Below are 139,317 nucleotides of genomic sequence, written 5' to 3'. Positions count from 1 at the left end.
AACTGACTCATTGCAAAAGATCCTGATGCTGGGAAAGATTGAGGGCAAAAGAAGGGGAAGACAGAGGATGAGATGGTTGGGTGGCATCACCGATTCGAAGGACATGAGTTTGAATACGCTCCGGAAGTTGCTGATGGACAGGGAGGCCTGGCGTGCTGCAGTCCACGGGGTCACAAAGAGTCAGACACGAATGAGTGACTGAACTGAACTGAACTGAAATGACATTTGTCTTAGAGGCCACCCACCCACCCAGCTCTGCCCACACATCCTTCCTGGGCAAGCCCTGGTTCTAGACCCTTCCTATCCACACTGTGGCCCTTTTCTGTCGGCTCTCAGTCTCTGCTCTCTGACCCAGTGATCTCAGCCAGGTTCTGCTGTGGGCCCCGGGAAGAGGCCCTGCCACTCTTTGGACCTCAGTTTCCTAGTGTGCACGATGGAACAGTGATGAGGCTCTAGAAATCTAATGACGGTCCCAGTGTCCGGGAGAGTGACCTGCCTCTCTGGTTTTCTTTCACCTGTGGAGCAGTACATCAGCCCCTCCATCTGCCTGGGAGACTTCTTGAGGGGCACCCTCCTGCCCTGGATTGTCTAATCCAAGACAAGCATGATCACATTTGTGTGAGGACAAGGTGGTTAGGCCAGATTGAGTTGTTCCTGGCCAGGACTTCCCATGACCTCCGGGTGATCCCATGTGTTTGCCCTGTAACGAAGCAAGAAGCTGAGCCAGGGGCTGGCTTGTCGGGGGAGAGTGCTCATCCAGACCCCATCTGCTTCCAGAGCATCCACCAGCTTCTCCCACTTCTTTGGCACATTTAATTGGCATTTCCTGTACTTGAACTCAGAGCTGGGCCAACTTGACTTCAGGACTTGAATCCCTCAAGGCTCCAGGGCAAGGAGGGGACATCTTTAAGCAGCATCAGTGATGCTGAATTGTCTGTAGTCATGCCCTGGGGACTTCTCCAGTTCCCTGGGAAGATGGGGTAGTCTGGGGGGCAAAGGGGTGACCCCCAAGGCTCAGGAGGATTGCTTCAGACACTCCCCATTGCTGAGCAGCAGGAAAGAGGAGAGGATTTTCAGGTGGTGTAGTGGCAAAGAACCCGCCTGCCAATGCAGGAAACACAAGAGACGCGGGTTGGATCGCTGGATCGGAAGATCCACTGGAGTAGGAAATGGCAATCCACTCCAGTATTCTTGCCTGGGAAACTCCATGGACAGAGGAGCCTGGTGGGCTACCGTCTATAAGGTCTATAGGGTCGCAAAGAGCTGGACATGACCAAGTACACACATACTCTAAGGCCTGGCTGGCACATGCAGGGAGTTCTGGGAGCCTCAGGGCACACGCAGGGGTGGCAGAGGGAGCAGAGATCACAGATCTGGCTGTCACATCCATGTTTATGCTCCTTCCTACAGTCCAGCTTTCCTAGGACGCTAGGGAGACAGTCATGGAATGGTACCTGTGGCCAGAGGCCCCCGCTGCCCGGCCATCCCCTCCCTTCCACCTCCTCCAGAGAAAAGCCCCCTCCCAGCCTTCCTTGCCCTGCACCTGGTTTTCCTACCTTTCCAGACCCTGCAGTGGCCTCTGCCCCACGGTTCCTGCCATCTCTGGGTCTCTGGGTGACAGTCTGGCTCCCTCAGGAGGCAGACAGGCAGCAGGGCTCAGAGGTGGGGAAGAGCTGTGTGTTCATGTTCTGTGTCTTGTCAGGCCTTTCTCAGGGGGCCCAGGGAAGGGGATAAGCCCACCACGTCATGGGACAGAGGGCCACAAAGAGCCAGGCCTCTGGTGGGTTACCTGGCTGCCCCTCTAGGACCAGGTGAGCACGTTTCCCAAAGAAACGGGGGTGCTAGGACTGAAAAAGGGGGAGATGGGGTGGCAGATTAAAACAACGGAAGTCACCGTAGGTGGGTCTAGGACGCCAGGCTGGAAACCTTGAGCTGCACAGGGCATCTGGCTGGAGAAGGAAAGCCAAGAACAAAGGCCTCCAGGGAATTCCTTGGCGGTCCAGTGGTTAGGACTCCAAGCTTTCACTGTCGGGGCGGGGTCCAAGTTCAATCCCGGGTCTGAGGACTAAGGTACAGGGCTTGACCCAAAAAAAGAGAAAAAGGACAAAAGCCTTCAAATATCTGAAGCCTGGGAGGAGAGAGAGGCTCAGTCTCAGGCTCTAGCAGCAGAAGTAACACCCAGAGGCAGATGCCTGCCCTGGGCAGGAGAGAGAGCCGCCCCACAGGCAGCATTGCAGTGGCGGTATGGGGGGGAAGGGGTCCTCCCTGTTCCAAGGACTGCCCTGGGGGAAGGCATGATGAGGGGTCCCCAGAGAAGGAAGGACAGATGGAGGAGGGTGGTTACAGGTGGCCCCCACAATTCCTGCTAGATCACACTGGCTCAGTGCAGCAGCCAGTGACTATCTGATAGGAGTGAAGCAGAGACTGAAGCTAGACAAAGCAGAGATGGAGTAAGATGCTGCAAAGGAGGGGAAGAGACGGCGAGGCAGAGGGGACAGTGCAGAAAAAGCGTCCCCAAGGCGCTGGAGACAGAGCCGGGCAGGCTGTGGGCACGCGTCCCTCGGCTGCGCCCAAGGTCGCCCGCCTGGGCCGCGGTGCAACGGTGCCCCTCCCGGGTCCCGGGTCCCTCCCACGCCCGGAGCCTCCACACCGTCCAGCAGCGGCATTAATTAGGGGCCTAGCTAATGGCTCGGAAGATTGGCCCGTTCCAGGCACGCTGCTGAATAGAGACCTCGGTGAGATTTATTCCTAATTATCTCATTTGTCTCCCCCCATTACTCTTTATGGCTGGGATTTATGGGGCCATTAATGGGGCCTGGACAGGCCAGGATGAGTGTGAGCCTTGAGATGCTTCATAATAATAACAATAACAACGCTCACCCTGGGCCGATTAATAGGTTCTTGCCCTCCCCGCCCCCTGTCCTTGGGACCCCAGCTACCTGCTGCCCCATGTGTCCCTCTCGCTCCTGGGAACCCTGGTGCTCAGCTCCAGGTCCTCAGCCACCTGTGGAGTTCAAGCCTTCCTCTGCCCCACTCCACCCCAAGCCTCTTTTAGCTCTTCTCTGGTGCCACTGACCAGGAGCTTCAAGGTGGTAGCTGGAGTGTCCACTTCAATGGCAACGCCTCTAGCTCAAGGCCTGTATCAGTAATCAATGAGCTTGGCTGCAAGCAGCAGAAAAGCCAGCGAAAGATGGCTTCACCTGTAAGGACATGCCCTGTCTCCTTAAAAGAGGTGCAGAGGTCAGTCATCCCGAGTTGATCTGGAGACTCAGAGGTGCTCTCAAGGAGCCTGGCTCCCATCCTTTGGCTCTGTTATCCTCAGCATCCGATCCAGGGCGCCCCTCCTCATCACAAAGTGGCTATTGCAGCCCCAGGCAGCAAGCTCACACAGCGTCCACACAGAACAAAAAGAAGCAGAGATGGGGAGAGAGACCTTCTCCCCCGAAACCTTTCATGAGAGGGGCAAAAGCATTTCCAGAAGCTTGCCACAGGCCTACTTACATCTTTGTCCAGATTGGGTTACAAGTGGTCTAAGGTTGACTTCTCCAGAAAGAAGCCCTAGACAAAGCTTCAAGTGCAAGTAGGTTTGTTCAGGAGGGGATTCCAGGAACCATCAGGAGAAGAGGAGTGAGACTGGGAGGGGAAGTGGCCAATAAAGGGTGTGGTATCAAATCGGTTACCACTGCGTGTCGCTGGTGCTCAATCCTACCTTTCAGGGAGCTGAAGTATTTATACACCAAACCCACCATCACTGGTTGAAGGCTGTTCCCAAAAGAGCATCAGTTTTCTGGCATTTGCTGCCTGCTTGGGCTGCTGGAGGAAACCCTCGGGCAAAGGGGTGGAGATGCTAAGAGGCAGGGGTTGGCCAGAGAGCCCTTCACTGGTAAAGCCTGAGGGGACAGGCAGTCCCATCACCGTCAGTGGGTGTGCAGGGACTGGCGGACAGCCCCACCTGGTCCACTGCAGGGCAGGGAGAAGGGACCCGCTGTTGGGGAGGCCACCACAGGGTCTGCCGCAGCCTTCCCCCTACTCTCCAGGGGTGCGACTCTGTCACCAGGGGCTGATCACAGGCGCAGAGCAATTTCTACATCAGTCCAAAGGAACATGAGGACAATTCACAGAGAGAGAAGGCGAGTTTCAGGCCGAGTGCTGTTGGCGTCACCCCAGCCTCCTCTACCTGCTTAGCTCGGGAGGACTGCAAGAGATGGCCTTCCAGCTCTTCCTGCGGCTACAGGCTATTACTCCTCCCCCATCCCCATTCCTGGGTGTCACTGCCCCTGCCTTCCCCCTACCACCCACTCCTGAGATGGAGAAGTCCAGCTGTTTCCATCCAGGGGCCAGCTCCCCACAAACCCCATTTTGCTGTAGGTTGAGACTGCCTACTTCACATTTCAGAACCTAGAAACCTTGTGCACCACCGCTGAGAGTATAAATCAGCGCCTCTGCTTTGGCAAAATGACCATCTGTCAACCATTGTCATTTTGTTGCTAAGCCATGTCTGACGCTTTTGTGATCTCATGGACTGTAGCCTGCCAGGCTCCTCTGTCCACGGGATTTCTCAGACAAGAATTCTGAAGTAGACTGCCAATTTCTTCTCCAGGGGATCTTCCTGACCCAGGGATCAAACCCGCGTCTCCTGCATTGGCAGGCAGATTCTTTACCACTGAGCCAGCAGGGAAGCCCTATATCAACCATACAACCCAGCAATTCCCTTCTGGTTGTATATGAAACACACCTAGGTACACACATTTCCCAAAGGCAAGGACCAGAAGGTGGGCTTTTTGTGTTTTGTTCATTTGTTTTAGATTTAAGTCGTTTTAAAAAGATTTATTCAGAGAAGGCAATGGCACCCCAATCCAGTACTCTTGCTTGGAAAATCCCATGGGCGGAGGAGCCTGGTAGGCTGCAGTCCATGGGGTCACTAAGAGTTGGACACGACTGAGCGACTTCACTTTCACTTTTCACTTTCTTTTTTCTTTTTATTTTATTTATTTATTTTTTTAATTTTTATTTTTACTTTATTTTACTTTACAATACTGTATTGGTTTCGACATAATATTGACCTGAATCCACCACGGGTGTACATGTGATCCCAACATGAACCCCCCTCCCACCTCCCTCCCCACAACATCCCTCTGGGTCATCCCCATGCACCAGCCCCAAGCATGCTGTATCCTGCATCAGACATAGACTGGTGATTCGATTCTTACATGATAGTATACATGTTTCAATGCCATTCTCCCAAATCATCCCACCCTCTCCCTCTCCCTCACTTTTCACTTTCATGGGTTGGAGAAGGAAATGGCAACCCACTCCAGTGTTCTTGCCTGGAGAATCCCAGGGACAAGGGAGCCTGGTGGGCTGCCGTCTATGGGGTCGCACATAGTCGGACACAACTGAAGCGACTTAGCAGCAGCAGCAGCAGCAGCAAAAAGATTTATTTGTTTATTTGACTGCATTGGGTCTTAGTTGCGGCATGTAGGATCTTTAGTTGAGGAATGTGACCTCTTAGTTGCAGTATGTGGGGTCTAGTTCAATGACCAGGGATCAAACCCAGGCCCCCTTCATTGGAAACGCAGAGTCTTAGCCACTAGAACACCAGAGAAATCCCAAGGACTAGAGTGTCTGCTGAAACACTATATTCATAATGGCCGCCAAGTGGGAACTCACTTGTCTATTCATGGTGGATTGGAGAAATAGATTGCAGTGTAGTCAGACGCAGTGTAATTGTACATAGCAGTGAGAATGAAGCAACCCAACAGTGGGAAGCAAGCCAGACACAAAAGAACAGACTATGGATTCTTTTCACATACAGTACAAAGACATCATCAGAATCAATCTGCAGTATTGGAAGTCAATTACCCTTTTCCATTGTTTCTTCCTTCTCTGTTTACCGTATCTGAGATTCAGCAAGTAAGATACACCGACGGATGCTAACTGAACCTATTATGATCATCATTTCACAATATATATAAATCAAACCATCATGCCGTACATGTTAAACTTATACAGTGATGTATGTCATTGATTTCTTGATAAAACTGGAAAGGAATAAGAAAACATATTGGCTGATTTACTTCGCTTTTCGTGACATTAGTTGCTCTGCAAGAGGAAAGAAAGGTTTGCCCCCAAAGTCTCACTTTCCTGGAGAGCTCCGTGTCTACCATGCTGGTGACAGAAATCCTATGCAAACCGACTTAAACAACAAAAAAGGAATTTATTGGCTCTCATAGCTGAAAGGAACACTTTGGTATTTGAAAAATTAAAGGTCTTCAGCCATCAGTGGGAGCTGGGGACCCAGTGTCTCCAGGATTCTCTCCCTCCTCCTTTCTGTCTCTCTCAGCTCTGCAACCCTCTGTGTGTTGGCCTTAGTGTCTCCCGTTGCAGATACATCTCCATTCTGGTCGATGGGGAGAGAGCAGGGCAGATCGAAGCCAGAGATGCCAACAACCCCAGGGAGGAAAGGACTCTCACCCTCAGAGAGGACTCAGGATGGCTCTCTGGGATTCTGTGGCCATGCTCTGGATGGATCGCTGCTGCCAGGAACATCTGACTCTTTGAACCAATCAGGCTATCGTGACTATGAAAAGTGAAAGTGCTAGTTGCTCAGTCGTGTCCGACTCTTTGCAGCTGCTTGGACTGTGGCTGCACTAATTGGTGGTCTGGATCATCTGTTTACTCCTGTTGGGGAGGGGGCTTTGGTAATTAAGAGCCTCATCAGAACCACATGGAGGGGAAGAGGAGCAGTTCCCCAAAGCAGAGACATTGTTTTAGAAGGAGGAGAAAGGTTGCTGGGCAGACAAAAGAAAAATAAATGCTTAAGACACACCCCCCTTCCCCAAGGAGAGAGCCTCCCACCTTAAGTGGTTCTTTCTATTAAAAGCTGGCATGCATCTTGCTGGTGTATTGAGTGAAGCCCACTGGTCAGAGAAGTGCTTCCCAATGAAAGACTCCAGAGGCTGCTGTTCACACTGACTTCTGTGAATGGTGCCCCTTGAAGCCCAACAGTGTGCGGCAGCCCTGAACTTGATCATGCCCGGCTGGACCAGGGGTGGGTGGCTGGGGCATGAAGGAAGCATTGAGAACTATGAAACACTTAGTGATAAATCTAACCAAAAATGTATAAGGCTGTACACTGAAGAATTAAAATACATTGTTGAGAGAAATAGAAGGAATGGAAAGATGGATTATGTACCTGGATCAGAAAACTCAATATTGTTAAAATATCATTTTCCCCACCAACTGATCTATAGATTCAGTGCAATCTCAATCAAAATTACAGTAGATTTTTAAAAATATTCATTTATTTGGCTGCATCAGGTCTTGCTGGTATCACACAGGAGCCTTCATTGTGGTACATGGACTCTCTAGTTGGGGTGTGTCAGGCTTAGTTGCTGTACAGCCTGGGGGATCTTAGTTCCCCAACCAGGGATAGAACACACATCTCCTGCATTGCAAGGCAAATTCTTAACCACTGGACCACCAGGGAAGTCCCTCCAGTAAGCTTTTAAGTGGAAATTGACAAGTTGATTCTCAAATCATAAAAGAGACAAATGGCATAGGATGGTCAAAACAACTTTTTTAAAAGAGCAAGAATTTGAAGAACTTATGCTGTTGATTTTACAAATCTACAGGAAACAGGACAAATTGATGGAACTGACAGATGGACAAATAAATCAATGGAATAGAACAGAAAGTCCAGAGATAGACACATGCATATATGATCAATTTATTTTCAACAAAGATGTCAAGGCAGTTCAAGTTTCAAAGGTTGTCCCTTTCCCAGTTCCTGACATACAGTAATTCATTGCCACCAAAAGCTGGTTTGAGGCAAAGGCAACAATACACATGACCCCATATTTTGTGGTGTTGGCTGATGCTTTTCAACTCGGTTGCCAGCTCTTAGAGCTCAGGCAGCAGGACAGGGACACAGACCAGTGAGAGGCATGCGGAGGACCAGGCCTCCAGGGGATACGGAGGGATGCGGGGTTAGAGGCAGAAGAGAGAGCACGGATCAACCAGCTTGTTTTCTGGGCAAAGCCGCCAGGACGAAGAAAACCAAAATGTTGTGATAACATATTCCTTCTCCAAATTTCATCCTGGTAGAATTACTGGCCAGTAATTACCTAGCAAATTAGAGAATCTACCAGGACCCCAGTTAAGTACCTGAGGACATAACTGGTCCCTAATTAGAAAAAGTTGTCAGTTGGGAACAATTATCTCTGTTCTGTTTTATTTCCCCCCCTCCTTGAGCCAGATCTCTCATCCTCACCTCCCCCATTGGGGAGGTGTCTGCTCTTGCTGTTGGGGGTTGGGAGACAGGTGGGGGAGGCAGAATCTCCCATCTACCACGACCACTAGGAGGTGGTCAGCTCAGGAGGTGCCAGCTCAGGAGGTCGTAACAGAGCCCTGCCCTGTGTTCCCAGCCATGCCCTCACCGCCTTGTTCTGCTCACGTGTTTCTTTTCCCGCTAAACTATAGGCTCCCTGCAGGCACGGGTTTGTTTTAATTATCTCCCCATCTCCAGATCTAGCCCAGGGCCTGGCTTTCCAGAGAAGACACAGAAAAGTTGGTTGAAATGAAATGAGGACTCTGGGCCCCAGAGTGATGGTGCTGAGCATCACCATCTGAGCACAGCGGAGGGGGCTCACTGCACCACCTCACTTGCCCGGCCGTAGCCCAGAAACACCATCCCACCCACGTTCTGCAGAGGAAGCCTGGCTGGAGGTGAGTGATGTCAGCCAGGCTCCCGAGGCCTGCATTGCTCTGCAGTTGGAGACATCACTTCAGGTTGAGGGATCAGAGAAAGCTTCATGGAGCATCTAGTGTTTAGTTTGGGGGGATTTGGAGTTAAGAGGAAAAGCCAACAGAAGCAGCACACAGGTGCGGAGTTTGGTCTGGCTGAATTACTGGAAGTTTGCAAGAAGGAAGGGAGAGAGGGAGAGAGGAAGGCAGCTGGGGTTGCAAGAAACCTTGAAAGACCATGAGGGAGTGTGGGCTTCATCCCATAAGCCTTGGGAAACGATCCAGCAATGACGTTCCCGGAAGGTGAGTCCAGAGTCAATGCTCACGAGGGAACAAAAAGGAGAAAGATGAGGGGGAGGCCTGAGGTGGGGCAGGGGGATGGTATGGTACAGACACGAGAGGAAGGTGCCTGTCCCGGGCAGGGATGACCCCAACAACTGCGATCAGATGGTGGAGGCAAGAGGGAGTGGGGGGTCGGTCAGACTAAGTGCCCCAACTCGTGTCCTAGCAATCTTCCTTTTAGGAATTTACCCTAAAGAAATTATTCAGCATATACATGAAGATCTTGTTTTTCATGATGTCTATCACAGTATAATTTAAAATAGTATTAACAAGAGAGGGGGAAATATTACACTAAATAAGAGAAGCCAGTTGAAGACCATGTCTTGTCTGGCCTCATTTATATGAAATGTCCAAGTTGGCATATCTGGAGAGACAGAAAGCAGATTAGTGTTGCCTAGGGCTGGGCTTGGGGGTGGAGGGTGGATTAAGGGGTGACCACTAATGGGTACAGGGCTCTGTTTTGGGGAGATAGAAATATTCTAAAATTACATTAGAGTGATGATCAGACAACTCTAATCATCTGTACTAAAAGCCATTGCATTGTACATTTAAAATGAATGAACTTTGTGGTTTGTAAATTTACCTCAATAAAGCTGATCAAATTCTTAAACAGGGCAGGGGGTTGCTGTGTGCTATAAGGAAAGCAGTTTCTGCCTGAAGCCGTGGTCAGCTCTAGACCCCAACAGAAAATAAGACTGCCCTACCTTAGGAGTGGTACCCCTCTGGAAGAGAGTGGGATGAGGTGGCAGGGGATGGGGGAGACTCAGGAAAACAGCCGGCTGGGAGCTGAGGGTAAGAAGACTTGCAGAACGTGATGCTCCAGAGACAACTGTGGTCTCAAGTCCAACCCTTGTGGACAGCCAAGCAGCTGGGTCCCCGCCACCAAGCTCTACCTACAGCCTCTGCCTGCCTGCAGGAGGGCACCCAGGGTTGCTCTGCACCAGGCCAGATCCTGGCTGAGAAACAGAGGAAGGTGGGATGTTTAGGAGAGGGCAGAGGAGGAAAAAGTAAGAAGAAAAGAACCCGGCAGTCCTGGGGTTGAATCCCAGATCCTCCGCTTAATTGACTGTGTGACCTTGAGCAAGTTTCTTCACCTCTCTGGGTCCCAGTTTCTTCACCTTTCTCAAGGGAGAGCAGCTGATGTTACTGGCTTTAGCAGGAGTGGAGAATGGGGTTCCATGCCTTAAGAGCTGTGCAGGGGCATCATCACTTACCGGGGGGAACAAACGCTGGTGATGGGGAGCCTCATGGAGCCCCCAAATCTCCATGACCAGAGCCAGCGAGGGTGGGGCCAGGGGTCAATAAAATCACTGACCCCGGATCTTGAGGAAGAGGGGCTCAACCTGAGGTCTCTCCTTGCATCCATTCCCCCACCCCTACTCCCACTTTCCATTCCAGAAGCTTCCAGCATGAGGGTCTTACGGGCTTCTCTAAAGAAGGGACTAATTAAACCTTAATTGACACAGCACTAATGAGCTTCTTAATTACACAGAACCACATGATTAGCCACTCAGCAGACACTAATTGTTCATTAGGAAGCAGTCTCCCTCTCCCCCTTCCCTTTTCTAGAACCTACCGGCTAAGGCACCTGACGGGCTCATAGTAGTTGGTGCCCCTCAACCCCAGCCCAGCCCAGCCTCTGAGCCCATCCTGATGGTGGCGGGGAGGGCAGGGGGCGCAGCTGGACGAGTTCATGCTGCCCTGGCCTGAAGTCACGTGCCCTCTCATGATAATAATCTGAATATAACAACTTCTATCATTTTGAGTATCTCAGATTCAGGAGCCTGTAGCCTTCCGCTTTCAAACCCCTGGCCTGAATCAGGATAGAACTGTGGGTTCCGGAGGCCTGAATTTCAGCCTTCTTGGGGTGAAGGGAGCCCAGGGCAGGCCCAGCTTGAAGGGCAAGAGGACAGGGAACCAGTCTCTGACACCAAACAGGACAGGTATTTTCCAGAGGGGGAGGCTGAGGCACCATGAGAGTGAGAAACGTACCAGCGGTTCACACAGCAAGTAAGTGACAGAACCAGTGTCAAACCCGGGTCTACCTCCAGAGGCAAGCTTCTTTCTACTAGTCCAGCTGCCTCCTGCAGAATTTTCAGATTTCACGACGTGCAGAATCGGGACCTGGAAGGAAGGGGCTTGCCCCTCCCCGAGGAGCCATCAGCCTCCAGCGACACAGCTTAACTTCACTATAAGCCAGGAGCAAGGCCTCAGAGGATGGGGAGGGGCCACCTGGGTTGTGAGGCATTGGGTGAGTTTCCCTGGACCTCTCTGTCTCAGCTTTCTCTTCCATAAAACAGGGATAACAGGACCACCCCAAACCCCAAGGCTTCCTGGAGGATTAGGAGAGCTAGTGCATGAAAAGTGCCCAGAAGAGTGTCTGCCTTGCAAAGCCAGTGCTTCATAAGGGTTACAGTCACTACCTTCTATAATGGAGGTTGGTGGTACCTCCAGGAAAGCAGCTTTGGATTTGGGATCCACTACCCAGAGAGTTCCAGAAAAACATCTATTTCTGCTTTATTGACTATGCCAAAGCCTTTGACTGTGTGGATCACAAGAAACTGTGGAAAATTCTGAAAGAGATGGGAATACCAGACCACCTGACCTGCCTCTTGAGAAATCTGTATGCAGGTCAGGAAGCAACAGTTAGAACTGGACATGGAACAACAGACTGGTTCCAAATAGGAAAAGGAGTACGTCAAGGCTGTATATTGTCACCCTGGTTATTTAACTTCTATGCAGAGTACATCATGAGAAATGCTGGACTGGAAGAAACACAAGCTGGAATCAAGATTGCCGGGAGAAATATCAATCACCTCAGATATGAAGATGACACCACCCTTATGGCAGAAAGTCAAGAGGAACTAAAAAGCCTCTTGATGAAAGTGAAAGAGGAGAGTGAAAAAGTTGGCTTAAAGCTCAACATTCAGAAAACGAAGATCATGGCATCTGGTTCCATCACTTCATGGGAAATAGATGGGGGAAACAGTGGAAACAGTGTCAGACTTTATTATGGGGGGCTCCAAAATCACTGCAGATGGTGATTGCAGCCATGAAATTAAAAGACGCTTACTCCTTGGAAGAAAAGTTATGACCAACCTAGATAGTATATTCAAAAGCAGAGACATTACTTTGCTGACTAAGGTCCGTCTAGTCAAGGCTGTGGTTTTTCCTGTGGTCATGTATGGATGTGAGAGTTGGACTGTGAAGAAGGCTGAGCACCGAAGAATTGATGCTTTTGAACTGTGGTATTGGAGAAGACTCTTGAGAGTCCCTTGGACTGCAAGGAGATCCAACCAGTCCATTCTGAAGGAGATCAGCCCTGGGATTTCTTTGGAAGGAATGATGCTAAAGCTGAAACTCCAGTACTTTGGCCACCTCATGCGAAGAGTTGACTCATTGGAAAAGACTGATGCTGGGAGGGATTGGGGGCGGGAGAAGAAGGGGACGACCGAGGATGAGATGGCTGGATGGCATCACAGACCCGATGGACGTGAGTCTGAGTGAACTCTGGGAGTTGGTGATGGACAGGGAGGCCTGGCGTGCTGCAATTCATGGGGTTGCAAAGAGTTGGACACGACTGAGCGACTGAACTGAACTGAACTGAACCCCTCCTTCCCACCTCTCAGATTTCCTCTCCACTGTCGAGCCTCAGAAACCACTCCCAACAGCTCAGGAGTCACCTCTCCCTCTTGAGAGTCTGCCCCCACTCGGGACCCTCTGTATGTGTCTCTCCTGGCAGGGGCTGGGCAGGCTCCTGAGGGCCCAGAGGTGGTCAGACCTGTGGGCTGATGGGTGCACAGACCCTTGGCACATCCCACCAGAGGTATGGGCAGGAAGGGGACCAACATCGCCGGCATATCCAGTGACCACACATCCTGCTTCTCCCAAGACAGGCCTACTTTTCTCCGATTGCACTGATGTCATTATTCACAGGACCCCCTTCCACTCTTTTGTTTGTTTGTTTGTTTGGGGTTGCACTGGGTCTTCATCGCTGCACTTGGGCTTTCTCCAGTTGTGGTGCGCTGGCATGTGGGATCTTCCCAGACCAGGGATCAAATCCGTGTCCCCTGCATTGGTAGGCAAATTCTTAACCACTGGGCCAGCAGGGAAGTCCCCCACCTCTCACTCTTAAACGGTGCTGATTTGAACAATAGACAACATGGTCCCACAACGTACACACCCTCCTCTGCCTGCCATGGGCCAGGCGCTGTCCACACCAGTGGGCAGGAGACAGTGTTCACCCACCCCAGGGAATCCCCGACCTAGGGGGTTGGACTGTGACCATCCTCTCCTCCGACACAAGGCAAAAAACAATATAGGTGGAGGGCTTCCCCAAATTCTTACCACCAGAAAGGGGAGGAGTTGAGATGCTGACCCACAGTTGAGGGGCCATTGCCATGCTTCTTCCCAGCACTGGCAAGGGGGCACAATGAAGGAAGGCTCATATGTGATGTGGAGGGCCAGGGTAGGGAGTGTGGCTGGGCACGCTGGGATTTAGGGAAAGGGGTGAAAGCAACGCAGTGTCTGGAGTAAAGGCTGCTGGGGGCAGCCATCAGAGAGCAGGGGGCAGGTGACGGGACTGGGATCAGGGGAGAGGGAGGACCTTGCAGACGGCAGGAGACAGGGGCTTAGTTCAACTATCCAGAGAGCTGCCCTAGCGGATGAGGCGTATCCCCTCTTGCATGTTCTGCCATTGGCCTAAGGACTTGAGACACAGATACAGGGTGGATGGGCCCCAAAGTGCCTGAACTGAGATCTTTGTAGAGGATGGAGCACTTGCGTTGGCTGGGTATCAAAAAAGGTACCACAAATGGCAAGAGCTTGTGCAAACACTGGTCCCTTCAAGGATGATGAGTGGACCAGCCTGCCAGGCCCTGGGACGCTTTTATAGACGTGAGGCCAAAAGGGATGTTGTGGCCCCTCTGGGGAGAAACTTGGGGCCCTTGGTGAACATTTCTCTTTTAATCTGTGTGCTCAGTTGTGTCCGACTCTTTGCAGCCCCGTGGACTGTAGCCCTCCAGGCTCCTCTGTCCATGGAATTTTGCAGGCAAGAATACTGGAGTGGTTGCTACTTCCTCCTCCAGGGGATCTTCCAGAACCAGGGATCAAACCCGTGTCTCTTGTGTCTCCTGCATTGGCAGGTGAGTTCTTTTCCACTAGCGCCACCTGGAAAGCACCGCCTCCCTTTTTTTTAATACAGCATACTTTATTTCTTTTTAACTTTTTTAAAGATTTTTTTTTAATGTGGACCATTTTTTAAGTCCTTATTGAATTTGTTAAAATATTGTTTCTGTTTTTTGGGGGGGCGTTGTTTTGTTTTTGTCTGCAAGACATGCAAGATCTTAGCTCCCCTGCCAGGGATTGAATGAACCGAATCCCCTGCATTGGAAGGCAACGTTTTAACCACTGGACAGCCCGGGAAGTCCCCCTGGTGAGCATTTATTCCTTATGGAGGAGTCCAAGGGAATCAGCCCCTGGGGCACAGCCATGCTGGCTTCAGGACCAGGGGTAGACATTTGCTCACTGCCCCTCACGGCCTCCTCCTGCGCCTTCTTGCCCTCCTGGGCCTCCCTCTGGTCCCTTTCCAGGGAGCCAGGCCTGGTTTCCAGGGAGGGGATTCTCAGCATGACCTGCCCCTTCCCTATCTGGTCCTTGGTGGGGGCAGGAGGAAGAGGTGAAGATGCTCCAGCATCTTTGGGCAGTGCCAGTCACCCCACCCCCACTGGGTCCCTGGTGCCCCCACAAGAGACGCAGCAATTAGGTCAGAAACCCCCTCCAGATGCTTCTCCCCTCCCTCATTATCTGGAAACTGATACAGTGTATCAAGGAAAGCCCCCAGGGTGTTTTCCCATCTGTTGCTCTGTTTCTGACACATGCTGCTCCCCACCTGGAATTCCCAGGCCCTCCTCTCCTCTTGCCTCACCCCTTCCTGACTTTGGGCAAATTACCTAGTCTCTCTGGGCCCTTCTCATTGTAATGTGGACATGACCATACCCACCTCCTGGGGGTCACTGAAGACTCAAGGGGTTTAATTCACACCAAGGGTTTAATGTGGGACCCAGCACAGAATAGGTGCTCAGTGAACGGTGGCTATAGTTCTTCTCAAGAGCCAGCTCAACTATTCCTCCAGAAAGCCCTCCCTGACCACCTCAGGCTTAAGGGGGAACTCTGTCTTCTGCCTTCCACTGCCCACCCCCTAGTACCTCTCACATCCCGACATGCATCCTTTGTTGCTGATGCACACCCCAATAAATGTGGGGGCTTCCATGTGCCAGGCACTGAGAGCTTTGCATCTGTTAACTCATTTAGCCCTCACAACACCCTTATCCCATTTTATAGAGGTGGAAAACAAGACACAGAGTGGTTAAGTAACTTATCCAACGTCACATAGCAAGGAAAGTGATGGACCCAGACCCAGAACCCAGGCAGTCAAAGTCCAAAGTCCAAGCTTCCACCCTTTACCATAAACAGGTTGATAGCCATTCACCCAGGGTGGGGTGTAGGGGGCTAGGATATACACATGACACGAAACCACAGGCTTTGTGGGTTCCAATTTCACTGCTGCGCACCTGCGGTCTAGCCCAGGGCTGTGCCTGTGTGGTCACTGCACGTGGATCACGTCTGTGCAGAAATGTGTCTAAAGGCTGTGTGCCACATGCTTGAAGAACTCAGATACCATATGTTCAGAATGTGTGTGCCTGTGTACAATGTCTGTGTGTGCACCCAGTGTGTATTTCTGCAGGGGTGTTGTAGGAGCACATGTCACACACCTTTGTGTAGCTGTCATTACGCCTCGACAGCTAACTATCCCAGAGGGAAGTAGGACTTATTTCCCCTTCATTAGAAAGTGAGGTGCCAGAACCTGGAGCGGCTGCATGACGGGCAGCCTACAGGCCTGTGGAGTGTGAACAGTATGTGATCCAAGCACATACGCACATGTGTGTAACTGTGTGTGCATGTATGCATGCTAAGTACACCCACATGCCTGTGTGTCAACAGTTCCTGGGTGAATGCCCGCACAGTACATTGGTAGCTGTCTTTGGGTGCATGGAAGTTATATGTGACCCGTGTGTGATAAACACATGTGCACGTACAGGCGTGTATGTGTCCGTAGGCGGAGAGCTGTGTAGGCAGGCACACATAAGAGGACATGTGGTGGGGGCCAGGACGGCACAGTGAGACCTGACTTCCACTCCTGCCTCTGCCTCCGTCTGCTGGGTAACCCTGGATGGGCTGCTGCACCTCCCGAGGCTCACTGTCTGCATCATAAAATGGGGCGAGTGCGGAGGATGAGAGAGAATAGAGCCGCAGCACCGTAGCTGCCCAGCACATGCGCCCTACTTGAGGACGCACTATTCGTGAGCACACATACGTGTGCACCACGAGGGTGTGTACATGGAGCCGTGTGTGTTCCCGGGGTGCGGCGTGTCGGGGGTGGGAGTGGGTGAATACGGGTGTGTATGCAGGTGCTGTTCACACTGCGGACGTGATCTCAGGCTGTAGGGGACACAGTCGTGGAAGTGTGTGTGCGCGCGGTTGCACAGTGCGTGCATGGGGGTGGAGGGGTGGTTGAGCCCCAGGCCCCTGGTTTGGAGAGGGGATGGGTTGGGGGGCCTGGCGGGGAGGAGGCGGGTATCTCTGGCTGTCAGGCCCGCGGTGGGTGGGGGCGCCCCGGGCGGCGGTGATGGAGCCCCCGCTCTCCCGCCAGGGCTGCCAAAATACAGGGAGACAGGGTGTAATTACCGGCACTTACCGCGGCCATTACCCCCCTCGCCGCCGCGCGTGACACACGACCCGTCAGCTCGGCGTTTGCACCATTAAGGGGCCTCATTAGCATCCCGGCTCAGAAGCAAAATTACCCTCACTGCTCATTTCAAGATGTCATCAATTTTAATTTAGGGCCCAAAGATAGTACAATGGGAAGGCCCTCCCGGCCAGCCGCGCACGGAAAGGGGGGAGAGGGCGGGGGAAGGGCGGGGGCAGCCAGGGCCAAGGTGGGGGCAGGGCGGAGAGGGCGCGGGGCGCAGCGAGGCGGGAAGGGAGGCGCTGGTCTCCCCGGCCCGAGGTCCCCAGGCTAGGGCCGCCGGGGGCCCCCCCTGGGGAGGAAACAGGATTGTGGGCACAACCAGGGCCCACTCATCCCTCAGGGGCCGCCTGGAAGTGAAGTCTGGAGCCAGACAGTAGCGAGATGCTGTGCCTGGCGTTTCCTTTCGGTTATTCCTTCAAGGAACATGGGGAAACTCCGGGGTGGGCTGCAGTCCGTGGGTTCGCAGAGTCGGACACAACTGGGCGATTGAAGGACAATTCCTTTAATTCCCACAACGACCTTGGGTGGTAGCGATGGCAGTCCCTTTACTGAAGGGGAAAGGAGACAGAGAAAGTACCCCCGCCCCCCAAACTGCCTTAACACACAAGCCGTGGCAGAGACTGCATGTCAGCATGGGCCCATTTGATTCCGATGCGCTCCGCCCCTGGACCCAGAACCTGTGCTCGTGGAACGGTCTTCCGGTCAGTGCCTGGGCCCCCCAGCCCGTCTGGTCTGCAGGTGGCTTTTGCCGTTTGTGCCTGGAATGCCCCCTCCCTCTCCTTGTCAGCCAAGTCCCTCGTGATCCAGTGTAATGTCACCCCTGTCTTCCTGTCACCCCCTCACTGGATCATCTTGGCTGTTCACGTGTCTGTCTCGTCACCCCCACCTGTCTGGGGACTGGCTACCAGGGAGTAGGGACTGTCCCTTATCCCCCTGGGACATCCCCAGTACCCGGCACAGAGCCGGCCGTGAGGAGTGCTCAGGGTTTGCTGAGGGAGTGAACATCACTGTCTCCCAGCCTTCCTGTGCTCAGGTGGAGTCTGGAGGCCAGAGCTGTCGTCCAGGTGGAAGGGGACCACGGAGGTCTCCCCAGCCCATCCTCTGTCACTCAGATGAGCACCTGGGGCTCAAGATGGGGCAGGCTTGGCCCGGAGAAGGACTATTTCAGTCTGTCTGTGATGGCTCAAAGTGGGTATGCCCCCAAAAATGAAAGGAAAAAAAAAGAGTGGGTATGCCCCAAATGTTTGTTGAGTGACTGAATGATTGAACACATGGATGCACGCACAAGTGGGTGAGGAGCAGCTCTCCCTGGGGTGTTTCTGGGTCCCTCCGGGAACAGAAATCTTAGTTATTTCCTCTGCGGACCTCACAGGCCACTTGACTTATCAGCACTGCTGGGACATTTTCATTTTATAAGCTGAGCCTGGGCACATGTGATGCCCTGAAAGGGTCTCTTTCTTCTAAAAGGGGAACTACACGGGCCAGGGGATATTTTCCAGAAGGCTTGGTGTGGGAGGTGGGGGAACCTTCTTGTTATTTCCAGCTGGGTCCACCACCCTAGTCTGTCTTAACCCATGGTGAGGTTTAGGCCCAGTCTCTGAACCCACTGGGCCTTGGTTTCTCCCAAGTGTAAAGAAGGAGGCTGTAACCCACGCCTCACCTTCTCAGGCCATGGCGTGAGGCTCAGTGACAAGCCAGCAGGAATATGGCTGGGCTGAGATCACAGGGCACCACCAATCACCCCATGTGCCCTAGTCAGACCCAGTCCTGCCTGCCTCCCCTGCTGCCTTCAGCCCCCCAGCTCCCTGGACAGAGCTGGAGCGAGAGAAGAGGAAAGGGCCCCCGTCCTGAGCCCAGAGACCAGGTCCTCGCTGGCAGCAGGCGCCGCTCCCAGCCTCACAGAAGACGGATCGCTCCCTTAATCACTCTGGAAGAGAACCCCAAGCCGATATAATATTATAATTAATTAATTCACTAAAAAGGTATTAAATTTCTCTCCCCCCTGTGGATATTATCTGAATTCATTGACCTTTAGAAAAATCACCCTCTAATTGTAACCAGGTCCAAAAGCATTTGCAGCCCGTCCCTTTTACATTAATAATATCTTCCCGGACTTGGCTCTGGCTGCTTAAATATTGTATAAATTCCACTGCCCCCCTCGGAAAAGAGAGAGCAAAGAAAAAAGATGAGAATGGAGGAGCCCAAGAGGTGGATGGGGGCTGGACCCTGAGAGGCAAAGGTCTCAGGAAGTGAGGGGCAGGGGGTGAACTGAAGAGGCTCTTTCTATCTGCTTCAGGCGGCGTGGAGGGGGCCCAGGCTTTGAGATGGGGAGGAAGGCATGGGTTGGGAACAGGAGGGTTGATTTTAGGGTTCATTTTTTAGGAGGCTGGGGCAGGGAAGATCCATAGTGTATATCAGACTCTCATCTAAGCCAGTGGCTCCAAACAGTGAAGAACCTCTGATTTAAAGGACCAGTGGGTGATGGAAAGAGAAATTCCAAAGAACATTCTGAGCTCCATCTACTTCCCCACCTCAGGATCCCCCCTCCCTCCTGCCCCAGGCTTCACTCCACTTCCAGACAGCCCTGTTCTGCAGAGGGTGGGCCAGGCCTCGAAGGAAAGATGCTGTGGGATGTCCAAGACTTCCTAACGCTGAGGAGGTGGGTTCTAAGGAGTCGAGAGCCAGCACCAGCCCTTGCCTGTTCTCAGCAGGGCCTGGAATCTACTCTTGGCTTCCCATCTGAATGAGTAGGGAGATGCTCTGCGGATGGCGGGGGTGGAAAGCCACCTTCCTCTGTGTACACCGTGATGAGTGTGTCTGTCCTGCTTCTTGTCCTCAGATCCCAGCTCCCTCCCGGTACAGGAGATGAGAAGCTGGCAGCTGGCAGGGGATGGGCAGATGGAGGGAGTGGAGCGGAGGATGGCAGGACCCTCGCCCAGTGCACCTGCTTGGCTTTGGGGCTCCATGGCGGACCCATGGGAGCTGAAGCTGCTCATCCTTCCCTGACCTGGCTTGGAGCCCTTCCCAGATCCCACTGCCTTTTCACATTTTCGCTTCCTCTCCAGTCGCTGGGGGCTTCCTCTGGGAAATGAGGGGGTTCAATGGGTCCATCTCTGCTTTCACACCAGTCCTCACCCACTCCACCTGTTTACAGATCCCCTCCTCGTGGACCTGATGTCTGGAAAGGTGTTGTGTACCACATAAAGAGTGTGGATGAAGACAGCATCCTCTTCTTATTTAATCAGAGATGTTCATAACCTGCAGTCAGAAACTGTCGACTGACTCCATCCCAGCTACTAGCTAAGGGTCGCACAGACCAGTCTCAGATATGTGAACACTTTCTGGTGGCTTGCTGAAATTCTGGAGGTACTCTGTGTCTGCTGAAATCAAACGTAGGATTGCAGCTTGAAAAGCACAACCAAGTGGAGACTGCTCACCTTCTGGCCACTGCCCACGCCTGGCTCTGAGCGCCCTCTTGTGGGCAGAACCCCCACCCACACCCTCAGCACACCCCGTTGGGCCATCCAGCTGCAGGTGGTGGCCAGGCTGAAGGAACCTCGGGGCTGGAAGCCAGCAGGCAGGTGAGGATACCATGGTCTTGAGGTCTTGAGAGGCTGCTTGAAGAAGTGGGAGGGCAGCGCCCTACTCCCCTGAGTCAGTCCCCAGGGTGAAAAGAAAGAACAGATTGGGGGAGGAGAGAGCCTCTGTGGCCTGAAGGAGGGCCTCGGAAGATTTCCACACCCTCACGCCTCCCCCAGCCAGAGCTCAGGACCTGCCTCAGGAGAAGAAAGGCTCCCAGGCCGTGGGCAGGTCCCGGCTGTGGGGTGGGGCCTGGAACGGGCAGGAGGTGCCCATGCTTGTGCGAGCTCCAACTCACAAAGGCATCCACAGCTCCATCTGACCTTGAGATTAATCCCCGGCCCGGCCGTCATCAGCACCCACACACCCGGCCCTTTCCACCTCTCCCTCACACGTTAATTGCTCCAACGTTGATTTGATCTTCCGTTCTGCAAGGAGGAAATTGCCCTCTTAGCCATTTTCATCTTGGGATTTTTTTTTTTTTAATTAGGCTCAGTTGTCCTCACAAGGCCCCAAGAGGGGGAAGCCATTTTGGTCTTTGCCTGAAGAGACTGTGGGAAGTCGAGGGAGAGGCGGGCAAAGCTGGCAAAGATGCTCTCCTCCCTTCCCCCAGACACCCCCGGCTCAAGAGGCACACCCCCTCACCCCTGTCTGTCCCAAGCCCATTTCCCCCACCCTGACTGAGGTCATAAAGCCCCAGGGTCTTGGAGCAGAGGCCCCCCAGGAACCCCTGTGGGGTGAGAGAGCCTTTAGCCCAGAGAGGAAGGGGTTTGGGAGGGGTCTCCACGCCTGAGGGTGCCGGAGCAGAACCTTCGCCCTGGTGCCACCTCCTCCCAACTGTAGTTCACATGGGTCCCTCTCCCATAACCCACTTAACCCTCATAACCTAGGGAGCTTGTCCTGGGCCTTGCCCCCACAGAGCAGGCAGCCCACCTATGTAGAGGAAAGAACTGAGGGTGGGGACAGGAGAAACATGCCGACCGTCCCCAGCCCGGGTAGTCTGGGCCCACAGTGCCCAGGAGCTGTAGACTTGGTTTCCAAGCAACAGGGTCTCCCAGTCACCTGGCTCAGCCAACTCAGGCCTCAGCAGGAGGTGTGAGACCAGCGGGGCGGCAGCGCCACCTTGTGGCCATGGGGAGGGACACAGCCCCCAGAAGCACCCAAGACCCCTAAGTAAGGCTACATCTCCAGCTTCCATGGGGCCCTGCTAGGGAGCTGGGGGAACTAGGCGATGGACTCAGTCCCTTCTGTCTGTATCCCCCAGCCCCGATCCCCTTCGGGGGCATCTGAACTGAGTCCATTGGGTTGACTCCTCCCCGGCATCTGTTGGCCCCCAGACCCCCTCCAAAGAGACAGGACAAGCGGGTACAAAGCACAGTGTTTACTAAAGGCACAAAGTGGGGAGCCTTGAGGGGAGCTGCTCTTCCAGCAGTGACCCCACATTCTAACTTGAACCCAGCGCCCCCTCTTCTGGCTACCCCCGCCCTCACACCACCTGGAGGAGAGCTGTTAGCACCAAAGTGGGGGTGGGGGGAGTGCCAGAAAGGCAAGCCTGGGCACCCCTGGACCAGTCCATGCCTCCAAGAAGGAACTTCTGGACCCCTGGTTCCAATGAGTCCTCCTTCACTGATGGGGGGACCAGGCTGAAAGGTAAGGTGTCTTCTTACCTCCAGCACACCTTGTCCCCCCTCTGCAGCGCCCCCTCGCCTTGCCCTCATGATTTCACCTCTGGGAGGAGCTGGGCTGGAGGCCTATTCCTGCCCAGCCCCGTGAAAAGAGCTGCCCCTGGGTGGGGGGCTTCCAACCCACGGGCTGCCAAGCGGGCACTAAGTCCACACGGGGTGGGGGGCCGACGGGAGGAATGAGGCCGGGCAGGGGCTACTTCACACACAAGTGCAGCCTGAAGGGTGGGGGGGCAGTGGCTCTGGCCCTCCCAGACCCCAGGCCCGCCCCTGTCGCCCAGGTCACAGCACGTCGCCCTCCTCCATGCTGAAGCTGCTCCTGCGGCTGCTGGCCTTGGAGGCCTCAGGGGACATGGTGGAGAAGAGGGGGTCGGAGGCCAGTGGGAGCAGGGAGTCGTCTAGGAGCATGAGGTCCAGATCTTTCTTGGACAGGTTGGGGAACGGGGAGGCATGCTCTGGCCCCAGAGGTTCGGGGTAGCCTGGGGGCCCTTCGTTGCCCCCGCCCCCAAAGCTTAGGTTGTGGCTGAAGTCCAGGTGGTGGAATGGGGACGGTGGCTGGGGCGGCTGGGCTGGAGGGGGCAGCGGGGCCTGAGGGGGCAGAGCTGGGAGTGGTTCAGGGTCAGGGACCTCAGCCCCCAATAGCAGGGCCTCCCCAGGGCCCTCCTCGCTGGGCAGCTCCTGCTTCACCACCTGCTGGGCCAGCTCAGCCATGTTCATGCCAGAGGGCGAGGTGGTGGGCAGGCCATGCACCCGAGCCTGCATCTCCAGCTCCTGCGGGTGGGACAGACAGAGGCTGAAGGCGCCCACCCCAACCCCCGCTGCCGCCCTTGACCCTCCCTTTGTGGCACTCAAGACCACAAAATATCTCAGCTGGGAGCAAGCATAGGGCAGCTCTAGAGTCTTCACCAGCGTGTTTTCCAGCTACAAGTCGCAACTCATTAGTGGGTTGGGAAACCACTACAGTTGAGCCTTGAACAGCTCTCTATTTTTTTTAAATTGAAATAGACTTGCCTAGACTAGACTAGACTAGAAATTATCAGAATGCATTGCATCTATTAAGGATGAGGGTTCTTTCATGAAACTTTGATTTTTTTTCACTTTGAGCTGACTATGTGTGCTGGATTGCAATGTGAATAGTATTATCTACCAGAAGAAACAGAAAATCTTTGAAGCTGCAGGCCAATTGCCCTTTATATAGGTGACCAGTGTCAGGCCCAAAGAGGACAAAAGGCCTTCAACAACAGAGCCAGGACTAGGTGGCTCTAGGTGGTAGCATGGACTTTCCCAAGCCTTTGTTCTTTCTCTTGCTCACTATGGGCACTCCCTGCCAAGTAATTCCAGCTCTCTGCCTCCCACAGAGGTAGGTTTACCCTTTCCTGCCCCCTTGAAGTTAGGTGTAGGCATGTGCTTGCATTGATCAAGGAAATGTGAGCAGAAAGGACCCTAAGAGTGACATGGGGCTTTAAAAACCAGCGCTAGATGTACTTATGCACCAGTCTGGATCCTAAAATGAGTCTCGCAGAGCAGACCCTCCAGCTGACATCTGCTGCTTAAAGTGCTGGGGATTGTTTGTTACCCAACAATAACATCCTGACTGATACATCTTCCTTCCCCATGGGGATCATCCCTCCATCTCTAACTGCAGAAGTGTAAGCACTGCCCCTGGGGTCAGGACTCAGGCCAGGGGTTAGGAGTCAGAGCCACCCAAGAGGACCAGGTTCAAGACCCAGACCTGGATACGGAGCCAGAGCTGCTTGTTGGTCATCTCCAGGCGCCGAGAATGGTTCTCCAGCTCCCGGGATTTCTGCAGGTCCTTCTGCATTCTCCGGATGTAGTCAACAGAGGCCTTGAGGATGGTGCCCTTGTTCCAGCGCACATCCCTGCAGGCCAGGCAGAATCAGAGGCTCATGCTCAGAGGAGGGGGCTAGGATTGGCCAGGAGTTTCGTGGGTGGACATAAAACCCTGCTGTGGTTTCAGAGTTGATGTCGCCGGTCCCAATTTTGCCCCAAACCCCAGACCTGACCAACCCCTATTTATGGAGGAGGCCAATCTCCATCTGCAAATGTGCCCTCCCAAGTGACTGTGGTGCCACCACCCACCTCGTTAATCCCAAGTGAAAGGGCCAGTCACTCAGTCGTGTCCGATTCTTTGCAGCCCTGTGGACTATAGCCTGCCAGGCATCTCTATTCACAGGATTTCCCAGACAAGAACACTGGAGTGGGCGGCTGTTCCCTTCTCCAGGTGATCTTCCCAACCTAGGGAGGGAACTCGGGTCTCCTGCATTGCGAGCCCAGGAACCAGGCAATTCGGAGCAGCCTCCTTCCCCAAGCCTCCCATTCCTGCCACCAAAACCCACACCTGTTCTCGACCCTCACGACTCCTGTCCCCAGACCACCTCTGCACCAGTCTGGTGGCCTCAGCAAACTTTCCTAGCATGACTCCTCCTCTAGGAAGCCTCCCTGACCCCACCCTTACTTCTGGAACCTGTACTCCCTCCTTCCTGTCTTGAGCCTTTCTTAGTTAGGGGATGGAAGGTTCTTCTTTTCCCAAACAGATGATAAGATCTTTAAGAAGCAAAAGGGGATTCTCTTCCCATCCGTTCCCCCTGGCAACCAGCAGATGATACCTGTGAGCTGCTGCTCTCCCCTCCCCTTTCTCCAGAAAATCTACTCACAAATCATTGGCCTTGGGGATCAGCATGCCCAGCTCCTTGATGCGGTCATTGATGTTGAACCTCCGTCGCCTTTCAACTAGAAGTAACAAATATCGGGGGAAACAATTAGGGAGATGAGGACCCCACCTTCCAGCCCAAGGAGGGAAGCCTTAGTTCTTCTGGGAAGGAACGGGTGACATGAGCGAAGAGCCAACTCATTGAAAAGACCCTGGGAAAGACTGAGGGCAGGAGGAGAAGGGGATGACAGAGGACAAGATGGTTGGATGGCATCTCTGACTCGATGGACATGAGTTTAAGCAAGCTCTGGGAGATGGTGAAGGACAGGGAAGCCTGGCATGCTGCAGCCTGTGGGGTCTCAAAGAGTCGGACATGACCAAGCAACCGAATAACCACCACCACCACCAAATGGGATGGCTGTGAGGGTAAGGGGGTTGGGGGCAGGCCAGACATGATTAAGGAGGGGAAGACTGTAGCAGACAAAGCTGCCTGGAGAGGCCTGATCCAGTGCTCAGAAGGCTCCACGCCCTAAAGAAAACAATCTGAGAAACTCATTCCCTCTGAAGTTCTGGGAATTTCATGAATATCTCTTCCCTGGAGCACCTCTCCCCCAACCTCCTAACAAGGACTGGTGGGAAGAGGCTGAATCCAGTCACGCCAATGCCAGGATTTTAAGGCCTCATGTAAGGAATCCTTCCTAGAAGCTGCACGTCAGAGGGTAGCTTTGGAGCCAGCCCAGGTGAGAGGAGGAAGAGGGGCAGGGGAGACTCACTGAGGTTGTGATTGTCTTTCTTCTGCCGCTCCTTGGCCAGGGCCCGGCTCTCAGCATCTGGAGAACAGAAGAGGAGAGCTGGGAGGGGAGGTGCTGGGGAGACACAGCCGGGATGGGGGCGCTCCCGGAGGCAGCGGGCAGTACCTGTGAGCTCACGCTTCTGCGTCAGGTCCGCTGGGCAGGAGCTGCTGGTGACGCCCACCAGGGAGGCGGTGACCTGGGGGTCTCCACTGTACACATTCAGGTGACTGCTGGACAGGGGCAGCTGCAGGAAGAGGCGGGGAAGAAGACTCAGTGAGCGGCCCCCATTCTGCGGGGGCCTCTCCCCAGGGCCCATCGCCCCAGGAACAGCAATTCCCCGGGACAGCTGGGGAGGCCACGCTGGGGTCAGAGTCTGGGCAGAGTCCAGAGCTGAAGAGGCAGCCCCTGCCCTCAGCGAGCAGCACCCAGTGCTGCTGGAAGCAGCGGCAGGAGGGGAGATAGGGCCTGTAGAAGCCTGGGGGAGGAGCACCTAATCTGGAGTTTCTGGAAGGTTTCCAGAGGGCGTGGTGAGGAAGGGCACTAGAGCAGGGGGTGGCTGAGCAGAGAAGCAGACTGGAAGGAGCTGTCGAGCGCAGAGCGTGATGCGGGCAATGCTGGGGGACCCGGGAGGGCAGGTTCCACTTGCAGAGACCCTGGTGCTTGACGACAGGCAGCCATTGAGGGGTTAAACGGGGGCCCCACAGGAAAAGATCTGAGTTCTGGAAAGATCTCCTACCACACATTCACGAAAAGCAAAATCACAGGCCCAGAACCCTGCAGAGTACAGGGGTAACCACTGACAGGGCCAGCTGCTGTGCCCTGCTCTCTCCCCTCCCAGCCCTCCACGGCCCTGCTGGCAGCAGCAGGCTTCCCATCCTGCTGAGCCACACTGGCACCAGGGCAGCGGTCATGGAGAACTGACTCCCTGACCTCCCACAGCATCAAGGGCCGGGGCCCCAAGGGCGGGAGTGAGCAGCTAAGGCTCATGGAGCTCCAAACAAAGGGGAGAAGATACCCCAGTTTCACCTGCTCAATGTAAATACCTGTCCCCCATTGCACAGAACTCGTCCCCAGTGTCTTGCCTTATCTAAGTTGCCCACCATCCTGTGGGTAGAAGGCACCATCCCCAGGGGTTCAGAACCGTTAAGGGACTTCCCAGGGTCACAGCCAAAGATAGGCATCTAGATTCTAAGCCTGGCCCCTTCCCACCCACCCAGGAACCTGTAGGGGAAGGCTGGACTATGAATGCTGCTAAGGCTGCTGGAGGCGGAGGACCAAGCAGGCCTGATAGCACTTCCCCCTCAGAGGGAGGGGCACAGGCCTGTGCTCCACTGGGCCGAGGGCTTAGTAGAGGTGTGTGTGTGTGTGTGAGTGGCTCAATCGTGTCCAGCTCTTTGGGAACCTGTGGACTGTGGCCCACCAGGTTCCTCTGTCCATGGGATTCTCCAGGCAAGAATACTGGAGTGGGTCGCCATTCTCTTCTCCAGGGGATTTTCGCAACCCAGGGATCGAACCTAGGTCTTCTGCATCACGGGCATATTCTTTCCTGTCTGAGCCACCAGGGAAGCCCTTGGTAGAGGAGTGAGAGTGAAAGTCGCTCAGTTGTGTCCGATTCTTTGCGACCCAGTGGGCTATACAGTCCATGGAATTCTCCAGGCCAGAATACTGGAGTGGGGAGCTAGCTTTTCCCTTCTCCAGGGGATCTTCCCAACCCAGCAATTGAACCCAGGTCGCCCGCGTTGCAGGTGGATTCTTTACCAGGTAGAGAAGAGCCCCATATCCCAAGGGAACTCATCCGCTCCAGGCCTTCCTGGAGCCACACTGCTCTCCTCAGCACCAGTGCCCCGTCCCAACTTGGGCAGCCCTCCCCAGACACCACCCCCCCACCACCACTACTGAAGCCCCACCACGCACACAGGCTAAGGGACATGTCTCTGGATGCACAATTCTCCCGGGCCTGGGCCCTCATCACATGGTTGGATGGAGGCGACTCTCATCTCTGCAGCGAGACACCATCTCCGCCCAGGTGAGGACCCTGTCTCTAGTTCTCTCCTGGGTCACGGCTCTTGGGCGGCCTCTGCCCCTCCCCCTGACACACCCGCCCTGCCCTGGCCAGCAGTACCGTGTTGGGCATCTGAGTTTCAGGATTGATGAAGCCCAGGACATCATCCAGACACATAATGTTGTCAATGACATCAAACTGAAACAAACAAAAAAACAGTCCCTTTGTGGGAGAAGGCACTTGGAGAAAGGCAGAGGGGAAAGAGGTACTGGACAGCTGCTGACCTGAGGGACCTTAGAGCCCACCTCACCCTACCCGCTCATCTGGGGGTAAGAGAACAGGCCCAGAGAGACCTGAGCTGTCTGGGTTCCCCAGGCCCCAAGGCTCAGGTTAGGGCTCTTCCTAAGGAGCCAAGTTGCTCAGGGAGATTGCTTTATGCCTTCTGCCAGGACATTGCTTTGCAGGTGTGCTGGGCATTCCTGTATGAGTCTCTTGTTTCTTCCTAGCAGGGCTTTCCGAACTAGGGATGGTGTTTCTCCTAGGAGACTGGGGCTCCCTGAGGGCAGGGCTGTGTCTCCCCTCAGACTGGGGCTCCCTGAGAGCAGTGCCTTGCCTCTGCCATTAGACTAGGAGCCACAGGGGCACAACACGGGGCCCCAGCTCTGCCGGTGGCAGGCACGGGCCAGCTCCGCACTCACCTCCCGCTCGGGGTTGGAGCCGATGTGTAGCATGGCCATGGGGCTGTTGGGAGCACTGTTGCCGGCTGAGGACGACAACACGTGTGCGGGCCGCACGCCTGGGGAGGCGGCTGGCAGGGGCTTTGGGGAGCCCTGGGCGGGGCTGATGTGGGCGGCAAACTTGTTCCCGTAGGTCTCAGACAAGTACTCCCGCACCTTCTGGTCCCGGGACTGCTGCAGGTGGTAGGAGGTGGGGTTCTCCAGGTAGGACTGCACCTGGGAGAGGCGGGAGGAGGCAAAAGGTTCCAGGCTGGAGCTCCGAGGGACCGGGGCAGGGGTTGGAGGGGACCAGCCCGAGCCTCAGGCCTCACCTTCAGCACCTCCCCGGGCACTGGTGGCGGAGATTGGAAGTGGACGGGGGTGTTGATGGCTGGGGTGGGCGGCCCCCCCAGCTGCTGCTGCTGCTGCTGCTGCTGCTGCTGCTGCTGCATGTAATGCATGACGGCCTGCTGCTGCATGCGCTCCCGCTGCTCCTCCTGCTGCGCCTGCTCCCGCATGAGCTGCATGCGGAGCCCGATTCGCGACGCCATGGTGGCTGCCGGCTCCCTGGGGACAGATTGCAGGGCAGTGAGGCAGGGGGCCTCACTGCAACTTGCATGGGGTCTCGGGACTTCCCTGGCCGTCCAGCGGTGAGGACTCTGAGCCTCCACGGCAGGGGGCCTGGGTTCAATCCCTGGTCTGGGAACTGTGTTCAGTCGCTTCAGTCATGTCCGACTCCGTGTGACCCCACGGTCTGTACCCTACCAGGCTCCTCTGTCCATGGGGATTCTCCAGGCAAGAATACAGGCGTGGGTTGCCATGCCCTCCTCCAGGCGACCTTTCCGACCCAGGGATCGAACCCATGTCTCTAATGTCTCCTGTGACTTTCCTGGTAGTCCAGTGCTTAGGACTCCACACTTCCACCGCAGGGGTCCTGGGTTCAATCCCTGGTCTGGGAAATAAGATCCCGCAAACCACACGGGACAGCCAAACAAACATAAAACAACAGCAAAAACAAGCAAGACCAAGTGCATGGGCTCTTGGGGAGAGACCAGGACAAAGGCGACCCAGGGCGCGCGGGAGGTTTGCTCAAGGTCACTGAGCAAGTGGATGGCAAAGCCGAGACTTAAATCCAAGCCTGCTGGTTTCTTGGGCCAGAGATTCATTCATGCTCCCTTGATTTGTTCTAGTATGTCAGCACCCCAAACTTGGAGTCAGTCTTGACCCCTTTTTCTCTCTCATGCCACCTGGTAAGCCTGCCAGACATGACCCCAAATACATCCTCCTCTGCTACCGCCTCGCTGCCCCCAGGGAGGGCCCAGCCTCTGCCATGCCTTACCTGGCTTCCTGACGGCACCTCCTAACCTCCAGCTGGCCCCACGACATTCTACTTGCAACTCAATAATTAGAGGGATCCTGTTACAACCTAAGTTAGAGACTGTCTCTCTTTCGGCTCAGAACTCTCCATGGTTCCCATTTCTCTCCGCGTAAAAGCTGAAGTCCTTCCCATAAAAAGGCCTCTCTGATCTGTCCCCACCTGATGGTCTCCTGTGACCCCATCACCTCCTACTCTCCTCCCTGTTCCACCTGTTCCAGCCACACCTAATGCCTCAAACGCACGAAGTATGTTTCCTGCCTCAGGGCCTTTGCACCTGCGCTTCCCGCTGCCTGGGATGCCCATCCCCCAGATGCCACCAAGGCTTATTCCTTCACCCCCACTGCTCAAGTGTGTCACCTCCTACCCTATTCAACATTGCTAAACCAGCACCCCCACCCCCAACTCTCTGCCCCTTCCCTGTTTTAAGTTTCTCCCTGTCACTTATCACCATCTTAAATATTATGCATTTTTGCTTAGTTATTTCAATTCATCCTCTATCTATCTCTCAGCAGGAATGCAAACTCCCCCCAGGGCAGGCATTTTGTCTGTCTTGTTCACTGCTGTGCCTCAGGCCTCTACAAATGTATACAGGGAATGTTTACTATTTATGAACCAGCACTGGCCATCCAGCACTGAGCCAGCTGTAGGCCCTGAGCCCGTGGCATCTACAGTCCAGAAAGTGGGAAAGGCAAGTCCCTGGGTCATGGTAACCCCACACAGAGAGGGTCGCTTCGGGGTACCTTGTCCTCCCTGGGTGCAGCGAGGGCACTTGGTAAACTGAGTCAGTAAGTGGTGGATCAGCACAAGACTGGCAGGTCAGCCGCAGTGTAGACCAGAGGCCGGAGCTGCACCCCAAGGTCCTAAGAATGAGACCCATACACCTGGGGGTGACAAGGGAAAGCAGTACAGGCTGGCATGTTCTGCCGAGTGCCAGACATCAGACTACGTCGGCACTAGAGGAAGGTACTGGAAAATACGGGCTTCCTGGTGGCGCTAGTGGTAAAGAACCCACCTGCCAATGCACATGGGTTCAATCCTTGTGTTGGGAAGATTCCCTGGAGAAGGAAATGGCAACCCACTCCAGTATTCTTGCCTGGAAAATTCCTTAGGCAGAGGAGCCTGGCGGGCTGCAGCCCATGGGGCTGCAAAGAGTCGGAGGCGACTGAGCAACTGAGCACACGCTGGCAGATATTCAGTGAAAATCACCAGATCGGGGAACTAATAATAATCTGCATCCTATCTGAGCACACACTGTGTGCTGGGCCGGGTTCCAAACACCTTCACCTCAAACAGCCCCCTCTGGTAGCCTTGGTTATTCTCCTCCTACAGATGAGGAGAGACGGTGGCACAGGGAGGTTGAGCATGCTGCAGCGGGATCAGAGCCGGGACCCAGTGCCAGTCTGGCTCCCCGGCCCGTCGTGGGCAGGGCTGGGGATTCTGTCTCCGTGTAGAGCTGGGAAGGCGTTTGTCCCAGGTTGCGCGTCTGGTTGATCCAGGGCCAGGAATGGAGCCCCAGCCACCTGGCCCCAGGCCAGGGCTCCCTCTAACCACCCTGCAGCCTGACCTATAAAGTGGAGCGGCTCCGTCCACCTTGCAGGTTGAGTAGTCAGTGGCCATTACCTCATCTCCCTTCCTCGCTTTTCTGCCCCCTTAGGCTAGGAATTCCTGAAGAGGCTGCTTCAGCCCCGGGGGCCTCTGGCCAGCTCCCAATAGGACAGTCACCATGGAGGAAGGGGGAGACGCCCCCCCTTCTCTGCCCTCCTCCGTCCTGTGCTCCCACAGAGAGGTGGCCTGTCTTTGGCCCTCCTCCCCAACTGCAGCCTTGCAAACCTCACGGGCTCTGACCCCAGCCCTCTCCTCTCACAGCTGCACCCCCTGCCTGCTCACACAAGCAGTGAGCAGGAACAATCTGACTTCAGTTGGCCCCAGTGGGTGGCGAGGCGATGCAGACACTGGCCCTGGCAGTGCCAGCCGGCCCCAGGGGGACTCGGGGAGAACGAGCCCCTTGTTTCTCTGACAAAGGGCTGGGCAAGAATCTGGGCTCGGGCCCCGGCTAAGCCTCTCACTGGCTGTGCCAGCCTCAGTTTGCTCATTTGTAAAATGGACACAGGAATCCCACGTGGGGTCTAGGAGAGCCTTGGGGAGAGGATGCTGAATTGCAAACCGTGAGGTGACTGTGTATCAGAGGGTGTCAGACGCCTTAGCTTATGCCCTGTCCTCTGACAGAGGCTGGCTCTCCCACTTCCACTCCCATTGCCAAAGCTGTCACCCCCCCACCCCCCACAGAGCTGCTGCCACTCCCTGAGTCCTAGCCCCATCCTCTGCCCACCCCACCTCCCCGCCTGGGTTGCTCTGGGTGCAGTGTGGCTCGGTGGGATGGGTGTGGAGTTTAGGGTGGGACTTGAGGGGTGAGGGGATCTAAGGGCAGATGGGGTGGTCCCGGAGACACAGATGGTAGTGGGCTCTCGTTGCCTCGAGGCTCCTCTCCCCACCAAGCCCCAAAGCACACGTGCTCACTCAGCGCCTGAGGGCCACTTACAGCCTCCCCAGTGCCCAGTCTAGTCAGGAGGGGCTAACAGGAGTGAAACAGGAAATGAAAATGCCCCAGACCCTCCCCAACATCTGACCTCAGACCTGCCAGGCCTGGAAAGGGTCCACCGTGCATAACTCAGTAACACTGGGAGCCTGCCTCTAAGCTGAGTCTGGGTTCTAGTTTAGTTGTGATCAAAATGGGCTCCTCCGTCCAATGGAGGCAGCCAAAGTGCCTGCTCTGCCCATACTGGCTGGGTGGCGTTGGGAAAGCCACTCAACCTCCCCGTGCCTTGGTTTCTTCCCTGGTGAAAATGGAGCCAGTAATGGCACCTGCCTCATGGGATTGTCGTGAGGATTCTAGGAGACACAGTGAGTGTGCCCTTGTGTGTATGAGTTGCTCAGTTGTGTCTGACTCTTCGTGACCCCATGGACTGCAGCCCACCAGGCTCCTCTGTCCATGGGATTCTCCAGGCAAGAGTACCAGAGTGGGTTGCCATTGCCTTCCTCAGGCTAACAGCCCTTAGGCATTCGATAATGGGTGGATCCTGCCTCCTCTCTGAAGCAGTGCCCTTCTCTGGTCAGAGGCCAGAGCTGGTTTCACACCAGCCTGTGTGGGGGGCCTCCCTTGTCAGTCATTTACACCTTAGTATGAACAGCTGGTCAGAACCTTTCCCAAGGAAAGATGTGGACAGAGGGAGGGGAAAGATGGGGAGAAATCAGTGAGGAGAGGCAAGTAGAAAGAGGATCCCAGGACAGGAAGGTCTCAGGTATCAGGAAGAAGATCTCAGAGACACAGCATTGAATGGACAAATCAAACTGCAGGATAAAATGTACAGCCAGAGCCCGCTGAGGCAGGAAATAAATAAATGTGCAGAAAAGACTGGAAGAATCAGGATGCTTCTTGAATACTTACCAATGGTCAAGGCTGTGCTAGGTGCTTTCCAAATATTAACTCATCTGTTCTTCACAACAGCCCCAGCCAGTGACTGCTAGTATTGCCCTCAATTTCCAGGGAGAAACTGAGGTGCAGAAGCATGAAGTCATTGGCCCAAAGTCACATATCTGGTAAGTAGCAAGATGGTGATTTGAACCAGGCAGCCTGATTCACTGGGCCCCCAACATCCAAACTGTTCACTGTGGTTACCTCTGGGGAAGACAGGTGGGCTGGGAGGGGCAAAGAGGGGTTCTTAGAGTTTCTCATCCCACTTTTGAAGCAGTTAACTCTTAGGGTTATGAAGACGTGCTACTGGTACGATTCTTGTGTGTGTGTGTGTGTGTGTGTGTGTGTGTGTGTGTGTGTGTGGTTGCACCATGAGGCATGCAGGATCCCAATTCCCTGTCCAGGGGTCAAACTCGCACCCTTAGCCGTGGAAGTACAGATTCCTAACCACTGGACTACCAAGGAAGTCTCTGCTGTAATTCTTTAAAACCAAGGGGAAAGGAAGTAAGGCATTTTCTAGGGGTTTGTGAGGGATCCAACTGGCTTCCAATCATGTCCAAAGGTGAGATCCCCAGGTCCACCTGGAATCTGGCCCAAGCCCTGCCTTGCTCAGCGCAGTGGTTATTAGGCCAGCTGAGGACCCCGAGTGGAGACACCGAGTGGCCTCCGGAAGCACAGGTCAGGGTCAGAAGCCACGTGCCAGCACCCAGGGCCCAACTCAGGTTCCCCTACAGCCCCAGACACCAGCCTTTGGAGGGGATGTGATCTTCTTGAAGGGCCCCCCAAACAGCCCTCAGCTGAGGCACGTGCAGGGCCTGAACTGCCTTGGGGACTTTTCCTCCTTCCAGGTGATCTTTGAAAAAATATGAGCAGGAAGCAGAAAACACATGGAGCCTCCAGAACCAGCAGTTCCATTCCTAAGTGTCTGCCCAGCAGAAAAGCATCCCTGTGGGCACCAGAGGACATGGACTAGAATGTTCACAGCAAGCGCTATAGATAGTGGCCAAAACTGGACACCACTCAAATGTCCATCAACAGGAAGATGGATAAAGAGGTGATATCTCCGTGCCCTGGAATGCTGCTTAGCGATGGGAGTGAACCAACTATTGCTAAACACAACTCAGATGACTCTCACAGACATTTAACGGTGAACAAAAGAAGCCAAACGGGCGTACGGAATGATTTTATACAGATGGTTCAGAAAGGGGTAACACAAATCTTTTATGTTAGAATTCAGGATCCTGGTAACCCTTGGGGGGAGTGAAGGGGAGGGGACACAGGACAGCTTGGGGTGGGGGCTGGGAGGACTAGGAATGTTCTGTAATGTGAGGCGGATATTGGTGACATGGGAGTATCGAGTTTATGAAAATGCATCCAGCTGCTCAACAATGTGCACACTTTTCTCTAAGTGTGTCGTACTTTCATCAAAATTTTACAGAAGAATGAGGGCAGACCTTAAAGAACGTAAAAGAAGAGTTGAACAAATTACCCTTCCCCTCCCCCACCCAAGTGTGGCTATGACTTTAAAATGCCTTTGGTACCAGGCAGCTTCAACACCACCGCCCAAGGGTAGCTTGGTATCAAAGCCTTTAAAAATATCAAAGCCTTTAAAAATATCCGCCAGCTCGAGGAAGAAGTCTCAAACACAGAAAAGGCTTTTATGCATAAAGATGTCCATCACATTCTAGGGAGAAAAATAAAAAATAATCTCAATGTCCAGCAATAGGATGGTTAAATTATGTTGCGTTCTGGAATTATCTGGGGGTCCCACTGGTTAGCACTCTGCACTTCCACTGCTGAGGACCCAGGTTCCCAGGTTCAATCCCTGGTTGGGGAACTAATATCCCACAAGACACAGGGTCCAAAAAAAAAAAAAGGGTTGTGTTCCTCCTCGTAGAATGTTGTGTTTATAATAAGTAACACAGGGATATGTCAAGTGACAAAAAGTAGTATGTAAAGTTATATATAAAATCTGATCATCATTGTGCAAAATATGTGTAAAAAAACCTCTTGGGAGGAAATAAACAAAAATATTACTGACTTCTTTGGATGATGAAATCACGAACAATTTTTTCTTTCTTTCTACCTTTTGGAATGTTGTTCTTTTTCTGTAATGAACATGTTTATCTTTTTAATGAGGAAAAATAAACTAATGCTTATGGACCAGGTATGGACCTGTTTATGCACCAGGTATGCTTAAATACATCTTATTTATTAATAATTATCACAATCACTTTATGATATGAGTCCCAGTACTATCCTCCCCACCCCACCCCCCTTTATAGATGAAGAATCTTGTACAGAGAGTTTGTCACTTGCCAAAGGTCGCAGAGCTAATGAGCGGCTAGGCTGGATGCTGGCAGTCTGACTCCACCATCCTAATCCTGGGGCTTAGAGTTTGGCCCTGGTCCCGCACTTGGGGCAAGGTGGTCACATTTTATTTTAGGGATTCCCACTGAAGAAGCCCCCCTCCAATCAAAGGGTTTCAGCAGCTGATCTCTTTCATCTAGCTCAGGGGCCAGAGGGCCCTGGGACAAGGGAATAGTCTGGAATCCTCAAACACAAGCAGAAAAAATTCTGCCCTTCCTCAAAGGGCAGAGATAATTTCCTGTATTCCTAGGAAAAAACATTATGTCTGGCGGCTGAAACAACAAAGTGTGGACGCTCAGAGGCCAGGGTGCCTGGTTAAGCCATTTATTGCGTTCTACGCCTCTGCGGTCGGAAGAAGTTTTCTTCTGATCCAGTCTGTTACAAACCACCAGCTGTGTGGGAGCTGCCCAGCTGAAACGGAGGGGAAATCAAACCAATCACTAAAGGAAGGCCTTCTGAACAGGTGCTGAGGCTCCCGGAGGCAGGGGGATGGACCCCGCGACCTCCTGGGTAACCTTTCAGCCTTGGGAAGGGAAGAGAGGGGACGATTCCAGGAATGGGGGTTGTTTTAACTTCTCGGAGCTCCCTCTGGCAGAGGGCCTGGCAAAGGAAGGCCTGATGAACTAGGAAATGGAACAAGAGTGTCTATAGAACCCTCACGCCTTAGGACAAGGCCGTTCCTAATTATCAAGGCAGTCATGGGTCCCCAGAGGGTCTGGGGGGCATCACTTGGGTGGCAACCAAAGAGAGCTAAGGGTAGGGAAGTGCATTAAGATCGGACCCCAGGAGCCAGCATACCTGCCCATAAGATGATGTGGGGACGTGGCAGCAGGATGTCTGGGGATGAATTCCAGATGTGGGCCTGACTCTGTCCAAGCCCAGCCTCAGTCTTTCCATCAGCCAAGTGGGACTTACCAGCTGGGGAACCTCTCCCACAGAGCTGCTGTGACCTAAGCTGGGATGCTGTGTGCAGGCCTCTGCAAGCGTGAAAGCATGGGCACGGCGGGGTGATATCACCACTGGGTCACTGTTCACCACCGCTTCATCCATGCCCACCGGGGGCATCCCTGGGCAAGTCTCCTCTTTCTGTTCTTTAGTTTCTTTTGAGGAAATGGTCCCCTCCATTCCTCCATCCATTTACATATCAGGGCCCCAGGTAGGGGGAGCCCTGCCTAGTGGTCACCTAGCTTCTATCTTTCATTACAGACTGGCCAGAAGAAGCAATGCTTTGGGCCAGTTTTTCCCAGTACCGGACACCCTCTTTGTTTCCTGTCCAGAAGCCTTGGGTTGTAAAAGATTTTCTTTCCAAAGCTTATGTATCTTTCTATGATACGTAATTCACTGCAGTGCTATAGGAGAGGCGGGTGGGGAGCAAGTAAGCCTACCTCTCTGGGTTCTAAAGGGACCAAGGGCAGGCAGAGTACTGAGCACAGCGCCTGTGTTGGAGGCACTTGGTTGGGTGGGTTATCATCTTAGGTGACCCAAGCTCCCTTGGGGGTCATGAAAAGCAACAGTGGGCCCTCTGGCTGCCTCCAACATTGAAGGAAAGCAACTGGGGGAGCTGGTGCCTCCTGGTTGGCCCCAGGCAGGGCAAGGGGGGCAGCTTCAAAGGCGATCCCAGACCAGAGAGGCGCCCGTCTTGTCCCCGAGGGATCAGCTGGTCCCTGGCAGGAGGCCGGCCCCAGGAGGACTGTCACTGCGCTTTGAAGGATGGGGGCCGCGGGTGGGCAGGGGGACACGTGGCTGAAAGAAGCAGGGAGAGGAGAAACCAGAACAGTCCTGGGAGGTGTCTGCCCTTGTGATATGCATAGACTCAGGTGGGCCACGTGCACAAACGTGTCTGCCCTCTGTCTGTCTCATACCCAGACACACAGTGCGGAACCCCTCACCCTGCCTCTCGGCACGGAGCTGCCCCTCTCCTGGGTTGGAGCAGGGTGAGGGGGCTGAAACCCCCGTCTCCCCCTTCTCCCCTGCAGCCCACGCCAGCCACCCCACCCCCTTGACCAGCCTGCCTGTGGCTCACACGGTTTTATTCTCCAGTTGTTTCCTGGTCACCGCCAGTCTACCCAGCTACAAGGAAGCTCCCAGAGAAATCGGCTTTCTTCCTCAGAACCTCCGCCCCATCCCAGCCGGCAGACTTCCCAGAACGAGACTCGGGCCCCTGGGAGGCTGCTCGTCCAACCACCCGTCACGTGCTCAGTTACCACCTGTTCACTCATTCAGCAAACAGCCCGAGTCTCCTCCGTGGACCAGGCAGAGTGCTGAGCACATGACCAAGATCAGACCTCACCCGTCCCCACAGACACTTCACAGGACAAACAGAGCTTCTGCAGATGAGAAAACCAAGACTCGCAGAGGGGTTCCGGGCCCTGGGCAATGTCACACTACAAGGACGCGGTGAAGCGGGGAGACCAGCCCAGCTCTCTCCTGCAGGTGTGTGGCCACCACCAGCTCTAGTATCAGAAGGAAACCAGGGGTGCAGAGGGAAGAACCCTGGAAATGGATTATTGTCCCCGTAAACTCCCAGCCCTGCCTCACCCCTCATCCTTTGCTGTCCTCAGTGAACCCTACGGAGGGTCCCGAGGCCTGCACACCCCTCAGCCCTCCCAGAGGCCTCAGGACACAGGCCAGGCCCGGCCCACCTGCAGGCTCTCTGCTGCTACACGGCCAAGATGGATCCAGGCCCAGGGCTCAAGAGACCGACCATACATCGAGATCTCACTGAGGCAGTTAATGTGGGCCACGCAAGGGCCTCAGGGGGAAATCATATCAAACAGGCTGGACAGAAATGCGATTGCATGGCCTGGAGTCCCGACACTGGACAGCAGAGGAGGGGCTGGGAGGGAAGGGCAGCCCACAGGTGGCACCCCAGACAGGAACGGGGCCTGAAGAGCAGGGGTGTCAAGGCTGGGTCTCCAAGGGGTTCAAGCCCTGTGTGACGCCCCCCCTGCCGCCCCCAGCCCACCCAATCCCCTCCCCGTGCTAAGTTCTGTGGGTGGTAGGTCAGCCTGTAAGGTCATCAATGCCTCCCAGGGAAGCTGAGGCCCAAGACTCCACCTGGTTGGTCACTGCATGCCATCATGGATTTGGGGCCCAAGAGTTTGGAGCCTCTGGAATGAGTCTGTTCCCAGAGGGCCGAGTAGGATTGAAAAGCTGTGTTTAGCTGTCCCATCGCCCAGCTGTGTGAGCCCCCTTGGGGTCCCTCCCCCAGTTGGACCCCTGGTTGGTCATCTGAGGGGGCAGGGGGTCTGGTGGTGGGCCCCCTTCCCACTCTGTCTGGGCAGGTGCAGGGCTCAGGTCACATGGATGGTCCGGGGCTGGATGCCCGCCGAGCCGCCCTGCAGGCGGGGGACAGGGAGAGCCGTCTAAGGTGCTATCTCGGGAACTCTGTCTCTAGAGCTGCAGCAGCCTTGGGGGACCCAGTCTTCACTTGTCTGTCTCCTTAGGAGACTGCAACCGCTCCCCAGCCCCAGTGCCGGCCTTTCGGGCAGGGCAGGCCTGCTGACCCTGGTGTGAGAGGACACAGCCCGTGGCAGCAAGGAGCACACAGCCGGCACACAGAGTGGCCTCTGGCTCCAGACCCGGGGCCTCACTCCAAACCCAGCCTTCTCTGCCCCAGGGGCGCCTAGCTCCTGCCCCTGCCCTTGGGGGCTTCCTCTGCTTCCTCCCGGCTGCAGCCACCTCTCCGGTCTCCAGCCTCCCTGCCCACCATCCACTGCAATGAATTCCTACTGTTTGGCCTCCTTTTTCAGAATTTAATCTGCCTCTGAGGATGATGAAGACAACCTCTTTAAAACTGAAGCATCCAGGCTTTGCCTAATACAAGAAGACTTTGGAAGAGAGGAGGGACAAAGGAAGGAAGAAAGACACCTATGAGCCCTGACAACTGCATTAAATTCGCAGAAGGTGGCCCATGGCGTCTGGGAACAAACCACCAGGCATTCATTACTATTTGCCCTGATTCCTTTGCATAGTTCTAAGCTGATACATGGTACTGATGTCATCCTCAGACTACACACCACTGAGGATGCAGTAATATACTCCCCATTTCACAGAGGGAGCAACTGAGGCAAAGAGGCTGACAGCTTGCCCACGGTTGCAGGACAGTAGGCAGTGGAGCTGGGGTGCCTGGTCTGCACAACCAACCTCCGCCTGCAGAGTCTCATGAGTGCCTGGGGACTGGCTGCACGCTGGGCGCCCAGGCTGGGATTCAGCCTGGAAAGGGCCTGAGGAGCCAGGGAGGGAGTCTTAAGGCTCTGGGCTAGGCAGGTGGGGCTGGACGCTGCTCCCTGCAGTCCAACCCCTCTGCCATCCCCTCAGCTGCATCTCTGCCTTCTGAGTCCGCTCCCTGGAAGATGACTGGGTTCAGTAAAATGCTCATATGCTGTGGACCCGACAGACCAGAGCTCGTCTGGCTTTGTGACACTCTTCCGCTGTGTGACCCAGAACAGGTACTTAACCTCTTGGAGCCTCAGTTTCCCCATCTGTAAAATAGGATGGCAGTCATTCCACCTCTCTCAGAGGAGGTGAGGGGACTCAAAGGAGCTGGAGTGTGTGAGGTGCACAGCACATAGGGGGTGGCCCATGAAGGTCAGTTCCCTGGCAGGGTGAGCTGTGTCCATCTGGCTGACTTCACCACTGAAAGCATGACCCACAGACATCACGTCCCAGAGAGCTGGTTAGAAATGCAGATTTTCAGGCCCCGGCCCAGACCTATAGAGTCAGACACTCTACATTAGCGCTTTAACATGGCATCCTAGGAGATTGGGGGGTACATTAAAGTCACTTCACTTGCAGCTTGTTGGGGCTTGATCACTTGCTGGTTTCAAGTGCGACAGGTGGGAGAGGGAGCCGCGAGGTGGAAAGAGATGCTTAAAGGGACAGGCACAGGCCTTCGGAGCCCCACAGTGAACCTGAGCAAACTGCCCAAACTCTCAGGCCCCAGGGTCAAGGTGGAGCTGGGAATGAGGGGTCCAGGCTGGCTGGACTCTCGATTACCCGGTGCCGGGCCTCTGGCCAGGGCAGGAGGGAAACAGCCTGCAGGGACCAAAGGGAAGCCTATAAGGTTCCCTGTGGTGGGAAAGCAACCCAGACAGGCCTACTCACACACACACAGCATCTCCTACACAAACTATTGTACGCGCGTGCACGTGTGCACACACACACACACACACACACACACACACACTGCCCCAGGACTTGGCTGCCCAGAGAACAGCCCCAGCAGGGAGCGGACAACGCTGAGGACAGTCTGTGCCGGTGAGCGGTGCGTGAGGTGTGCGGGCTGCTGGGGCCCCTATAGCCAGCCTGGATGACCACTCTACACACCCCCACTGCTCGCCCCTCCCCTTCACCTGCCCGAGCCCAAACCCAGCCGAGCACCGAGAGACCCAAAATCGGCTCCCCTGAGCTTCAAAGGGACCCACGTTCTAAGTGGCCCCCTTGCATCATGCCCGCTGATGGGCCCCCACTCCAGGTTGCTGGATGGCAGAGAGCAGGGTGGAGCACTGACCTCAGGGTTTCCCCGGGAGGTGGCAACACCCAGTGGACGGAGCCCACAGCGGTCTCCCACGCACACACGAGCGACAGCAAAGCCCACCCTCTCCCTGGCCACACAGCTTCAGGAGCAGCAGGGACCTCCGCCCCTGGACCCACAGGTGGGGAGCAACACTTTCACAGACACCCTTAACTTCAGCTCAGAAACACACACCCACTGACCTCTTTCACCTCCGCGGACTGGATGGCCAGGGGCCCCCAGGTTCATAGGACTCCAAACAATCCTAAACTGTGGGCCCTCAAGCGGGCCTGGGATGCCCGAGAGAGAACCATTGACTAGGGGGTCACCGGGGCTGCTGCAAGGTGCACGATGTCATGGGCTCTGGAAAGGCCCTTGGCCCCCAAATATCCCCCCTCCGCGTCCAGAAATCCCTCCCAAACCTCCAAGAGTCACTGCCAGGAGAGGCTCCCACCTGAAGCCTGGTCAGCTCACAGCCCCGGTGAGAGGCCGCCGACAGCTGGCCTGAGTGGCAGAGGAGGGGCAGAGGGAGGGTGCCTGCCAGACCAGCAGCGCCAGCTCCCACCGGGAGGGGGCACCCCCTGACACCCCAGAAGGCCGGTTCCAGAGAAGACAGCACTTCTCAGCTAGGGAGAAGGAGGGGTCCCTCAAAGGGAGGGGCTTTAAGCAACCCCACCTCCACACACGCCAGGGGACACGGGGTCCTGCCCCAGCAGTCTCTACAGGGAAGGCAAAGAGCTGGCGACCAGGAACCCAGGAACGGGGCGGGGGGTGGGGTGGGGTGCCCTGAATGATGAGCGCTGGGGGACAGGAGGGGAAATTAACCAGGTTCCAAAATAGCACTGCTGGTTCTGCCTCGCTTCACCCTGTGCAATGTCTGGCAGCTTCTGCTTTCGGTCTGACTCATGCCTGGTGGGGGCAGGACAGGGCGGCTGGAGCAGGCAGGGGCCGCCGGATGACCACAGGCTGTTCTCCCCTCGCTACCGCTCCCCACCCGGTGGCTGGGCCTTCTCCCTCGCCCCGCCCCGGCTTGAGCTGCGCTTCTGGGAACTGGGAACATTCAATCGGGCCACAAAATCCAGGGGTCCCCTGCCTGGGTCCTCGCCCAGCCAGCCTGCACTCGGCCTAGGGCTTCCTGAACAGCAGCTGCCCCAGACCCAGAGCACGGCGTAGCTTCTCTGCTGCCCGGCCCAGGTGCCCGGCTGGCAACTCTAACCCATCCGTCTGGAAGCCAGAGGAGAACTCTCTCCCCAACACTTGAAATGACCTTGTACCACAGCGTTACCCCCTCCCAGCCAAGAGAGCAGAGGGAGGCAGCCGCCTTCACCTGTCCCACCCTCGCCCGCCACCAGAGATCTCACGCTCAAAGCGCACACAGCAGGCCTCCACCCCATTTTCTATCCTGAAATATCACAAGGAACACTTGCCCTTTGCCAGGTAGAGGGAGGAACCCGGTGCCCTGGCTTTTGAGCTCGTTGGGTCAGGGCGGAGCCTTGCTCACTCTGCACTCCCCATCCACCCCTCTCCCCATCTGTGCCCCCGACCCCCCGCCCCGCATCCCCCACGGGGGGTGAGACTTGATCAAAGATGCTTAAGCTCCCACCTGAGACAAACTGAAAGTCACGTCCTAAGTCCCCCGTGCTAATCTCTCCCATGTCCTCCCAGCCCTCACACCGACACACGCCTGCCCCGAATAAGCACAGCCACCTTTCTATCCAAGTGGGGCAGGTACAACTTCAAGGCCCAGTTCACTCTGCCAAAGCCGGCCCTGCCCTCCTCGGGGTGGGAAATAGATGCCACCAGTAAGTAGGAGGAGCATGTCAGAGGGCATGGGGCTGGCCAGCCCAGGCCAACATGTTCCTCCCCCACCCCCCCACCCCACTCGCCACCCTGGCACACGCACGCTGACCAAACCTGGTTTGGAAGTGAAAACATCAAGGGGAAAGTCTGTGGGTGGCAGCCGGAGAGATGAGTCAAAAGGGACTGGGACTTGGCAGGCCTGCCGGTGGCCCGTAGGAGTCTGGAGCGTGTGCTGTGTGTGTGCCCGCCAGGCCGGCACCTGCCCTCCCTGCCTGCACACCAGGTGGCCTTACCTACACGCCCCTCCCTCCTTAACTCTGCTCCTTCCCCGCGACCCCAATTTGGGAGTGAGTCTAGTGTGAGTCTGAGGGATGGGGGCAGGAGTCTAGAAGGAGAAGGCCCCTCTCCAGAAAGCAGGTACCAGGCAGTGTTTTCCCCAGGGACAAAGAAGGGCGCTCATGAATAAACCGACCCCCCACCCTTATTGCACCGTGAATTGCATCCTGTTCCCCATAGAGACTCAGCTAGAGGGCACTGGAAGGCTCGGTTCCCCACTGACGAAAAGGCAGCCACGTGGCAGCCGTGGGTCTGGCGGCCTCAGGAGGGGGAAGAGGCAGGGGCGCGAGAAAAAGGAAAAGGAAGTCAGAAAAACCGCTACAATCACAGCCTCCGCAGAGCTCTGCCGGAAGGGGACTCAGAGTGGCTCAGGCCCTGTGGCCACCCAGTGCGTTGCCCCCACCCTCTAGGAGCGGATGTTGAGCTCAGAGAAAGAGAGAAAGGGCCAGAAGGGGCCGCCGCATGTGGCCCCTGGTAAGGACCCCCCTGCACGCCGCTGAATCCCTTCCCTCTGCTCAGAGCATCTAGAGGGGCCCTGGCAGCTTCTCCTCTTACAGGGACACCCAGCACAGAGCAGGTGGTTGCTGAATGTGGTGAATGTCGTGCCCATGACTGGTCCCAGTGGGAAGGGTCTGCCCAGGGGCAGCAGGAGAGGGTGGTGGCAGGTTCGTGGGCCTCGAGAGAAGTGAGCGATGACAAGAGGGCTTGGCAGGAGGCACACTCTTAGGGACTGGCCAGCCACCATGCCTGCGTTCAGTGAGAGTGGCAGAGGCTGTCAGGGCCCCGGCCACGGCCCCTGGCCACTCCCAGTCCCGACCTGCCCACCTGAGCACCTCCATCAGCCAGCACCTGCACACAGCTGCACCAGAGCCAGCAGAGGCAGCGCCCGCCTTGCCCCAGCCAGAGACGGAGGGGAACTGGTAACAAACCCCCAATTCCAGCCCCTTCTCCCGAATGAAGTGAACGTCACTTGGTCATGTCTGACTCTGCGACCCTATGGACTATACAGTCCATGAAATTCTCCAGGCCAGAATACTGGAGTGGGGAGCCTTCCCCTTCTCCAGGGGGTCTTCCCAACCCAGGGATTGATCCCAGGTCTCCCACATTGCAGGTGGATTCTTTACCAGCTGAGGGGTCCCAAGGCTGGGAATCTAAAGCACTTTCTCCAGAGCCCACAGTGGTCACCTGCTCTGAACACACATCTCAGTGGCTCCCTTCCCTTCCCTTCCCCGCCTTACTCCACCTAATCCACTAAGGGGACTTCCTGGGGTCATCACCCAAGTAAACTGTCTGCCCTCACAGCCCTGTCTCAACCAAAGGGGCCTGAGGAGGGAGTTTTGACCTGAAATTGTGCAGCTAACTACAGCTTACAAAGCTATTATTAAAAGTGCCAGAGTAAAATGCTGGCTGGTTATCCTAGGGAGAAGCAGAGAGGCAGGCGTGCAAAAGCCCAGTTGCTGCAGAGAGACTGGTGTGGTCGGATGCAGTGGCCAAGCATGTACCTAGAACTTTCTACCTGTGGCAGACAAGAGTGCCCTCAGAAGCAGAGTTGGCCTGATGAAGAGAAGAAACAAGGACGTGCTGGGTTGCAAGTTACATGATCAGGAAGCCTCCACTGCAGGTGTGGGGCTGGTGACATTGTTACCGGTAGCAAATGCCAATAGGACTGTATGTCCAGCGTGACTTCTGGCCCCCAGCGCTGCTCCTCGGATAGAACTACGGAACTCCGGCATTCCAGAACCTGAGCATGCCTGTCCATGCCTTCAGAAGCAAGGCTGTCATGCTCCACATTCAGAAAGAGGCACTGGGAACACCCAGGGAGGCCACTTGACCCCACACTACGAGCATGAGTTTTGAAGCAGAGAGAGCTGAAGTCCAGATCAGTTGCTCATTGGCTGCGTGACCTCCAGCAACTTCGCTTCACAGGATCCTAGGGTCCTCGTGTGCAAAAGGAAGATAATGTCTATCTTGAAGCGTTTCTGTAAGGATTAAACGTAAAGCAACTAATGTGGCGCTCAGGAAATACTTGGTAGATGCATGGTTAGATGTACGGATGTAATGGATGCCCAGAGGGACATAAAGGATTAAGGGATGGATGGATGGATATAACGGGTGGATAGATATGATGGACAGATGGGTGAATGTATGGATGCCTGGATGGATACAGTGCACGAAGTGATGGATGGATATCATGGACAGATGGATGGCTGAATGTTTACAAGGTGACAGAAGAGGGTGGTTTTCTTCAGTCTGGTCCCCACCTGGTTCAGTACCCTTTTAGGCTAAATTTAATAGCAAGAAAATGAAGGCCTATCACTCTCTAATTTTTCTGTTAGAGAAATCTGTTTCCATTTATCAGGTTGACAAATGCGAAGTAAGATCCTCCTAATGGGCCTTAGCCATATGACCAGGGGGTCATTCCCTGAAGAGGGTAGCGGGCTAGGTCAGGAGAGAGGGTGTCCTCCTGGCTCAGTCACCAGCACCCGCGTTCCCATCGTGTGGTCGCACCACGCTCGTATCCCACTCCCCTCAAGTTCAAGTCCAGCCGACCCCAATCCCAGGGAGCATGGGTCTGGGCCAGGGAGAGGAAGCGGATGCTGAACAAGAGCAGGTAGGGGGAACAGGCCAGGGCAGCTAAGCAGAAGACCAAGAACAGAGCATGGATACGTAGGCTGGGAGTGAGCAGGGATCAGAGAAAAGGGACCGAAGAGCAGAGACAGGGTGTACTGTCTTTGGAGAAGTGGAGAAAGGAATCGGCCCTAAGAGAACAAGGAGCAGAAACGAAACACACTGAGCAACAAAGAAAGGCCATCTCCCTGCCCCATCACCCCCACTGTCCACCAGATAAAGCCCAAACTCCCCAGGCGGACACTCAGGGAACTCAGGATCCCCCTGTCCTAACCAAGTCCTGGGCTCAGTGAACAGGGTCCCATCACTTTCTCCCTGACACCATCCAGACCTCCAGATGTGCCTCCTGCCCTATCCTCCTTCCACAGATTGTCTAATAATGCCTGTGTGTCTCTGGAAGGCCTGCTCCAGAGCCACCTCTTCCAGGCAGCCTACCCTGACTCCACCCTCCTCTGATTACCACTTGGAAACAATTACTTAATTGGCTCCATGACAGGCTCCGTGCCTGACACCAAGATCCAGATATAAGTAAGACAGTCCCTGTCCTCACCGGTACTCGCAATCTAGTTTGAAAAAACAACATTACTTGATAACATATACTGTATTGTACTTCTGTTTAGAATGACTGTCTCACTATGACTGTGCTGTGCTTAGTTGCTCAGTCGTGTCCGATTCTTTGCAATCCTATGGACTGCAGCCCGCCAGGCTCCTCTGTCCATGGGATTCTTCAGGCAAGAATACTGGAGTGGGTTGCTATGCCCTCCTCCAAGGGATCTTCCCAACCCAGGGATCAAACCCAGGTCTCCCACGTTGCAGGTGGATCCTTCACCATCTAAGCCACCAGGGAAGCCCTTACTATGCCTACTACCAATAAACCTGAACTGAGCACTTCCCGTTTGTCAGGAAATCTTACTAAGGGCTTTCATTTGTCCTTCTCAACAACACTGGGAAGTAGGAAATATTAGTGTACCCATTTTATAAATGAGAAACTGAGGCACAGAAGAGTTACTCTGTCAAGTTTTCTCAGCTGTAGTAGAAGCTCCCCGAGGGCTGTCCCCAGGTTTTCTCTTTCTCAGCATCTCCCAGGGAGAAGGCACTCAAACCTGGCCCTTCTGGGCTTGACGTGCCTTCCTGTGGCCTGGGATGAAGGTGTTCTGGCTTTGTAGGGGGACAGCGTAATCAGAGAAAGCTGAGCCCGAGCAGGCTGGGCATGACAGGGCTCCCGGGTGGGGTGAGAGGGGAGCCAGCCTCGGCGTTCCCTTCCAGCCTCCCTCTTACCCACCTGTCCCAGTGGCCCAGCCTTGGCACTGCACAACCTTGCAGTCCCCGCAGACTGCCCTGTCCATTTGGTGAGAGGGTTGAGGTGGCACCAAAGGGGGAGCCAGGCCTCATGCCCGGAATGGACGGGAACAAGGAGGTTGGGCCGGGATAAGGGAGAAGCTTTAGCTCTGCCTGATCCCATGGGGGGTCAGGGCTCGTGAGCAGATAAGTTGAGCCCCGTAGGTGTTGGTTCCAGGCACCCTCCAGGCTGGCCTGAGGGCCCGGGCACTAGGCAGAGATGGGACCCCTCACAGCTGAGCGCTGGGCTACCCCCTTGGCAGCCTCTCCGGCCTCAGAGGCCCCTTCAGGCTGGGAAACCTGAGGAGATGGGGCAGCTCAGGACGGATTCTCAGAATAGAAGCAACAGGAGGCCTTGCTCTAGGCTGGGGATGCGGAGCCTCCAGGCCAGCCTGCGGAGCACAGGAAAAGGGGTGAGGCTCCAAGATCAGCCCTGGCCACACCTCTCCTCCACATTCCCGCGTCCTCCCGAGAAGGGGGACACTCAGTGCCACCACAGCAGGGGAACTGAGGCAAGGAGCCGCCTTCCGATCCTGGGGACTTGTTCTGCCTGCCCAGCCACCAATACCATCTAACCTCCACGCTTCTCACAAGCACATGGGGACTCCAGACCCTACTCTTCTGGGATCCCCTTCCACCGTGGGGACTTGTACTTTCTAGAAAGTAGCCTACCTGGCTCCTCTAAGTTGGGCTGGGGAAAAGAAGGGGCCGGCCTTTCCCTGAGCCCTGACCCGAGGCTGGGTGTGCAGCACAGTAAGCGGTGCTGAGAGGCTGTGGACCAAGGCTGCCTGAGCTTGAACCCCAGCTCCATCGCTTGCTAGCTCTGTGCCCTTGGGCGAGTTACTGCAGCCTCTCGGGGTCTCGACACCTCGATTTCCTCATGTGAAAGGGAGACAGTGCTCCCTACCCTGTATCCACAGTTGATGAGAAACCAATGCATGCACTTGGCTCCTCAAGCACCTGCATGGTGCCTGCTCCCCCGCTCAGGGCACCCCCACTCACAGCCTCACCACCAGCCCTCCCTCCTCCTCACCGGGGGCCCAGTGGCCCGGGCCCTGGCAGGGGCTGCTGAGGAGCTGACGGAGCCACTGCTGTGGACGGAGCTGGTGCCAGGCCCACGGCGGGCACAGGGCCCAGGCATACAATGGGGCTGTGTGTGCACCCAGTGTTACCCCAGAGCAGAGATGGGCAGGCCAGCATCTGGGGTCCAGCCAAGAATTCATTTCCCTGGAGAGGGCCTCCCCACCCCCTCCCAGGCTGCTCAGTCACCTCCCTCCCTCGGGGTGGGGACAGGCACCATCCACACCCCCACCGAGCCCAGGCACTGGAATGGGGACATGCCTGGTGGCTGGCGCTGGGGAAGAGGGACTCCTGAGTCCAGCTGCCCAGATGGGGCTGCCTACTTGTGAGGCACCCGGGACCCATTATGGTGATCTGGGGCTGCGGCTACTAGGAAGGTGAAGTCTGCGGGGGCTGGAGGATATGAGAGCGGTCAGCTGGGACCCCTCCCTGTCATATGGAAGGAGGGCCTCCCTGCTCCTCCCAGGGCCCAGAGCCTCAGGAGAGGAGTCGGCTAGTTCCCCGGGGGAATGAGTCACCGGCAGTGGCTGCAGCCAAGACTGCCAAGCCGGGAGCCGGTGGGCAGGTGGAGCCTCTCCTCAACCCTCCCCGCGGGTCTCCTCCGGCTGGAAAACCACTCGGCCGGTGCGGGGTGCTGACCACGGCGTCCCAGGCTGGGCCTCCGGAGGACACTTCCTCTGCTCAGAGGATCAGCTGTACTAGGCCTGGGGGTGCACTGACTCCTAGAGCGGCAGGCATGGACCACTCGCCTCCCCTCCCCCGCCCACACAGGATGCCATGGAGAGGAGTCAGAATACAGGTCAAGGCAGCCCCCCCAAAACCCTGAGTGAGATACAGGGTCTGAGGCGAGGGAGGAGGGGGACACGGGCCTCTGGTGAGTGAGGAAGAGGGGAGGAAGGCCAAGCCACCCTCTACCTCAGGCTGTGCCTAAAGTGGGGAGCTGGGGAGGGGCGCCCTTGCATGAAGTCACTTTCCATTCTCCTCAGAGCTCAGGAAGCTCCCAGCAACAGGAGATAACCGCCCCAGCCCGAGGCTGGCCGGACCCACACACCCTCTCAGGTCCAGTCATAACGACACAAATGTGTCCCTGTGGGCTGCCGCCCACGCCTGCAGAGGGTCACACACAAAAGTCACGGTGGCGGCCCCAGCCCAGCGGACACACTTGGATGCCCACCCTTCCTCTCACACCCACGGGTCCCTGCCTCCCCGCCCAAGCCCCCGCCCAGGCCCATCACACCCTGAAGGCCCCGTCAGAGCACCGCAGCTGCCCTACCCTCGCCTCAGACCCTGAGGACCACCTCTCCACCGCCACTGGTGAGAGGGGCTGGACCTTCTGGACATGTATGACCTGCCCTGAGAACAGAGGCTGAGACGCCGGAAGGGGCCTCCCAAGCTGAGCCCACCATCCTCATTTCACCCGTGAAGAAACTGAGGCTCAGGTTGGGGAAGTGTCTTTGTTTAAGGTTATGGGCAGGGCTGGGGGAGCTTAAGGCTGGTCGAACGAAGCAGAGAACAGGGAAGGCAGAGTGAAGGGCGAAAAGAAGAGGAAGGAGATAGACTTCCCTAGTGGCATAGTGGATGAGAGTCCGCCTGTCAATGCAGGGGACACAGGTTCGATCCCTGGTCCGGGAAGATCCCACACCTGCCACAGAGCAATTAAGCCCGTGGGCCAGAACTGCTGAGCCTATGCGCCTAGAAACTCATGCTCTGCAACCAGAGAAGCCGCAATGAGCAGCCTACGCACGGCAACGAAGAACAGCCCTCACTCACCACAACTAGAGAAAGTCCGCGTACAGCAACGAAGACCCAGCACAGCCAGAAATAAATAAATAAAGATTAACTAAAACACAAAAAAGAGGAAGGGGGGATCTGCCACCCTCTCAGAGGTGCAGCTGTCCGGGGACACTGTGGTGCCACTTCATTCATTCCTTTCAGATATTCTCGAGTGTTTACTAGGAACATGACTGCACTGTGGCCAGGGCCCCTCTGCCCAGTCTCAGCCTGCGCTCCCCCTGGGGAGAGTTTGCTGGTGAGGCTGAGTATTGTCTTCAGGGCCCCACGTCCCATAGACAGCGAGGCAGGGCAGCACTCAAACCTCTCCCCCCAGCCACAGCCTGGCAGCCCCCGCTCCACCCCCATGCCTCACGGGGAGCTCCAGCACCCTCTGGACATCAGGGCCCACGGCCCAGGGCACCTCCAGAGTCAGTGCCAAGTCACACAACAAGGAGCCTAGGAGGTCACCCCTCTCAGAGACTCCCAGGCTGATTTCAACAGCAGAACCCGCTTTTCAGACAAAATTTACCTGGAACTTTGATAGCTAAACATGAGAATGAAGCAGTTCTTTGGGGAGTAGGAAGGGCCAGATTACCTGGCCTCCAACCGGGGGCTTCCCCTTCCCCAGCGCCCCTCTGCCTAGTCCTTCCCCAAGGCACCCCCAGGGATTCTGAGAGAGTCTAGAACTCAGAGTTTTCTCCAGCCACTGTGTTACAGAAACCTGGGGGGAAGTTACGTGTGTGGATCACCCAGGCTCATGGAGAGCTAGGACCCCAGCCCCCACACTCCAAACCTCTAGGCCAAGCTCTCCTCCAGGACCCTCATGGCACCCCGTCCCTCACATAGGAAAAAGGACACAGCAAAAAAAAAACAAACGGAAGAAAAGTCTCATGGATTCAGATCCTCTCGTGTACCCAGCGCTGGGCAAAATGCCCCCACAAACATCAAATGCTTTATTTTTCATAACTCTATAGCCTACCTAGTATCATCTTTGTCTTGTAGATTAAAAAAAAAGAAAGAAAAATGGACATTCAGAGAAGTTAAGTGACTCACCCAACCTGTGAAGGGCAAACCCCACATTCCAACTCACCTGTGTGCCCTTAATCCCTCAGGGCAGCTTGGCAGAAACCACCCCATCATGATGCCCTGGTACTACCCCTCCCTCTGCGCCCCATCCCAAGCTTCACCTCACTCAGTTGACACGCCTCCTTCCCCAGCTCAAGGCACAGGCAGAGCTTCTCGCTAGTAACAGTGACATTAGCAACGGTGAGAAAGCCACCAGCTCCCTGCACCACAGCGCTCATGAGGCAAGCTCTTCGGCCATTATCCTACCTCATCCTTACAACACTCTACTCCCACTCCCATCTCACAGAGGAGGAAACTGAGGCACAGAGAGGCTGATGACTTGCCCAAGGCCACACAGCTAAGGAAGTCGCAAAGCCAGGGCTTGAGCCCAGGCAGTCTGGCCCCGAGCCTGCACACCTCACCCCTGGGCACTGTCGTTCCCTACAATGTCTGCAGCTCCTCCACAGTGGTCGCTGTAACAAGTGCCCCAGCTGGGGGCTAGCCCTCCTCCCCCGAGGCCCTTCTCTTCAGGGATCAGAGGCCAACTGGCACCCCTGAGGGACGGAGAGGGGAACGCCTACCTGGGGAGCACCATCAGCTCACTCACTCTCTGGCTGGATGGTGACCCTCATCCCACCTTCCAACCCCCATCCCTGACAGTTGTGGGCCCGCCCTCAACACTCAAGCATGAATAGGAAACCTACTGCGTGCCCAGCTTCAAGCAACGGGCAGGTGCAGAAAGCAGTGTCCTCACTGTCTGGCCAGAGGCTTGGGTCCCCAGTCATGCCCAAAGGGGTCACCCCTGCCACCCCCAACCCCCTTCAGCACTGGCTGCACCAGACGTTGGCAACACTTAGAAACAGGGCTAAAAATAGTCTCTCTAATGAGTCAGTGCTAAGAATAACCCGGGCAAACAGCCCTCTGGGTGAGGACATGCTGCCAGGGAGGCACCACCTCCTCCCACCTCCCCAGCCAGCCTGGTCCACGCCCCAGCCTATCCCTCAGCGCCCACCGCAGCCAGCAGAGAGCCTGGGATGTTTACACCCCCTCTGCTGAGTGGAGGGAGATGCAGGCATGCACACACACACTCCCTGACTGAAGGGGAAGGGGCATCAAACGAGTAGGCGGACTCCAGAGACCCACCCTCTCAAGGCGGAACTGACCCGAAGCACGGAGACACTTGAGTGTCTTTCCCAATTCTAACAACAACCCCCCACAGGACACTAAGAGGCCACGCTCCCAACTCCCCTCCCCTCCCCTCATGCCTCCTCTGTGAAACGGGTCTCTAGCATCACTCAGACCGGTCACCAGCGGAACTGGGAGCAGACAGAACCAGCATTATCCTAACGGGCAGATGTCAAACATGGGGGACGAATTGGACCTGGGGAGTCAGAACCACATCAGATCCCATGACCAGGGGCCCCCTCATTTCTTCCCTGTTCTTCCCCAAAATGATCAGAATTGCTAGACTCATGGACATCTGGACATGAATTGCAGGTGAACAGAGCACATTCGCATGATGTCAGAGCCAAACCTCTCACCTGCAGGTGAGGGACAAGGTGACGAGCATCACTCTGCAGCTGAGGAGACCGAGGCTCAGAAGACAGAATTAACTTGCGAGGAGCTGCTCAGCTGGGGTGGCGCCTTACTGCCGTCTGCCAGCCCAGAAGCATCACCCAGGAGGCCGGGTGTTGGGCACAGCCCCATAGCCCAGCAAGGCCCAGAAGGAACAGGATACCCTCTATTGCTGCTGGGAGAGAGAGGGAAGGGGCCAGAAAAAGGTGAGGCTCCTTCAGGAAGAAAGCAGAACAGAGGAACGAGGGAAAGAAGCGGATGTCTTGGCCATGGAGTCAGGAGCCCTGGCATCTAGTCACACAGCTCAGTTATAGATAACTGGGAAACGGAAATGATAACATGGGAAATTTCCCATGATCTGGGAAAACCATTTCCTAGCCTTCCCTCCAGGACTCAGTTTCTCCATCTGGAAAATGGAGCTTTGAACAGCAGGCCATTGAGATATCCGGAAGTACATCATGACCACACATGGGGGTTGCATAATGAATATTAGCATATCGAAGGCTCTAACAAGTCCTGTAGCAAAGAAATCCATCCCCCCACTTTTTTTTTAACTCACACTCTCCCAAACCTGCTGGATCACCAAACCCTTCCACAGAATGCATCTTGAGAAACTCTGGAGTTGGATCTGGGGTCAGCACTTCAAATGTCTGCACAAGCCAGAAGGAAACAAAAGCTTGAAGCCTGCCCAGACAAAATACATCAGGACCTGCAGGCAGCCCCAAACCCTGAAAAACTCCTGGTAGCTCTGGGCGCTCAAGAGTCTAGGATCTCTGTTCTCTGGAGGCCTCCCTCATGACCCATCCAGGGTTTTGATTCCATCTGATCCTCAGCAATCCTCTTGAGAAGGGTAGAGAAGGGGTTAGTATTCCATGTCACACAGCTGGAGAGACTGGGACCCAAGAGACCAGAGAACTCGCCCAGGGCCACATAGTTGGTCTTTGGTGCAGACAGGAGAAACAGTGTCCTAAGTACTAAGCACTTGACCTCCATGATCCCACGTAATTCTCCCAACAACCCTTTGAGGAGGGCACTGGGGTTCTGCCCGTTTCATTGAGCAAGAAACGAATGGGCAAAGAGGTTCAGGCTCACATCCGAGAAAGGTCACACAGCTGGCAAGTGCTACTGCCTGGGTTTCAACCCCGGTATCCTGAATCAAGCCCTCAGCCCAGCCCTGCCACTCACTAGTTAGCAAGAGAGATTTCACCATTCTGAGCCTCCGTTTCCTCACCCACAAAACGGAATGTATAAAAAGACTTGGGCATTAGGTTATTGCGAGGATGAAATCTGCAAATATACAAAAGCGCTTAGCACAGTGTCTGGCATACAGTAGGTACTCAATATGCATGACCTCTCATTAAATACCACATCCTCCTATGGGAGTACATGCCTGAGCCTCAGGGCTCTGGGCTCCGCAGGCTCAAAGCCACCCATAGCTTCCTGGAAATTGACTTCTACCAACAAGTCCCAGGGCGCGCCCCTCCACATGGCCTCACAGTCCAAGCTGGGGTTCCTTGGGTACCCTATGTAGGTGGGGGCTCTAGCGGCTGGGTTTCCCAGCCTGGGTCTCATCCTCTGGGGCCCCTAACTGGCCATCTCCCCCTCAGATCCGGGGATATCCCCAGTTCACCATGGGTCACAGGCCTCTCCCCACCCTTGCCCCAGGTCACGGGATGGGAAGGTAGGGGCTCTCCAGCTAGGCAGCTGATACCCTCATGACCTGCCTGAGCCTTCCCAGCCTTAGAGAGAAGAGTTACAAGCCACCCAGAGTTCGCCGCACTTCCTGTAGCTGCTCATCCCCGTGAGGTCACAAGATGGGCATCACCACCCAGTCGGCTGGCTGCTCAGGGATTCGTGTGCCCACTTTACAGACAAAGAAATGGAGTCCCCGACTTATCCTGGGCAGAGATCTAACTCATAGAAAGTCTTCTGGCTCCTGGACCAGGACTCAGGGCTGAGTCAGGTCTCAGGCCAGGCAGGCCCACCAGAGCCAGTAGGGGCAGCAGAAAGGAGGAGATGAAGGCTCAGAAGGCTCCCAGGGGGCCAGGGGGAAGAAGGAGAGGTCTGAGCTCTGCGCCCCACCTGTCACTGCAGACCCTGCAAGTCCTGAGGTCCGGGAGCACCCCTAAACCCGAGTCCTCCTCTGCCCCACCCCAGCAAGGAAAAACGTGCCCAGCCTGACCTCAGACAACCCTCACCCTCACCTCTGGCGAGGTCTGGCTCTGCGCCCTCCACTGACAGGGAGCCTCCATTGCGGGGGGGGGGGGGGGGGGGTGCTCTCTATCTCCAGATCCCAAGTCAACCACTCACCCTAGGCACTGCTTCCTCTCAGTGTTCCCACAAGCACATGTCATCACCCAGGAAGCCGTACCTGACCACCCCCAGCCCTTTGTCTCTGCTGACCCCACAGGGCTGGCTCACCCAGCCACTTTGCTAAGATCTGGGCCCTGAACCCCTGTCCCCCCATTCTGGCTCCCACATGTGGAACTTGGTCTCACACTGAGTAGATGCTCCATAAACATCACTACATGGAGGGAGATCATCTCGCAGGGAGTGACTCCAAATATTTTGACCCTGACTCACAGAAAAGTATATTTTATTTGATCCAGTATACACACACACGCACACAGCCCGGAGTGCATATTCTCACGTACATGAAACCCCCCAAAGTTGTACAAAACAACACTCACCAGCACTGTGCATTACACTTGGATGTTTCCTATCATTCTTTTTCATTTAATTTATTACTTCCTTTTCATTTCATTTTCACTGAGACCCAGTAAGCTGATTTCATGGCCTGATTAGGGTCTAAACAGCGGCCCTGATCCACAATTCAGAGAACAGCCCTCCAAGGAAATCCACGTAGCCCCGCTCCCAGCCTGGCACACAACCCTCCATGCAACAGGTGCCCAAGAGAGCCATCCATTTGGCGGGCACTGACTCTGGCCAGGCCTGTGCTAAGCATTTTATTACAGTATCTCATTTCATCCTCCCCATCATCTTAGGAGGAAGGGACTGTAAGGAATTTTACATGTGAGGAAACTGAGGCCAAGGTCACAGGCTCAGGCAGGAGTCAAAGCCAGGGCCGCCGAATCTGGAGTCACGTGCTTAACCATCCTGCCCCATCCTGCCCTCCAGGTGAGTGGCCTTTAAACCCAGAGAGCTCCACCTAAGGAAGTCTACTCCCTTCAACTATAAAAAAGCCATTTCCTATATCAGTGTCATTCTTTATATTTGTTGACTGTAGGTTGCAGATGGTACAGGGAGAAGACAGTGCTCCCAGCTGGAGCTGATGAGCAGCAAGGCCAGCCCCCATCTTCCTCTCAGTGCACCCTGCTCCTTGGAAGAAAAGCAATGACAAACCCAGCAGTGTATTAAAACAGCAGAGACTTTTTGCCTACAGAGGTCTATAGAGTCACAGCTACGTTGTCATGCACAGTTGTGAGAGCTGGACCATAAAGAAGGTTGAGGCCAAAGAACTGATGCTTTCTAATTGTGGTGCTGGAGAAGGCTCTTGAGAGCCCCTTGGACTGCAAGGAGATCAAACCAGTCAATCTTAATGGAAATCAACCCTGACTATTCATTGGAGGGACTGATGATAAAGCTGAAGCTCCAATACTGTGGCCCTGATGCCAACGGCTGACTCATTGGAAAAGACCCTGATGCTGGGAAAGATTGAAGGCAGGAGGAGAAGGAGATGACAGAGGATGAGATGGTTGGATGGCATCACTGACTCAATGGACAGGAGTTTGAGCAAATTCCGGAAGATAGTGAAGGACAGGGAAGCCTGGCATGCTACAGTTCATAGGGTCTCAAAGAGTCAGCTATGACTTAGCTACTAAACAACAACAGCTGTTGTGGAGAGAGCCCTGGAAACAGGATCTCTTGTTATTATCCACAGTCTACATGCCTAATCCTTGCCATCAGAAAGAATCAGCGTGAATCTGGTGTTCTGCTGTTTGCACACAAACATGCTCACATATCGTATGATGTATACTCGCGCCACGTGCATTAAGTCTTTTAACCCTCAGGATGAATACACACGCTGGGCCCTGTGACTCTCATCTCCATTTGACAGAAGAGGAGACTGAGGCACCAGCATCACACAGCTGCAAAAGCAGCAAGGACAGGAATCGAGCCCAGACTGACCTTCAGCGTCTGCTCTCAATTCTGACGTCAGCGAGGAGCTCCTGCAGCCTGGCCACAGCCCACTAAGCACATCACGCCTATCCCCTTCTCACCCGAGCCTCGAGCCTCGCACGCATCTGGGAGACAGCAGAGGAGGCCAGGAGCGGCTCCTCAGAAGTAGGGCTGGCAGTCAGCTCTGGGGACTCCTGACTCCACAGGGCCCCCTCCTGCCCTTCTCCTGCATCACCTGCTTCTCTGATCCTGCTCGAAAGATAGCCCCAGGCCAGCGCAGCCTGCGGGACCTCATCCCCACTCACCCAGCTCCCCAGAGACACCCCCAAACAACACACACACACGCCAGTAACATTGGCATCTAGTAATGCTAGATGCCAGTAACATTCCCTGTGTACGTACGCACACATGCCCACGTACCCAGGCGAGGGCAGCCCCTTGGAAGGAGGCCCCCAGGAACGCTCAGTTCCTCTGGGGGCCAGAGCCCAGGGCCAGGCCCCTGCCCCAGCGCCAGCCCCAGTTTCCTCATTTTCCCTAGGGCTGTTTCTCACCCAGCCCCCTGCACCTTGGCCTGAGAGGAAGTTACACAATCCCCTGGGAGCTGCAAACTCTGCTGAGGACTACTCACAGTGCAGGGCGAACCACAGGCCCGGAAGGCCTCACACACCCACAACCCCATCCGAGGCAGACGGGCTCCCAGCTCCCATCTCACTGACCCGGGGCTCCAGGCCACTGACTGGGCCCCTCCCTGCTCCCAGACTGAGTCTCTGACAGCCTCCACCCCTCACACAGCCTGGCCTCACAGGGCCCCAGGCCAAGCTGCCCCTGCACCAAGACAGAGAGGCACAGAGGGGCAAGAATTTGCAGGACTCCTGCTGGGTGCCAAATGGGTCAAACCCTAACCTGCACAGCCTCCCCGCCCCTCCTTAGTCAGAAGCCCCGCAGTTCACCTCCTTCCTCACTGACCACATGTCTGTGACCTCAGCCCCGGGCCTTCCCAGGGTCTCCAGACACCCAGTTCACAGCCTCACTCTGGCCCACCTCGAAACGGACCCTGAGACCCAGCACGGTCCTGTGAAGCTCTGAGCCACCACACAAGCTTGTGGGAAAAGGCTCTCACTACATGAGATTTCGGAGGTTCCTCAGCCCCCAACGCACTTCTCTAATAGCCCAAGACACTTGACGTTTCGCTAGTGTTTCCTTCTCAGAGCTAAGGGATTCTCAACATTGATAGGTAGATACCGCTTGTCAAGAAAGGCTGGAAGTCGCTGAGCTGTTATTAGTTGTCTGCACCTCAGAGTGGATGAGTTTACTAGGCCCGTTCACGAGTATATCTCAGGAAGGGACAGCATAGCAGAGGGGAGACCAGGCAGGCCAAGGGACCTCGAGATGCATTGGGGGAGTGAACCCCAGGACTGGGAGGTCAGAGGGGCCCTGAGAGCGCTGACCCAGACTCTGGCTCGATCCTGGGCTTTCCCTGGGAGAGCGCACTCCAGAAGGACACAGAGCCTGGCCTGGGTGTACAAAGCCCCTAAGAATGACCTCTGGCTCCCACCCTTCACCGCTGGGCTTGCAACAGAGCCTCAGATAAGGAATATGATAAGCACCTCTTATCATCCCACACAGCCTTGGACTCCCACCCAGCTGAAGAAAAAGTCAGGAATGGTTTCCTGGGGCCCCAGGGCTCTCCTGAGAGCCCCTCATTTCTGCAGCCCTCATCAAAAGGCAGGGGCCCTCAGGGCCGTTCTGCCACAGCCCGCTGAGGCCTGGAGTGGCAGGAACCAGGGCCAGGCTCATGCGCCTCCAGCTCTGTGGACAGACAAGGGGAAGAGCTGGTTCTAGAAACCCCTCACCCCCTGGAAACAATGGCCCAGGGCCTCTTTGCAGTGACACCTTCCAAGATGCCCACACAGCCAGCCCCCCTCTCCCCAGTCCCAACGACCACCCGTGGCGGGGAGGGGCAGGACACAGTCCCCCCTCCTTTTTGATGAGGAGCCCGAGACTCACAGCACTCAGGGATGTCCCAAAGGCCACGCAGCAAGTTCACAGCAAATCTCAGGTTCCTGGCTCCCTTCCCAGGTCACAGTTTCTCAACCTCAACACGACTGACACTTGGGGCCAGAGTAACTCTTTCTTGAGGGGCTCTTTGAGCACTTTAGAACCTTTAGCAGCATCTCTGGCCTCTACCCGCTAGATGCCAGTAGCATTCCCTGAGTTGTGACAACCAAAAATGTCATCAGACATCACCAAATGTCCCTTGGGAGACAAAGAGAACTGCTGCCCTAAAAGGACCTGAAAGCCAGGCGCCTGCCAATTCTAACTTGAAGGGTATCTGCTGCGAGAGCTGTAGATGTGCCAGGCAGGAGGGCCTGGAGGTGCTGGTGAGTACCCCGTGGGCTCAGTACTCTCTGGGCAGGGCTGCCCCCCTGGCAGGCAGTACCACTTGGGAATCTCATCCCAAGACCACCTCCCCAACCCCAACCTACAAACCAGCCTCCTCCCTGCCATTCAATATTTCAGTGGTCTTTCAATTATTTTGATCACACACCCCTGTGAGTAACAAATTTTGAGCACCCCCAATATAAGCTTCTTTTCTCAGGAAGTGTTAATAAATGCCAGTGTATGAATATGTCATGCATATGAGCAAACATACACAAAAATAGATCTATAAAAAAGAGGAGGAGGGAAATATAAATTACACTCAGGATGAGATACTGTTACAGTTTCAACAGCTCACCAGGACAGAAACAAAACAGTCTACTGATACCAAGTATCAGTGAAGATACAGAGCAATCAGTGAGGAGCAAATTGGTGTGACCACTTCACACAGAATTTACTAAAATTGAAATATGCATCGTATACCCTGCAGCAATACTCTAGCAATTCCGCTCTATATGGACTTCTGAAGAAATGTACACATCAACAGAGCAGGAAGCACATTCCAGGATATTCTTCCAGCACTGTTCACAGCAGCCAAAAAAGGCAAGCAACCCAAACGTCCATGAGTGGTGGGATGGATACAGATATGGTATCAAGTTCACACAGTGGATGCTGATACGTGAACGCAGACACTCACAACAGCGTAGCCAGATCTCTCCACTGGTCAACGAACATGCCCAGTGTTACTCCAGCTGCATAAATTTAAAATTGGGCAAAACTAAGCTCTGTTGCTAAAGGCCACAGGTAGAGGTGGTAACATGATCAAGGCGAGCAAGGAACTGATTATCTTAAAAGTCAGTAGAGGGACTTCCCTGGTAGTCCAATAGTTGGGACTCCAGGCTACCAAAGGAGGAGGCAGATGTTCAATCCCTATTTAGGGAACTAGGCTACTGCACGCCCACACTGAGGGAAAAAAAAAAAAGTCAGGATAGTGGTTCACTTGGGAAGGGGCTTATGACCAAGGTGGAACACACAAGTTGATTTCAAATGCAGGTTACATTCTGTTTCTTCACTGAGGTGGTGGTAACCTGGGTGTTTACGTTTATACTTATTTGTTATATTATCCATATAGGTTTATGCTCTTTTTGGCAATTAGGCTATATTTCACAATAAAAGGAGGGAGAAAAGGATGAGATACAAATACATCGAAATAGAAGTCTAATAGTTTCTTCCCCCACCTGGCTTTGCAAACCATTTTGATTCGGCCAAAGTGGATGAGATTCTATATCTGGTCACGGGTCTGGAGGAGCCAGCGACAACCAGGGGTGTTTGTAGAGGGCTCTTCCAGCTGCCCCTCCACCCACAGGACCTGGGTACCACAGCCCTTTTCATCTCTGTCTGAACCCTGGAGCATCTAGCCACCATATGCCCCTGGTGGCCCAGGGGAGAGAGTTGCATGAAGCTAGGCTCTCTCATGCCCACTTCACCCTGCCCTGGTCTGCTCCTCCGGGTCCCTGACAGCAGAGTTCAGAGGCCCATGCTGGGAAGGCACTGGAGGAACAGGGCAGCCCTCACTCATCCTATAAATACACCGAAAGAAGGAGGGAGGCAGAAAAATGAAATGAAGAAGATGGAGAGGAGGGGGACAGAGAGCCGGACAAGGAGACACACCTGCATCGAGGGCTGAAGTTCCAGTTGCTGTGGAAATAGATAGTCAGAGGGATGGGGGTGGGAGGGGCAAAGGAAAGAGAGAAAGGAGAAGAGTGCTTGGGGCAGGGGAGCAGACGCACCGCCTGTAGTTCCGAGCCCAAGTCTCAGGGCTCAGCACAGGCGGGTCCAAAGAGGCCTGTGTTAGGCCTGATTAGCACCACGTACCCCAGAGCCCAGGGCCTCAGCGAGAGGTGAGGGGCTCAGGGGCCAACAGCCTCCCCGTGGCCTCACCTGGCACTCAGCAGACTCCAGGTCTCTTGGAGGGGAGGGCCCGGTTCAGGGGGAGAGGCCCCTGGGCCTGCAGAGGCGACCCCCCCAGTGGGAGGACCCAGGGTCAAGAGAACAAGTCCTTCCTGGAGTCTTCTCAGCGGGTGAGAAGCGCTGAGCCAAGTTCTAGGCACGGGCCCAAGCCCTTTTGTAAAAACTTTCCCTTGGCCAGGGAAGAAGGCTCTTCAAGGGTGAGCAGGGGGAATAAACTGGGAGCCTGGGATTAACATATATACATTGCTATATATTAACATATGTAAAAAGGATAACCAATAAGAATCTACTATATAGCAGTAGGTTACTGGATAGCACCGGGAACTCCAATCAATATTCTGTAATGACCTATATGGGAATGCGTGTGTGCTCAGTCACGTCTGACTCTCTGCAACCCCATGGACTGTCACCCACCAGGCTCCTCTGTCCATGGGATTCTCCAGGCAAGAATACTGGAGTGGGTTGCCATTTCCTCCTCCAGAGGATCTTCCCAACCTAAGGATGGAACCCGAGTCTATTGTGTCTCCCGCACTCGCAGGTGGATTCTTTACCACTGAGCCACCTGGAAAGCCCCACAGAGTCTACAAAAGAGTGGACATATAGCCTGGCGGGTTACAGCTCATAATGTCTCAAGGAGTTGAACACGACTGAAGCGACGTAGCATGCATGTGTGCCTAACCGATTCACTTTTCTGTACATCTGAAACTAACACATTGTAAAGCAACCATACTCCAATAAAAATTAATTAAAAAAAAATGGAAGAATGTTCTTAAGACCAAAGGGCCAGGTGCTGGCACGTTTGTGGTCATTTAGTCCCTGGCTCTGTACGATAACACATCGCTCTGCCTTTCTCCGTCCTCTGCAGATACTGAAATTCCCCTCCTCCCCGCTCCCAGGCCATCAGCTTTGGGAAAGGAGCTGTGCCTTTATTCCCACCCATCCTGCTTGGTTCGCACAGTGCTAGGCACCCAGTCTGTCCATGACTGCTGACCCGAGTGTATGCTGGAGTGGGTCCCCCAGCCTCCCTGGGTCCCAGTTCCCTCCTCTCGAAAACACGGGGGCAGTGCCAGCTGGCTTCTGAGGCCCACAGCCCTGCAGCCCCAGTCAGCTGGCCCCGCGCTGGCAGGGGCAGCTGAGAGAGGCAACACCTGGCCAGGGCGAGGGGGGCGGGGACAGCGGCGGCAGGGGGGGCACAGGATAGTGTGTCACCTCCTGGCCACCCTGCACCCCTCAGGGACTGTAGGGGGCTGGGGCAGCTGCTGTCCCCAAACCAGTTATAAACAAGGCAGAGGACAGGCTGTGACTTCCCTAGGCAAACAGGGGAAAACAAACCGGAGCCCCACCCCGCAGACCCACTGGTGGAACTGGGGAGTGGCAGGGGTGGGCAGGCAATGGGCAGGGCTGCTGCAAACTCTGCGCAGGGAGAGACAGGCTGGGAGCCCACCAGAGTGGGCTGGGCCTGGATCACTGCGGGCGGGTGGAGGCAGGGGGCTCCTGCTTGGTTGCGTCCCTGGGTCTTAGGTGGTGATGCTCCTGCAGGGCAGAGCCCCGGGTAAAGCATCTGTGTGTCCTCGGGTCTGGGCCCATTTCACACTCAGCTACTTTCTCTATGAAGCTGTGCTGAGCAACCGGTACATAGCTAGCTTCCCCTGGCTTCCAAGGAAGACTCGGCTACTACAGGCCTTGGGGCAAGCCCACGGGGTCACCCCAACTATCTGCTGCCCTCAAAGCCCAGGACCCCCTAAAAGATGATGGAGACATCTCGACCCCCAACAATGACCCCCATCTGCTGGCCCGGTGTCTCCAGGGTGAGGAGAGCGGAAGAGAATGGCTGTTTCTTGCCTGTGTTTGATCATTTTTATTATTCACCAAAAATGCAGTTCAAACAGTGATCAAATACCCTCTATGGGGTGGGAAAGTCAAATAACATGGTGGACCTTTTGACAGCCTCACTTAGGGAGAGTGAGGGGCTGTTCTGGACACCCACCCTCTGAAGCCAGAAATGCTATTCTGGTTCCAAGGACGTGCCCCCAGTACTGAAGACTCTCGGGACTGGCGCTGTCCACCTCACCCTGCCTGAAGCAGTCACTATTTCCTGAGTACTCGTCCCCAAGGGTGGGGCCAAGACTGGACACTGGTCAGTTTAATGGGATGTAGGGGCAGAGAGTCAGGATGGAGGAGGGAAGGATGGCCATACCAGAGACTGCTGCTGCTGCTGCTGCTAAGTCGCTTCAGTCGTGTCCGACGCTATGCAACCCCATAGACAGCAGCCCACTAGGCTCCCCCGTCCCTGGGATTCTCCAGGCATGAACAATGGAGTGGGTTGCCATTTCCTTCTCCAATGCATGAAAGTGAAAAGTGAAAGTGAAGTTGCTCAGTCGTGTCCGACTGTTAGCGATCCCATGGAGTGCAGCCCACCAGGCTCCTCCGTCCATGGGATTTTCCAGGCAAGAGTACTGGAGTGGGGTGCCATCGCCTTCTCTGATACCAGAGACTAGTGGTCACCAAATGATCTCACAGTGGTCCCTGCCCCTGGGGACCTGGCTTCGAAAAGCAGATGGGCCTAAGAGACCCTGGGCAATCGGAGACCCAGGAAACAGAAAGCTCTGGCCTGGGTAGTCACAAAAGAGTAGGTTATCAAAGAGTAGGTTATCAAAATGGGGTCCCAGGACCAGAAGCATTAGCATCACTTGAAAGTGCGCCAGAATTGTAAACTCTAGACCTATAGGAATCCACTCAGAAACCGTGGGCGGGGCTGGGGGACAGTAAATGTTCTACCAATCCTGATGCTGACGCCCACCTGACAAGAACCACTGACTGAGAGACAGGGCATCAAAATCATCACACATACTAAAAAAAAAAAATACTGATGCCCAAGCCTCTCCCCAAAGACTCAGGTGCAATGGTGTTTTTTAAGAGCTCCCCAGGTCATCCTAATATCCAGCCAGAAGTGCAGTCAGATGGAGCAGTTCCCTGGAAGGGTAAGCCTACAGGGACAGAGGATTTGCCTATAGGGAGGGAAGCAGAGGAGGGACTGTCAGGAAAAGGGGGCCAGCATGAACAAGGGCTAGGATGAGGGAATACGCTCCTTTCGTTTCCAGAGAGCCTGCTGGAATTCCTGAATTAATCTCACGTCATCCCCTTTGACTGTGGGACCCCGCTGTGTGGACAGGAGCCAAGAATGTGGCCTGGCCCCCAGGAAGATGGACAAGGGTGGGGATGACCGGAGCTCACTTTCTTCCTTCTTAAGAGACAGTAAAGAAAGCTGATGATGACTCTGCCTCTTGCTTCTGCCCCTCTTGGTTGCTACCTGCTCTCACCCATTGCTCCACAGGCAACAAAGCACTTCCTGTGGGCATGACGATAAGTCCCAGATCCAGCCTTATGGCTGAGATCTTATCTCTGTCTTGGTGACACTGCAGACAAGGAGATCTGTATGTATCTCTGGTGCAGAGTGCAGGAGGGCCAGGCAACACGAGGGCAAGGGAGGGCCTCTGGTCAGGAGTCAGTAGTGACCGGGCCCGATGCACTCCAAGCAGTCTCAGGGGGCAGGGCCGGGCAGGGCAGGGGTGGTAGAGATGCTGCAGGCCTGACCATCTGCTCTGCTGTCGACTGTGGACACCAGGCTGGGTGTGGTACAGCAGGGGGTGCTGGGGACTGTGGCCACGGAGTCTGCAAAGCCCCACTGAAGGCATTTTGCTTGAGGATCTTAAACCCACGAGGGAGGCCTGTTTGCAACCCATAGGTCTTTATTTCTCCCCTAGAGCTCTCTATGCCTCTATTTCCTCACTTGGAAATGAGAAATGAAGAAGAGTTAATTATGATAACATTTCTTGGAGCACAGCAGTGTTCTAAGTGCTGTAAAGGCGTGAGCAGCAACATACTCAGCCCTCCTGACAGCACTGTTTGCAGGCACTACCATACTCCTCGCGTTCTGGGTGTGGAAACAGAGGCACAGTGCAGGACAGCAGCTGGCCCAGGGCCACATAGCAAGTGGCAGAGCTGAGATTCCACACCCGGCGACCTGGCCCCAGAGCCCGTGCTCTTGACCGCCCCCCAACTTGGGGGCACTTAGCCCAGTGCTCAGTACCCGGTGGCAATGGCTCTGTCCCAAGAAAAGCTGGCTGATGGCTCCACGGGGGCCAGCCTTTAGCAAAAGCTCTATGGGGTGGACTTGGGCTGCCCCCCACCTCCCCCGCACCCCACACTCCACCCTTTCTGAAGCATCTCCTGTCTGGGTGCTTTGGCCAAAGATGGATAGAAGGCTCACGCTGGAGGGGACCCCACCGGTGATGGAGGCTCATAGATATGGAAACGGAAGCTAAGGGAGACAGGGACTGGCCCAGCCACATGGCCTGTCAACACGGGGTCTCCTGGGTTCTTCTCAGGACTTTCGCTGCCATCCGGCTCTCACCCAAGTACTTTCCCGGCTTTTTCTCCTCATCTGATTAAACAAGTGCCTACTGAGGGCTGCACTGTAAGGGCATGTTTGAGGTAGCCAAGGAGACCCAGGAAGTCTTGTCTGAAGCCATCTCCTCCCCCAGCCAGGCAGGAGAGTTCTTGCCGGGGGATCCTTCAGTCACCTGGGTCAGCAGCTCAGAAGAGCAGTCAGGAGACAGGTGTGCCCTGGAGAAGGGGCTTCAGCAAGTCCCATCACTGCTCAGAGCAGGAGATCCCGATGGGGAAAAGAAGGTTCCTGTAACACCACACCCCAGCCTTGTAAGGGAGAACTCCTGGGAACCCTGAAGTGGTCTTCTGCAGGGACTGAGAACATGGATTTTGGACTCAGTTGGGCCTGGGTTAGAATCCCTACCACTTCCAGGCTGTGTGACTTCAGGCAACCTGCTTAACTTCTCTGAATCAGTATAATGAAAATAATAATTTCTACCTCATTCTGAAGAGTAAATACACAATAAATGTTGGCAACTATAGTTTATGACTAAGTTTTATTACAATATTGCTCTATTATAGCATAAAGAGTAGATGCATATTCTATTAATATTATTTTTACATGCTCATAGACATGTGTGTACACAATTCATCTACATACATGTATCTAGATACCCACGATCTCATAACCACACGCACAAACTCCCATCAATCACACACACCCCACACAGACACAGAGCAGCATCTGGACTCACCATGTGCCAGGCACCTGACTCCTCACAGCTGCCTGTGAAGTGTGTGCATTTTTACCTCTCTTTTCAGACGTGGATACATACATCTTATGCAAAAACACCCACTGTGTCCTGGGATGTGGACACTGCTGGCAGCACCAGGAGCCCTGAACCCCCCCTCCCCCTCTGAATCAGAGGAGGCCAACCCAATTTCCACGGTCATCTCCAGGGCAGCCCCAAGCTGGGCCCCAAGTGCTGACTGCCCTCCATCCCTAGGACAAAGGCCCAACCTGGCTTGCATGCCAGCTGCGGTTGGGGAAACCCCAGTTGCCGGCAGAAACCAAGTCAACTTTGAAAAGGAAGAGACAGAAGCCGGGGGGTGGCTAGGCCACTCCCTGTGGGGGCAGGTGCTAAGTAACTCTATAAACTCTGGCTAATGATGCAATTACAGCCATAAACAGAGCCCCAGGAGGGATGGGGCCAGAAGCCAGACCCTCAAAGGGCAGCCAGGCTTGAGGGGTGGGAAGCCCCTCCCACCTGCTTTCCAGCTGAGAGGCAGGAGGGAGGCCTCACTGGCCGTGGGGTGAGCGCTGGGGACCCCCAGCATCCCCGAGCACTGGATGGGCTCCTGTGAGCCCCGGCCCACCCTCCTACCCACCTCCAACTGTGAGTTACCAGGCCATCAGCCCCTCAGAAGCCCAGGGGCTCTCTCGGGACTGAGTGCTCACCTGAGGAGATGTCCCCAACCATTGCACCCTTTCCACAGAGCACAGAATCAGGAAGCCTGGGCTCCCATTTGGCTGCACCTCAGAGAGCTGAGCTGAGGGCAAAACAGCCCTCACTGCAGCTGTAGCAGGCCTCGTAAACTGTAAGCAACGTTGGCTGTGCTCCCAGACATGCAGAGCACACAGTCACCCTAAGCAGTTCTTCGTTTCCATTGCCTGGTTTCCAACTCTTCTGCCTGAGAAGCCAGGAGGCAGGCAGAATGAAGGGGTCCGTGTGAACTGCTATTTTTCCCCATGGCTGGGGAAACTGAGGCAAGATCCAGGCATACCTCAGACTACCAGGTAAAGCTCCGGAGGCAGCCAGCCCTTCCTCCGCCTGCCGCTTCTGGCCTGCCTGTAACTCTTGCCGGCTGTCTCTCCCAGACTTGCGATCTCCCTGAGGGCAGGGCCTGGTTCTGCTCTGAAGACACCCACACGAGACCAGCCCCCCACCTTCCCCTCCACCCCCAGTTGGCCAAGAGTGCCAGGTCTTGGGCGGGTGGAATCTCAGCCATCAGGGTTCTGAACTCACATCCCAGAGGCGTCACTGGGGACCGACACCAGCCTCGTCCCATTCCCGGCTCAACTAAGTACCCCCTCCCCACTCAAGGGCTAACTATCACTTCACAAGGATTAACTATCACTTCCCCGGAGAACGCTAAGCCAAAGCGCTCGAGTTTGGTCCAGGAACTGTTCACGCATAACCACCCCCAGAACACACGCGCGTGAGGTCGACGCCAGGGGTGGGCGCGGCATCGGAGAAGGACTCAGCGGTGAGGGGTTGGCCCGACGAGGAGGGGGTGGCGGAGCCCAGGGCAGACGAGCCCCGCCCCGGGCGCCCTCCCTCCACCCCTAACCCCCGCCTCCCTCCCTCCCCCTGCGAGCCCGGCCGGGGAGCGCCGGGCGGCTGCGGCGCGAACCTGCTCGCGCAACCCTGAGCAGCTCTGGGCAGCCGTGCGTGAAGCCAGAACTGCGGACGGGAGGGAGCCGAGGGGAGGGGAGCCGAGCTGGCATCAGCCCGCTCCCTTCGAGAAGGCGAGCGCACTCGCCGCTTCGGCCGAATGGTTGATCGGGGTATCGGGGGCGGGCGGGGACGGCGGAGAAGTGCTGACTTGGGGGTGGGACAGCCTGGGGTTGGGAGGTGCAGACTCAAGGAATCGGGGGAAGGGGGCGTGTTTTCCGGGATTCAGGACCGGGAAGGAGGGGGGATACTCTGGGGACGGGTAGATGGCTGGGAGCTGCAGGGAAGGCAGGAGTGGTGTGATCTGAGGTTGGTGTTCCCTAACGTCGTGGAATAATGCAAGGGGGAGAAAAAGACTGCTCTCGGGCATACCCGGGGACGCGGGTTGGAGCGGCTTCTTCAAGAGACCGAGGGGGAGGAAGGGGCTGGGAAGGGAGGAAAGGATGGTACTTCCACCCGCAGCACCCCACCCAGCAGCCCGGCCCCCGGGGCGTGGCGCCGCTCCGGCCCGCCCACTCCCCGGGACCATCCAGGCAGGGCCTGGCCCGGCCGGACTCGGCCCCCACACACTCCCCTACCTCCGGCGCCCTCCCCTGTGCCACCCGCCGCCCCAGCCGCGTCCGGTGGAGAAGAAGCCGGCGCTGGGCCCACACGCCCTCAAAACTTCTTGCAAGTTCACTCCCACGCCTCCCGCCCCTTCGACTTCAGCTCGCGGGCCGGGAAGGCCCATGCCCGCCACGGCCCCTCCCGCCTGGTTACATAAGGTCGCGGAGAAGCCGCCCCCCGGCCCGGGCCTGAAGGGAGGGGCTGGAGGGGCTCCCGAGCTCCGCGGGCAGCGCCGCCCCGGCCATGCGCCGGACGAGCCGGGCCGGCTAGACGGACGGCGGGGCGGGTGGCAGTGCGGCGCGCACGCTCTAGCTCCCCTGTCCAGTCGACACCCCCACCCAGCCACCCACCTGTCTCGCGGACCCACGGGATCGGAGCAGCGGAGCCTGGGTCGGGAGTTCCGGGCCCTCCGCGCACCCCTTGCCCCCCGGTCCCGCTCACCTAGCTATGAAGGTCAATCCGTCCGCCGCCCTCGCCCCGCGACTCCGGCAACTTGTCCCAAGTTCAGGTGTCGGGCCCGAGAGCTGCGGCGGCCGCCCCCTCCCGGGCTCCTCCGGCTCCGCGCCACCGATGAGGCCCGCCCCCGTCCGCCCTGCCCTCTGCAGTCGGCGCCGCCGCCGCTCCCTACGTCCAGCCCGCGGCCGCCGCCTCCGCTGTCACCGAGCCCCGCGCCCGGCTCCGGGGCTCCTGCTGTCACTCGGCACTCACTTCCCGCCGCGCCCGGCAGAGGGCAGCACCCTACCCCCGCGGCCCCGCCCCTCCCGGCTCCGCCCCTCCCCGCCCTACCGCCTGTCTGCCTGCTGCAGAGTCCGCTGGGAAACGTAGTCCTCCCTGCTGGGCGACGGCTCTGCTAGGCACGTCGGGATTTGTAGTCCCACCCTGTGGGCTCAGGCCTGTGCTGGGACTTGGCGTTTAACTTGGAAACTTTGATCCACTTGGTTTCTACCCCTTTTGCAAGTTTTCTCTTTTCAGGAAGTAATGTCACGAACCACAGATCATCATAATATACCCTGTGGCCTATTTGACCCCAGTGAGGGGCGTGCAGTGTGCTGGGTTTCCTGGAGTCTAGGAAAGAGGTAGGGTCATAGATGGTGTGCTGTTGCCATAGAAACCCCTCTGTGTCAACCCTCATCCTCCTGGTTTGGATGGGGTACCAGACCTGCGTCTGGAGCATAAGGAACAAGGTTGATCAGCGTGGTGAAGGAAATATGATTGTAAAATGGAGCCCACCTCCTCTCCCATCATGAGTTCTCCATTTATCTAGGTGGGGGCCCTCCCCACCCAGACCTCATTAGCTGGAGCTTGCAGGTACATCACCACCATGTTGCTGAACAGAAAAACTTCCTGATCTTTTCATGTCACCCTCCCCTGCTGGACATCACAAGATGCTCTGGTGGCATCAGGTGATGTCTCCCTAAAGGACCCACATCTGTTACAATGTTCATTGTCCTCCAGCCTTCTTCTGAAAGCTCCTAGGGCAAACTTGATCACTGATATGAAGGAAGAAGCCTAGATTTAAGACACATGACCCCTAGTCACACTGCTAGTGATATGTGTGGGGTAACTCTGGTGGTATTTGGTAAATTAGGTCAGCAGAGCACTTTGGATCGTTCCTTACAAAGGAATGCCCTGCCTGCATTCCACTACCACTGTCTTCCCTCTCCAGAGAGAAGCTGTGAAGAGACTCCAAACTTTGAGGGGTACAGGGCTCACCCCCAAGCCTACCTCATGCCCTATTTCTCTTAGAATCTCAGTGACCCACCATGAACCTCCTAGAAACTCAGGGACAACATGGTCCAGTAGAGGCAAAGTTGCCTCTGACTCTTATTGCCCCATTCCCTGAGCCTTACAGGCTGTGACTGCCCTCTAAAAACAACAGGATGGCCGATGTGGAGAAGAGCTATTTATTGTTAGAGAAAGTCCAGAGTCCAGAGAAGGGAGGCTAAATGCAGAGAGGAAGTGTAGAGAGAAGCCCCTGTAGGGTGGAGTGTCCAGAAGGAGAAGGAAGCCCGGGAGTCCAGGCGCTGAGTCTAGGCAGCTGTGGCGAAGCCCACCCTGTTGTTGCCCAGGTCGTAGACGGAATAGTATGACCTGAGAAAGACGTCCCCAAGGATCCACAGGGGCTGGCCATTCTGGGAGGGTATGTAGGTGACCTCCACCCCCAGGATGCAGTAGCTGTCGTCATTCTGCACAACACACAAGGGCATCACTCATTCATCAGCTCCCAGATGGACGGGGCACTGCGCAGCCCAGAGCCCCAGGCCAGCAGCACAGATGCAGAAAAGGAAGAGCCAGAGTTTCTACCCTTGAGGCCTCACAGGCCAACTGAGCTGCCAGAGTGGGGCTGGTTGGGGATTTTAGTGTGGCTGAGGGCAGGTTGCAAGGGTCCTCCCTCTGCAGGATCTCCTCAACTGCTGGTAGTAAAGCCTTGGAGCCAGATCAACTTAGGTTCAATCCTAGCTTCACCCTGACTAACCATGTAGCTTTAGGCCAATGAGTTAACCTCTCGGAACCTCCAAGTTTTTACTTGTAAAATAAAAATTCATAGCTCCCTCATTAAATGTTATGGCGAGTCATCAGGAAAATGTAGACAAAGTGCTTCACTTGGTGGCTGACTCTTGTAAGTGCTCAACAGAGAGCCAGTGCCTCTCCCCCTTAATTAATAATAATTATTAATAATAGATGATTGCTCTGCTCTTCCACAGCCTGGTTCCAGAGAAGGGGGTTTAAAATCCATGAGCGGGGAAGAGAAATCAATGCTTCAAGGAAATGGCACAGTTAAGGGGACCGAGTGTTTCTGGCTCCTCACAGCTTCCTCCCGCCCCTCACCCACCTCTATCCCTGATCTTGAGCCCACTGGCTCAGCCTGCAGGAACCAGGACTTACACTGAGGATGTAGGAGGCGGGAGGCAGAGGGAACCGCACGCCATTGATGACAAAGGTGAGGGTGGGCAGGTTCTGGATGTTGTTACAGTCCACAGGAAACTGCAGAGAGGAACAGCGCCGGGTCGCCTCATCTCCCCGCTAAGAGGACCTGCCATCCCCATCACGGCAGCCCCTGGGGTCCTGAGCCCGAGCCCCAACTCTGCTTTGGACCAGAGGCTGCAACACCAATACTGCTGGTGTTACCCATGAGGACTCACGTACAGAACCTCCAAGTTATAGAAGCTGCTGTACAGAGGGTGGGTTGTGGGGGGACCTGAGTCATCTTTCTCAAAACATGCCTCTTTCTTGAATTTCCCCCATGAAAGTTTAAATCTACTCCTCTTCCCTGCAAGTGTCCTTTTAAAATAGGTCTGATACACTACTATGTGTAAAATAGATGGCTGATGGGAAGCTGCTGTATAGCACAAGGTGTTCAGCTGGGTGCTCTGTGATGACTAGAGGGGTGGAATGGTGGTGGCCGGGTGGGAGGTCAAAGAGGGAGGGGATGGATATATGTATGCCTCTAACTGATTCTCTTCATTGGACAGCTTTACACAGCATTGTAAAGCAACTATACCCCAATAAAAATTAAAATAATAAATAAAATACACAGGTATGTAGACAGTATATCTCATCAGCCCACCAAAGTTAGTGAGAATACCTTAATTATGCAAACCCTTTGGTAGGTTCAGGAGGGGGTAAAGATGGGGGCAGGGCCCTGCCCCATCCACCTCCCAAGGTGGAGGTGAGGGAGCTCTGGATTCAGGAGTTATTCCTTGTCACTCTCGGGCTTGGTCCCACATTCTAGTTATTTAGCTCTTACTGCAAAGCCCAGCAGGTGTTTAACCTGTTTGCTCTAAGAGATTGAAGCTCAGAGGAAATTCTACCTATTAGTGACCTCCCATACCAGCACAGGCATCTGGCCCCCCTGAATCAGCCTTCCAGCCCCCACCCAGCCCCCAGTCATCCCGGGGCCCCCACCTCCAGTGACAGGAGGCAGCAAGAAGCATGGAGGCCAAGAATCAGGCTATTCTTGTGCTCCCAGGAAAAACCATAAATGCCCCCTAGCCTCTCCCCGGGAAAGGGCACGCCTCCGCCGCATGCACCTGTCCATACTGGTCCCTCTGGGCCCCCGTGGCCTGCAGAAGGGCACTCAGGAACTGCTGGGGCACCGTGAGCAGAGATGTGCCGGTGTCCACGATGGCCTGGCAGCCTGCGGAGCACCAACCCGTAGCCTGGTCACCAATGAGGAACCTGAATGGTGAGAAGATGGGGTCTCAGCACCTCCCAGCTCAAGGCAGCTAGGGGATGGGCCGCAGCCACCGAATCATGGTGCACCTCAGGAAGATAAAGATTTTACAGAGGTCAATCCAACCACCCCCCAGCCTCATAACAGTCTGTCCAAGTCTGCCTGAATGGCCATGTATTCTGTTTCTTAAAAGTTCCACAGATAGTTCTAGAAAGACTGATGGCCAGGGCTATTGATTTGTTGTAAATACTTTGAGTAAATTAGTTCCTCCCCCGACACACCCCAGTTTCTAATCTCTAAGGCCCTAGGGTTTGATGACAGGGTCTGAAATGTCTGGGATTCCAGACCCTGCCTCTTCCTGTGTTGTCCCCACAACACCCACCTTCTCCAGGCCGACCAAGGTCTTGAAACCCCAAGTCCTGAATGTGTGTGTGCAACATCCTGCCCAAATGAACGGCCCCCGCCCCCGGGGCCCGCCGCAGACTCACTCCTCAACGCCAATCTGCCAGTACAGCTCCTGAGTGACGGGGGCCCAGTAGATCTGCCCCGTGTACAGGCTGCTGTCCACACCCCCAAAGATGACTGCTCCCCCATCCTGAGAGCCCTGTTGGCTGCAGAATGTAAAGTGAAAGGTGAGTCAGGAAGTGGCTGTGGGAAAGGCAGGAAAATAGAAGTCCTGCCCTGGCTCCAGACTGGGGCTCCCTGAGGTAGGGCTGTGTCTCCCCTCAGACTGAGGCTCCCTGAGGCTGGGCTGTGTCTCCCCTCAGACTGGGGCTCCCTGAAGGCAGCCCTGTCTCCCCTCAGATTGGGGTTCCCTAAGGGCAGACGTTGTGTCCCCCACCTCTGACCAAGGCTGGGAATTCCCAGTGCCTCCAGCTCTCAAATGAGGCCGCTCCACCAAGTGCTTCCTCTGGGAAAGCCTCTGGTCATCTGGCCTGCAACCCTGTCCCACCTCTCTCCTCTGCCTTTCATTTCATGCTCCTGGTGGAGCGTGTCAGCAGGAGCCTGACCGGGGCCCAGTTTGTTGTTTTTCTGCTGGAATCAGAGGGAGGAGGGGCCCAGGGGAAGTGGAGGGCACAACCTCCCTGTGAGACAGTAGACGAGCAGGAGTGTGGCACTGGGCAGCAATCTTCCGGGCTAAACTCAAGAGTACTTGTAAACAGAGGTCAGCAACCTTAGTAACAGGATAATATTGTTGAAAGTCAGGTTCAAATGACTAAGCCCCGGAGAGCAGATGTTGATCGTCTCTAGAAGGTGGTTGTCTAATTCTACAGAGGAAAGATGGAAAGTCCCCTCCAGGCCACCCACCCCTTCCCACTGCTTGGCTCCAGGGCCCATCCACGTAAATAACCACGTTTGCTTGTGTTTGTGGTAAGAACAACAATTTGTTCGAGTTCATGGTGGACTGAGGCCAGAAGACCTGGCTAGAACAATACATCAAAGAAGATGAAGCAATAGATTATTATACAAAAGAGGTGTCCAGGTAGAAAACATTTGGTCAGAAAGAAGTGAGCTCACTGCGGCTCTGGGCAGGCAGTCAGCCCTAGAGGTAGGAGAAAAGTGAAAGTGTTAGCTGCTCAGTCGTGTCTGACTCACGGCGACCCTATGGACTGTAGCCCGCCAGGCTCCTCTGTCCATGGAATTCTCCAAGCAAGAATACTGGAGTGGGTTGCCATTCCCTTCTCCAGGGGATCTTACCCACCCAGGGATTGAACCCACGTCTCCCTCATTGCAGGCAGATTCTTCACCATCTGAGCCACCAGGGAAGCCCCATAGAGGTAGGAGAAGCTGCAACAATGCCCCAAGCAGAGTTCTGCCGGAGGAAGGGGAGATTCTGTCTTGGCCAGGAAACGCAAAGAAGAGATCAAGTGGGCTGGGGACAGATACGGGAATGGGGAGCATGGGAAAGGAAGAATCAGAAGCCCAGGAGGAAAGGTCCTGCCAAATGCCTGCTGGGAATGCCTGCCTCCAAACTCCAAAGTGTTTGAACCTCAGCCGTCCAGGCCTGTGGAAGCTAGTGGGCTGGGAGCCGGGGACTGCCGGGTAGTTCCTTACCTGCTGAGGTAGAAGCTGAAGATCGGGCTGGTGAGGGCACCCTCCTGCACCATGCCCTGAAGGACGGTGGTGGCCCCCTCCACGGACAGGGAGGGGTAGGCCATGCCCATGATGCCGTCGAACTTCGCATAGAGGAAATTGGTACCTGGCTCGGTCTTACTCAAGCCGAACTCCTGGTTGGGGACCTGGATGCCTTGGACCTGGAGGGGACGCAGAGGATGGGAAGTGATGAATGTAACTCCACACACCTCCCTCTGGATCCCCCTCCTGAGACCCATCTGTCTGCTCTTCATCCCTCCCTCACTTCTGCCACCTCGCTTCTTGACAGGTTTGCGAAAGCCACTTTCTCTTCCAAGGAGCCACCCTCATCTGCTGCAGCACCGCCCACCCCACCTGCCTCTCCCCGAGGCTTTAAGCTCCTTAAGGAAAAGGAGGAGGTCATCCCAGTCACTCTGTGTCCTCGCTACCTGGCACATGGTGGCCCACAGTGAGGGGTCGATAAGTGAATGGATGAGCCTTTTCTGTTTTTTTTTTGGCTGCACCTCACAGCATGCAGGATCTTAGTTCCCTGACCAGGGATCAGCCCCTTGCATTGGAAGCTCAGTGTCTAAACCACTGGACCCCCAAGGAAGTTCCCGGATGAGTCTCTAGTGTTATGATTTTCTGACCTGTATGGTAGAGTATCGGCTTCCCTGGTGGCTCAGTGCTAAAGAATCTACCTGCCAATGCAGGAGACATGGATTCAATCCCTGGGTCAGGAAGACCTCCTGGAGAAGGAAATGGCAACCTACTCCAGAATTCTTGCCTGAGAAATCCCATGAGCAGAGGAGCCTCGTGGGCAATACACTCCATGGGGTTGCAAAGAGTTAGACACAACTGTAAATATCAATAACATCAGATATGCAGATGACACCACCCTTATGGCAGAAAGTGAAGAGGAACTAAAAAGCCTCTTGATAAAAGTGAAAGTGGAGAGTGAAAAAGTTGGCTTAAAGCTCAACATTCAGAAAACGAAGATTATGGCGTCCGGTCCCATCATTTCATGGGAAATAGATGGGGAAACAGTGGAAACAGTGGCAGACTTTATTTTTTTGGCTCCAAAATCACTGCAGATGGTGACTGCAGCCACGAAGTTAAAAGACCCTTACTCCTTGGAAGAAAAGTTATGACCAACCTAGATAGCATATTCAAAAGCAGAGACATTGCCAACTAAGGTCCGTCTAGTCAAGGCTATGGTTTTTCCTGTGGTCATGTATGGATGTGAGAGTTGGACTGTGAAGAAGGCTGAGCGCTGAAGAATTGATGCTTTTGAACTGTGGTGTTGGAGAAGACTCTTGAGAGTCCCTTGGACTGCAAGGAGATCCAACCAGTCCATTCTGAAGGAGATCAGCCCTGGGATTTCTTTGGAAGGAATGATGCTAAAGCTGAAACTCCAGTACTTTGGCCACCTCATGCGAAGAGTTGACTCACTGGAAAAGACTCTGATACTGGGAGGGACTGGGGGCAGGAGGAGAAGGGGACGACCGAGGATGAGATGGCTGGATGGCATCACGGACTGGATGGACGTGAATCTGAGTGAACTCCAGGAGTTGGTGATGGACAGGGAGGCCTGGAGTGCTGTGATTCATGGGGTTGCAAAGAGTTGGACACGCCTGAGCGACTGAACTGAACTGAGCAACTAAACAATAACAAACAATTGTAGAGCACTGGGTGTTTCCCATATTCTTCAAAGGCCTCCGTCTAAGTCTCCCCATCAGACTCTGAGAACTATGAGGTTAGAATCGAGTTCACAGCTCCACATTACCTTGCCTGTTTCCTGGAAAGAGGAGAGGGTTCAGCAGGCAGCATCACTCACCGTCAGAGTATCATAGCCTAAGAGGCCAGTGAGGCTGCCACTGCCATACTGCAGGGAGAAGGTCTGCTCATTGGAGGAGTAGGTGGAGGACAGGCTGGGGTTGAAGCGGGTGTGGCTGGCTGCAGGGAAGGGAAAATTCGGGAAGTCATGCTGGCCCCCTCTAAGGTCTGCAAGGCTGCCCAACTGTCTCCCAGCCTGTACTCATATTCTACAGCCTCAGCATACACACACACACACGCACACACCTCCCCCTGCCGCCCAAGGAGTCAGGTGGTAGCCAACTGACATTCCTGGCATTGGAAGACCCTTAAGAACTGGGCAGCCTTGACCCCAAAGCACCCCCCGCCCCCACCAACCTAACAAAATCACAGAATTGTCAGATGCCCTAGGATGATGACCTCCCTAGGACTGTAGTGTGGGCAAGTTGTATAGTATCTGTCTCCATCTTCCTGGCCCCCAGCAGATCTCCTGATACATGGCAAGTGTCAAGAAATTACTCATCAGATGAAGGAGTGAATGGACCTCCAGCGTATTCCCTGACCCTTGCCTCACGCCGAGGAGAAGCTGGCCACACCAGGATCCTGAGACATCCTAGGATGGGTCCAGTGAGGGACCTTCTGGACTAGAGGTGTCAAGACCCAAACCCCAAGGCTTTGGCAGGGGTCAGGGCCATCCTAGGAAGTGAACATCTCCAAAGACAGTGACGGGAGGAGGACCACATCTATGTCCTTCTCCCGGGTCCTTGGGAGAGTACAGTAAGAGCTTAGTAAATCGTGGTGGGGGAGTAGCATAGAAAGAGTGTTGTAGAGTGGAGTGGGCCGGAATGGCACTGCCCAGAGTGAACAGAACGGAGTGGAGTGAGCTGGGCTAGGCTGGAGTAGGTGAAGGAATATGTCCTGGTAATCAGAGAGGGGCCACCCAGGCTCGGGGCCAGTTCTGGCGTGGACATGTGCCCTGTGACACTGGACAAATCCCTGGACCTTTCCAGGCCTGGAGCTCCCTGCCCACCCCACCGCCCCGCCCCCCAGCAATCTTTATGAAAGTGTGACCCTTCCCCAGCAGGTGTCAATGCCCTCCCCTGCTCAGCCCAGCACTCACTGCAGGCCTGGCTCTGGCAGTAGACAGAGGGCACCCACAGGTTGGAGGAACCGGTATCAAAAAGGACCAAGAAGTTCTGTGGTGGAGTCCCAATGCTGATCTCGCCAAAGTAAGCAGCCTGGGTGGGGAGGAAGGGACATGGGGCAGGCTCTTAGCTCTGGGTGGGGGTATGGCGGGCAGGCCTTACTTGTGGTGGGGGCATTGAAGCTGGTCACTCTGCTGCTCTGCCCATCAGGCCCAGCCTTCTCCATGGTCAGAGCGGCAGGGTGGCCAGCCCCACAGCCCACACCACAAGCAGGGGCTTGAGCCTGCCCTCCACGCTTGCTCAGAACCCACAGGCCCTCAGTCTGAGCCCGCCCGGGGCAGCAGCAAAAGTCTGCGTGGACTCAGCTGCCAGGTCATCAGGGGTCCCTCCGTGCTTTCTCAGGCAATGAAGTCTCCGGCTGACAGGCAGGTCTGGGAGACAGGGGCAGCCTCCAGGGGGCGAGTGGGAGGCTGCAGAGAGGGAGAGAGCAGCTCACAGCCCGGGTCTGGCCCTCCGCCTTTGGCAGCAGGAGGAGGGGGAGCCCCAGGGGAGGGTCAAGACTCACGTCCATGTAGTCCATGGGCTCGGTGGCCACGCTGAGGTCACCAAAGCGGTACTTCTGGGCCGGGTCGTGCTTGTAGGTCCTCAGGAAGTCCTCCAGGAGGCCCTTCTCCTTCATGGTCTCACGGATGGACTTAAATTTCTTCAAGGGAATTCTGCAGAAGGGCTGGGGTCAGGGCAGGGCCTCCCTCTTTCCTACTGCACCTCTAATATCCCAAGCTCTCTCTCCATCCCTAACTGCCTCCGGCTCCGCATCACTCTGTCCCCGGGGCCTGTCACTTGTATGTGTCTGTCTCCCTCTTTCTCCATTTCTGTCTCGATCTCTGTCTCTCTCTGGCTCTTTCTCCCTCTGCCTCTCTTTTTCTTCCTCTCTTTTTCTCTTTTTCTTCCTCTCTCTTTCTCTTTTTTGGAAAACTCTTCTCAAGACTTGCTCCAAGATTCAGAAAACAGCTACCTTCACCCAGGCCTGCCCTGACCTCATCCCATGGGTCGTCATCCCACCCTGGTCCTCCACTCTCAAATACCCCATAAACTCTTTTCCCAGGAAGGGGAGAGGAACTTTAGACATTACTCCTTGCAAGATTTGTGTGGTTTGTTGGTTTGTTTTGGCCATGCTTGCTGGATCTTTGTTTCCTGACCAGGGACTGAACCCATGCTCTCGCAGTGAAAGTGCAGAGCCCTTAACCACTGGACCACAGGGGAATTCCCAATTTGTGCATTTTTTTAAAAAAAGTTTCAGAAGGACTTCCTTGGTGGTTCAGTAGTTAAGACTCCACACTCCCAATGCAGAGGGCACGGGTTCAATCTCTGTTTAGGAAACTAAGGTCCCACGTGCTGCACAACACAGAAAAATAATAAATTAAAAAGCAATACATAATTCAAAAAATAAAAAGCCTTCAGAGATGGCAAAGTTAACCCCAAAGGGAGTCCCCCGGAATGGTGGCCCTCAGGCGACGGGCACTGGCTGGATGTGCCAGAGCACGGGCCCAGGGCAGCAGCACTAGACTGCGGACTCAGAAGACAGGGTCCTGGTTCTTCTGCTCCTTGTCTGGCCTGGGTCAGTCACGCTCCTCACAGGAGGCAGGGACCATGCGGAGGTTGGCTTGAATGGTCCAGAGCCCAGATCAGCCTCTGGAACTGGATCTCCTGAATTATGGGTTTCTGCCTGTGTCTTCCCAGACCTGCCTGATTCCATTGCCCAGGGGTCTCTGCCAGTGCCCCCAGGCCTTGCTCCAGGCTTCTGGATTCCTGCTTCTTTCCCCATCTTGTCCTCATTCTCTCAAGACCCTGCATTCTCCAGAAATTCTCTGCTAAACCCATTCACCTTGAGATATGAAGGCTGACGATTGCTTCACACCAACACCACTCCAGAATTGGCATATTCAAAGAAGTTTCTGAGAGAAGCCAACTTTCCACCAAAAAAAAATGCCCTTTTATTGGTGCAATTGCAGGCAATGAGGCAGGCTGGGCGCCCTTTTGATGTCCTGTGAGCCTGGCCGCCTTATCCCCTTTCCCCTGACACCTCAGCATATAGAGATTACATGACTGGTGTTTCTGCTTAGATGATTTGGCATCTGTCAAATAAATTGGGGGCCCTTAAGGAAACTTCTAGCAAACATCACCCTATCTAGAAATAATTGCTTTCAAGGTCTTTTTTTTTTTTTTTTTAGGCAGGAGTTGCCCCTACTCTGTCTGTTTCTGGTCTTTATCATTTATCTTTATCTATCATTCTGGTCTTTATCCTTTATCATCAGTGAGGGAATGGATGATGCTTCTCCCTGCAACTGGAAGCTTCCTGAAGGCAGAGGCCATATCTCTTCCCATCCTGAGATCTGTCCAGTGCACACTCAGAGAGCCTTCCCTGCCTCAGAGCAGAAGCAGGTCACCCAGAGAGTTTCGGTGTCCCTTCCAACACGTGAGGACAGCAGAATGATGGGGGGTATGCATATGAACTAGGAAGAAGATTCTCGACCAGACACCAAATCTACTGACACCTTGATCCTGGACTACCCAGCCTCCAAAACTTTGAGAAAAAAATTTCTGTTATTTATAAATCATCCAGTCTATAGTAGTTTTGGGTTTTTTTTTTTTTTTTTACTTGTTATTTTCTACTGGGGTATAGCTGATTAGGGCTTCATGGGTAGCTCAACTGGTAAAGAATCTGCCTGCAATGCAGGAGATCGTGGTTCAATTCCTGGGTGGGGAAGTTCCCTTGGAGAAGGGATAGGCTACCGAATCCAGTATTCTTGGGCTTCCCTAGTGACTCAGACGGTAAAGAATTCACCTGCAGTATGGGAAGTCAGTTCAGTCACTCAGTCACGTCTGACTCTTTGCAACCCCACGAACCACAGCATGCCAGGCCTCCCTGTCCATCACCAACTCCCAGAGTCCACCCAAATTTATGTCCATTGAGTCGGTTATGCCATCCAACCATCTCATCCTCTGTCGTCCCCTTCTCCTCCTGCCCTCAATCTTTTCCAGCATCAGGGTATTTTCAGATGAGTCAGCTCTTCACATCAGGTGGCCAGAGTATTGGAGTTTCAGCTTCAACATCAGTCCTTCCAATGAACACCCAGGACTGATCTCCTTTAGGATGGACTGGTTGGATCTCCTTGCAATATGGGAAACCTGGGTTCAATTCCTGGGTTAGGAAGATCTCCTGGAGGAGGGCATGGCAACCCACTCCAGTATTCTTGCCTGGAGAGTCTCATGGACAGAGGAGCCTGGCAGGCTGTGGTCCATGGGATCGCAAAGAGTAGGACATGGCTGAGCAGCTAAGCACAACATAGCACATAGCTGATTAACAATTTGTGAGAGTTTCAGGTCGACAGCAAGGGACTCAGCCAGGCATGTACATGTATCCATTCTCTCCCAAACTCCCCTCCCATCCAGGTTGACACATAATATTGAGCAGAGTTCCCTGTGCTATAAGGTAGGTCCCTGTTGGTTATCCATTTTAAAGGTAGCAGAGTGTACACATAGATCCCAAACTCCTTAACTGTCTCTTCCCCCAGTCCTTCCCTCCTGGCAACCATAAGTTTGTTCTCTAAGTCTGTGAATCTGTATCTGTTTTATAAAATAATATAAACTTATTTATAAAATAAGTTATTTTTTAATATATTTATTTTTATAAATAAATTATAAACTGTTCATAAACATAAAATAAACTAAGTTTATAAACTTATAAAATAAGTTTGTTTATAAACTTATTTATAAAAGAAATGTTTATTTTTTTTAAAAGCTGCCAGGGCTCCTGTCCCAGCATTCAGGCCCCAGACTCACTTGACCAATGCTGCTGCCTCCAAGGCCTGGAGGCAGACCAAGGCCAGTACCATCCACTTCATGATGCTGATTCCCAGCTGGCTGCAGCAGAGAGGCAACTCTGAGTTGTGCTGTTGCAGTGGAGTGAAAGCCTGAACAGTCCTTCCTGCTTTATACCTCTGGGACCCAGCCCAGTCCCAGCCTCTCTGCCCTGGACAAGCATGGTCTCAACCCTGGGTGTACCCTGGGCTCCCTGTATCAGTCGTTTCCGTGTGTTTTCCTTTGTGAGGGTGGCCTCAAAGGACTTTTCATCCTATTGACTTTTCAGAACAAGCAGTGGAGGCCAGGAGGTGTGAGCGATAAGAGATCAAACTTGCCGAAAGATGGAGTGGCAAAGATGACTTCTTTGCCCAGGAACCAGAGGTGTGAGCTGGGCATTTTGAGGAGAGGGCCAGAGGAGGGCAGAAATGAGGGCTCTAAGGTCTATAGGCAAGTCTACAGAGAAGTCCGTAATTCCAAAACTTCAGAACAAAAAAACTCTTTGTTGTGGGGCTGCCCTGGGCATTGTAGGATGTTGAGCGGCATCTTTGGCCTCTACTCACTAGATGCCAGTAGCAGTCCCCCAGTTGTGACAACCAACAATGTCTGCAGGCACAGCCCAGCATCCCTTCTGGAAGCAAAATAGTTGAGTATCACTGGTCTAGAGGTGATACATTCAAAGATTCTGACTTGAGTCCTGGTTCAAGTACTCCCAAGACCTTGAGGGATGCAGTTAGGGTGTCTGGGGGATGATGGGGTCAGTAGCTAGGATAAAGGTAATGAAGATGGTGGTTAGTGTGGTGCTGATGGTGGTAATGATGGTGGCATTATTAGCATGGATGCAGGTGATGGAGCTGGGTCGCCAGTGACTGAAGTCAGAGCTACTGGGGCTAGCTTTAGAGGACTTCCTGGTCAAACGGGGCATTTGGGGAAATTCTCATCATAGTTCAGCAAGCGCTCAGGACACCCACGTGTAAGCCACACTGGCTTCTGGTTGTGCAGACACTGGTCTGCAGCAGCAGGAGGCCTGGGCAGGGGCATGGGAACAGGAGGACGTCCCAGGCCCTGCTTCTGTTCTTTGTTGTCTCTCTTCTTCTGTCCCGTTGCAACGCTGCCCGTGTCTTTAGTTCTCCTAAAACACCTGTGTCCCCCATTACCCTCTTCCCCAGCCCTCGTCTGTCCTCCTTCCTGCTCTGAGCCTGACCTCCCGTGTCCTCTTCTGTCCCTCATCTCCAGGTCCTGCCGGCTTCCTGGCAACAAGCTTCTCACCACCTGAGGTGACCTAGAGCTGGCCCGGTGCCCACCAACCTGGCACTAGAGAACTCTCCATTTTAGGGTGAATGGAAAAAGTCCCCACCCTGTACCCCCTCTGCCACCTCATACCCCTCGCTCAATGCTCCAAACACATTGTCAGGCCCTTGAGCCCCAGGAAGGAGGCCAAAACTAGGCCTGCCAAACACTGATAAAATCCAGCCCGTGGGGACTTTCCACTCTGACCACTGCCACCCACTGCCCTGCCAGAGCCCTGGAGTCTCCCCTGGCCCTGGACGGAGGAGGGGCGGAAGGGCTCTAGAGGTCTGCCCAGGCCTGGCAGAGAGAAGGAGGTCCCTGCCTGCCTGTGTCTCAAGGCCAGGTCGGCTCCCATTCCTGCCCACAGTCTCCAGGGACACGCTGGACTCTGGGGTAGCAGGCAAGGTAAGGAGGCAGTGCCTTCCCCGGGGTCCGGTTTTGGAGAGCAGACAAAGGAAAGTCATAGGAGGGACTTCCCTGGCAGTCCAGTGGTTAAAATTCTGAGCTTCCACTGAAGGGAAATGGGTTTAATCCCTGGTCAGGGAAGTTCTGAATGAATGTATAGCAACCAGGACGCAAAAATGTGGGCTGACTACAATAATGAGGCATGGAGCTTACTCTCAATGATCAGAAATATGTGTTTTTGAATTTTATTTATTTATTTTTATCTTTGGCCGAGCTGGTCTTCGCTGCTGCCTGGACTTTTCCCTAGTTTCAGCAAACGGGGGCTACTCTCTAGCTGTGGTGCACAGGCTTCCCACTGCAGTGTCTTCTCTTGTTGCAGAGTGTGGGCTCCTGGCACACGAGCTCAGTAGCTGCGACCTCTGAGCTCTAGAGCACAGACTCGATAGTTGTGGTGCACAGGCTGTTACTCTGAGGCATGTGGGATCTTCCTGGATCAGGGATTGAACCTGTGTCTCTTGCATTGGAGGCTGGTTCTTTACCGCTGAGCCAGCAGGGAAGCCCAGAATTAAATATTTTTTTAAAAAAGGAAATTAGAGAATCCTTAGAGTCTTGCCACATCCTGTGAATATAGCAGAATCCATGGGGTCCCCTAAGTCTTGTGAGGCCAACCACACTCCCCAGTATGGGCCTCCTGGGACCCTTTCCTTATCTGGCAGATCTCAAGGGGTCTGGTGACTGCAGGCTAACCGTCCCCAAACCCCGATCACCCCACATCCCTTCTGAGTATCCCTGGCCTAGGGATGTGTATCCCTGGCCTGACTGCATGGAGCCGGGGTACCTATTTGGTTGCCAGACCCTGGGGCTCTGCTGCCTCAGCCTGCCCAACCTGACCTGACAAAGCTCAGTCAGTCCCCTCAGTGTCCCTATACGTCCTGAGTCCTTGTCTGCTCTGGCTGTCTCCCACCACCCAGTTCCCCATTCCTGGGAAGCCCATTTCTCTTCCTTCTACATGTCCAAGTTCTGCCCATCCTTCAGGACAGCTCCTCCTAGAGCCAGGGATGTGCAGAGTTGGAGGACCCCTTAGAAGTCATCCAGGCTACCCCCATCCAAGGACAGGAGCCCGGGGAAGCCTGACCCACTGGCTCCCCACCAAGTTCATCTTCTACCCTTAAATGCTGCCCCTCAGCTGGTGTCCTCCCTTTGGTGCCCAATGGCACACTGTCTAAGATTGGTCTCCAGTTGTTTCCTGGGGTATGCTTCCTCCCTCCATAGACCAGAAACTCCTCGAAAGTGGAGACTGTGGCTTCCACCTCCCTGTGCTTGGCCCAGAGCTCAGGAAATCCCAAACAGCGGATGGAGCCCGTGGGGTGGTTCTCAGTGGGGTTTTGTTTTATCTCCCACACCTCGCTCTCCCAGTGCTCTGATTTCCACCCCACACTCCAAAGGGATCGTATCAAACTACAGGGCCTGGGGTCCTCTCAGTGATGGTCTCCCAGGAAAGAGGCATTTTCTTCTCATCCTCTGGTCTCCTCTCTAAGTACCACCTGTCTCAAAACTCGCCAAAGCCTCCCTGTGACTGACTAAATAAAATCCAGACTCATTACCCTAGTCTTCAGGACACATTCTGGCTGGCCCCTGCCTCCGTTTCTGTCTTCACCTTCCACTGCTAACCTAAACATGCTCTGTGCTCCAGTCATAGCCATCTTCTTGCTTGCTGCCCAGGAGGCCTGTTATTTTCCAGCCTCCGTGCTCTATCCATGCTGTGGCCTCCATGCAATACCCTTCGCAGGCATCTCCACCTGCAAAATCTCCTCATCCTTCAAGACCCAGTACAAAGGCCATAAAGCCTTCCCTTCTGTGTCTACCTACCCTCAAATTGGCCTCTATTGTGGAGGACTTTGCTTTTCCTACCCTTATGGTATTTATTTCATACCACCTTTTTTTTCTTTTTTTAATATTTATTTATTTATTTGGCTGTGCTGGACCTTAGCTGCAGTGTACAGGATTTTTTTTTTTTTCCCAGTTGCGTTATGTGGGATCTTTAGTTACAGCATGCGAACTTTTAGTTGCAGCGTGTGGGATCTACTTTCTTGCCTAGGAATTGAACCCAGGCCACCTACATTGAGAGTGCAGAATATTAACCACTGAACCACCAAGGAAGTCCCTATTGCATATCATCTTGTATCCATTCCAGTGACTTGCCCCAAATCCTCAACTAAAAGAAGAGGTTATTTCTCTCACCTGGCTCCTTAAGCAGCTCATTCACCTTTCAGAGTGACCACAAGTAAAACTGGTTGCTGGGAGTGTCTCAAGAAGAGAGAGCAGGTACTAGCCTGCATACTGCCCCTGCTAATCCTTCACCCATGGCAGACATCACTAATCAAACAGACCACACCCTTTCATGGAGCTGAGACATGACCTCAGAATCCTTCCCAATCCAGTGCTCACACAGCCATTCCCAATTTTGAAACAACAACCCCCAAGTCCTTTAATGGAGGATTTAAGAAAAAATTTTGTGTGCTAAATTTAATTTAAAGTCTATACATAAATCACTTTTTTAAAAAAATCATAGCAACATGGAACAGCAATTATTTGCACCATTCTAAATTACTAAATTATCTCTAGCTCTTAATGTACACAGTGAGATTTTAACATAGCTGTAATCAGTGTGTAAATGCTATTTCTGTTCTCTTCTTGTTCCTGAAGACTGTTATGTGCACACTTCCGTGAACTGAGATAAGCCACACCCTTATCACTCTTGGTGGCTATACAGTGCCCTATCATTTTGGGAGCTGGCTCTACTTAGCCCTATGATTGGGGTTGATTCTAATTTCTCAGTCCCATCAATAGCACTTGGGCACAAACCGAACATCAACCAAAGGAGGAGAGTTGTGAGCTTCTCACTATCAGAGTCATCCACATGCTCACGCTCAGTCGCTTCAGTCGTGTCCGACTCTTTGCGACCCCATGGACTGTAGTCCTCTAGGTTCCTCTGTCCGTGGGATTTTCCAGGCAAAGATACTGGAGTGGGTTGCCATTTCCTCCTCCAGAGGGTCTTTTCCACCCAGGGATCGAACGTGTGAGAGCAGGCAGAACTAACATTTGTTGAATGACGCAATGAGTGAATACACAAAGGGCCTAGAACCAGGCATGGTACATCGCTGACACTCAGTACACATTCTGAGTGGATCCCATAGGTTCTGCCTCCCAAAGGCATTCTTGGTGTGTTTGTGTTTCTCCATCTTCACCAACTTTGCCTCATCCAAGCCTCCATCACCTCTGGCCTGAGCAACTAACCCGTTCCTAACTGGCTTCCCAGAGTCACCCACACAGAGGCTAAAGGAGCACCTTTTGAGGAATCCTGGAAGATAGGTCTCTTGCAGTGGGTATGAGACTGCACCAGGGAATCTGTGTCTCTGTGTGTGTTCTTACTCCTGAAATAAGAGTTAAAGAGCTAACAGACCTCACCTCAACTCCAAGGACAGCTACTATATAAACCTCACATCTTTGGCAGCAGTCTATATGAGTTTTAGTTACAGCTTTGGCTGTTTACCTTGTTTTTATAGTTTTTTTCCTTAAGTTTTGTGCATTTTATACTTACACCATTATATTGATTTAATAAAACTTATTGGGGGCAAACTGGAAAAGAGGGCTTCTTTTTCCAAGTTCAAGGATTCATTTTTTTTCCCCTCCTTTTCCTTTTGATATAATTTTTGAATTAAAGAAAAGTCATATAGTACAGAGAGTACCCGTATACCTTTCATCCAGAATCTCTTAAAGTTAACATCTGACATCATAACCACACTACAATGATCAAAGCCAGGAAATTAGCCCTGACCTAATACTATTAACTGATTTATAGACCTTAGCTGAATTCCACCAGTTTTCCCACGAATGTCCTTTTTCTGATTTGCGTCTAGGTTCCCACGTCACATGTAGTTTTTCATGGCTTAACCTTCTCCAATCTGTGAAAGTTCCTCGGCTTTTGCCTTTCATGACCTTGCTACTTCTAAAAAGTGATGAGCAGTTATTTCAAAGAATGTCCCTCAGTTTGGGCTATTCTGATGTTTTCTCATGAAACTGAAGGCATGCATTTGGCTGCAGAAACCATAGAGGTGATATACCCTTCTTAGTGGATGATATCAGGAGGTACCTGATATGGAAAGGTCTCATTACTGGTGGTTTAACCTTAGTAACTTGGTTAAGGTGAGGTCTACTAGATGTCTCTAGTGAACAGTAACTATCTTTCCCTTGAAAATTAATAAGTATCTTGTGGGGAGACACTTTGAGGCTATGCAAGCCTTCTGTTTTTCATCATTCTTCTGCCCATCCATTTTTTTTAAATTTTAATTTAATTTTTAAAATTTTTGTTGGGGTATAGTTGATTTATAATGTTGTGTTAATTTCAGGTATACAGCAAAGTGATTCAGTTATATATATTTTTCAGATTATTTTCCATTATAGATGATAAAATATTGAATATTGTTTGATGTGCTGTACCATAATTTCTGTTGATTATCTATACTGTATATAGAAGTTTGTTTCTCTTAATCCCAAACTCCAAATTTATCCCTCCACTCCCTTTCCCCTTTGGTAACCATAAATTTTGTTTTCTCTGTCTGTTTCTATTTTGTAAATAAGTGAATTTATTACTTTTTTAGATTCCACATATAAGTGATACCATATATTTGTCTTTCTTTCTTTTTTTTTTTTATATTTGTCTTTCTCCAGCCGGCTTACTTCACTTAGTGTGATAATCTCTAGGTCCGTTTGCTTTGCTTCTAATGGCATTATTTCATTCTTTTTTATAGTTGAGCTATATTCCATCATGTGGCTATATATACACACACATACATGTATCACACTGCCCACCAATTTTAACATCCGTTATTGGTCCTTACCTCCAACAGTCATTATGGTGGTACTTTTTTATGTCCATCATCCCTTCTGTGTTTATTAATTAGAACTCTGACATAAGAAAGAGCTAGGTTCAAAATTTTTAAATGGATTCTTCCTCCCCTACAAAAATATCCCATCACTGAAGTTGTGCCAGGCATGATACTTTATATTTGTTTAATCAAGCAACCTCACAACAACACCGTAAGGTAGGTTACCTTATCCCCATTCAATAATGGAGTCCATTTTATCCATCTGTATCTCAAACAACTGGAAATTGATCTCTGTGTGTATAAATGGGTAAATAGACTGGCTGTTTTTTCTCTGGTCCATTGATTAATGTATCCTTGCTCAGAGACAACAGCTAGCTTGTCTGGCTTAGGTGGAAACAGGAACGCACTGGATGGATGGTGAGGCATATATATTGCAACACAGCCGCAGGAAGAGGAAGGATGGGGCAGAGCCTTGGGGTCAACTGAAATCTGGGATTCAAATGCTATCAGGATATTTGCTTTTCATTCCTGCTTTACCCATTCTCTTTCCCTCCCTCTCTCACTACAGGCTGCCTTTCTCCAAATAACTGAGCACCAGCACATGAGTTTTTCATTTCCAGAGAAAGAATGAAACCAAAATTCCCAGGGAAGCTCTCTGATTAGCCTATCTTGGGTCAGGTATCTATTCTTGGAGCAACCAATTGTGGTCAGCAGGCAGAGCCCTAAAAGAACTTGGTGGCTCCCTCAGGAAGCCTTTTAAAGAGTGTAAACAATAGTCCCCAGAATAAGTAAGGGATGTTTCTGGGCAGACAGATGTCCATGCAGATTATTTCTTATGATCCGTGGAGCCTACTTTGAACTCTACATTCACCTCTTTGCACACTTTTAAGAATGTGATGCTCTGCTATATTTAAAATGGATAACCAACAAGGTCCTACTATACAGCATAGGGAACTCTGCTCAATGTTATGTGGCAACCTGGATGGGAGGGAAGTTTGGGGGAGAATGGATGCATGTATATGTATGGCTGAATCCCTCTGTGGAACCCCTGAGCTTATCACAGGATTGTTAATAGACTATACTCCAATATAAAATAAAAAGTTAAAAAAAATATGACACTGATGTGTGATATGGATTAACTTGGGAGACCAGTCTTCACCATTTGTTGACCACTTGACCCTGACAACTCATTTACCCTTTCAACCCTGAAGTTCCCTGATTGTAAAACAGGGAGAATCATCTGCCCCTCAGGGTTGCTGGAATTATCCAATAAAACCATAGTGGCAGCACAGAGCAAGCCCTCAATAACCGTCAACTGAGTTAGACTCTTTTTCTTTACATTGGACCGGGGCTGAAGAGAAAAAGAAATATCCGGCGAGGGCTGATGCTGTTCTGTTTCTTGACGTGTGTTCAGGTCACGTGGTCTTTGAGAAGTCAATGCTGGATACTCACAGTATGTGCACCTTTCTGTATGTATGTATATTAAACATCAATTACAATCTTATAAAGTCACATTTTAAAAGGAAGAAGGAAGAGAATTCCCTGGTGGTCCAGTGGTAAAGACTCTGCTTTCACTGCTGAGGGCACAAGTTTGATCCCTAGTTGGGGAACTAAGACCTTGCAAGCCATGTGGTGTGGCCAAAAAAAAAAGAGGAAAAGGAGGAATAGAGACAGAACACCCTAGAGAAGGAAATGGCAACCCACTCCAGTATTCTTGCCTGGGGAATCAGTGGACAGAGGAGCCTGGCAGGCTACAGTTCATAGTATCCCAAAGAGTCAGACACAACTTAGCGACTAAACAGGAACCACGTTTGACAAGATATACACACACATACATAAATATATATATAAAATAATATTAATGGAACTCAAGAGCATTATGCTAATAAAATAATTCAGAGAAAGACAAATACTAAATCTAAATACCAAAAAAAGAAAAAGCTCATAGGTACAGAGCACATATCTGTTATTGCCAGAGGCAAAGCATGAGAGTTGGGCAAAATGGGTGAAGGGGATTAAAAGATGCAAATTTATAGTTATAAACATTAATAAGTAATGGGTTTGTAATGTATAGCATGTTGCCTATAGTTAATAATATTGTATTATACATTTGAAAATCTGTAAGAGAATAAATTTTAAAAGTTCATCATGAAAAAAACATGTAACTGTGTATGAAGATGGATGTTAATTAGAATGATTGTGATGATAATTTTGCAATATATAAAAATAGTGAATCATTATATTATATACTTGAAACCAGAAAAAAAGGAGAGAACACTTGTCCTCAGAGATCCACCACCACTCCACCCCAGCCAAAGATGAAGCAGGGAGGCAGCCTCTGCTCAGGGAGTCCCGAACTGGTGGGAGAAGCGTGCATTCACCTGGGCTAACACTGTCCACAAGAGCAGAGAAGCAGAAATGACTTTTGGTGCAATGAGGATGAGCATGTCTTTTATATGTAGCTGTGTTTATTGTTATATATTTTAGCACACATAGATATCAGACTCATCTCACCCATGATTTCGTGGACCATGGGAGTTCGGGACACACTTCTAACTGAGGAATACCAGGAAGCAGCATAATTGCAGTCTGAAATCCTTGTCACCGAGGAGTGACAAGACCAGCCACCTCGCAGAGAGGCAGAGCCGAGGGCCCTGGAATCTAGGTGTTCAATTTCTCTTCTCCCCCTACTCCATGGGCCCCATGGGGAGGGACAGACAGCCTCCTACATGTGAAATCCAGCCAGGAACTCCCAGAGCTTGTCCCCCACCACCAAGGCACTGCCTGGAGGTGGCCCTGTCCATTTGACAGGCAGGACAACTGTGAGCTTCTCAGGGTCAGCCCCCCTGCCAAATTGGAGACTCCGTGTCTGTACGTCTGTCCACACCACCGGCTTGCTTCCTCCCCAGCTACTGTCCCACATCTCCAGAAACAGCACCTTATACAAGCCAGAGAACTGGTGGGGAAACTTGACCTGGCCTCCCCGCCCATTCCCACATCAGCAGATTCTAACCGGCAGCTACAAACAGCTAGTGCAGAGATCATGAGGGTGGTATTTGAATGACAGATTTGGGACCCACTGACCTATATTGAGTGGGCCTGAGAGTGGAACTGATCTCAACCTCCTATTTAACTCTCCTGCCACCCACCTTGTTCCCCAAAGCTAGGCCTACAGCTGCTTTATTTGGGGTCTCCCAGCTCTCAGCCCTGAGAAGGAGAGTTTGGCTGGAGTGGATGAAAATGGATGCGTCTCAGCTTCCATGAGACCCAGATGGAATGCCTCTGACCAGGAAACAGGCAGAGTCAGTCTGTACAGCAGCAGCCACACCGGCCTTGTGTTGCCATGAGAGATGGAGTAGCAGATCCTTAAGAAGACATCTTCAGGGAGCCCTGGGGGCTGGCGGCTCTCTGAGAGCAAGAGTGTGGGCTACAACTCAAGGAGGCCATTACTGCACTGACCTGGAGGAGAAGGAGGTGAAGCTGTCTGCAGGCAGGTCTCATGGGTTAAGGAAAGAACTGAGCTCTGAAATCAGAGAAGCCTATATTCAAATCCCAGCCCACCTCTGCCTGGCTGCGTGACATTGGGCAAGTCACTTAACCTCTCTGAGCTTCAGCTTCTCCATCAGTTGAGGGGCAGGGATAATATGACCCATGGCTCTGCTCTGCATGATGAACACAAGTCAGGTAGGTGAAGGGAGTGAGGAAAGAAAATTTCTGGCAGCAAAATAGCATGTGCAAAGGGCCTGAGGTAGGAAAGAGGAAGTGATGGGGCCAGCAAGGCTGGAGTATAGAAAGGAGAGGGGTCCCCTGAAGGAGACAAAGGTCCAGTCACTGAACTGAGGCCTTTGGGTGTTTTTTTTTTTAACCACAACTCACAATTAGAAATATATTTTACACCATAACCTTATGTACACATACATACAAAGTTTAATTAAAACAAAAGCTTCACCCTCCCCCCCAATAAAATTCTAGTCCAAAATACATGGGATGCACTCTAGTTTTTCTCTTCTATTTAATTGTTTCTTGAATGTTGGTTCCAATCAACTGAATTGACTTCTAATGTGTTGTTTGTGAGCTGTGATTTCTTTTTAATGTATGTATATATATGTTTGTTTATTTTTGGCTGTGTTGGGTCTTCTTTGCTGTGCATGGGCTTTCTCTAGTTGTAACAAGCTGGGGCTACTCTCTAATTGAGGTGCTTGGGCTTCTCATTGTGGTGGCTTCTCTTATTGTGGAGTACAGGCTATAGTGTGCACAGGCTCAGTAGTTGCGGCACACAAGCTCAGCTGCCCCGCCGCATGTGGAATCTTCCTGGACCGGAGATGGAGTCCATATCCTCAGCATTGGCAGGTGGATTCTTAACCATTGGAGCACCAGGGAAGTCCATGAGCTTCGATTTGAAAAACACTCCTCTCCTTGACATTGAGCCCATGTGTGCGCGCACACACCAACAGTCTTGCACTCTTAGCTGTCATTTGTCACATAAACTGTTAATCACAAGTGTTCAGAGGACAGGGTAGTGTCCCCTCCTTCCTTGTGTCCCCTGCAGTAGCAGCACAGAGGGTACTCAATGCATATTTGTTAGTCAGGAGCAGGGTGGAAGGCTGGGAGAGAAGGAGGGCCCAGCCCACTGCAATTGAATATTTGGAGAGGACCCCGTGACCATCATCCCTCTTGGGCAAATGGAATGGGGACTGTCTACGCGTGGTAAAGACCATATCTCAGGTTTAAGAAGGGGCTGAGAAACCCCCTGTGGGGGGTGATGGTGGTACTTACTTCTGGAATTATCAGGAGGATTTGAAGAGCAAACATACACAGAACCCTTGGCTCAGCATCTGAACCAGGAAGTACCACCAGCACTTACGGGGTGCTCAGCATGTGCCCGACCCTCCTCTAATCGCTCTATGTCTGCCAGTCTAGTTAATCTCACCAGGACCTTATGAGGTAAACACTGTATTGTCCCTATTTTACACATAAGGAAATAGAGGCTCAGAGAAGTTCAGTGACTTGCCCAAGGTTACAAGGCCCAGAAGTGGCAGAACAAGGATCGTAGTGCAGACGGAGCGAACCTCAACCACTGCGCATACAGCATCTCAGGAAGCTCTGGATAAACGGCAGTTCCTGGTATTATGCTTGTGGAAGAAGTCAATAAGATGACCCTTAAAGTCTTACGCAAATTGGACATCCCAGAGCTCTATGAGCTTCCCTCCCACCTGGCCTCCTGGGCTCCCCAGTGCCCCGGTATGAAAGAGAAAGGGGAGAGAGATGTGGAGAATCACGCGGAGGAGGTGCTGAGCACTCAGCAGAGGAAGTGGATGCCACTGATTGTGAAGAGAATGGTGGGTGGGCTCTGGCAACTACTGCAGTTGGTGACAAGCTGGAGAAATAAAAAGGGAGGCGGAGACAGGTAGCTGATGCTGGGAACAATTGAAGGCAGGAGGAGAAGGGGACGACAGAAGATGAGATGGTTGGATGGCATGACTGACTCAATGGACATGAGTTTGAGTAAACTCTGGGAGTTGGCGACGGACAGGGAGGCCTAGTTGTGCTGCAGTCCATGGGGTCACAAAGAGCCAGACACGACTGAGCAACTGAATGGAACTGAGACAGGTAGTCAGAACCTGTTCCCTCAGAGCTCCAGGGGACGGAGGTGGCTGGTCTCACAACTTGGAAATCCATCCTGCACCCAAATCCTTCCCCGCTGGTCCCTCAACCTCCCAACCTTCCTCTCCCGGCTCCACTGCACGTAAGTCCCCACCCCAGATTGAATGCCCCAGTGAAGACACCAAGGTAGAGTCCAAGCTGGTAGGACTGAAATATGAGCAAGGGGCTGTTGCTGGGGAAGTCTTTGAGGAAGAGGGCCTTGGGGGGAAGGGCAGGGAGATCCCAGTGTACCTGGCACGAGACACCTGACAGGGAAATGGCTTGCAAATCCTCAGGAGGAGCCCTTCAGGTCAGTATCCTTTGACTGCCCAGTGACAGCGGGTTGGGGTGCCTCTTTTTCCTCGGTTGTTCCCTGGGGCCCCGATAAGCTGACCACAAATCTGTTCAGGGATAGTGATGAGGGAGGTGCCTGTGTCCATGACAGCCAGGCAGCCCTGGGAGCACCAGTCAGTGGTTCGGTCCCCTATGGATAACCTGCAAGAGCCATTAGAGGTCAGAGGTCATGCCAGTCTTCCTCCAGCCTCCATGCAGGCCCTCCTTCAGAGCAATCTGCAGGTCTGCCCTGGGCTGGGAAAAGCCCTATATGTTTCCCAAAGGAAGCCCCCCAGGCCTCCTCCCTTAGCAGGGGATGGGATTTGAATCTCCCCACCCCTGGAAGGTGATCTGCTGGTAACCTGGGTATCCACAGGGCTCCAGGAGACCTCGCCTGTGCACAGCTGGTTGTTCTTGCCCCCAAAGGTGACTTCTCCCATGATGATGTCATCTGTCAACCAGGGACCAGAGACATAGTCAGACTGTGGAGGAGGCAGCTGTGGGGTGACTAGACCCCTATTTCTGGAGCCTATTCTCTGAGTCAGCCCAGTGGGCCTGATCCTTAGTACCACCCTCCTGTTCCTCTTGCATGCCCCCAGCCCCTGGCTTGGGGCAAGGTTTCTAGCCAGGCCTCCAGAAGGCCCTGTCCAGTCATGGGTTGACCATTTGCAGAGCAGAGGGAGCTCCCAGGCACGGGGTCCTCTCTTATGGTGAGATAGAAACTGACCACGGGGTCTGGTGTCAGGCTCCAAAAATCACCCATGCCCGTGGAAAAAGCCAGCCAGTCCCCCAGCAGAGATGGAAGAGGAGGCCAGGCCCATTATCCCATCAAAGTGGGTGCTTTCGAAGGTGGTGCCCAGCTCCATCTGGTTCAGGCCAAACCCCTGGTTGGTGATGGCCAAGCCCTGGATCTGCCTGGTGACAGGAGAGAAAGCCCCTGGGAGTGGTCCTCTGGCCTCCCTCAGCAAGAAGGAGTTCAATTCGCACTCCTAGGACTCAGTGAGAGCGTGGTTCCCGTGTGGCAAAGAAACAGTGGCCTCCGCGAGGAGTTAGTCCACAGAGGACTCTCAGGGCTGGAGGTATGTGTGCATCTGGAGCAAGGAATGGAGAGCAGGGCCCCTTGCTCCTTCCCTGTCCCCTCACTTCTCTGTCTCCCCCTCTTCAGTGACCTAGACCCCGCCTGGTCACAGGGACCTCCTGTGACCTCCCTGTGATGTTCACAGCAGGCTGGACTGTCACAGGAAATTGGACACCTGCAGGTTGGCTGAGTCTGTGTCAGAGATCATGAAATTCTGAGGAGGGGTCCTCACACTGATATCTCCACAGTAGTACATCCAAGAGGGAAACTCTGTCATTGAGGATGTTGGGCCTCAGGCCCCCAGGGACCTATAGCCTCTGGCTTCCAACAGATCCCTGAGAGCCTGACTTGGACTCTTATACATGACAGCCCAATTGACCTGACTCTACAGTGTCTCCTCAGACTGGGGGTCCCTGAGGCGGGGCTGTGTCTCCCTCAGACTGGGGTTCCCTGAGGCAGGGCTGTGTCTCCCTCAGACTGGGCTCCCTGAGGCAGGTCTGGGGCTCCCCTCAGACTGGGGCTCCCCAAGGGCAGGGCTGTGTCCCCTCAGACTGGGGTTCCCTGAGGCAGGGCTGTGTCTCCCTCAGACTGGGCTCCCTGAGGCAGGTCTGGGGCTCCCCTCAGACTGGGGCTCCCCAAGGGCAGGGCTGTGTCCCCTCAGACTGGGGCTCCCTGAGGCAGGGCTGTGTCTCCCCTCAGACTGCGGCTCCCCAAGGGCAGGGCTGTGTGAATTCAATCTGGTAGATCCTAAAAAGGGCTTTTTTTCAAACTGGAACAGAATAAATCAGAGTGCCTTGTTCAGACAAATGTTCTATGTGTGTGTCTATGTGTGTCCTGGCTCATGATGCAAAATGCTGAAAAGGCCCCACGCTCACATGGTGCAGGATGTACACGCATGAACACGCAGGCACATGCAGGGACACACTTGCCCATCTACATGCTCATGTCTAGCCCCAGGCTGTGCATGAGCTCCTGCTCCCCAAGAGGCAGCTGCGTGTGCCCAGACACACCTTTCTCTAAGCTGGGCAGCAAGGAAGGCCTCCTCCATCCTGTCCCTGTTCCCCTCTCCTTTCCCCGCCCCTCCTCCTCTTACTCCATACGACCCTCCACTCTCCTCTTTCTCCCTCCTCCTTGCCACCCTTCTCTGTACCTCGCCTCCACAGTAGCCATGTCCCCCCGACCCCTTGTTGAAAGGTAAGCCCAAGACCCCCTCTTGGTGCAGCATCCGGACCAGGGAAAGCCCCTCTGTGTGACTGCATCTCCCAAGGAGGAAATGAAGCTGAGGGGTCTGGCTTTAGCACGAGGCAGTCAACCTCAGGCCAGTCCATAGTTTACCCCATGGGTCTGCACCATTGTCTTCAATTCCTCCCCCAGAGAGAGTGGCCCACTTGGCAGTGGGGGCTGGAAACTTCCAGTGACTCCCTCCTGTTTTTGACCAGTCTCGCCTTTAAGTCCCCAGACCTATCCAGGGGGCCAGGAACCTATGCTCCTGTGCCGTGTCCTCTTGAGACCCTGCGGGGGCTGGGCAGATCAGACAGGCCACAGGGAGGGGTGATTTGGATGGAGCTGGCCTTGGCCACAGACCAGTCTCCATGGGTGGTGAATGCTGGGGCTGGGTAGCAGGGCTGGGAGTCCTGTGTTCCAGACTGAGGCATATCAAAGGCCAGACTCTAATTATCAGGGCCTGGATAAGGAGCAGGAACTGAACCTGTTCTGAAAGTCCCAAACCAAACACTGATAATGCATTTAGAAAGCTCCGTCACCTCTCTCATCCAGGGCCCCTAATCGGGCCTCAGAGAGATGTGGTTATGGTCCCAGGACCGAGGAGCCAGAGCTGGCCCCAACCCAGATCCCCGCCCATCGAGTTTGGGTTCTGGAGGGGTGGGCCTGTGAGTTACAGCATGGAGCCTGCTAGGGCTTTCCCTCTGCTCAGCGCTCCTTGTGTGGGACACCTGGGGGCAAAGTAGGGGCCGGGGGTTCCAGGCAGGCAGCTGGGGACAGGCAACCTTGGGAGGGACCCCTCCTGGAATGTATCGTCAGCCTCCCCAGCTCTCCCCTACATCCTGGTGTCTGGAGGGCTGGCTCCACCCACTGTACAGGGAAACCCACAACATCAGGGGGTCCTCATGCACCCAGCAGGGATGGAGGAGAAGAGGCATCCAGATGCCTGGACACTCCCCAAAGCCACCCCTATTGCTTTCCAGATTCTGAGCTTGTCTGGAAGGGGTCTGGCTGAACTTGGCCCTGCTTCCTGCCAAGTCCAGTCACACCCTCCATGGTCAGCCCAGATTCTAGGAAGCTGAGACCATGATCCTGAGGCTCCAGGAGGATTTCTGAGGGTCTCATCTTTGTCCCTTTGTAGGAGAAGGTGTCACCACAGCTTTGTGCCAGGGCCAGCCTCCAGTGGCTCATCCTCCAGGTGCTCTCAGCCTACATGGGCCACCCTCTGTGTGCCAAGCTCCTCCAGGCCTGCTCTGAACAGCAGTGCCCCCTCCCACTGCATCGCTGCAATCTCACCTCCCAAAGTCCCAGGGGTAGGATGGGAGCTCAGCATCCAGGTCATCCCTGGTCACAGATCTGGCAGAGAACAGACACAGAATCACAAGGGAAGGAACAGCAAGGTGGGCCTGGGAGCGCATGGTGGAGCCCTCAGCAATGAGTCGTGGTGTCTGAGGACCCAGCTCTTTAACCTCTGGTCCCAGGCATGGATCACTGTCAGGGGGCATTCTCCCAGGCCTCCCACTGAAATCTGCCTGTCCTCCCCTCACAGTCCTTTTCCATTCAGTAGAAGGCATCTCTCCCCACAGGCCTAGATAAGGAGCAGGCCCCAGACCTCAGAGCCCTCCTTCCCCCCTTCCCCCCGCCTTTATCTTTCCCACATCTCACCACCCCTGATCATTTCCTTTGCCAATCCTCTGTTGGATCTACTTCAGAATAGATCCCAAATCTGTCCTCTTCTCTCTTTTCCTATGGCCACCAATGGGCTCCTCAGCACTGTCACGTCTCCCCAGATTCCAGCAGTAGCCTCCTCATATGTCTCCCCGCTTCTGCCCTTCCTACCCAATAGCCCCACCTCCACCCCAGGCCGCAGCCAGAGCCACTCTATTAGAACTCAAGTCAGGTCTCTGCTTCCAACCTGCCAGTAGCTAGTCCAGTGGCCTCCCCTGGCCCATAGGACTCCCTGTGTCCTGGATCCTTCCCCTGCCCCCTCTCAGCTCCTTAACCCCTTTCCAGCTACACAGGCCTCCTTGGACCCTGTCACTTTTCCTGCAGGGCCTTTCCACGTGCTCTCCCCATCGTCTGGACCTTCCTTCCCTTGGGTGTTCACTCAGCCTTCTTCCTGCCTCTGCCTCATAGTCATCTCCCCAGCAAGACCTTCTTTGACATGTGGCCCCTTCCTGCCCTTCAATCACATTGCTCCTTCTGCAGTTTCTTCAAAGGAATGTTCGTCCCTGAACTTAACTTGTTCATTGTAATTAATTAGGTGGTTAATCCTCTCACCGTCAGTAGAAGGTAAGCTCAGGAGGGCAGTGCCCTATTTGTCCTGATGGCTGCCTTGTCCCCACCCATCTCCGTGCCTGGCACCTAACAGGCACTCACTAAATATTTGTTGAGTGAGTGGACAGGTGAATGCCCACACCCGATCTGGTCTGAGCCCCACAGCTGCCTCTTCCAATCATGGGCACACAGCCTATCAAGTATAGTCACCTCCCCCTCCTTCTTCCCCAACCATCATGCTCCCGCCCCGTCGGCTCCTCTCCTCCCATGCCCCCAGCTTAACTGCTAGGCCCACACTTCCAATTCCTTTCCCTAATCTTCCCCACCATTCATGATTCCTTTTCAGCCAGCTTCCCCACATCACCGGCAGTTGCTATGACAACCATAGCACAGGAAAGCTCGAGCTCTGTGCCAAGTGCCCACTGAGCACTTTATGTGCATTTTCTTATTTAAGACACAACAACATTGGAAGGTGCTATTAGCTTCCCTTAATAAATGAGGAAACAGATTCAGAGAGGTGGGTGATCTGTCTGAGGTCACACAGCTCTCCGTGTGCAGAGGCACATGGTCCATACTCCTATCTTGTGTGAGCCTCACTGCTCCAACTTGACAGTGAGTTCCGGGGAGGTGGGGTTTTGTCAGGACTTAGCCCCCATGACCCAGATTTTGAACCTTGGACCCACTGTGTCTAACCATGGCTTGAGAAATCAAGGCTTCCCAGGTGGCGCTAGTGGCAAAGAACCTAACTGCCAGTGCAGGAGACATAAGAGATGCGGGTTTGATCCTTGGGTCTGGAAGATCCCCTGGAGGAGGGCATGGCAACCCACTGAAGTATTCTTTCCTGGAGAATCCCATGGGCAGAGGAGCTTTGTGGGCTACAGTCCATGGGGTCACAAAGAGATGCACACGACTGGGGCAACTTAGCACAGCACAGCAGATACTTGTATGCCTGTATACAAGTCATAGATTCATGGGGTCCTCCACCCCCACTCTGATATAGCAATACACTGAGAGATCCCCCAAGCCCTTTCATCCCAAGAGGAAAGGCGCTTAAAAGGAAAGATTTGGGCCAGCACCAGCCCATCTGGGCCAGAGAGGCAAGGTGCCTCAAAGAACACCTGGAAACTTCCTCACTCCCACCCTGAGGTCCCTCACCCTTTCTTCCATGGCTGCTCCCATCTCCCCTCAAGCCCTCCCCAGACTCAGCTGCCTGGCTTTCCCCAGCCCAGGCAGCATGCAGTCAAAATCAGAGGTTTCACTGCTTTTACATTCCCTTCCCCAGAGCCAGAGTCCCCAGTGCGTCATCTCTCACCCCCGCATCTTGTCCCTGCCACACCCTTTATGGGATCTTCTCACCCAAAGGGGAACCGGGTCAGGCTAAAGGAGAGGCAAGTGGAGGGAGATGATGGGGCCCCCAAGGGGCCAGGTCTCCCCAGCTAAAGGAGCTGAAGAGATGGCTGAGGAAACAACTCCATCAATCAGCAGGCACTGGGCGGGGTTAAAGTCCCCTTCCCACCCCCACAGTGCTCATTAGCCCAGTCATTATATTAATAATCCCTCAAGAAGGAGTATAATGACAGCGCCCACCTGGAGCGTCACCTGGAGTGATGCTGTTACTCTCCTGACCTCCCCAGCCCCATCCACAAGCATCCACGGGGCCCTGGGGTGGGAATATCCATCCCCAGAGAGGTCAGGAGAGGGGTCCACCTGCGAGCAAGGCAAGTGGGGGCAAGGCTTCCTACCAACCACTGGCAGGCAGAGTGAAGCTTCCAGAAGAGTTAGGCTGAGAACCCCAGATGCCGTGGAGACCCCTCGTGATCCATCGCCCACGGAGAGCCCCTCCCACCCCCACCTCTGCTTTCCCATCACCTCCAGGTTTACTGCCAGGGCTGGTGCCTCTAGATGCCAGGACAGGCACAGGCAAACAACAAGAGACGTCAGCGGAACGAGCAGGAGGGTCTAGACTTTGATTTAACAAACCAAGGTAGCTGCTGATGTTTGTATGGAGAGACCTGATGTCAGGCCAGCTCTGAGGCCCCAGGAACAGGAAGGACCCATGGAGTGAGTGCAAGCTCAGGCGGAGGTGTAACATCTGGAGCAACAATGACATCGGGCTGAAGGAAGGTGCAGGTCAGTCCTGAGCCCTGCATTCAGTAGTTCTGGGTCAAACTAGGGCACACCAGGGAATTCCCTGATCCTCACACTTTCAAGACGGAAGAACTGTTATAATCCCCGTGTCACAGATGAGGAAACCGAAGCCTGAAGAGGTCAAGTTGTTAGTAAGCAATGAGGCCAGGTTTCAAAATTCAAGTTCCCTTGGCAGAGAGACTAGCCTTAACTGTGTGTGGGTCTGTGAGCAGAGTTAGGGCCCACCAATGGACAGTTTAGGGACATCATAAGACCTCCCTGGAGAGAGCACTTGTGAAGCAGTGAGCTCCCCATCCAGGGAGTGTGTCAACAGAAACCTGATAAGCATCCTGAAGAATCCTGTCGAAGGGACTGCCGGATGGGTCCCAGCCTAGCTGACCTGCAAGATTCCATCTTAACTTTGTGATTCTGTAGACATGGAGCCCAGGCCCTCTCAACCGGGCTTCAGCCGCCCATGGCCTTCCTGGAGTCTTGGGGACCCTTCACTATAAACCCTCCTCCACCTGAGAGTATGACTCCTCTTTAAGGTGTTGGTCAGAGAACCCCCCAGAGCCCAGGGAGGTCCTGGCCTGACCTGACAAGCCTCTTGTGGGCTTGCGATGCCTGGAGGAGAGGGTGGTGGGGGTGGGAGAGTTCAAGCCCCTCTGCACCCCCACCTACAGAATGGGAGCCATTCTAAGGCACTGAAAGAGTTGAGTGGCTTTAGGGCATCCCTGGTAGTCCAGTGGTTAAGACTGCATTGGCACTGGAGGGAGCTTAGGTTTGATCCCTGTTTGGGAAGTCCCACATGTCTTGAGGTATAACCAGAAAAATAAATTTTAAAAAATTATTTTTAAATTTAAATATATTAAAGAATAGAGAGGCAGGATGTGTGGGTGGGTGTCAGGCCAACCTGAGGGGAAAGCAGGTCCACCTTGCTGTCAGCCAGGCAAGGCCCTGGCTTGGAATTCAAAGGGATTCCTGAGTGAGAACGCTGGAATGTGGCCCCCACCAACAACTGGCCCACTTCTGTCTGGGGCAGCACTCAACATGTTCACCCTGCAGCCCACCTGAGGAAACTCAGCACCTGGAGGCCAGCCTGGGAGAAGGGCCTGGGAAAGACACACGACTGGCAGGCAGCCCCAGCTCAAGCCACTAATTAACTCCATGGCCCCAGGCAAGTCACTTCACCTCTTGACCTGTTTCCTCCTCTGCACGGCAGTGATAACAATCCGGCCCAGTGAGCTGAAAGAGATAAACCGTCTATAAGCTGCCCATGTTTATACCGTTGTCAAGTGCTATTATTACCCAGGGGTGGGCTTGGGGAGGGCCCCTCCTGGTCTGACCTGAAATGTCACTCCTGGACAGGATGCTGGCTCCTGTCCTTTCCTGAGGGCAGCCCGGGAGGTGGGTAGGGCCCGATTCTAAAGAAGAGAATTGAGCAGTCAGCAAACATTCACCATGTTGGTGGAGATGGTTGGATGATGATGGCAATGGAAACAGATTCGGCCTGCACACCACACCCTGACGCTACCAGGGTAGGCTCAGACATAGGAGCGGTGGTCACCCTCCTCGGCATCACTCCCTCCCCAATGCTCCCCTCCCACCGGGAAAGCCGTCCACTCACAGCCCACCGCCACACCAGAGGAAAATTCCTGCCACAGCCTCGTGGGTCACAGGCAGTGACCTGGGGAGGGAACAGGGAAGCTTGGTGGCCACACTGGGCTGGGAGCCAATTCCTGGGATGTGCCCTGGACCCCCACCCAATGCCCCACAAATATGCAGACTAGAGTGATTACAGCTTACTCTGGGGGAAGCTCTGGGCCTGACCAAGACCTGGCCATCCCTGACAGTGAGTGTTCAGTAAAGGAGCAGCAGCAAGCCTGAGGTCGGTCTCTGGGGCTGAAGAGTTATGACAGCCAGTGGTTTTGTTCCCTGGGGAGCGGTTGGGGCAAAAGCCTGCCCAGGTGGATCTGCTTTCCAGAGTGGTGCTATTTTCATCATCTCATTAGCTACTTCTCACCATTAGCTATGTGTTTTCCAAGGGCAAATCCAAGGCCTATTTGGGGTGACCAAATGCTCAAGAGAGCGGAGATGACAGCCAACTCAGCCCCAGAACCCAGCCTCGACTCAAGCCAGGCTCCCGACTCCCCCATGACAGAGTTCACGAGTAAGGAGGAGCCTGAGCACACTCATGAGTCACTAGCACAGCCAGGGGCCCTAGGCCTGGTCCTGGCACGGCCATATCTGCCCCCCAATCTTGGTGATCCTGTTTGAAGGGTCCACTGCTCCTGACTGTGGAGGCCAAAAGGAGGAGCAGGGGTCATGTGGGAGGACACAGAGAAAGCAGAATTGAGCTGCCTGCCTGGGTAAGCAGCAAAGAGAGGACGGTGCTGCCCTACTGCAGTGTGGGAAAAATGCATGAAACCCAGCCTGCCATGGGTGAGCCCTCTGGTCCAGAGATCAAAAGGGTGTAAAGGAGAGAAGTGTTCGGAGCCAGCCACACCCTGGGATCCTACTGGGCCCCAGGTGAAGGGTCTCTTACATCTTCTGTGGCCAGTTCTCTTTGCCCATTTCCTGCACAGAGAGGGACACCCAAGGTCAGGGGCTTCTGGAAGCTGGTTGGTTTAATTCCCGCTCAGGGAAGAGGGCACTTCTGGAATTGAGGCCCTGGCCTGTTTCCTTGGTGTGGAGGACAGGTCTGCTCACTCCACTGGACAGAGAGCTGGGGCACAAACAGTGATCAGAGACAAGAAGGCTTGTCCCTAAGGCTTGGACAAACCCTGCTCCCTCTCTTCCACAGGGCCCTAAGTGCCTCATTAGAGACACTGGATTTTCTGGAGATTAACCATTCAGGGGTTTGAGACAGAAAGGGGAATTTTGAGGCAGGGAGGCTGGTGGGAGGAGGAAGAGGAAAGAGGCAGCCTCCCTATACGGAAAGGGAGCTTCCGCAACCACGGCCTCAGGCAGGGGGAGCGTACAGCCCTGGGCAGAGGGGCCCAGGCAGGAGTTGCGATGTGGTGGCTCTGTGGGGGCCCCATCCCTGTAGTCAGTCAGAAATGCCCCAAAGAGCTCATTCCGAGGGAGGACTTCTCTGGGAAAGTCACACTTTGTAAGTCTATTTAGTTCTGTATTACTCTGTTTTTCCCTCTTTGTGTTTTTTTGCTTTTCCTGGGTTTTTAGTAAAGTGCTGTTTAAGGGTTCTAGTCTTGACCCTGCCATGTGGATGGCGCTGAAGGAAGATCCAGGGTCCCCCTTGGGGCCAAGGTGGGAAAGGAGGGCAGTACCCAATCGGATCCACCTGGGGGCGGAAGGGGGACTCAGTGAGAGAGTCCAGAGAAGGTGGATATGGTACAGCACCCCACCCCTCAATTCCACCCCCACTGACTGCAGCCTCAGAGGGTCCGGGTAGTTTTTCTTACAGATCCCCTTTGGGCATCAAGGACTCCAGGTAGGTGCCTTGTCACTTTACTTTGACAGAGCAGCCGTCCCTGGCAACTTTCAGTTCCCGGCCAGGGCTTCTTAGAGGAGAAAAAGAAATGGTTGTTACTTGTCACAAATACCACAATCACCCTAGAGTGAAGACCCTACCTCTGTGAGGCCTCCTGGACTCCCACCCCAGGCATGCCAGAAAAAAACTCTTTAAAAATGTGACATCATCCACGTCAGAATTTAAAAATAATTATATTAATAATAAATATGTTAAATTACATTTAAAACAATAAATAGAAAAATAAACTGATAAATAAAATCAACAGGTACAAAATGTTTCCAAATTTCAACCAAAAAAACACACAGACGACAGACGCGACAGATGACAGAACGGGAGGGTGCTAATTGCCGTCGGGGGGCCCTTCACAGTTTACACCGCGGCTCCCTCCTCGCCTGGTCACCTTCTCCTGTCCCCAACTCGGACACCGGGGGACTCTGCGGCTGATATCTTTGGGGACTCTGGCCAGTGCGGTAAGCATCTGGTCCACCTCAGTGCCCTTCTGCGAAGCAGCCCCGAGCCCTGGCGTCGGGGTTCGGGGCATGGGAGCGGCAGGCGGAGGATGGGCCGGGCGGAGGAGGGGCGCCCCTACAGAGGCAGGTCGGTGCTGTTGTGCCGGGTTTTCCGGGCGGTCCCGTCGTCGCGGGGCAGCGCCCTCTGCAGGTTGGACATGGCCACGGTCTTTTTGAGGTCGATCACGGCGTAGGAGTCTGAGCTTCGGGTAGGGTGCGTGGTGGCCACAGGGCCTCGGGGGGCGGAGGGGTTCGGGGGCCCCTTGGAGTGGTCTCCACCCCAGCCCTTCAGCTCCACCTGGATGTAGTTGAGCTGCCTCGGGGGCTCCGGGCCCGGGCGGCGGAAATCAAAGTTGAAGACCCTCGGGGAGCCTCGGCGCCGGGTCAGCGGCACGGGGAAGCTGCCGTGGCTGCGGAGGGCAGGCCGGGTGCTGGTGGGCTTCTGCAGCGGGGTCTCGTCCTCCTCGCCTTCCGGGAAGCCGTTGGAGGAGGGTGTGAGCCCGTCCCTTGAGTCACCGTCATCCCCGGCCTCCTCCCCTGGCTGTGGGGCCTGGCTCTCCCACACGGGGGGCAGGGAGGGCAGGTTTTCATAGTGCAGTAGTGCAGCCCGGCGCTGGGCCAGGCCGTTCCAGCCCGGCTCCTCCGGGCTCAGTTTCCAGCCCGCCCCCGGCCGCAACCCGCCGCTGACGTTCTCGTAGGTGCACTTGGGCTGGGCCGGGCACTCTGAAAGGCCCTCGTTGTTATTGTTGTGGTGGGGGGCGTCTTGCAGGCTCGGGCACAGGCTTTGGCACTTGGTCATGTGCCGCCGAGCTGGGGTGGGGCCCAACACGAACTTCACCTGGCCCGGCTGCAGGAACACCTGTGGGTCCCGCTGGTCGGGGCCCCGGGCCTGCTGCGCGAAGGGCGCCCGGCCCTCAGGCAAGGGCTGCAGGCAGTGCCGGCTTCGGCGCTGCTCCTCCTCGCTGGCTGGCGTGTTAACGTAGGTGTGGGACTGGGCGGGAGGGTCCAAGGGCAAGAAGGAAGCAGAGAACAGGGGACAGGATGAGAGGAGAAGCACATGGGAGAGGGCTGCAGTCTCCTCCTCTTCCTTGCCCTCCAAACCTTCCAGGGAAGCGGCCTCCCTTTCTTGGGACAGGAAGGGGCCCTGTCCACTTTCTTCCCTCTCATGAGCCTCACTGGCAGGAGGTGCTGTATTTTCCCAACCCCCTACCCCCACCAGACCAACAGGAAGACCCTGGTCAGCCAGTTGCTCACCTGCTCATCTGGGGCAATGAGGGCATGGGTGGACTCTTCACCAAGCGAGGGGTGGCGGAGGCTGCTCGTTGAGGGGCGCCGGGGTGCTGAGAATCGGGGACCCTCCCCTGGGCAGCCAGGGAAGCCATTGGAGAAGCTGGAGATGGTATAGCCTAGAGCTGGGCACACAGGAGACAAGGGGTCCTTAAACCAGGTGGCAGCTGCCTGCAACCGTGCATGTGGCAGCCTGGGACTCTCCCAGGGAGACACTCCCAGGGTCCTCGAGGGCCCACCCCCTGACCTGGCAGTCCCCATTGTCTTCACCTTGTGTCTGATCTTCAGCCTCTGCCATTCTTCTGAACGCTCAGCTTGAACTCCACTCCCCCCATCAGGGCCTTATCTGAAACACTTAAGGCACACCTTGCTGTCACTGAACTGACCCTACACTTCATTCCAGCTCTGCCAGTGAGCTCCAGGGAAGCTCCTCAAAATCAAGGACCGTGTGTCTATTTCTTCTGTCCCTCATGGGCCAGCCGATGGAGGGCAGGACACAAAGTAGGTGTTCGATGTGATTTAGTGAATGAACAAGCAGAAACTGTGGGAACCTCTCCAGACAGCTGTGGGCAGAGATGGTGCACCAGCTGTCAGGAAAGGTATATGGGTATGACCCAGTAGACAGAAGAAAGGAAACAAAGCGGCTCCAGACTGCCGTTTCCATGGAAACCCAATGTCTTCCTGTCTGCTCCCCGACCATCCGTCAATACAAGGCTCTGGACTCCCCAGCCTCAGCTTGAGTCACCTGATTGGTCCAGGCCAGGACTTATCCATCCCTGGGAGTTGTCTGATGATGGATGATGGTCCTGGAAGCCTGGCTCACCCAGCCATCCTCCACCTGCCTGCCTGACTCATGCCTCCTAGACCAGTGCTCCCTGGACCTATGCTTGTGTGTGCGTTGGGGTGCTGAGGAGAGGGGTTTCCTCACCATTGGGAGGCTGGGGGGCCCGAGGGAGGTCAAGCTCAGCCGGGTGGCTGTTGCGGGTGATGATGACTGGCTCTTCCATCACATTGATGCTGTTGCACTGCATCAGATCCTGGAGGAGGTTGAAGATTTCCTCAGCCCTGGAGCACTTAAATGCAAATATCCCTGAAGAAGGAGAAGAAGAAATGAGGCTCCTCTGACCCTGCATCGTATAGGGGAGGACCAGAGAGGTTGAAAGGATGCACAGAGTTCAGGAACCGTCCCTGAACTTCAGTCCCAGGCCTGAGGGGTTAGGGTTAGCATCCTGACTGTTCTCCGCACACTCGCCAATATCCAAGAGCCATGGGAGGAGCCGGCCCAAGGCCTTCACTCCCCTCCCTCAACACACACTATGCATTTCCATCATCTTAAGATCTAGCGTGCTGTGCTTAGTCGCTTAGTTGTGTCCCACTCTGTGACCCCATGGACTGTGGCCCGCTGGGCCTCTCTGTCCATGGGGATTCTCCAGGCAAGAATACTGGAGTGGGTTGCCATGCCCTCCTCCAGGGGGTCTTCCCAACCCAGGGATCGAACCCAGGTTTCCCACATTGCAGGCAGATTCTTTACTGTCTGAACCATAAGATCTGGTACTTCAACTATATTCCTGACGTTAAATTACTTTCATAAGGATGTCTGTGCACAGGGGTGAAGGAAAGTGAAGTAAAAAATCAAAGTGGAAAGAATGGTGTCAGATACCCCTTGCTCCCCAGAAAAAAAGAGCTCTGCCAGGGCCCCAGCCCTCAGCTCTATGCCCAACAGTCTCAAAGCTCTTTGAGGGTGGGAGGGTCTGTCCTGTTCACTGTCTGTTCACTGTATACTTAGCCCAGTGCCTGGTCGGAGAGTGACTATCTACTGTGTACGGGCTTCTGACCTCACGGAGCTTGAACTCTGGTCGAGAAAGGAAGGATGGGCCATCTAGCTAAAGGACAAATATGGCATGGCAACCATGTGGCTCCTCCACGCGGGTACCCTTATAGCCCCTCAAACTCCAAGGCAGCAACGCATGGTCCTCAGCAGGATTGGGCTGAGGATGCATGACTCAGGGAATCCAAAGATGTCCTTGGGATGTTGGGCCAGCCTGGGATTCTACATCCTCCTTTAACAATGGGGACCAGGACTCAGGGAAGCTACTTGGGATGTGCATGTGGGTGTCCACACAGACAGACTAAGCTGGGGTGTCAGGTCTGCAGGAATGGAATGAAAAGGGTAGAAGGGAGAAGAAACAGGACTATTCTTTCCTCATTCTATTCTATTACATCTCATTCCAAGATATGTCAAGGGCTTAAAAGACTGGAGTTTTAGAAGAACCCTGTGTTGGGATCTGTGGTTCCTCTGGGATCCTCAGTGTGGATTAAACCCCACCAGGAGCAGAGAGGCCCCTTCCTCCCCTCTTGCTGCTCAGCCAGCATTAACTGTCTCTGCCTCTTGAGTTCCACAGTAAGGTGCATGGAGGGAAGTGCTCCCCCGGCCACTACAGCCACAGAGATGCACTGCTGTGCTGGCGCCTCATCAGAGGAGCTCGCTAGTGCCATCACTGCCATCACAGCCCCACACTGCACTGAACACAATCCTGTGGGGGATTCCTTCTGGCAGCTCAGCTCAAAGACAAGCCCAGACCATGTCGCCCTTCAAAGAGCAATGGTTGGCCCCAGACTTAACATCATGAACAAACCACTCCTCCCTGACCTCCAGCTGCAGGGAGAAAGGGGAGGAAGGCCGAATATATCATACTTCACCACCCACAGGTAACGGGAGACAAAGATTAACCTTGTGAGGGTTACTCCGTACACTGTGGACCTCTCGGAATCTATCATTCCCACCCCGCACAGGCCCAAGGCAATGAGCGCTCCTGCCTGACCTTTCATTATACACAGGGACCTGGGCATATGACGTGGGGCTGTTTGATCTTACTGAGGGGGCAACAGGGACCCTCAAACTAAAGTAACAAAAGGAGGAGGAACTGCTTGCTTTCCCAGGCAGGCCCTGCCTGCGACCACTGCCTGCTTCCCATGGGTTGTGCAACAAATGACCCCACAAAGCCACCCAGGCTGGAGCTGCAGTGACTGAAGAGAAAAAGCACTGGCATTGGAGTCCACTTACTCCTGTGCGCCCTTGGCCATGACCCTTCCCTTCTTTGGGCAACACCTGCCAAGTCAACGGACTTCCCTACTGACCCTCCAGCTGCGACTTCCGGCCGCAGAACCTGTTTCTCATGGACAAGTCCCCATCCCAGCGTGGGGCAGGGCCTGGTACTCACCCTGGCCAGTCTGACACCGGCGGCCACTCTCAAAAGAGAAGAGGTTGGAGTCGTAGCCATAGCGCCGCAGGCAGAGGTAAGGCCAGCGGACAGCCTCGCGCCGATGCAGGTGCAGCACCAGCTCGCTCTGGGTCAGCTCCATCACTCCGGAGCCCAGCTCCACCCCCTCATCATCCACGTTCGTCACCTGGCAGGCGCACAGGACAGAGGGGTCAATGACTGAGTCCCTCAAGTGTGTGTTGGTCTGTGAGCCACTAGGAACGCCACACGATTACTGGGACATGGATGAGACAGTGTCAGTGACCCAAGACAATTCTCTAGGCTTTAGTTCTGTCATTTGGGCAGTGCAGGGATGGGTGGTAAGCTGACCCTAAGGTCAGGTAGTTAGACATCCGAGGTTAGATGACCCCAAATGGTCCATGGCTAGTATCCAAGGACCAGATGTTAATGCGAGAAAAGGTTTCATCGTGAATTCAAAATCGTAAGACCCTGGGAGAGTCAAATTCAAGCAGAACAAATATAAAGGCCTCCACCCCCTCCCCCAACTGGAGGACCTTGCTGAGGGCTCCCTCTTCTGGTGAGCAGGAGAAACTTGGGCTTCAAGACGCGCGGATGAGGAGGAGGCGCCCCCTACAGGAAGTGGAAGGAGTGTGCGGTGTACACAGGTCCACTAGGCCTGGCCTTAGCCTCCCAAAGCAAGCTGCAAACTTAACAGAGCACACTTCGGTTGTTTAAAGATACACTGACGGGAGTGAACGTCGGTCGTGCTGAAAGCACAATCTTTACTACTCTCAGCATTTCTTCATTCTTAGCAAGACTAAGAGCTGCAGAAACGGCAATGGATTGAGCCTGTTTTCCTTGGGTCTGCTCAGAGATTCTGAGCTTGAGAATTCTTAGTAAGTGTTAAAAAGCCCACAGCCTCAGCAGGTCATTTCACCTTCTCTAGGCAGGCAACTCGACAGCTTGGGCAGAACCTAGGAGGCCATTCTGGGTACACGGGAAAGGAGGGGGCTGTGGGTACCTTGAACTTGGTGGGGTGGTTGTCTGAGACGCTGTCTCGGTTCAGGCAGCTGCAGCAGCTCCCCATGGTGTCAGAGCAGCCTGCCTGCCCTAGCGAAAAACACAAAGGGCAGTAAGGTCATCAAAGCCAGCTCCCCAGAGCCCCGCTCTAGGGAACTCTGGCAGAACCACCTGGCTGTGATCACCTACTCTGTCCAAGACTCACAGTCCCTTCCTCAAGGAATTCACACTCTCAATCCAGGGCCAGACACACACTGGATAAACATTAACTCGAGTTAGGATGTGTTAAGGATTAATGCTGATGAGGGGATGGAGAGAGCTTCTCAGGGGTAACGCTTGACCTGGACCTTGAGAAGTATGTAGGATTCTGACGAACAGTATGATAGGGAAGGGCAGCCTGGGCAGCATAAAAAACATGGCTAAAAGGAGAGACCTAGAGGAACGGATCTGCATCAGGAGCTGGGTGCCAGCCGGGGCCCTCATCCAGATTCAGCAAAGAAACTGTAGGTGGGGAGTCCCAGACACTTTGACCTGGAACTTTCTCCTGTTCCTCCTGTCCCATCTCACTCAGATCCTCTCTTTTCCTTTCTTACCACCACCCCAACATCTCAGTTCAATTCAGTTCAGTTGCTCAGTTGTGTCTGACTCTTTGCGACCCCATGGACTGCAGCATGCCAGGCTTTCCTGTCCATCACCAACTCCCAGAGCTTGCTCAAACTCATGTCCATTGAGTCAGTGATGGCATCCAACCATCTATTCCTCTGTCGTCCCCTTCTCCTCCTGCCTTCAATCTTTCCCAGCATCAGGGTCTTTCCCAATGAGTCAGTTCTTTGCATCAGGTGGCTAAAGTACTGGAGCTTCAGCTTCAGTCCTTCCAATGAATATTCAGGGTTGATATCCTTTAGGATTGACTGGTTTGATCTCCTTGGAGTCCAAGGGACTCTCAAGAGTCTTCTCCAACGCTACAGTTCAAAAGCATCAATTCTTTGGTGCTCAGCTTTCTTTATGATCCAACTCTCACATCCATACATGACTACTGGAAAAAGCATAGCCTTGACTAGATGGACCTTTGTTGGCAAAGTAATGTCTCTGCTTTTGAGTATGCTGTCTAGGTTGGTCATGGTTTTTCTTCCAAGGAGCAAGTGTCTTTTAATTTCATGGCTGCAGTCACCATCTGCAGTGATTTTGGAGCCCCCAAAAATAAAGTCTCTCACTGTTTTCACTGTTTCCCTATCTATTTGCCATGAAATGATGGGACTGGACACCATGATCTTAGTTTTTTGAATGCTGAGTTTTAAGCTAGCTTTTTCATTCTCCTCTTTCACTTTCATCAAGAGGCTCTTTAGTTCCTCTTCGCTTTCTGCCATAAGGGTGGCGTCATCTGCATATGTGAGGTTATAACATCTATCTCAAATTTATTTTTGATGTTCTCTTCAAATGAGATGTTATGTTATGGTTAAGAGATATATTCAGGCAATTGAAATTGAAAACAGAGCACTATTTTCATAACCTTGAGTAGGCATTTCTTCATTTAAGAAACAATCGGTTTGTTCCCTTTTGTCCAAATGGGAGGCCAGAGGCCTTACTACCCGGCTTTTCCCTCCCGGATTATGGGACTCAAATTGTATGTCACAACATTTGGGCCTGTGGCTGGAATGGCGATGACACCACCAGGCTACAGTGACCTAAGGGACCAAGAAAACCCATGGACCAATCCCAACCAGAAATTATGGGTTTGCAACTTGCTGCAAGAAATGAATCGGTGGGACTAGACACCTTCTAGAACTCCCATTCAAAGTGTAAAGTCTTGAACAATCCTGACCTGCACCCTCAATTCCTCCCAACTTGGGAAATTCTAGAAAAGTGGCTCCTATACACGGGTCTCACCTCACCCAGGCCATTGGAGAGCTGACCATGGGAGGGGCATGGGGAAGGACCCCCACTTTATTCCCCCTGTTCTTGGTGGGGTGGCATGGCAAGCAGTCTGCAGAGAAGTCACCTGGATCTCCCTGGGACACACCTGGGGCTCACCTAGCATAGGAGACAGAGACCACAGGTTAGTGGAAAACTTCTATCCTCACCCCTCAATGGTTGATGAAACTGACTTGCTGTCAGTCCATCCCACTGGGATATCCGTTCCAGGCTCTAATGGTATATAAACGCCAATGAAGAAAGATCAAGGCCAAAGGGACCACAAATTCTAAGCCCCATAGGCCCTGAGAGGGAAAGACTCCCCTGGAAACAGTGACTTTGAAGTCCGAGACAGGCCAGAACATTTTAAGTCACTTCTAGACCCCCTCTGAATCCTGTTACAACCAATACCAAGATCATCACCTTACCTTTGCAGAGAACTTGAACTCTACAGAGAGATCTCTCAAGAAGATACGAAGATGTATTGGAAAGAGCAATGGCTTAAGATTCAGGAAACCAATATTCTATGTTGCTGCTAAGTATCACAGAGAGTCTGTCAAGCAGATCCTCCATCGCCACCCACAACTCCCACCCCAACACCTTTAAGGGAAATAGCTTTCCAGTTTTTACAGGAAACAGCTGTAAAATATGGAGCTTCACCTCTAGAAGTAAGTACATAGGACAAACACCACTAAAATCAACATTTTCCTCTTCTAGGACAAGCTCCTTCAATCTCACATTTGGAACCTTGATAGACTTTCTGTTCTCCAAGCTCCAAAAGGCCTATAATTTAACAGAAATGCTATCAACCAAAATTTCAGTAATCTGAGCCCTAGGTGGACAAGTCAACAAGCCAGGACCCTGGAGATCCTTGAAATCCCACCCTCCTGCTCTGGAAAAACAAGGTCATTTCCCAGGGCCCCATGTGCTCTGCATCTTTGGGTACTTTCCAGGTAAAAGGACCCCTACCCTCTGTCTGGCTTACTCTCTGGAAGGGGCAGCGGGCTGAGGAAGATGTGCACAGCTGGGTAAAGACGGGCAGCTGGGTAAATACTGGGGCTTGAGCCACCAACAGGGAGTCTGGGGGTGAAGCCAAGAACTGCAGGGTGCAAGATGGGAGAGGGCGCTGTATCTTTTCCTGTTTCCTTCACTGCTCTTAAAGATACCAGAACATATGACAGCCCAGCTAAGGGGGTGACATCGGGTGACAGGAGGAGAAGGCTCTGCTCTGAGACAGATGTGGACTGGGAGTAGGAGTTTGAGGTTATGGAGACTCAAAACGTCTGAGAGGGATTGGGGAAAGGTGAACAGATGCTTTGGATTTGAGCACGGTGCAAGGAGAATGGAGAAGCATAAAGACTCGGAGGAATTTCAGGACGGTGGAAGCATCTGGGTTCATCCCAGAGAGAATGGTGGTTCTGGGGGCGTAGCAGGGGAATTTGCAGGAGACAGGGGTTCTCGGGACTCCAGGACACGCGAAGGTGTGTCGGGGGTGGGGATGGGGTGGTTCTGGGAGGTTAGAGGCAGATTTAGGTAACAGAATTGACGGGAATTTCTAGATGCCGGGAAGGAATAGGGGAGGTCAGGGCCGCGCGTAGTCCCTAGATGCCCGCCCCCAGCCCCGGGGCTCCACCGCCCGCCCTCCCGGGACTTCCTCGGGAGGGAGCGGAGACTGCGGCGAGGCGCGGTGCGGCCTCGGTGGAGCCGCTTCGTCCCCGCCCCGCCGCACCCCGACTCACATCGCCCCACGGCCCGGGCGGCGCCGGGCCCCGCTCCCGGGTCCCACTGCAGCAGCCGCCGCCCGCCCGGAGCTAAGGCCTCCCCGCCCCGCGGCGGCGGGGTCGGAGGTCATCGGCTGCACCAACGAGACGCTGCGGGCAGGCGGACCCGATCGGGGGCGACCGGCGCGCAGCCTAGAAGGTCCCTTTGGAGGACTTTGCAGTAGCGAGCAGGGAGCATGCGCAGACACCAGAGGGCGCTCCGGGCCAGCGGCAGAGCGAGCCTAGCGGGGACGGGGCGGAGCCTGGGGCGGGGGCGGGGCTCAGGGCGGGGCCGAGGGGACCAGAGGTGGGACCAAAGGTTTCCACTCCAGGGATGAGAAAAAGGACCGGAGCCAGGGCGGGACCGGGGAGGAACACGAAAGATGGGGGAGGAACTTGAAGGGATGGGACGGGGAAGGGTCGTACAAGGGACCCCAGAAAGGGGCTGGGGACAAGGGAGAGGGAACTAGGTGGGGGTGGGGACACACAGACAAGGGCGGGTCTAGGAGACCAGAAGAAGGTCTGGGGGGACCTGCAGGCTTCGAAAGGCGTTTTGTTCAGCGAGTGCTTGAGGACCCGGCATAACGATGGCTCCTGGGTGTCTGCTCAGCGCCCGCAGAGATGCGGTCCCAGGACTAAGCCCACGGACGTGGGAGCAATGGAGCCTGCACCGTTTTCACCCGATATCCCTCAAATGCTTTCCTTCACTTAGCAGCTCTAGGCCCCTCCCCGAGCCGTCGGGCCCTACCAGCCCCGGAGAGGCGGACGGGGCCCGCGGGGCGGGGAGTAGGGGTGCTGGGAGAGGAAGGGCCGCGCTCTCGGGGGCGGGCAGAGGCGGGCGCCTAGACCTGGAGGTGGAGACTGGGTGAGGGGCCCGACAGCGGCGTCTGTGCAGAGCTGCCCGGACACCAGCGCTCAGCAAGGGTGAGACCCCGGCGGAGTCCCGTCCCCTCTCCTAAACTCCAGCAGCCGCACTGGGCACCCCAACTGACTCGAGAACCACACTACGTCCCGCTTCGGAGGTGGGCCCCGAGAAAGCCAAGAAAAAACTTGGGGATCTGTCAAGAGGGCACTTGGCAGTACCAGAAACTTCTCGAACCTTTCTTCCTCTCACTGTCCGGGGAAATCTTTCATCCCTTACACCCCACCCCTCAACTTCCCAATCCCTGGCCTCTGCCCTTCAGGAAAGTAGAACTCCTGAGCCCGTTTACACCTGTGCCCGATGGGGAGGGGGTTCAGTCTTGTATTATTTGTAAGGTGGGGGGGAGGAGAATTCTGGAAGGAATCCAGCATGTTAGTAAGATGGAGTCCAGTGCTAAGTGAACGTGGAGTTATCCAGTCCTGGGGTGAGGCGTGAGGACTGATTTCTGAGCGTTGGTCCTCTGTGAGACGATTTCATGCAAACTAGAACCTGGAAAAGAGGGTCTCAGTCCCCTCCTGGCCCTGAGTGTGAACAGCCATCAGCTTTCCACAGGAAAGCTGACCTGAGGGACAGAACAGGAAGGAAGCAGATGGGTGTGGAGCCAGGAAGCTGGGAAGGGTGGCAGAGGGTGAGGGCTCAGGGCTGGGAAGCCATATAATTTTTATGGTCAAAACCCTGTACCCAGCCCTAAAGCTGGGTCTCACGGAGGCTAGGGATTTGATGATCCCTTCCTGTGCCCAGCTGCCATCCCAGCTCTCAAAGACAACTTCCTCCTCTAAAGCTTCCCTTAGCCTTCTAATGTGACCTCAGGCAAGTTAGTTAACCTGTTTGTTTCAACCGTAAAATGGGATAATAGAAACTACCTCACAGGATTGTTGTGAGGATGATTATGTAACATGCTAGAAAAGTCTCTGTATGCAGTGGGTGCTAAATTGCTTCAGTGGGTTGCCATGCCTTCCTCCAGGGGATCTTCCCCACCCAGGGATTGGACCTGAGTCGCCTCTGACTCCTGCATTGGCAGGAGGCTTCTTTACCACTAGCACCACCTGGGAAGCCCCAGAAAAGCCCCTGGCACAGAGTAAATATTCTAGAAAGTTTAGTCTTTTTTTTTTCTTCCTAGAATGCCATGTCTATCTGCCCAGAATCCTGGCCCCATGCTCTCTGGTTTCATCGATGCCTGACCCAGTAGACGATGAGCTTGTTGTGGGCAGGGTTCATCCCTTTACCACTTCAGTAGTCACCTCCCATCCCCAAGATAATGTAGCCATAGCAGGACTTGCCCAGAGGAGGGCTAAAGAATTGCACTTAGAATTATCCAGTGACATTGCCACTAGAGACAGAAGATAGAAGCACAGGATTTTCCTCTGTCCTGGAAGAGCTGATAGACCAGATGAGGAGCTGAGAGAGGCACAGGGGGCAAAGAGGAACATTAGGTGAGAAATCTGGGGACACCCACTGTACCTATTTCTGGAGCATAGGGAAAGGTGAGCTGGTATGGGCTGGAGAGGCTAAGGGTCTCCTGGTGAAGTGGTTCTTTCACCTGACCGAAGCCTACAGCAGAAGTGAGAAGAGATGAGAAAGCAGGCTTCCTGGGTGCTGAGTGCCCAGTAAGGAACGGTGGGAATTATGACTGGGGAGGCGGGGAACAGGGGCCAGTCCACCCAAAGGTTCACGGGAAAGGTGGCTTATCTCCTTTTTCCATTACAGGGCTCTGCTTTCCTCCATCCCAGTGCTGGGAGACCCTAGAGTTGGAGCTTCAGAAACTCTGGAGCTGAAAGCTCTGGCCTCAAGATCTGACTCTGCCATTTACTAGCTTTGTGACCTTGAGCAGACCACTTACACTTACTGAGGCTCAGTTGGACCATCTGTAAAATGGTGACCAGAAAACTACCCAACTCATGTAGTTGATGGGAGGACTGATGGAGACAATGCCTGTAAAGCACTTAGCCTGCCTAGCTCATTGTTATGGTCAAATAAATGGGAGGCCTCTTGCTGTTGTTTTCTGTGCAGACTTTACCACCAATATCACTGCTGAATTCTGGCTGGCCCCATCAAGCAAAGAGGCTGGCCTCTCCAGAGCTGAATCCACCAGTCAACTCAGACAGCGACCTAGACCTCATGCCCAAGGAGGACCCTGAGGAGACCTCTGCTCAGGTGGGAGGAGTCCTCTGCTCAGGTGGGAGGAGTCCTGCCCTTCCCTCTGAGATTGCCATCCCCTTCATCCTCTGGACCTCTTTCCATTTCCACCAAATGGGAGGTAGTTAGTTAGCCTTTGTGCCCAGCTTCTTGCAGCCTTTTTCCTTTGCAGGAATCCCTGTCCATATAGCCTCCTCAGAACACAGGGGTTCAACTTCTCTACCTTATTTTTTTTTCCCTCCAATTTGGTTGTGCTGTACAGCTTGTAGAATCTTAGTTCCCCAACCAGGGATTGAACCTGGGACCTTGGCAATGAAAGCATAGAGTCCTAACCACTGGACCACAGGAAATTCTTCAGCTTCCTTAAACTTATTCACACATATACATGAATTCTCTCCTACTGGGCTTATGTTGCCAAAGCAGAACCTAGGGGGTTTGGCCCTAAGGAGTGAAGGGGGTGATTTCAAGCATAAGAAGGGAAGATGTTTAGGGGTGTGTCCCGCTAACCTCCCTCAGTGAGACCATAAACACGAGAGTGGATCAACTGTCCTTGTGATCGTGAAGGAAGAGTCTCCAAATGCAGGAGGGTAGACACCGTCCGGGACTGATGAAGAGGTGGCGATGAATGAGGGAGGGCGGGAGGGGAAGGAAGGACAAACCGAGCTCTGTCCCCCTCCCTGTGCTGTGTCTCCTCAGGATCCTGAAGTTCTGAGCTGGGGGCACCCTGGCCTGGATACCACCCCGGCTCCCAATTGGCCCGGGCTCCGGAGCCTCCTCCAGCAGCTCCCTCCACAGGACAGCGATGTGGGTCTCCCTCTCCCCAGCTTTACTCTCTCTTGCTTCCCTCTCTTTACTTACTGTGGGAAGAAGTGAGGTACACAAGGGAGGGAGGCACAAATTTACGGCCTAGATATGCCACTAATTGGGGGAAGACATCCCCCCACCCCTGGCCTGAGCTTTCCTGTCTACACAATGTGGGCAGTGACATCCGCTCTGTCCACCACCATACTTAGCCGAAGAGCAAATAAGAAAATGAACATGATCAGCTTTTGAACCTGATAATGGAATGTACAAATGTAGAGCATATGGTGGTTAAGTATTTATTGAGGCCCCTACGTGTGCCCCGCCCAAAGGCTTACAATTCAATTGGGGAGGCAAGGCAGGAGAATATGGAATAGGGGAAATCCAGTGGGAAGTGATATTGAGCTACGGCTCATTGGGAGCCAGGATCTAAATACTGGGTTGGTCAAAAAGTCCATTTGAGTTCTTCCATTCTATGTTATGGAAAATCCTGAATGAACATTTTGGCCAACCCAGTACAGGAAGATGGGCTAAGTGCTGTGGGGCCATCAGGACCTGAGTGATCACCATTCCTTGGGGAATGAGACACATGTAGATGTACTCCACCTCTCCTCCCTCTCCTCAGTGCTCATCTGTGCTGTTATTTCCTGCAGCTCCTTGAGGTTTTACAGTCTGTCTTTGACCAAACAACTAAACCTCCTCTCTCTAGTCAAACTTCAATCTTACCTGCTGGGGCTCTCCCAGTTTCAGTGGACGCCTGTTTCTGCAGGAGCGCTACTGCCTGGCCCTTGGGGAGGAGGAGCTGGCTGAGCTGCGGCTCTTCTGTGCCCAACGGAGGCGGGAGGCCCTGGGACAGGGGGTGGCCCGCCTGGTACCTCTCAAACTTGAAGAATGCACCTGTGAAAATGTATGTAACACCTGACCTGGCCACCATATTCCCCTTCCTCCTCTCTTTGCCCTCTCACTGCTGCAGAAGGGGATGGCTTTGGGGACTCCGAAGAGGAAAAGGGGTTTGGGGATTGAGTTTGGCAACATTCAGGAAAAAGGGAAACCAAATGTAGGGGTTCTTGGTGGAGCCTGCAGTGGAGGTGGGTTTGCCAGAGGTGTGGGAAGAACAGTTAGGTTGGGGTTGGGATGGAAGAGCCTGGAGACTGGCATATGCAGCCTGTGACCAGCCCAGCACCCACGCCCTGCAGTGCAGGGAGCCGCTGAGGCCAGGGGAGTACGGAGTGTTCACAGCTCGGGCAGGAGAGCGGCGCTGCTGGCACCGGGCTTGCTTTGCCTGCCAGGCCTGTGGCCAGGCCCTGATCAACCTCATCTACTTCTACCACGATGGGCGTCTTTACTGTGGCCGTCATCATGCAGAGCTGTTGCGGCCGCGCTGCCCGGCTTGTGACCAGGTACAAACTTGAAGGGAGGGGCTGGAGGGGGTCTGCCCAGGGTTAAGAGTGGCAGGGTGCAAAGGGACGCCTCCTTCAGTACCACGGAGTGGGGTACAGAGAACTGGAAATCAGTCTGGGACTTCTGTATTCACCTTGCTCTGACTTTTGAGCTCTGGGTACCTGGGGCCCGTTGCCTTTGTGCCCTTCCCCACCGTAAGCAGAGTCCCCCCAATTTTCTTGGACTCAATTTCTCCAGAGCAGGGACTCTAGGACAGATGATCATCTCAGTACGCTAGTGCTGTGCCTGCTCCAGCGAGGAACTCGTTCAGTGTCTGCACAAGAGGCAGTATGGAAACCTGGGATGGGCGTCCAGGCGACCCGGGTCGCACTTCTTCAGGATGTGCCACCTGCTAGCTGGGGGATCCTGGCTAATCCAATCAGCCCTCCCCGCGTCTGAGAGTGTTTGAGTAGATCAAATGGGAATGTCTGTAGACGTGCTTTAGCGTCAACTGGGTATAAGGCGTGGTTATTGGATGAATGAATGAGTGAATGAATGAATGAACCGTCCCCCTCTCCCTCTCTCAGCTGATTTTCTCCCAGCGCTGCACCGAGGCCGAGGGACAGCGCTGGCACGAAAATCACTTCTGCTGCCAGGACTGCGCCGGGCCCTTGGGCGGGGGACGTTATGCCCTGCCGGGGGGCGGCCCCTGCTGCCCCAGCTGCTTTGAGCGTCGCTATTCGGATGCGGGTTCGAGTCCGGCCCCGACACTGGAAAGCAGGGCGTCCCCGGGTAAGGGAGGAGAAGGTTAAGATCAAAGGGGAAGGGGGCAGCGGCTCGGGCTGGGCTGAGGGGGGTGGTTCTCCCGGGCTGGGACCCTCACCCCGGTCCCACGCCGTCCCGCCCCTCCAGCAGCGCCCCCGCCCCGCCCCCCGCCCCCCCAGACCCGAGCTTCGGGGCCCGCAGCTCTCACCGCGCGTCCCTGGCCGGCGCGCTCCGAGGGCCTCCAGAACCCACCCCGCGCCGCCGTTGGGGCTGCGGCGCGGGACTCGCTCCTGGGCTGGGGCCGCGGCCGCCCTCTGCTGGGCGGAGGCGGGGAGGGGCGGGAGCCTGGAGCGGACCCACGGCGGCGGCGCGCACGGCTCGGGGCGGAGCGGGAGGTTGGGCCCGGACTGGGACTGGCTTCTGGCCGCTGCCCCGCCCGAATCTGGGAGAAGGAGACTCGCGGCTCTGAGATGGGCGTTTCTGACCCCGCCCGGAACAGGAGAGGAGGGGCTCTGCAGAGTTGGAGACCGGGACTGCGCCCAGCCGAATGCTGCGACCATCTCCCGGGCAACCCTTCTCGCCACTGCCGTCAGCTCTAGTCTGGAAACCCGGAGCGGGATTCTTGGATCCAGCGCAGAGCAGGAGTATCGAACTGGAGACCAGACGGAGGCACGCCAAGGGCAAGCGCAGGGCCGCCTAGAGACGCCCCTTGATCCCAAGGAGGACGCTCCCTGCCCCACCTGCTCCTCTTCCTCTGAATCGGAACCCGAAGGCTTTTTCTTAGGCCATCGCCTTCCCCGGCCCTGGGAGACCCCGGCCCCTCTCCGAACTGGGGACAGAGACACCTCCAGGAGGCACTGTACCATTTGCTAGTGGCGCAGCCTGGAGAAAGGGGAATAGGGGGGTTGTGATATGTAAGGCGAGAGAGCGAGGCTCTCTTACCCCTCTAAGTCCTAGACTGAATGCCATCAGGACCACGTCTGGGGAGGGGCGGCGAGATGACAGGTTTGACTGCCTCCTTTCAGCCCGCGCACTTTATGACTTCATGGAGACTTGGAGAAGCCCATTCCTCAAAGCTACGCATCCCCTGCTGAGTGCCCCTGCCCCACCCCCACAGGCCGAGCGGCCCCATCCCCAGCGTCCTCCTCCCGAACCAATGAAGCTGGACTGTGAGCCGGTGCGCCGGCCGAAGGCCAGGACGGAGCTGGAGGTGGAACCCGACCAGGGAGACTGGAGCGCGGCGGCGCTCCACCCCTGGCCGAGGTGGCGGACGCGCACCCGGGAAGTTCTGCAGGCGCCTGTCGATGTGCGAGCCGCTGCGCCCTCTGTTGGCCAGTGGCCGGCGGAAGTGTGAGGCCGGAAGTTGCGTAATCTGTCGGCGCCCGCCCGGTGCTTGGTGAGCGTTCGTACAGAGCGGTGAGGTGCTGCTATGGCTTCCAGTGGGGCCGGCGTGACCGCTGCGGGCTCAGCAAATGAAGCTCCCGAAATTCCAGACAACGTGGGGGACTGGCTTCGGGGCGTCTACCGCTTCGCCACCGACAGGAATGACTTCCGGAGGTAACCGAGGCCGGGGGGCTCGGTCCCTCTCCGGCCCTTCGCGCGCGTTATGCGTACCCCCTCGATTTCCCTTCCTTGGAACTGGTTCCTCCAGATTTTTTTACATCACCCACATCTTGGTCTCTTTATGGCTCTGGCTGTGCTTTGCTGAGGTCCTTGATCGGGAGGATTTCCGTGCTGCCGAAGCGCTCTTTGCAGTCACCAGGCTCTGTCTAGAGAAGCTATGCTCACGGGGACCCTGGGGGAGGGGGCTGCAACAAACAGGCTTTTTGGCTCTGGACAAGTGTTTAATTGGCCTTTGCGTTTGACCCTGCTCTTATTAGACGTAGAAACGAACCTTAAATAACCATGTGGTCTTGGGCAACCTATTATGTACCGATCAGTGCTCATGCGATTCTGAAGTGCTTCTGCCTCAGGAGGGGACGGCTTCCTCCAGTGTGTGATTATGGGAACCGCCCCCCCCCCCCCAAGTCTCTCGTTAACCAGACACGTGACTCAGTGACCACAGGGTTAATGGGATGCGTTCCTTTTTCCAGGAACTTGATTCTCAATTTGGGACTCTTTGCTGCTGGAGTTTGGCTGGCCAGAAATTTGAGTGACATTGACCTAATGGCACCTCAGCCTGGGGTCTAGCCGGTGTAGGTAAGCACTAACCACTGTTCTTTCAAAAGTCCTAGAGGCTGGGAGAAGAAATAACTTAGATCACCTGTTCACAGACTAATAGGAAAGAGACTTGACAAAAGACCCTTGGCTGTTCCGAGTTAGATAAGTTTCCAGATGTTGCAAGGGATTTAGCGATTTTTACTCCAGTAATTTTACCTTTCTAATGCCACCTGTTGTCTGATTGCAGACACATGGAACCCCTGTGCTGTACTCGACCCCTTCAAAAACAGCCTCCAATCTGTGACCATCACCAGACTTGCCCTGATGGCGGCTGAAGTTTGTCAGATGGCACCTTCCCTTCCCTGCCTGACTTCCTTTTTTTTGCTGAGTCCACTCAGGACACCCTTCTCTGCTCAACAGGCAGGCTTCAGCTAAAGTACTGTCTTCTGTTCTGTAAAATGCTGTACATAGCTCCTAAGTTTCTGCAGGGGCTGATCTTGGCTCTTGTCCTGAGGAATAATCTAATGGTATTTTAACAAATAAAGCGTGTACACTAAGATATTTTATTCTTTTAATAAGAAAACTTCAGCTTACAAAAACAAGGTGTAAAAAGTCAAGATTTACAAAAATCATAAAAACATGATTTATATTTCACACTCAAGAGAGACAGGAACAAGTCCCAAACATGGATTTTAACAGATGGTTTGCTTCATAGTAAAAGAAAAAAAGAAATGGAAACTGTAGCCACCATACAGTGATGTTAGCATAGGTAATAGCTTATTCTTGAGGAATTTCCATTTTTGAGCAGTACTATGGGAAGAAGCCATTTGGTGTTGCATAGCATTTTAGTGCACCAGGTGGGTTTTCCAGGCACCAGGGAGGCATTGTTGCTATAATACAGTGGGATTCGAGGGCAGTAATGTGCAGGTGGAGGCAAGGTGTGAGTAAGCCTGGGCAGTGGGCTCTGAAGCAACACTGCTTGAGGAAGCTGCTTCCTTCACAAGAGATATTTTCTGACCCTAAAATTCAGGGTAGTGCCACTGTCCAGGAGTTTGGGGTTCTTTGGAAATGGAGTATGTAAGGAACTGGCATGGAAAGAATGATGTAGGCTTAGAAAGGTGTGGACATACAGACAGGCTCCCCTTGGCAATTTTTTCTAGTTGACTTGCTCTACTAGGTGTTTAAAAAATATACATACTACTTTTTTGCGCCAAGTCTCTGTAACTGGTATGGGATTAAAGGATAAGAATTGGGAAGGAGGGTCAGTATAAATATACCACGGTGGCCTAATTTTAAGTTAGGCGTTATCTCTAGCAGTCTGTTCACTAAAGGTAAATAGAATAAAATGGTCCTTCCTTGACCCTGCTGGCATAAATCTGGCTAAGAAAGCTGTTAAAGAGACTTAGGTTTTTTATATGTTAAAGAAAAGCACCATTTTCTTAATGAGCTCTAATCAGGGAGGTCCCAGCTATTAGGAGGAAGGAGTTTGAGCCTGTATGAATTGAGGCCTGTGGCTGGCTTAACATGATGTCAGGATCCTTTTAAGAATCTACACAGTGATCACAGATGCTCTGACAAGTTTATATCTTACTAGGCTGTTAAGATGAGGAAAAGTAACATACATTAAGTAAGGCTTGGGTTTGAAGCCATCACCCCCCAAATGGTGACCAGGAAGGAAACTTTTAAGCCCCGTCAGCCTGTATCAGACCACTGCTAAGCCTAGAAATACCAGCACCTGTTGTTCTTTATAGCAGTGAAACTTACATCCTTGAAGTCTGCTACCTGAGCTACTCATAACTGTGAAAAGTTCTATTTGATAGCAATTTTCAAAGGTAAAATTCAAAACATGGCCAAAATTAAAGACATGGCAGCTTCCAAAAGTGTAATTCAAGTTTCACTTAAAATGTGATGTCTTAGCTTCAAGTAACAGTGTTGCTGTTGGTTTATAAAGCCATAAGCTGATAAGGTAAAGTTTCATTTCAACTGGCTTAATTCCTGAAAGCGGTAAGAATTTAGCAGGTTAAAGCTACCAAATCTACACCAAATTTTGATGGATAATTATGAATTCTGTAAATGAAAATCCTGGCTTTCACCATTTCAACACAACATTTTTCCTCAAGGGAAGTGTTTTACATCCTGTCATGAGGTGTTTAGCCCAGGCTAGTTAACACTACTATGGGGAAATCTCCTACACTACCTAGTTAGATCTGAAATAGAAACATGCCAGCGGAAGTTAGTATGGAAACAGTCCACAAAATGACCATTCACTTCAGTGCTCTAGTGACTGAGGTGTGCTTAGAACAGTGTTTGGGTTGAATACACAGTGGTTAAAGTCCTAGACCAAGAAAATGGTTAATTTAAATATGGAAGATAAAAACTAAACTCACAGTCATATTTAGAAGGCGCTTTTCAATTTTAGTGCTAACTTCAAAAAAATCAACCACCAGGGAGATGCATACTTACCTGGTAAGGGAAAAAAAAAGTGGCCATGAGAGGTTTTATTCCACAGATAGAACCTCCTCACCTAATTAGGCCAGTCATTAGGCTGAGGGACCCAATTATCAAATGTGCTTTGAGTAAGCTTTTTAAACACCCTTTGGTGAAGACTCAGGAGCTCAGTGGAAACCCTAAGGTGGGAGTAAAAGGAACACGCTGTCTATAGCCCTGCAGGTGAGCAGGCCGGGTCTTCTCGGCCACAGCTACTCAGTCTCGTCCCCATCAGTGGGACTGGGTTGCTGGGACAGGTTCTTGAGCCTTCTTTTTTGCATATTACACAGTGCACTGGCTTGCCTTACAATCTAAAGGTTCACATATAGGGGATTGTGTTTTACACTGCTTCCTGAAACTTTGTGCAGAAGAACTTAAAACTAATGAAGGTGCCACTTCAGGAGGAACGGTTTTTGTTTGACTTGCACTATACGTTGCCTAGCATTAGACAAACTAAATACCTTTTTCTGAACATTTGTGCTCTCCCAACCAGCTGGAAAACTAACCCTTCCACTTAAAAGATAAAACTTCAGATAGGGATATATTATATGTTTAGGAAGGGGAAGCCCTCCCAGCCTGATTTTAAAAAGGCCTGAGTTAATGTTCGGAATATAAGGGGTGGTAAAAAAGAATAGGGTATATAGTTTGCCTTGAAAAGGAGACACCGATGAATAATCAAAACACAAAGATTTTGGACATTACAGTAGAATTTTCAGAACTTGCTGGTAATAATTTGCTTTCACACAGATACGAAATGTTTTTAAAAAGTGATACCAAATGTCCTTTACACTATACAGACCCATTTGCCACTTGAAATGACAAGAATCCTTTCCCTTAATCTTTTCAATCCCATGCAAACCATAATTAGGTACAAGGCACCAAATTTTATGAATTGTATAAAATCAGTTCACAAAGCTTTATCAGTACGTAAAACAAACTCCCTTTCTCCCTCCCTGCCCACCCATATCCCACCCCCCGCCCCACCCACCTCCACCCAACCAAGTTTTCATTCTGTACTACTGTCAACCTGTCACGTTTATGCTGGGACCTGGCTAGGGCTGTGCCCCACTGCCTGCCAACCCACCTCATCAGTTCTTACTCTTGGATGGAAGTGTAATCATAGCCAGAGTGGAAAACTCATAGAATCATTGACTCTAGAAACCTTGACATTAAAAACAAAAATAAACTCTGCTATTGAGTCCATAGGACACATTAACACTTTTATAGTTCCCAATTTTATTCATGACATTTAAGAGACATCTGGAAATTCTTTACAGTGCGTCGCTGTCCCCGTCAGCCTGAAAGGGACTGGATCAAAGCAGGCAAGAGGCCTGCCATCTTGAATAAGAGCTTCAGTTCCTAGCCATTGAGGGCATTCCTAATTTTTTTTTTGTTAACACTAGCATGAATGCTTGTCTCTGAGGCAACCACAAGTATGAGGGTCAAGCTAGATTGAGGTAAAATTTTGAGGGCCAGGTTGCATTCATCTTGGCTGGCTACAGCAGGAAGTAAACACACCAGCCAACTACAAAGGGTTCCTAGAACAGGGCTGTAACTACTTGTCTGGGAGAGAAGCAGGCCCATAAGGTTCAGTTAGGAGATCTTGGATTTGATTTGGCAGCATCTAGTCAACTTCCACCTGGTTCTTACTTTCTTCTTTACAATGTTTTGACTTAAAGTAAGATGCAACTAAGAAATTAATCTACTTCAGTATGTAAATAAATTAAAGGCAAAAGGACATTTCCCTCACAACAGCCATTGGCTTATGCATCAGGAAATTCTTTTCTTTAATAAAAATCTCCATAAATACTAACTTCTCAACAGCGTCTATTGCTGCTGCCTCTGGGTACCTGAGGTGTCTGGCTGCAGGGGCACCTTCAAGTGTGTGCAGCACTTTGAGGACTCTGGTATTGGTTTCTGTTCCAACTCACTTTAAGTGATTTTATTAATTTGAAGCACTTACCCTATTAATACAAAGTCCTTAGTCTGCTTAATTCTTAACTTTTGGTATAAAACTTTTTAAAAATTAAATTTGAAGATGTTTTGATTTTCCATGAGATGTTTATTTTTCTTATTCCCCCCCGGGACAGCCTGAGGGATTTAGTAGATGCTGTATAGTACTTCTCTGTCAGTTCTCTTTTTCTAGAATAATAAATATAGCATTCAGTGAAAGATGAGGCACAATTTATATTTTCCTTCCCTTTTTACTTTTTTTTTTAAGTCAGTGCGCTTTTCTCTTGCCACAAAAGGTCATCACCAATCATACCAACTTAAAAATGTGGATCTAGAGACTACAGTCTCGTTATCAGAGCCTCTGGCAGCATGGGCGGCTGTGACACTTTAAAACAGTGTCCAGGTGAGGGTAAGCCCGGGCCAAGCCTGTACAAAGAAGCCTGCAGTAGACAATACAAACCAAACAGCATAAAAAATGCCATACGCTATCGCTTCCAAATAAAAGCTAAGTATTACAGAAACCTCACAGTGTTGGAAAAAGCAAGTTTAATTTAAAGTATAGTCACTCCCTTTCTTTATCACGGTGAGCCATCTTCTGTCTGATTTCCTCCAAATCTCAGTGCTGTCTGGTAGGTCCTATGGGAGAATTCATCTCAAAAGAGGTCAACAGCAAATACTACACAGATCTGCTTGGGAAATGTGGTCTTTCAACATTGCTAAAGCTACGCCCCTCATCCTTTAGCCTCTTGTTTGCCAACTTCCCACCCCTCCCCAAACTTCCTGCACATCTACTCCCTTCAGGTGACATTTGTACTTCTACCTGAACTGAATGTTAATATGACATACTCAGTCAAAAGATGAGCATTCCGAGTGACAGGCTAAGGTGCTGTGGCACGCCCACAGTGAGAGTTGCAGTATGCATTCACTTTTACTAGTGAGTCAAAGTGAAGGACCGAGGAGGGAAATTCAGTGGTGCCTGACAGGGCAGAGGGCTTCCATATGGGCAATTTCATGCCAGTTAGAAACTGACCCAGTTTAAAAAAGATATATCTTACTAGCACTGAAGTGATGGACAGGACACTTGTTTTTCTCTGATGGACTGAGGGTGGGTGGGTAAAGAAACAGTAGGGATTAGCAGATTTTGGAGGAAACCGGCCAGGGCTGTCAGCAATAAACTGTTCAGACATACAGGAGGAAGAGTCCTAAGCCTTCGAAAAGCCAAAGCTCCCACACCTTGTGAAAAGGAAATAAGCTGCAGGTTAAGAGAAGCTGCATGCTGCACCAAGGTGAGAACGGGGGACAGGGATTTCGATAAGCCCTTGGACCACTGGCTCCCCCACCCCCACCCTCTGAGTTCTGAGAAAGCCTCAGAAACCTGACCTAAAAAGACCAGTTTAAACCAAACTACGTGCTTGCCCTAGACCTGAACCAGGAGTTTGCTACAGAACTGAGTATCCAGGAGTGAACTCAGGCTCAGCGTGCCACAAAGAGCATGTCATGTACCAGTTTCTTGCTTCCCCATATGAACTGCTCCTTCTTTAGAATGAAGGGATGTTCGTGCCATCTCAGAAGATGTGAAATGATTAAATGACAGCAGCAGCCAGGTAGAATATGACATGAAAAACCTCCCATTTTTCATGGAGAAATTTGCTCCGTGCACCTCCTTCCATTCTTCAACTGTTATCTCCTAAAAAAGGAAGTCTCTAAATTTTCAACCCTTGAGGACTACTTCCTCTGTAGGAAAAAGTCCTGACTTCACCTCCCACCTTGGAACCAATCCTGTCCAGCAAGCTGCCAGCCCAGGGCCCCTCCTTGCTCTGCAGTGCTCTGCCAAAGGCTGCTCACGTCAGGAGGCTCTTCCAGTGCTGCAAGGGGTCCCGATTAGCGGGGGAATCACATAATAGGAAGAAAACACTGCTGGATATGACCAACTCACTCCCTCTTTCCTCCACCCAAATCCCTCTATATTCAGAAGCAACTGTTGAAAGAGTCTTCATAGAAGTTACTCCTTTTGATTTGCTTTAACAAAGGAGGGAATTTTCTAAACCCATTTAAAAGAAAGTGACTACAGATTTTGTGATAGATACCAGTTACCTGGCACCTTCTGCTCTAGACCCAGTGAGGCAAACCTAGTAATCTGTTCCTGTAGTAAACCTTATTTCCTGTAAGAGGAAAGATGTACCAATACCAAGAGTTTAAAAGCAAGTCAGTCCTTGATAATGTGCTTGCCATTCAGGGGAAGGTCCGTGGTCTGCCCTCATCGTTGTTGCTGGAATGCACCTGAGTTTGGAGTTGGGTTGCTGAGATTCTTGCATTGCCCTGAACTGTTCTTTGAGTGTAAAAAAGGATGTAGGCTTGAGTTTTGCACACTTCCTCGACACTGCATACATTCAGCTTTGAGTCATTGCAGTGGACCCAAAAACCTAGGAAACCAAATGAAAGAAAGAGAGAATATGACTGCCCAACTTAAATTTCAATCAGCAGGCAAACGAGGAGATGAAAAAAGGGACAGAGAAGTTCTGAATAGATCCAACCTTTGATTGGTGGTGGTGGAGGAAGAGATAAGTAAATGAAACCATTGGTTTTAGCCCCACAAGCCCCACCACAACACTGCTTACAGTACTGACTAATTTTTGTCCTCATTTCATTCAGGCTTTTTCACTGCCCATTAGGGACTTCTACAAAGACAGACTGGGGGCTAAGAGATGTGAAAAAAATGGGGAGGAGAGGGGAAATGTACATAGATAAAGGTATGGAAGGAAAGGAAAACTTAGAAGGAATAAAGTTATTTTTCACAGGCTCACTCTGGTAGCCACCCCAAGGGCTGAGGGGTTCAAGATGGGTAAACTATTAAAAACACATCCACAACCCACCTGCCTTAGCACAGTAGCTGGGAGGCTCTGCTCTGGGGGACAAGGACTGAAAGAAAGCTCCTTGGGAAGGGCCCTTGGATCCTCACAGCTCCCATGTTAAGGGAGGTGATCAGGACATAGTATTGTAAGTGCTCAGAAAGTGTCCTCAGCTTTACTATGGGCTGATGCTAGTGAGACTCATATAGTATGAATATGACCACGACATAGCTAGGTCATACTGTTTATGCAAAACCAAGAAGGAAAGAGGTCTGCAGCAGAAGTATTAACAACAGCTATAACCTCTAGCATTAACTGACCATTATGTGCTAGGCACCACGCTCAGCACTTTTACATGTTAGTTCCTGTCAATTCTTAGAAGAGTTATATGTTGTCAGTGATATATTCAAAATTTGAATCCATCTTTCATAATTCTTTCCACTGGATTTCAATGTATGTAATATCCCCCTACAGATTAAATAAAAAGGAGAGGAATGAAATGTGGACAAACCAACCCTTTTTGGTGTCCCCCACCCCACAGAGTAAAGCGCACGCACCTCCCTCTGTGTTGTAGCAATAGGCTGTGTAGTGTCCTGAGCCAAACCCTTTCCCGTGATGCATGACCACTGCGGAGAGATCATAGGCAAAGGTCTCTTTGTCAAGAGAGGAGAGCATGTCCCTGCAGCAGTAAGGTTCCATGGTTAATACCTGGTCAAAGACGACATGGACCCCAATCTTCTCTCGGTGATTACGGCCAGACCACCTGTAACATGGATATGAACTTCTTACCAGTAAGAAATGGCATGTGTGATCATAGGCAGAGGTAGGTAAAATAGAAGTGGGGAAAACTTAACCTGGATTTGGTTTTCACAGCAAGGTAGGAGTACTCAGTGTTCACATATATTTCCTGTGAACATTCAGATGTTCTCTGAAACTAGAAATCCCTAAACAAGCAATCCAGGCAATACTCTTTATAGTTTACTTCCTACCCTTCTTTTCACAGATTATCTCATACTTTATTCTGAAGATGGCTCTATATAAGCCCAAGTGAGGCTATTAAATCTTCAAGCACAGACACCCACTGCAGCCTAGCTGATTTAATAGGGCTGTGAGGGCAGAAGCCCCGTCCTGACCCCCAATATCCACTTGCCTCACTGGGCAGGAACCATATACTCCATGGAAAGCCTAAGGACTCCAGGAAGCAGGCTTCTCCCCCCAACACCAAAGACATCTGCTCTCACCAAAGCCTTTGAAGTAGCTATTGCCACAGCTCACAGACACCTGGGATGCCCCAGAGCAAGCTCACCTGAATCTTTTAAGGTGCAGCCGGAGGACCTGAGGTAGTCTGTAGATCATTAACTGCTTTCTAGCTTCACTCAGAACAAGGGGTTTTGGATTGGATTTTCGTCGTTTGCCTAGATGGTTTGGGAAGGTATAAGACATGGATCATGAGGAGACTCATTCATTCCGAGCCGTGCAGAGACAGTGACTTGCCACCCAATATGCATTCTCCTAGTGTCTCAGTACTTCAACCTCAGTTTTATTTGGGCAGCAATGTGATCCTCTCTAAGGCTGCATTTCCCAGCCTCACATGCCCACGTGGTATGGCCACGGAAGTTCTGGCTGAGATGAGAGAAATGACTGTGTGGCTCTCGGGGGATGGCTGCTTAAAGAAGGCTGATGCAGTTGTAAGGTGCATCCTTTGTCCTTCCCACCATTTGAAAGGAATCTCAGTTTCTTTTCCTGTGAAATGGGGGATAATGCATGTATCTCAGGTTTAGGGAAAAGGTAAGAGGACACAGGGGGTTTCCCAGGTGGTTCAGTGCTAAACAATCTGCCTGCCAAGGCAGGAGATGCAGGTTCGATCCCTGGGTTGGAAAGATACCCTGGAAGAAGACATGGCAGCCCACTCCAGTACTTCTGCCTGGGAAATCCCATGGACAGAGGAGCCTGGTGGGCTACAGTCCATGGGGTCGCAGAGAGTCAGATACGACTTAGTGTTTGAGCATGCCTGCGTGCAAGAGGCACAGGATTACCAAAGGACAGTGTATTTAAAGAGATTTTTTTCTCCCACGTGACTTGCTTGTGGCCTATACAAATATTTAGAAAAGAAACTTCACTGGTTTTGTATTTTTATGCCACACTTATTTTCTGAAACATGTTTCTTGGTAACAGCACTGCTAGACATGCAGAACAAGGCTGGCCATTGCCTACATATACCCCATTCAAAACAAAACCAATGCTCAGGACTCCAATTTTGTTTCTAAAGATACTGAATTGTGGGTGAAATGCATTTCTAAATTACAGCAGGGAAACAGAAATGAAGTTCTCTTAATTTCCATCAGAAGCCTTCTCTATAACCATTTACTGATGACTGCTCTGTTATATTAATTCAGTCAGTGAATGGACGGGAATATAAAATTCATGGTCCACTGTGGTGTCTGCTAATTGTCTCTGAGCTGTTGATATCATGGTCTCAGTGTCTGAGGAGCCTGGCATCTGATTCGAAGTCCTGTCTGTACTGCTTGTGAAAAGTAGCAAATCACAGGCAGATGACATATCATGGAGCTTTCTCTGACAATAGGTTGTGGAGCTGTTGCTTCTCATGATAGATTGCAGCAACTAGATTGCAGCTTTTACTAGGGCTGGCAGTCATGGTATGTGAGGGCATGAGCAGAAAGAGAATTCAAAGAGGGGCCTGGCCTTATTTTACATTCCTGTTCACCAGCAGATTTTTGAATATTACTGCAGCTCTCTGCCTGGGAATCCCGGCAGTGACTGCTGCTCTCAGCAGAGGGAGTATGTGAGCTAAAATGAAGACAATATAGAATCTGGCTTTGTTTCTCTCAAATGAAATTCACGAAGAAAAATCACTGATTCAGTTAAGACTGATCAGTTCTGTCTCCCATTTGATTAAGCTGGCTATACAGAGAGGTGAAAGACTGATAGTTTTGAAACTTTCACAAGCAACAGATCGTTGCATCTCATCCCTTCACTATAGCTTTCCTTCCTTGCTATTTGAACCTGTCTACAGAGATACTGATAAATGGGCACATCTGACAACCAGAAAAAACAATCCTTTCTTGCAAAAATAAATAAAAGTGTTTCTTGCCTAATCTATCAGGTCCGAGAATGATAGACTTAAGGCTGTTAACATCTTTCTGTTCCCTACAAGTATAAAACTTCATGACTCACTATTTTAAAAAGAAAAAAAATACATACTGTCCTAATAAGACAATTTAAATCACTGGCTTTATAAATCTCTATGTAACAGGATAGGTGAGTTTATGCTTAACCAAGTACAGGATTTCACATTTTGTTTTAAAATGGCAAAATGGTATCAGAAGTGTGACTTTTGATTTTTGACTTGATTCTTCAGAGAGAACAGGTTTCCCACAATTCACTACTTTAAAAACCATATGCAAAAATATTAAAGGGCTACCATAAAATTGTTATTCCCAAACCAAAACTTACAGTCTGAACTATAATATGGCTGCACATTGTTCTCAGATCTCTGCACAATCCATTCATCTTAGTTTCCAAATCTCTATATGCCAAAACCCCCAAACATCAGTTTCAAAGTATTTGCTCTGCATTTCCGGTGTACATGCTGGGTTAGCAAAAGCATTCTTAGTGTGGCAAGACACAGGGTTGGGGGATGCATAAGGTGCTCTCAGGACCATATGGAAAAAATTCCATTTACAATTAAAGCCGTGATAGAGAAATACTTCCTCTGACCCTTCTGAGATGTGAACCTTTCACGGATGAGAAAATAATGATGAAGCTGCCATGGAGCAATGTACCATATGACTTCCTCTCTTGGTCTCAATGTACCCTTAGCATCACTTCTGACAGACTTGAATTCAGGATAAAAGCACACTTTTCTGATACATAGCCCTCAAACAGGCTATGCCACCTGTATTTAGACTAAATTAGAACTGTCAAACTCTATTCATGAATTTAAGCAAGACCCCCATAACCTATGAAGCTAAATACATTCTTGGAGTCCCCATTTCAAGGTCCATACTTTCAAATGCCTCCCAAGGTAACAACTAACCTCAATCACAGCAGGAGTCCAAGGAGGTCCAACTCCTAGGTTTGGTTTTATTTTTTTTAATATATAATGTCCATATGCTTTTTCTCAGGAAAATAGGAGGAAAAACATCCTTAAAAGATGCTTTAGAACCACTCAATATTACAGTGTTATTTTTGACTAAAAGGGCAATTGAAATACCTTAAATTGATATTCTAGTTACCCACACCTTCCCCCCAGGACTCACTGTTACACTGGTCACAGGCGTAGATTCTGCCTTCCAGGGCCTCTGTCTCTGTGAACTTGGCCAGCATCTCAGTGAGCAGGCACTCTGTCTGATTCAAAGGGACAAACCCCTTTTCTATGCAGTGATAGCGTTCAGGGAACTCCAGGGACAGATCCCAAAAGGGCTCAATGGTATTGGATTTGTAATTGCATGATACACAAGTGACCTAGGATGAAAAGATTAGTTGATAGGTTATGTAACTTCCATGCTTCCCACATTCATTTTTGCTAGCACATAACAACCAAAACTAAGTGTATAGCTTTCAAACAATATTTCGTATTTAAATGATAAACATAACCTTTAAGAGAATTAGAGCATATTGCTTCTGGTATGTATCTCTGTGATGCTAGCTGGAACTGGAAAACCACACAGCACAGACAGTATTACCGACCCCCCTTTCTCTCTTCTCTCCCATTCAGAGCCTCAGTATTACAGACAGAAGTTATCACGGAGTCATCAAGGCATCCGTCTGAGTTGGAGAATTTGCAGATTCCTGTCTGCTTCTCTCATCCTCATACTCTATCCTCCTCTAGACTCCGCTCCTTCTATCCAACCCAGCTTTCCTCTTTTTGCTCTTGTTTCTAGCAGCATCCCTACACTGATGCCTGTGCTCCAAGAGCCTCGAAGTACCTTGTGATTTGCCCTCCTCCCCGACTATAACCTTCCTAGATGCACCTTTCTTCCTACAGACTCCCAGGGAGGTTGAGGAAGTGCTAAGAAATACTCCCTTTTCACAAGCTGAAATACAAAAGCTGAAATAAACTTTTCTTCCCGTTCTATTCATCCTTCTTTTAAAATTCTAACTATCTCAGTAGCATAGTGCACAGGTTTTACCTGAATCTCTCAAGTTGCCCACTTTTTTAACTCTATCAATTCTTTCTGCATGTTCTCACAAAGGCTTACCTGTGTCTTCCCTCATATCCTTACATGGCTAAGGAAACGAAAGGGAGTGGGGAACCGGAGGGAGGGTTACTTAGGCCTTTGGCATCTTCCTAGCCACCTCCCTCCCTTGTAATTTGAAGGAAGGCTTTAGAAGGAATGATACTCTTTCAAACAACCATGGAACCAAGGTTATAGGCAAACTCTTCAATTTCCTAAAGCTGATCAAATGGGATGGGATGCCAGCAAGGGGTACTTAACTGTAACGAGAATATTACATTACTGTATCATCATTATAGATTAAAAGACATTTCCTGAAAGTGAAGTGATTTGGCAAGTTAAACTAAAAATCTGCCTGGAAAACAGGAGGCAGGTTCACCAACGAAGCCCTCACATAGTACTGTGAAAGGCACCGCGGCCGCCCTCCACTGTGCATAGTTACAGCAAACGTATCCTCATTAGGCCAACAACTTGGGGAAGGCACTCACGGGAAGCCTACTACTACACCAGCCCCGCTCCAGCGTGGTGGGCAGTCAGGGCTGCGCCGAACACACACCTACCTGGCTAAGTAGCTGCCCGTGAAATATGGTGTTCACCACCTTTAAGACCTGTTTGGTGAGCTTCCTCTGGGAGAAGGGGATGAGGATCCGGCGTGTCGTGCCTTCGGACTCGAGTTCCTGCTGCACTTTGTGCAAAAGCTCGCAGAGAAACTCCTGCGCGTCCTGCTGGTCGTAGCCGCGGAAGGCGGGGATCAGGCTCCACACCGAGTGAAGCATGGCGAAGGGCGACACCAGGGCCCACTTCCCCGACCACATGACGCGGAAGAGGGTGTGCAGTTCGTGGCAGAGGGAGATGTGCTTCGAGCTGGGCTCCTTGTTCTGAATGAGCTCTAGCCTCCTGCTAAGGGAGGTCCCACCGTTCAAGCAGAGGCCCTCGCGCTCGCAGGCCTCGGCCCCGTCACTCCGGGGCGACGACAGCTCTGTGGCGGAGCTGCTGGCTGGCCTGCCTGAGAGCGGGGCCTTGCCGTTGGCGGCCCTGGGGAACAGCTGCTCCGTCTTGGACGGGTCGAGGTTCAGAAAGCACTCGCGGAACTTGCGCAGGTGGCTGAGCACCTGCAGGATGGAGTTCATGTAGCAGGTATTGCCCAGGTTGCGCAAGCCCGTGACGCCAGGCGCCATGGCGGGCGCGCGGCGCGGCGCAGGGCGGGGCCCGGCGGGCGCGCGCGCGGCGGGCACGCGCGGCGGCGCGGTGCGGGGCGCGTGCAGCAGCAGGCGCGCGCTTTTGCGCGGAGGGGTGCTGGCCAGCTCCTCCAGCAGCCGTCGCTTCACCTCGCGCCGCCGCTGCCGCGCCGCCTCCTTCTTGCGCTCCAGCGCCTCTTCCCGCCGCCGCTGCTCCAGCTTGGCCTGGCCCCGCGAGGTCTTCTCGAACCAGAGCCGCAGCGTCCTGGCCAGCAGGCGCTGGCGCCGGTACCACAGAGCCGTGAGCATCTGCGGCTGTCCCTGAGGAGCGCGCTGAGGCGGGACGGCGTCCTCGCCCGCCGCCATGGACCGCAGCGTCCGCCCGCGCCTCAGCGGCGGGTCCTGCGTCTGGCCCCTGACCGCCAGGAGGGAGCTTCTCAGCAGCTTCAGGTCCCCCTCCGGGTTGTCGTTAAGCACGTAGTCCTTGCACAGGTAGCAGAACACGTAGAGATCCCGGACCTCCATGGCTAGGGGGTGTCTGGTCTCTTCGAAGTGTTTGAGTGCGTGATCTTCGATGTAGCGGCCGCAGGCCACGTGCGAGCACTTGAGACAAGCCCACACCGACTCGGTGGTGGCGCACTCCCGGCAGTACCACTTCTGCGGGTTCAGGATGGAGTGGTCCTGGGCGAGCCGCAACCGCCCTACATGTTTGCATCTATCCATGTCTTAGGGAAGGCTCCACTCTTTCAACCTGGCACGATAAGGGTCCCCAGAGAGAGAGAGAGAGAAAAAAAAAACTTTCAGCAAAATATTTTTCTAGAAAAAGGCTTGCAACCGGCATTTTCCACTCAGTATTCTTTAGTTTTCAATTCAAAATTGGTTCCTTTGGAAGGAATTTTTATAAAAGGAAAAAGCAATTTCGGCATAGACTGGGAATTACAGAAAGACAATTCCTTAAAAAAAAGGAAGAATCATAAAATACTAAACGACAGACCTTACCACTAATGTGTAGCTTTACATTTTCTAAGGCTGTTTTAGTTCTTGAGTATCAGCTAATTTTTACGTAAGGCTGATTTAGAAATGTCATTACCCTCATTTCACGTTGCACTCAACTGGCCACTAGGGGAAAGAAGCCCGTATTCTGAGCCATCTCTGAATTGATGATGTCCTGGAAATGAAAGCCTCTCTGACTCATGGTGACAAGATGCTGGCTGTATGCAAAAAGGGACAGGGCAGAGGAAAGGCGAAGAGAGACAGAGAGAGCTCACAAACCAGTGACACCAGGACCTCATCACAAACCAGGAGAGATGAAGACACTCAAATACAAAGGCAATCTTAGGTCAATTTCACTGTATTTCAAAGTAGAGATAACAAAATATGGTTAAAAAAAGAGCGCGAGAGAAATGGTAAGAAAGAGAAAGTCCTTTGTAGTACAAAGTAATTTTATTTTGTGTCCAAAGATCCTAGCTAAGTAGGTAGACTGAGCCTCAATCTAACATTTTATTTGTTTTCTGTGGTCTACAAGTTTGTGCCTCATTTCATATGCTGAAATCTTAAACCCCCTCCCCCAGGTGATGGTATTAGGAGGTGAGGTCTTTGGAAGATGCTTAAGTCATGAATGGGTTGACCCTCATGGGATGAGCCTTCAGGAATGGGATTAGTGCTTCTAAAAAGAGTTCCCTCACCCCTTCCTCCATGTGAGAACACAAGTGAAAAGCCAGCCACATGTCTGTGAACCAATGTCTTTGCCAGATATGGAATCTGGTGCCATGATCTTGGACTTCCCAGCCTCCAGAACTGTTATGTATAAGCCACCCAGTCTATGGCATTTTTGTTACAGTAACTCTGAGGGACTAAGCCAAAGTGTCTGTAAAGAACATTTACATCTTGTAAAAACGATGGGAAAACATTTACCTTCCTTACTGGAAGAATAAGTAACTACAGAACTAGACAAATCTGACTTGGTGATATAGTGGCTACTGGTTATTACAGTATTTGATCAAACTATGAGACCAAAAAAAAAAGCAAACCTTCCAGATAATGTATGCAAAAATGCTTTTTATTTTTAAAACAGTGGTAACTCACTAAGCTTTTTTTTTTTTTTTTGGTCTTTCTAACATTGCTTCCTCAATATTGTTCATCAGAGAAGCCTAATAAGCAATTTCTTCAAGGGAAAGAGGCTATTTTAAAAGAAAACCTTTTATTCTTTGGAAAGCTGACCTGCCAACGATACCAGTATTTAAATTCCCTAAAGGGAGTTCCTCTTATAAAGTGGACTTCTTTCACCTCATTTCTTGTCTGCTCTCATTTCTGGGAGCAAATACAGTTCTATCATGATGGGGTCACCCAAGAGAAGTTCTAACTCCAAAGTACTCTAAGTAGTTCCTTCAGTTGGTTTTCCTTTCTGGCTTGGCCCTATTGCTAAAACTCACAAATATACCATAAGACCAACCAGAGACCCTTCTCATTTTTAAATTGCCCATTCCAGCCCATTCCTATATAAGAAATCCTTAAATCATCATACAAAGGAAACTAACCTAGATTCAGTTCAGTTCAGTCGCTCAGTCGTGTCCGACTCTTTGCAACTCCATGAATCGCAGCACTCCAGGCCACCCTGTCCATCACCAACTCCCAGAGTTCACTCAGACTCACGTCCATCGAGTCCATGATGCCATCCAGCCATCTCATCCTCTGTCGTCCCCTTCTCCTCCTGCCCCCAATCCTTCCCAGCATCAGAGTCTTTTCCAATGAGTCAACTCTTCGCATGAGGTGGCCAAAGTACTGGAGTTTCAGCTTTAGCATCATTCCTTCCAAAGAAATCCCAGGGCTGATCTTCTTCAGAATGGATTGGTTTGTCTTCCATCAAATCAGATCATCCTTTGAGTACTATCAGGATTTAGTTTCTACTATATTATTTTTCTAACCATTGACTTGTTGCTAAGTGCCCTTTAAGCCGTGTCTGTGGATGTATTTATCCATATAACTAGATATAACCTCCTTCAGAGAGGAGATCAAGTGTTATATTTCTTTTTTTCTTTAACCTTTATAATTTCAAGACTTGTGGGTGTGCTCATTTCTTTAGTGGTCAAAGGTAGTCTGTCAGAATTACTTCACATAGCCCAGAACAGTGCTGAAATAACCATTTCTGTTTACTTTTTGTAGGGCATAGTCAAATTAAAAGACATATTAGAAAGATAAGATGGTCAGTAAATGAATTTTCTTTTTTCTCCTTATCACCAATCAAGAGTTTAAGTTGGATACACATGATGCTTACAACCAATTACTGGGGACACAAAAGAAAGTAATAAAAGAATGAAAAGGGGAAGTCAAAAGATTGGTAATTC

The 139,317-nt window shown here is 53.0% G+C and overlaps 6 protein-coding genes across 11 annotated transcripts; 2 read left to right on the top strand and 4 right to left on the bottom strand.

The window, feature by feature from the left end:
- Positions 1 to 21,842: 21,842 nt before the first annotated feature.
- On the bottom strand, positions 21,843 to 67,594 carry TFEB (transcription factor EB). The gene is made up of 9 exons (XM_052647664.1): positions 67,578 to 67,594; positions 28,674 to 28,908; positions 28,324 to 28,578; positions 27,746 to 27,823; positions 25,747 to 25,867; positions 25,603 to 25,659; positions 24,834 to 24,909; positions 23,891 to 24,038; positions 21,843 to 22,929 (listed from the first exon to the last, which is right to left on the bottom strand). Coding segments are annotated over exons 1-9 (1,461 nt in total). The 5' UTR covers positions 67,580 to 67,594; the 3' UTR covers positions 21,843 to 22,440.
- A 3,048-nt stretch (positions 67,595 to 70,642) lies between these two features.
- Positions 70,643 to 81,724, bottom strand: PGC (progastricsin). The gene is made up of 9 exons (XM_052649444.1): positions 81,663 to 81,724; positions 78,385 to 78,535; positions 77,795 to 77,912; positions 76,697 to 76,815; positions 74,842 to 75,041; positions 73,275 to 73,397; positions 72,644 to 72,791; positions 71,499 to 71,597; positions 70,643 to 70,798 (listed from the first exon to the last, which is right to left on the bottom strand). Exons 1-9 carry the CDS (start codon positions 81,722 to 81,724, stop codon positions 70,643 to 70,645), a joined length of 1,176 nt encoding a protein of 391 aa, XP_052505404.1.
- A 22,983-nt stretch (positions 81,725 to 104,707) lies between these two features.
- Positions 104,708 to 114,206, bottom strand: FRS3 (fibroblast growth factor receptor substrate 3). Of its 6 annotated transcripts, none has more exons than XM_052648860.1 (7): positions 114,124 to 114,201; positions 112,361 to 112,504; positions 110,475 to 110,563; positions 109,454 to 109,640; positions 107,161 to 107,322; positions 106,200 to 106,357; positions 104,708 to 105,936 (listed from the first exon to the last, which is right to left on the bottom strand). In XM_052648860.1, exons 3-7 carry the CDS (start codon positions 110,538 to 110,540, stop codon positions 105,022 to 105,024), a joined length of 1,488 nt encoding a protein of 495 aa, XP_052504820.1. In that variant the 5' UTR covers positions 110,541 to 110,563; positions 112,361 to 112,504; positions 114,124 to 114,201; the 3' UTR covers positions 104,708 to 105,021. The 6 variants fall into 6 exon arrangements, with proteins under 6 accessions (XP_052504820.1, XP_052504822.1, XP_052504821.1 ...); XM_052648862.1 differs by having other exon boundaries at positions 112,366 to 112,504; XM_052648861.1 differs by lacking the exon at positions 114,124 to 114,201 and adding an exon at positions 112,813 to 112,860.
- Positions 114,207 to 117,043: 2,837 nt separating this feature from the next.
- On the top strand, positions 117,044 to 121,456 carry PRICKLE4 (prickle planar cell polarity protein 4). The gene is made up of 5 exons (XM_052649526.1): positions 117,044 to 117,220; positions 118,773 to 118,910; positions 119,200 to 119,403; positions 119,971 to 120,175; positions 120,648 to 121,456. The coding sequence occupies exons 1-5, from the start codon at positions 117,044 to 117,046 to the stop codon at positions 121,019 to 121,021; spliced, it is 1,098 nt and encodes a 365-aa protein (XP_052505486.1). The 3' UTR covers positions 121,022 to 121,456.
- Positions 121,457 to 121,518: 62 nt separating this feature from the next.
- TOMM6 (translocase of outer mitochondrial membrane 6) lies at positions 121,519 to 122,869 on the top strand. Its single transcript, XM_052649182.1, has 3 exons — positions 121,519 to 121,705; positions 122,242 to 122,347; positions 122,556 to 122,869. Exons 1-2 carry the CDS (start codon positions 121,578 to 121,580, stop codon positions 122,336 to 122,338), a joined length of 225 nt encoding a protein of 74 aa, XP_052505142.1. The 5' UTR covers positions 121,519 to 121,577; the 3' UTR covers positions 122,339 to 122,347; positions 122,556 to 122,869.
- A 5,956-nt stretch (positions 122,870 to 128,825) lies between these two features.
- Positions 128,826 to 136,696, bottom strand: USP49 (ubiquitin specific peptidase 49). Its single transcript, XM_052648071.1, has 5 exons — positions 135,356 to 136,696; positions 133,878 to 134,082; positions 130,904 to 131,012; positions 130,155 to 130,360; positions 128,826 to 129,171 (listed from the first exon to the last, which is right to left on the bottom strand). The coding sequence occupies exons 1-5, from the start codon at positions 136,694 to 136,696 to the stop codon at positions 128,981 to 128,983; spliced, it is 2,052 nt and encodes a 683-aa protein (XP_052504031.1). The 3' UTR covers positions 128,826 to 128,980.
- Positions 136,697 to 139,317: the final 2,621 nt, after the last annotated feature.

The sequence above is a fragment of the Budorcas taxicolor genome, chromosome 11 (genome assembly GCF_023091745.1).
Source record: "Budorcas taxicolor isolate Tak-1 chromosome 11, Takin1.1, whole genome shotgun sequence".
Taxonomy (NCBI): domain Eukaryota; kingdom Metazoa; phylum Chordata; class Mammalia; order Artiodactyla; family Bovidae; genus Budorcas; species Budorcas taxicolor.
This window is presented reverse-complemented; position numbering and strand designations above follow the sequence as displayed.

Excerpts from the sequence above, each read along its gene's own strand:
- PGC (XM_052649444.1), bottom strand. The coding sequence starts at position 81,724 with ATGAAGTGGATGGTACTGGCCTTGGTCTGCCTCCAGGCCTTGGAGGCA. Across the intron at positions 76,816-77,794 it reads CTGCCAGAGCCAGGCCTGCA|CCAGCCACACCCGCTTCAAC; the intron begins GTGAGTGCTGGG and ends CCTTCCCTGCAG. Across the intron at positions 72,792-73,274 it reads TGGCAGATTGGCGTTGAGGA|GTTCCTCATTGGTGACCAGG; the intron begins GTGAGTCTGCGG and ends CTCACCATTCAG.
- TOMM6 (XM_052649182.1), top strand. The coding sequence starts at position 121,578 with ATGGCTTCCAGTGGGGCCGGCGTGACCGCTGCGGGCTCAGCAAATGAA. Across the intron at positions 121,706-122,241 it reads GACAGGAATGACTTCCGGAG|GAACTTGATTCTCAATTTGG; the intron begins GTAACCGAGGCC and ends TCCTTTTTCCAG.
- USP49 (XM_052648071.1), bottom strand. The coding sequence starts at position 136,696 with ATGGATAGATGCAAACATGTAGGGCGGTTGCGGCTCGCCCAGGACCAC. Across the intron at positions 134,083-135,355 it reads ACGGGCAGCTACTTAGCCAG|GTCACTTGTGTATCATGCAA; the intron begins GTAGGTGTGTGT and ends TTTTCATCCTAG. Across the intron at positions 129,172-130,154 it reads TTGCTACAACACAGAGGGAG|GTTTTTGGGTCCACTGCAAT; the intron begins GTGCGTGCGCTT and ends TTGGTTTCCTAG.
- PRICKLE4 (XM_052649526.1), top strand. The coding sequence starts at position 117,044 with ATGGGAGGCCTCTTGCTGTTGTTTTCTGTGCAGACTTTACCACCAATA. Across the intron at positions 118,911-119,199 it reads AAGAATGCACCTGTGAAAAT|TGCAGGGAGCCGCTGAGGCC; the intron begins GTATGTAACACC and ends CACGCCCTGCAG. Across the intron at positions 119,404-119,970 it reads GCTGCCCGGCTTGTGACCAG|CTGATTTTCTCCCAGCGCTG; the intron begins GTACAAACTTGA and ends TCCCTCTCTCAG.
- FRS3 (XM_052648863.1), bottom strand. The coding sequence starts at position 110,540 with ATGGGGAGCTGCTGCAGCTGCCTGAACCGAGACAGCGTCTCAGACAAC. Across the intron at positions 107,323-109,453 it reads CCGGTGTCAGACTGGCCAGG|GGATATTTGCATTTAAGTGC; the intron begins GTGAGTACCAGG and ends CTCCTTCTTCAG. Across the intron at positions 105,937-106,199 it reads TCATTGCCCCAGATGAGCAG|TCCCACACCTACGTTAACAC; the intron begins GTGAGCAACTGG and ends CCTCCCGCCCAG.
- TFEB (XM_052647664.1), bottom strand. Across the intron at positions 25,868-27,745 it reads AAACTCAGATGCCCAACACG|CTGCCCCTGTCCAGCAGTCA; the intron begins GTACTGCTGGCC and ends CTCTTCCTGCAG. Across the intron at positions 24,910-25,602 it reads GAAAGACAATCACAACCTCA|TTGAAAGGCGACGGAGGTTC; the intron begins GTGAGTCTCCCC and ends TGTTACTTCTAG.